The 144,179-nt window shown below is 38.6% G+C and overlaps 2 pseudogenes; both read left to right on the top strand.

The window, feature by feature from the left end:
* The first annotated feature begins 75,360 nt into the window (after positions 1-75,360).
* Positions 75,361-97,451, top strand: LOC149266449 (heat shock cognate 70 kDa protein-like; annotated as a pseudogene).
* A 17-nt stretch (positions 97,452-97,468) lies between these two features.
* On the top strand, positions 97,469-130,378 carry LOC149266448 (eukaryotic peptide chain release factor subunit 1-1-like; annotated as a pseudogene).
* The last annotated feature ends 13,801 nt before the right edge of the window (positions 130,379-144,179 follow it).

The following is a 144,179-nucleotide window of genomic DNA, read 5'->3' as shown; positions in this document are numbered from 1 at the left end:
ATACAAAACTTATGTCTGGAGATGCAAAGCTTAAAACATGGATAGGCACCTAGGACCGAGGTACGGGAAGAAGTATGGTGTATCAAATGCAAGGGACCAGGCCACGACAAAGACCATTGTCCAATCTTTGTGAACCATGTGACAGGAGGGGGGCCCATAACATTGTGACCAGAGGTACAGGTTGGGCCAAGCATAGCGCCCACACTCTGGTGCGCAATCTATGAAGTGGGAGGAAAGCATGCCACAAAAAATTGTCACCTATTACTAAGCTTATGACAACCTCCTCCTCAACACTTATTTTGTAACTTCTATAGAACGATGATCCATGAGCAAAGAAATTGTCGTAGTTACCAAATGTTGATGGATCGAACACCTGTGTATAGGATGCAAACAGAGGCGCATGGGTAGGATCCCACTACACCATCCATACGGGGAGGATACCAGGGGCGCGGATGGGGCCACGGAGGCATGGGAACTGGACAGGGACGAGGGCACTTAATTTGCTATAATTGTGGAGGGCAGGGGCATTACGCGAGGGATTACACGAACCCGACGAAAGCCTGTTTTCCTTACTACTACCAAATTGACCACGAAGCAGTCGATTGCCCCATGTTGATCATTCAGATGCAAGAAAAGGGGGTGCTCCTAGCAAACCCCACTCAGAATGTCCAGATGATGAAGGTTGAATCCCGTGTAGAGCAGCCAAACGTAAATATGATGCTCCGGAGTGGCATGACCATTGGAGAAGATAAGGGGAAATAGCCAGAGACAGATGCACGGGTCCGTAAGGTCCCCCGAAAACAAATAGACTTTGATTTAGAGCATGCGAAGGAAACCTTTATGGAAGCTAAGAAGAGCTTAGCGGAAGCTTCTACGTTGGGGAGTAAGGATCGATTAGGATCAGAGAAGGATACATCTATGCTAACCACCTTCTTGGAAACATGCATGAACTTACTAAGGGATGCCAAAGCGGTAAAGGGGCTACAAGAATTGATAACTCGGTGTGTGGGAGCAGATGAACCGCGAATGATCCGAAAATTAGGAAAACATGCTTTGTGCACTAGGTGGGAAATGCGACTAACAGTCCAGATTGGGGACTATGAGATGGATCAGGTCATTTTAGATTTGGGGTCTGAAGCAAATGTCTTACTGAAGCAGACTTGGGAACGCATGGGCAGGCCTCCACTACAATGGTTGTCGATTCAACTAAGGATGGCTAACCAACAAAATATTTTGCCTATGCGACACCTGCACGGGGTTACAGTAGACATCGATGGCGCCAGCACCCAAACCGATTTTGAGGTTATAGAAATTGTGGATGATAGTAACCCATATCCTGCACTATTAGGGATAGATTGGGTGACAGATATGAATGGAGTCATCAATCTCAAGAAACGAAAAATGATCTTCAAAAAGAAATCTCTCCATGTGGTGGTCTCGTTTCACCTAGCAGAAGGGGCACGATATATCGAGCTCGTGCGTGACGCAAACAACGACGGTGAGTTGAACTGTATCTACAAGATTACTGTGCAGAATCAAGATAGGGTCAATGCGATAGCGGATGGTCGACTCTCATGGAACCGTGATAGTTCTTGCATGTTGGACTCAGATGAAGAGGTTGAACGATGGCAAAACCGACTACATGAAGTAACCACGCTCAATTCTAATCGGATGGTGACAATGGGAGTAGAGGAACCACCAAAGATATTCACGAAAACATTCCACGCAGCTCCTGTGTCCGAACAGAGGGTCACTCCGACGATGCACACGATAGGGCGCAGATGTCGAAGGAAGGCGCGCGCACGATCGGAAGCACGAAACAAGGTATGCATTCCTCGCCAGCTGAGGCTACAGGTGTCTGAGGTGCAGACATCTACCCAGCTTGGAAGTAGTAGCCTGAAGCTCCCTCAACAGACCAGTGCCAAGGTTAGCAGAGGCTCAGGGAAGTTGCAGATACCACAGGTACGTTGGGCTTGCAATAGACGACAGAAGGAAGCTCGGAAAAGACTAAGTGGCCGTGGACCCTCCAACACCGATAAATGGGGGTTACGGCCGAAGAAGAAAAGTGCACTACGAAGCAGAGGGGCCCCAGAACGTGTTGCGACATTGCTACCATGGCTGCGCCCGCACTCACGAAAGAATATAAACCCCAGAACGATTACCCAAATGCTTTAGAAGTGCTCGTAGCCCGGGCTAGTAGGGATGAGCTAAACTCGCACCAAATGTGTGAACACCTGAATAGCAGTAGAAACTACAGTCTCAGCGCCTCGAGCAGTTGAAAGAAGGCGTGGGACTATAAACTAGTCTGCGGAAAACCGGCGTGGAAAAAGGAATCTTCACCAAGCTAAGCAGTTCCCAAGTTCACAGCTGCACCTCAAGGATAGCGCTACCGTGAGGAAAAGTCAAAAGATAACCGTTAGCCACATGGACCCTGACAGGCTAGTTAGATCACGTCAGATAGGAGCAGGCAGAGGGACATTAAGGAGAAAGTTCCAGATGAGATACGCAAAGATTTTCCAACTTGAATTGCAAATGGGTGGAAGAGATTTTATCAAATCTCCTAGCGTGTGACCAGTACTGGATTTTTGGTGCTTTGAACTAGCAAAAAACAACAAGTGTGCAACTACTGAGCACTCCATGAGTACTATGGCAAGAAGTCGAGCACAAGTCACTGAAGAAATGTAGTTGAATCAAGAAGAGCCCGCTCAAGTTCCTGAAGTTCCTAAATCCCCATGCACCTCGCGACCCAGGAAGAACAAGTAGAAGATGGGTCTAGTCCAGGCCTCCCAACGATTCAACTAACAATTGGTAGTTGACAAAGGAAAAACAATGATTGACAAACCCACTAAGGAGGAGGACGACCTGTAAGACCTGATCGATCAAATTGACGCACAGGCGGAGGAAGAAGAACCTGTGTTCCAGTGCCCGTCGTTACCCCCGTATCTTTCTCCATGGACCAGGATGACCAAGATAGCGAAAGATGTAGATGCTACAAAAGCTACGCTCCAGAGCCCGCTTCTTCCAGACGATATCAGGTTCGAAGGGTTGCTAATGGGGCGCGTTCCAAGCACCAAATTCGAAGATTGGGACTTGGCAGACAACGACAAGTTCCCTGAACTAGCCGAAGGCATGCTATTGCCACAGAAGTGGTTACTAGGCGTGGAGAGGGCTGGACTGCTGAACCTCAGGTGGATACCTCACTATCACCGCACAATCATCACCATATTTGTGATTCGACAGCTGCTAGGTCTCATCCATGATGGATATCTCTGGTTGGAAGAACCGATCCTGATCACAGCCGACCTAATCCACCGGATTACGCACCTGCCATATAAAGGGAATAACCCCGCAGACATAGCCGAAACCAGTAGCGAGGGAGGCCTCGCCGAAACAGTCAAGGCAAAGTACCATCTGGATAAAGGAAAGTGGGGGTATGTCATAGCAAGCATCAACGACCGCGCAGTACGAGTCGCCACTCAGATCCTAGCCGGTAAACTTATGAGAAAATGTCGCACAGATGAGGTGCCCACCACTGTCATCGCATTGGCTGGACAGTGTGCCGAGGGGGTTCAGTCATAGAAAATTTTAGGGGCGAATTCGCCCTTTGGCGAAATTAAGGGGTTTTAAATTTTTAGTGGGCAAATATTTTGTATCATAGTACATTTTTACAAATCACCTCAAATAGCCCACCTTATTTTAAGGGAGAGGGTAAAAAAGGTAAATTTAGCCCTTGAAATTAAGAGTTACAACCTTCCATTGGCCCATTTTGAAGAATAGGTTTTATTTAAGTGAATCCTATGGGCCAAAGGCCCAAATACTATATTTATAAAAGAGGTATGGTAAATTAATAAAAATATAAATAAATGAGAGGTATGGTAAATAAATAAAACATTTTTTATATTTATTCCATAATTCACCTTATATACATGCAAGGGTGTAAAAAAATAAAAATATAAGTGGAGGTATGGTAAATAAATAAAACGTCTTTTTATAGTTACTCAAAAGGTATGGTAAATAAATAAAAATATAAATAAACTAGACACATGCTAAATAAATAAAACCTCTTTTTATATTTAGTCCATAACCCTCGTTCTATTTATGAAGGCTCAAGAAAGAGGTTTTATTTAAGTGAATCCTATGGGCCAAATACCATATTTGTAAAAGAGGTATGGTAAATTAATAAAAATATAAATAAACGAGAGGTATGGTAAACAAATAAAACATTTTTTTATATTTACTCCATAAGTCACCTTATATTTACGAACACTCAAAAAATGTGTTATATTTAGGTGAAACCTATGGGCAAAATACTATGGGACAAATACCATGTACTAGATTGTTATTAATACCATGAAAAAAAACATTATTAAACCTAATATTAGTATTAATAAAAATAAAAATGGCACATGGTATTGACCCATGGTATTCACCTGGAATGTAGCCTATTTAAATGGGGGAATTAAACCAGCATAGATCCATGCTTACTCTGGATCTACTAACCCCCGAGAGGTATCAAATATCGTGATATGCAAACTAGCATATAGTGAAAAATTATTTGATCCGATCAAGAGTAAAAATGGATGTTGTAATTTAATGTATGTTAAACATTTTAGCTTGGTTAAAATAAAAATCAACTATTAATTTTATTAATTTTTATAAATTACTAATAGTAATTTTTAAGCTCCAGGTTTATGATAACCCATGGTATTGACCCATGGTAATACCATGGTATTCATGTGAGCATAGACTATTTAAAGGGGAAATTCTATCATCTTAGATCCATCTTAATTCTGGGGTAATTTAATGTATGTTAAGCATTTTAGCTTGGTTAAAATAAAAAATAAAATAAAAATAAAATATTAATTTTATTAATTTTTATAAATTACTAATAGTAATTTTTACACTCCAGGTTTATGATAACCCATGGTATTGACCCATGGTAATACCATGGTATTCATGTGAGCATAGACTATTTAAAGGGGAAATTCTATCATCTTAGATCCATCTTAATTCTGGGTCTACCAAGTGCTCAGAGGGATAAATAGATTTCATCCCCCTAAGAGTGGTAGATTTGGAGTTAAGACGATTTGGAGTTAAGACGGATATAGGTTGTTTTTTATGATAATGAAGATATTAAATAGACTTAGGAAATTATATTGTAAAAACATCTTAAGGTGAATGGTTAAAGCATAGACATTGGACAAGTATATTTGTATACTTCTGTTTTAAACTGAAACAAATCCAGGGCTAAAAGGAATGGATTGATTGCACTAGTCATCCTTTTATAACTTTCCAACATACGCTGGAGTAGATAGATTGTAATTTGGGTAATTTTTCTAATTGCAAACAGGAACATACTTGTGTATTCGCAGGGTGGTTACGAGGTCCCTAGAAGTGATGAATTTGAATTTTTCTTGGTTTTATATATAGTATTAGGTTTTTTCTCATGCTTTCTGTGAATGGCATGGGTGAATTTTATCCTACACCCACTAGGTTATCGATATGTAATTTCGGTAATTTTGATTTCAAAAGATATTTTAAAGAAATACAATGATTTCATTTGTGTATTCAATAAACACAAGATTTTATAATTGAGTAAAATATTTGCCATGCCTGGTTAGAGATTCGCCAAAAAATTATATATACATATCATATTATTGATATAATTGCCTTCCACTTTTCCTATATACCATGGAGATTCCCATTTATTATACATGTAAATTTGGGGGGGTTCTTAAAATTTTCCCTGGGTTCAGTTCAATTGGGCACAGTTTTTATGCGACGAATTTTTGACCAATTGTCAAGAAGCACAGGACAAAGGTAAGACCTTTCATTATGCATGGTTGCTCTTATCAATCCTTCTGGTTACAGGTGACTTGCCGCAGGAGAGCCAGTTTCCCAGCATTGAGGATAGTCTACCTGAGGCAGTACGGTATATTTCACTTTGGGCTACAAAGGATGCAGCAAGGGTTTCCATGATCCGGGCATTTTGGACCTCCATGGAAGGAAAGATACGGATGCAGATTTCTCGAAGACCGCACATGTCCCCCACAATTTACAACAATTTTCAAAGCACGGCCGAGTTCAAAGCAGACATGCATCACGTGTATATCCGTGCACGGAAGGATCCAAAGCGATCTTGGGTCACACTTCCATTCCTTGCAATGGATGATGCCATTTATGCAGTATTAGCAGCATGGCCCTTAGAATGGCGCACCCCAGACAAGACCATTCTCGACCGAGTGGTTGCACAATAGTAGAAGAAGGAACGCCAGCAAAGACTCATCCAACTGGCAGAAAAAACACGACAGGAACAACAAGCTGCTTTGCAGCAGGGGGCTACCACGAGCCCGATAACAATGGAGAACTAGACGGATCAGGGAATGGATTTGGAACAGGATCCGCAACACGAAACAGAGATGCAGGACAACCTCAAGCGGTCACGCACCAAGGAATCACCAGCCGCCCGGAAAAAGTCCAAAACAACGAAGGCTCTAGAAAAAGACTTCATGGATAGTAGCCAGCCCGCAAGCAATGTTACCACCAGTGCGTTGCCTAAACTGATCACTACACAAACAACTATGTTGGGGGAGATCAGAGCGCAGTTACAGGCCTTACAAGAGCGACCCCCGAGCTGGGTCCCTCGCGAGCCCGCAGAAGATACAAACACCGCTACACAGATGGTTAGCACGCACACACCACACATCCTCTCATTGCCAGCTGAGGTTGTCTGAGCCACAGCCACAGGTGACAAAGGCAGTTGGGAATTAAATCTAGCCGCTCTGTCTAGAGATGTACTGTACCTACTGCAAGAGGGAGTAACTCAAGAATTTCGTGCCAGGGAAGGTCGCGCATTCCACATCTTGACAGAACAAAAGGCAAAGATAGAACAAATCACTCTCTAGCATGATGAACTGGCTGCACAACACCGGGAGGTAGAAAAAGCTGTGACAGAGGTGTGTGGTATGGTCCTCGAGCTAGCCATCCCTAGGAACCTCCCCCTAGCTACCAGGATTCAGCACATGGCAACCGGATTTCACATGGCCCAAGTGAAGGCCACAAGACACCAAGAGGAACTAACGTTATAGGTTGCAGAGCTTCGTCTCAAGGCTTGGCTGCCCACACCTCCGGCCGAACGAGAACATCGCCACAGTGAAGTTGTAGCTGGACTAGAAACAATGAGTAGTGTTTTTCACGAATGCTCGAGACTACTCGATCAGTCACTCGGGATACTCACCGCCCTCCAGGAAGATCCAACCATACAGCGAGTTGAAACCGAGGCACGTGAGTTGGAGAGGGCTTATGACACCACCCAAGGCATTGCACAGACGGTCGCTATCACACAGTGATTGGCTAAAATGAAGGAGGCCCAGGTGCTCAAAGCCCAAGGTGACGCGATGTGACAACAGGAGGCAGCACTTAAAGAGCGTATCCAGCCCTGGCTCGAAGAAGCATTTAGCGTATCTACAACCATTGAAGGCAAGGTCATGTAGATGCAGGTAGTATGTGCGATGGAGCAAGCAGTTGCAAATGATACGGATACCTCAGCAGCTCACGTGGAAAGGGTATAAAGATTCGTAGCCGAATTTGTTGCAGAGACAGGCGAGATGCAAAAGTTGCTGACCGACCTCCGTGCAAAGATTCTCGTACCAACTGAGTGACTCGGGACGAGTCACGATGATTGTGTTGGGGGACTGTTGGGTAGCGGAAGCCCTGCGCAACGGTCATGGGGCTCGAAGCCCACAATTTTGGGTAAAAGCAGGGTAAAGACTCCGCGGGATGAGCGGAGCATGATTTGTAATAAGTCAAAGTCAAAGGGGTAGTCTGCCCAGAAATAATGTAAAGAAATGTAAGATGAGTCAGCTCACCCATGGATCGCGGTCCATGGAAAGGTATAAATAGAGCGAGGCTCTATGGGTAGAGTAGCTAAGTTTTGGTTAGATAGTTTTGGATCTGAGATGTAATGGGTTTTTGAGAAAAGCATTCTGAAATCATCGGTAAGTCCAAGTCAAGGGTTTGGGTAGTGGATAGAGGTTGTGCAGCTGTGTGTACAGAGGCCTGGAAGAGTCTGCAGCTGTGTGTGCAGACCCCTGCAGCTGAGTGCGCAGGGCGGGACTGGGTGCAAGGGTTATAAAGTGGAAATAAAGATAAGTTTCTGCTGAGAATTCTATGTTAAATCTGAATTATCGCAAATCTTCTCTTTTGTATGGTTAATGAAATTGTTTTGATCTGTGCACATCTGCTTGCTGAATACTTGTAAAAATATGGGTTTAATCTTAATGCACTAACTGAATAAATCTGATAAATGTTTGCTTAAAGACCCTTCTATGTATATCCACTTTGCATTGCTTCACCCAATAGATTAGATCCGTAGAATGCACACTAATAGACAATAAGAGGTATTTCAGATCTGCGTGAATACCGAGAAGCGCGAGGCCGTAGAAGGTGTGCGAAACCTCCAGACCACATCTAGACATCCCAAGGGTGTGGAAACCTGGTTCCAGCACCCTCCCCCACTACTTCGGGTGAGACCTCAGTCCGCACTTCGCGGGCTATTGCCGAAAGGGCCGGTAGCTACGGGATTTGCTTGGCTAAATAATTCTTCCGAACCTGTGTCAGGCCCATATAAGCCAACATGAACCAAGACACTAACCGAGAACCCATATAGAATGCACCTCCACTAGTGCTCTTTCAATCATCAACACTTCCTACCCAATCTACATCTGTATATGCATGAAGAGTAAGGTCTGTATCTTTAGGATACCATAGTCCAAAGTCCTGAGTTCCTTGAAGATGTTTGAAAATTCTTTTGACTGCCTGGAGATGTGATTCCTTTGGATTTTCTTGGAACCTTCTAACAATTCCTACTGCATGCATGGTGCCAGGTCTGATACCTATTAGATAAAGTAGACTTCCAATCATAGATCTATAAGTTGGTTGGTTTATTGCTAGTGATCCATCATTAAAGCTGAGACTGCATCCCATTACCATTGGAGTACATACTGGTTTAGAATCTTCCATTCTGTACTTCTTCAAGATCTACTTGAGATATTTCGTTTGTGAAAGAAATATACCATCTTTTGTTTTCTTAACTTGTAGACCAAGAAAATAAGTAAGTTCACCAAGTAAGGACATTTCAAATTCTTGTTGCATTACTGAAGCAAAATTCTGACTCATGGATTCTTCATTGCTACCAAAAATGATATCATCAACATAAACAACAATAATTAGCAATTTATCATTTTCAATCTTTGTGTATAAATTTCTATCTGCAGAACCTTTTGTAAAGCCTTGTTGTTGTATATATTTGTCAAGGCAGTAATACCAAGCCCTTGGAGCTTGTTTTAGACCGTAGAGTTCCTTTTTGAGTTTGCATACGAATTTTGCATCATTTCCAAGAATGAATCCTTCTAGTTGTTCAATATAAACTTCTTCCTATAAATCTCCATTAAGGAAGGCTGATTTTACATCCCTTTAATATACTTTGAATTTCCGAAAACTAGAAAGAGCAATAAACATCCTTATGGCTTCAAGTTTGGCAAAAGGTGCAAAATTTTCTTCAAAATCTATACCTTCTTGTTGAGCATACCCTTTACAAACAAGTATGGCCTTGTTTCTAATAACTTCTCCATTTTCATTAAGCTTGTTCTTAAATACCCATTTTTTTCCTATAATAGTTTTATCATGAGGTCTAGGAACTAATTCCCAAGTATCATTCTTTTCAATTCACTCAAGTTCTACATCCATGGCCTTGACCCAACATTCATCTTTGCATGCTTCATGTACATTCTGAGGTTATCTGGTGGATAGTAATGTGAGATAACTTGAGGTCCCTGTAAGAGTTCTTCTTGTCTGTACTCTAGACCCTTTTTCTCCTAGAATTTGAGATTCTGGATCATTTTTCTGAACATACCTGGATAGAGTCTTTTCCCTGTCTATTGTATCTTCTTCTAGTGCTTCATTGGTTTCTTCTTCAATATCATTTTGATTTGATGTGGGAAATAAATCCACATCTTCCTCATTCTCATATTCCTCTATTGATTTCATCTGTTCCGGATTTCTACATGCTTCATCAACTACAACATCAATGCTTTCAAAAAATTTCCGAAGTCTTTTATTGTAACATTTGTATCCTTTACTTCTGGAAGAATAACCAAGAAGAATACGTTCGTATGCTCTAGGTTCAAACTTACCAAGTTTTTCATCAGTGCTTTTGATAAAACATTTGCTTCCAAAAACTCTAAAGTGTTTTATAGTAGGAGGCTTACCATACCAAAGTTCATGTGGAGTTTGATTTCTATTTACCCGAAAATTTGCTTTGCTGAGAATAGTCATGGGCAGCAAATGTAGCTTCACCCCAGAAGGTTACAGGAGTTCCAGATTCATCTATCATAGCTCGAGCCATTCATTTAACTGTTCTATTCATCCTTTCTACCACACCATTTTGTTAAGGAGTTCTTGCAGTGGAGAATTCCCTTTTTATTCCATGTTGTTCTGTTGTGGCCAACAACAACCCGCCTTCTTATTTAGTGTTATTCCTAATACTAAATAAGTGGGGACCCTTAGCAAAAAATTTAAAAAATCAAAGTAGTGTTTAAATTTCCTTTTTCGAATAAAATTACCATCATAAGCTTAGGAAGCCCCCCCTTGAAAATTCATAAAAATCTAAGTTTTATGATAAGGTAAGACATAAATCTTTCCTTAGGAATATCGCATCGCAAAAAGATAACAGGATACCTCCTTATGAGCTGAATTTTAAACATTGTGAGATTGCGATGTGCGATAATGAAATATCGCATCGCATACAGCACAATTTACAACGAAACACTTTAATTTGCCAATATGCGATGACGCCGATCGCAAATCGCATTTCGCAGAAAACAAGTTAACAAAGTTTATCATATATAACGTTTCTGCAATCTGCGATATTGCGATATTGTGATCTCGCGATACAATGACAATGCAATAATGCGATATCACGAGTGACCAACTTTGCGATGTTACAATTTTGCGATGTTATCATTTCGCGATGTTGCGATCTGCGATATTGCGAAGCAAATCGCAAAATCGCTCCATCACAGATCTTTCGAGCGCGTTATTCAAGAAAAGTATTTTCCATAAGCTGACACCTGGTTATGCACTTTAATGCTAATAAATGAATTAGTTGCCAGTTATTAATGGAATATGGGTTCGTGCTTATTGAAAAAATCATCTCACGTAAGGTGGTATACTTTATGCATCCACGACATTTAAAACTTTCCCATCACCCTTCCTTGTCATTCATTTTCACTTCACTTCTGAATTGCAGGAACGGAGAATAGAGGACGATACAAAGCAATACGCAGGACAAAATGGGAAAGAAAAGCAAAGCCCCGAGCTCAAAAGAAAAAGAAATGGCACCCCTGTATACAGACACGGCATGTAACAGAGATGCGGGAATTGCTATGTGGGAAGGCATGTATAATCTGCTCGAAGAGGAGAATCCCAGAGTAATGGAAGTAGTTTCTACTGCGGGCTCAAATGGTTCTTCTGAAGCATCCCTTACAGAGCTAGCCTGCTCATTCTTACATCGGATAGCAGCAAGACCCAAAATTCTCCCATACACAGACATGGTGAAGTGGATACTGGACAACGCAGATATCAGAAACAAACAGTTTAAAACTCAAGGTCAAGAGCTTACGGAAATATTATTTTCACAAATGATGAACTTTATATCTGCTAGAAAGAAAAAGCGCAAAAGGCGAAAAACACATCAAGGAAACTCGGATCAAGAAGCGAAGGTAGTTTCCGATGCGCAATTAGCGCCTAGCGCTAATAGCGCATCGTTGAGACTTTTTTTTGAAAAGACAAGCTGCTAATTGCGCAGTGATCTGCAAGCTACGAAAATTGCAAGAAAACAAAACTATAGGCAGATTGGAAGCAGAAGGAAAAAGAAAAGGCAGAAGCAATTCAAGGGTTAACCAGGTTAAACTGGGATTATTATTGGGCTTACTTGGTAAAGCCACATAGCCAATGGATGACTCTCAAGTGTATCATCAATGCGGCCAAAAAGATGGCGCCAGCTCTTGTCGATTCTGTTTTCTCAGCTCAGCTAAAATCGGAAGTCGGCCAGTCGACTCTTCTCAAACAGATGCTACATGCGTGCGATTTCAAGGACCAAATACAGAAGTAGTTTAATTTTAGATTCAATTTTAGTTTTAATTTTGTTTTATTTTCCTGAAAAGAGGACGGTCATTTAAACCGCATCCTATATTTTTGTAATAATTTATTTTTAGATTTAGTTAGTAGTATTTAAACCCTTCTCATGCATTTAGAGAAGGGTCCTGAAATTTATCAAAAACTTATCCCCAGAACATGCACTTATGTACCCTCTGAGGAGGTTTTGATGAATGAATGGAATAGGAATTATTGATGTTTGCATTTGATATCTGCTACTGGTGTTGCACTTTTGTACTCTTAGTGGATATTTGATCAAGAAGAGATAAATCGTTATCACTTGAAGCTCATGAGTAGGACTAGTTATAAATGGTATTTCTATCTCTTAACTATTTCTGCCTTGTGTTAGAGTGATTTTCAAGTTCAGTTATTTATATATTAATGTATGAATGCCTGAGTTATCATTTGGCACTTTTGTACAGTGATAACTATTTATTTATGCTTAGTGTATGAATAGCTTATTATGTGATAAGTTTTTCACAATTGTTTCGTCTAACTTTTTATACGAAGTGGTTCATCTTTATTGAATTCTTTTCTCATAGCAGCTGAATGATCTTTATTACTAGTTGTTGTTTGAAATAATTTTAGATCACATAGAGAAAAAATTACACCCCGGGTTAGTGTATATTTACATATTTCTGTTGATTAAAATATAATTTGCTGATTATTAGATTAGAATTAGAGTAGAAGTATTTCATTTAGAAACTGTTAGAAATAGAAATATCCATCTTTCTCACACACACACATAAATTGGGAAACTGGTCCCATATCCCCAGTCGGACCCGCTATACCAAACGGAAAAGGAGCTGCCAACCAAGGTCCAGACCGGGCGGGTATCCCCCTTGTTGTAGACTCGATTTTCAGGGCTTCAACATGTTCACAAAAGTCAAAGAATTCATCTGATATGAATTCTCCCCCTTGATTAAATCTGAGACATTTGATTTTTCGATCTGATTCATTTTAAACTAAAGTTTTGAAGGCTTTAAAATTTTAAAGTGCTTCATATTTATGTTTTAGAAGACCTATCCAACACATCCTAGAAAAATCATCAATAAACAAAATAAAGTATTCTTCTCCACAAGGTGACTTTTTTCTTATTGGTCCACATAAATCAGTATGGATGAGTTCAAGAGGCTTACTTGCTAACGCTTCCTTTTCAATGAAGTGAGCTGTAGTTTTCTTACCGATTTGACATGGTTTTCATATGGTATTTTCTGGGATGCTAATATCTGGAAGATCGTGAACTGTCTTGAGCCTGCATGCTTTGTTATTTGAGAAAAGCTTAGATGTCCCAATCTTCTATGCCACAACTAGTTTTCATCTGTTTTGCTTAGATAGAATTGTTGTTGTCCTCCTTTGAGTATGTATAAGTTGTTTGGAGTTCTTGTACCTTTGATCACGGTCTTTCCTGTATCAAGTTCATGAACGACACATCCATTTGATCGAAACACCACTTCATTTCCTTGATCACACATTTGACTGACACTCAACAGGTTATGCTTTAAACCATCTACATACATGACATTTCTAGCTTTAACCTTTTCTTTCAAGAAAATAGAACCTTTACCTTTAATGAAAGCTAGAGTGTCATTTCCAAATGAGACATTCTTTTCATTTTCTAAAGCATTATATGAATGAAGTTTCTCTTTATCACCTATCATGTTTTTGGAGCATCCACTGTCAATGTACCACTGATTTTATTGTCCTTCTGCATATAAAGTTGTACCACATCTTTCTGATTGAGATTCCTTCCTTCTCCATATCTTGGGATTTAATGGCATTTGCTCCTTTTGAAATGTTGGCCGAAATTTTCTCCTGCATTCAAATTCTTCATGACCAAAGTTGTTACAAATCGAGCATTCTATTTCATTTTCAAGAGGAGAAAAGTTATTATAGGAACTTTTCTTGATTCCTATTGTACTTCTTTGATTTCGTGCTTCTCTAGTCATGATGGTTTTGTAAGCAACACATTGAGCAGCCTTGTGTCCAAAGTTATGACATGAAAAACATTGCCCATTAAAGAAGTTTTTGCGATCATAGAATCTTTTGACATTGTTTACCTGTTGGTTGCGGCTTCTACTGATATTCATCCTTGGAGTAAATTGAGTATGATTTACCTGATGAGTAGTTTTAGGCCTTTGTTGACGATTGACATACTGTTCACTCGTCTTTGCTGCATCAAGATAGCTTCTGGTGGAGGTTGACGACTTCTGTGATTGAGATGATTCTTCAGTATATCCAAGACCTACCTTTATCAGTGGAGAACGCTGAACTTTGATAATTTAATTTAAATTTTCTGATCCTTTAGAAAATCTAAGATTGAGAGATTTTGTCTTCTCAAGATCTTTTCTTAGACTCACAATTTCACATTCTAGATTTTCATTGTGTTTTTCCCTTTTAGCAAGTTGGTGTGTCAAAGTATCTATGACCATATTCTTTTCTTCTAAACAGATTTTGAGTTTAGTGATTTCTTCAAGAAAATCTTCCTCTTCTAATGCATCCGAAAAGTCATCATTGTCATAGCCCACGAGAAGTCTATAATCTTGTTCAGTTTCATCTTCATCATTATTAGATAAACCATCACTATCTTCATGCGTATAGTAACTCCTCCTATTCACAACCTGTTTTCTATTTCCTTTTGCATATTCCTTCCCTTTTTCATATTTATCTTTATGAGGACATTTGGCAGCATAGTGACCAACTCTACCACAAGCAAATCATTTGAAAGGTAGCTTACCTCTGAATCTTCCAGAACCCTGTTGAAGCTTCTTGACAAAATTTACCTCATCTTCTTCTTCTTAAATGTGTCCTGATTCATGGTGCTCTTCCTTTTCTTTTCCCTTTGTTGATGCTTTAAATGCAGCTTCTCTCATATCTGATGGACCTCCTTTTCTCATTTCAAAGGTAGTTAGGATTCCATGAAGTTGAGTCACAGTGATATTCTAAAAATCCTATTTTTCTTCTATGGCAGAAACTTTTGACTCAAATTTAGAAGACAAGGATCTCAAAATCTTCTCAACTAAAGTAACTTCCTTTATCTCTTCACCCAGATTCTTCATACAATTAGGAATCTCATCTATGCGTAAAAAGTAATTAGCAATACTCTCATCAATATGAATATTAAGAGTTTCATATTGAATTCTGAGAGTTTGAAGCTTAGCACATTGTACGTAAGGGCCTCCTTCGTAGCTCTGAATTATTTTGTCCCATATTTGTTTCGCTGCCTTGAGTTGCATGACATTGAAAAATTCTGATTCTGATAGACTTCCCAATAATGTGTTGACTGCTTTGGCATTGGTTTCATATAACTTCTTACCTGCAGAGTCTATAGGAATTGCTGCTGGGAATTGATATCCTCCTTCCACAATTTCCCAAACATCTGCTCCAAGCAATTGTAGATAGGCTTTGGTTCTTATTTTCCAATATACTAAGTTGCTCCAATTGAAGATTAGTGATCTAATGGATCTCATGCCTTCGTGATTATTCATCTTGAAAGATCTACCTTCAAGCAATCAAGATTCTTCTTAAGGACCCGCTCTGATACCAATTGTTGGAAATAATACTGAGAGGGTGGTGAATTCAGTATTATCATATCAATAATTTAATTTCCAGAACCGATTTATATATGCTACTTCTGTGAAGTGAACTAGTGTGTACACACAACTGTGATTAGAGAAACTAGCGTATACCCAGAGAACTTGTGATTTAGAAAAATTATCATTTGTTGATCTTTAACCAACACATCAATAACTTAATAAACAGTGCAGTAAAATATAATAAATCATCACACTTAAGCAACACACATGAACACCAATATTTACGGTGGAAACCCAATGTGGGTGAAAACCACCTATCGTTGTCATCTATGTCTTCTTTTAATAATAAGAAAATATGTTTACAATCTTGTACTGGTGCAGACTCATACCAGTATGCAGGCACCCACCTGCAGAAGGCTACAACCTTCTCTCATTTTCCAGCTTCTACTCAAAGGGAGCTGCAACCCCCTAGCTCTTGTACTAGCCAATGTGTTTACTAGTATGTAGGCACCGGCCTACAGAAGGCTACGACCTTCTCTCTTCCTCCAGGGACCACGTTTCATAAATTTTCATACTAGATGCTCCTGGTACACACATGAAGGTCTCATTTCATCACATTTTCATACTAGACCCATTAGAAACTTTGAACCTCAAACTGCATCAACCAACAATCAGTTAATCTGAACAATGAGATAATTGTCACCAGAACATTGTGCTGAACCCAGGAATTAGCTACAACCTCAAAAATCATGTATCAGAATGTACACACTACTTTACTGAATCCAACATGCATGTATACGCTACTTCCTGTAATCAAACCTGTGTATACCTTCAAAACTATTGAAACATCAAAATTTTGAATCAAGTTTGCACGAACCAACAATATACTGACCATCTACTATCTATTTATAGAGCTTTACATAGGAAGCAGTAGAGATCACCCTTCTCACTTATACAATTAGTCAATCAGATATCAAACTCCTTATTCATTCAGTTTTACATTTAGATCTAAGAAGACTTCATTGACAGACAACAGTAAAACAACAACACTAATCTGATATATCTGTCATCCTTGAACATCAAGATTTTCTTTTGCATATGCTACTTGGAAGTTCCAAACTAACATGTATATGCACCTTCACCAAAGCGAACCAGCGTACAGATCTGCAAATACTTACTTCATAACTTCATTGCACTTCTGGACTTCAGACAAACCTAGATCACGATATTTAAGGAATAAAACAGGTGTACATAATCAGATCTAGCCCAACCAATATTAGATCATTCAATAATAAGTCATTTCAAGTCTCATGATCCTGATCCAATATTGAATTCAAGGTGCATAAAGTATTTCATATCAAATCACAAACATAGCCCCTACAACATAAAATATACTTCAGATAGAAGTATTCCTTAGAAACCCATACACTTGCACACTTGCTTTTTATTTAACACTTCATAAGATATTCATTCCTTGTGTACTTAGCCCTTTGATCTTCTCCTCCTTATATACTTAGATCCTTTATCAATACCTCAAATCAAAACCACTTAGGATCAATACCTTGGACCAAATACCTAGGGTCAATACCTCAGACCAAATACCTTGGACCAAATACCTCGAACCAAAACCTTGGTTTTCCAACATGTACACACTTTTCCTCCTGTGGGAGTGTGTGTATACATATATGCTCTTTTTGTTCTATGGACTAGCGTGTATACGTTGTTTTGACTAAGTGGACCTGCATATACTTCTTAAACTGATTTACATCAACCTTTTCCTTTACCTTCTTTATTCTGATCAATAGACCTTAGTTCCATCTTCCTGTTCTTCTGTACCACTTCCATGTTACCTCTTAATATACTTGTTGTACTGTGAGTTTCCTTTTTCCAAAACTGAATTGACCTGTGTGTGAGCTTCCATCAAGGACAACACTTATATCATAATGCCAACAACATAACCAAATCAAATTCTTTTCACATCAACCTTGTCAAATTTCAACCCGCAACTCTTTGCACTATCAAACAAATCTCATGCTCATCAAACCATAACTGACTAACATTATCAATCCATACCAAGTCCAAACCTGTCAATTATCAAGCCATAATACTGTTAAACCATACCAAGCCAGATCTTGTTAAGTACACTATCAACCCATACCAAGCCACAACCAAATCAACCATGTACTAAGTCAACCAAGCCAAGCCAAATCTCTCAATAATGTCAAACCCACTCCGCAACAAATGCAATCCATGAATGTGAACACGATTGAACAAAACATGTGACAATCCTGCAACATCTCTTTGCAATATCCTCAAACCCAAGTTCATCATATACCAAGACAAACTGTAAAATGCCAAGCTAATTCTCTTCTCAACAATATTTCCCTATACTGTTGATTTTTAATGAACCTTGGACAAGTGGTTTCCCATGGGTTAGTCTCTACCTAGGGAAAAGTGTCCAAAATAATTCTTTTCCTAAATGTGACTTAATAGAGTGAAAGTGATTTTATAAGTGGTAAAGTCATTGTTAAATTATAAAGTGAAAAGTGACTTTCGGCATAAAGTACAATGTGGGTACCTTATCTAATGGGTGAGTTAATAATTAGAAAGTGAGAATTAAATGCACATTTATTCTCATCCCTTGATCTAAATGAATCTTAGTTAATTAGATCTTATGGTTGCCCAAAAGTCATTTAGGGAAACAAAAGGGGGAAAAGAAAAGCGAAACTGCATTCATTCTTCATGAGCAGATTGAAGAAATGAGGCTGAGAGCTGGAGAAAAGTTCTCAAGGAAACATTTGTTGCAGCAAGCTGAAGGAGTGATTTCTGGGCAAAGTTGGGCACGAAAATTAAGGTATAGAAGACAACAGAAGGTACAGTATGAACAACATTTAATGTTGTGAGCTGCACGTTGTTCGAGAAAAGTTTTTTAGAAAAAAATAAATAAATAAAATTAAAAAATCCATACAGTACAGCCTGTATCCATACAATACATATTTTCAGCTTCAAGTGGGCATGGAAATCGAGGCAAATTTGGCACAGGTTTCAAGGAGTTTTAGGCTGAAGAGATAACTTGTATTGTGTTGTTTTGTGTTGTCTGCAAATTTATTTTTCCTGAACTTGAAAGATAAATGAATTTGAAGAGCTCTCTAACAAGTTTTCCCCAAAGAAGATTGAAGGGGTTTTGCCTGGGTCTAAGTGGACCAAAAATGTATGTGTATTTTTATGTGTGTTGCTGGTATTTTTATGTCCATATTTATTTTAAGTGTGTGTTGACAGTCCCATGTGCTTTAATCTGAAAATTTCAGTTCTAGAGTTCTATATGTTGAATGTATGTTTATGGGGAAGGGCATTTAAATGAATGGGAGTGATAAGGTGAAATTAAAACTAGGTTGGGATTGCAAGAAATTTTTTAGTCATCAAATTTCAAGATGGTATCAGAGCTACAGGCTGAAATTTATAGTTTTAACAATAGATAGTAGTTTGGGACAACAAAAAGTGGTTTGGACAACAAACTAAATTTTTGGACAGCAAACACAGTTTAGACAACAAACTGATATTTTGGGACAGCAAGGTGAAATTTCATACAGACTGAACTTTTGGGAGAGAAAGGTGTGTTGGAAAGTTCATTTCTCCATTTTCTTGATTTTGTAAATTTTGGACAGTAGTCATGGCCATGTTCTTAAGGATAGAGGATAGTATGGATGAGATATCTAACTATGCCATTTGGAAGGACATAATTCAGACAGTGTTTGAGGAGGTATTTTGGGACATAGTGCGGCAAGTAGTTGTACCTCCTACTAATGTAGATGAACTTACTAAATTTACAAAAAATAATGAAAAGGAAAAAAGGATTTTGATGGACAGTCTAAAGGATCATGTGGTTCCTTAGGTGAGAGGAAACACATATGCATATCAGATGTGGAAATCTCTAACCACTCTCTATCAGAGTACAAATGAGAGAAGGAAGATGGTACTCAAAGAACAATTGAAGAACATCATGATGACAAAGGCTAAAAGTGTAGTTCATTATCTTGGCAGGGTAAAATAGGTATGTGATGATTCGACTGTTATTGGTGAGGAAGTTGCACCCACAGAGTTAGTCGAGATAGTTGTAGCGGGACTTCCTAAGTCTTGGGAAGTCTTTGGAGATGTTGTTACCTCTAGGGAGAATCTTCCCAATTGGGATAGATTCTGGGATGATTGTGTGCAACATGAGATACGGAAGACTGAAAGTGGTGGGGTGAAGATAACAAATGAGTATGATGTAGCCTTGACATCCAGGGGGAAGAACAAAGGGAAGGCCAAGAAAGGGGTCTCATCAGATGGGGCTAAGGGAAAGGAGAAGAAGAAGAAGAAAGATATAGATATGTCCAAACTCAAATGTTGGGCATGTTAGAATATGAGACATTATGCTGCTACGTGTCTTGAGAGAAAGAACAAGGGGAAGAAGGGTACTGCAACTTCAACAAAGGTGGGCTAGTTTGCTTCACAGTTTGACAAGGAATTTTCATTTACTACTTCTACATTTAGTAGGAGTACATCGTCCAATGTGTGGTACATATACTGTGGGGCTTCCCGCCATATGACAGGTGCACGACAGTTCTTTTTAGAGCTTGCAGAGAGGGAACTTGATATTGAGATTTTACTAGGAGATGATGGCATTGTGAGAGTTGTTGGTGTGGGGACTGTGACTTTTGAGAGGGAGTCTTTGCCTCCTTTGAAGGTCATGGATTTTTTGTATGTTCTGGGGATGAAAAAGAACTTGATTTCAGTGTCTGCTATGGAGGAGAAGGTGTTTGACGTCACTTTCTTAGGAAGGCACGTATTGATGCATCCAAGGGGAGCTTCCATCACTTCGGCAAAAGTGGTTAGAGTCTTCTCTAGGAAACTATACAGGTTCAGTTTTCATTCAGAAGGAGAATTGGTGAGTAGCACATCTGGTAGCACTCACACTAGTACCACCAGCAGTAGAGACATGTGCGAGTTATGGCACTGGAGGATTGCGCATATGCATCATGGAGCTTTGAGAGTACTAAGGGAGATCATTACTAGAGTTCCTGATTTTAGTGTCGAGCATTATGAGGTCTGTAGAGGCTTTACTTTTGGAAAGTACACCCAATTACCATTCCTAGTGAGTGACAACAGATCTATAGGTATACTAGACTTGATTCATACTGATGTTAGTGGTCGTATGTCTCATGTTTCTTTGGGTGGTTATGAGTATCATGTTATATTCATTGATGACTACTCTAGGAAGTCTTGGATATATTTCCTGAAGACCAAGGGTGAGGTGTTCAGTTGCTTTAAAGAGTTCAAAGCTCTTGTGGAAAAGCAGACAAGTAGGAAGGTTTGGGTCTTGAGGTCAGACAATGGTGGTGAGTACACCGATGGTGGGTTTTCTGAATTTTGTGCACAGGAGAGCATTATGAGAGAGTTCATGGTTCCTTACAACCCCTAGTAGAATGGGGTGTCTGAAAGGAATAATAGAGTTATTTTTGGGGTTGTTAGAGTGATGATTCATGATCAGGGGTTGCCTTTGTTTTTGTGGGTTGAGGCCTGCAATATTGTTGTTTATCTTCAGAATAGGAGTCCTCACAGAGTATTAAGGAATATGACTCCGGAGGAGGCTTTCACTGGAGATAAGTCTCATGTGGGACATATTCGTATCTTTGGATGTCTCACATATTCTTATATCCCCAAGGAGCAGAGAATGAATGTGGAATCCATGGAAAAGAAGGGTATCTTTATGGGTTACAATGAGACTTTGAAGGCTTTTCAGATCTTCATTCCTTCTAAATGGAGAGTGTTGATTTAGAGGGATGTGAAGTTAGAGGATGAGAGGGCCTATTAGAGATCACGAGAGTATGATGAGAGAGAGTCAGAAACATCTCCTCAGTAGGGAAGTCAGGTACAGGGAGGAGGACCTCAGGGTTCTGGATCGACTGGTACAGAAGGTACTTCAGTGTGAGCGATATCTGGGGCACCAGTGGCGATTTCACTGAGCACTTATTTAGGGAGTCCACTGGTACAGAGTTCACATGGCACTTTAGCTGACACAGGCACAGATGTCAGTATAGGTTCTTTGAGGACAGGTGCTGATACAGGCACACCGAGGTCAATTGGCAGACCTTCAGGTTCACTAGACTGGGGGGCAGAGGATGAGGTTCCCTATGGGGAAGCTTCTTTAGGGAAGAGGAGGTCGAAGTGGCTTCAAGACACCTTGAAGGAAGTAGAGTCTATTGGTCCTCCGAAGAGGGTGAACAGGGAGAGTGTTCCACCTGAGCAGTTTTGCAGTTATGTAGCCAAGGCTATCGACATTATTGACTCTAAGCCTACTAGCTATGAGGAGGCTGCCAGGTAGGTGGTATGGAGAGAGGATATGGTGGCGGAGTATGCCTCTATCATTAATAACAATGTATGGGAAGTGGTTCCTAGGCCTGAGGGCAAGTCAATTGTGACTTCTAGGTGGCTCTACAATATCAAGCATGATGTGGATGGTAGCATTGAGGAGTTCAAGGCAAGGTTTGTGGCTAGAGGGTTCTCACAGATAGAGGGAGTTGACTCTGATGACACCTTCGCTCCCATAGCTTAGTACACTTCTATCCGGTCCCTTATTTCTATTGCTGTCAAAATGGGTTGGCAGATCCATCAGATGGATGTGATGACCACATTTCTGAATGGAGTTATAGAGGAGGAGGTGTATGTTGAGTAGCCACAATTCTTTGAGGTACTTGGGTGAGAGACCCATGTATGCCAGTTGAGGCAAGCACTCTACAAACTTAAGAAAGCTCCGAGAGCTCGGTATTCGAGGATTGATACTCACTTGCAGCATATGGGTTTCACGAAGAGTGATGCAGATCCAAACCTATACTACATTGTTGTAGGGGATGATCCGCTCATTCTTGTGTTGTATGTTGATGACTTTTTCATCACTGGGGTAGAGAGATTAATTAGTGGTTGCAAGGAGGATCTTGCTATCGAGTTCAAGATGAAGGACATTAGGTTGATGCATTACTTTTTGGGGCTTAAGGTGTGGCAAGAGGAGGGGCATATCTTTATGGGGCAGGGGCAATATGTTGTGGATGTGTTGAGCAGATTTCACATGGAAAATTATAGACCCATGTCTACACCTATGATCACCAACTAGAAGAAGCTTCATGCTTTAGATTCTAGTTTGGTGGATACCACATTGTATAGGCATCTTATTGGGTCCTTGATGTATTTGGTCAACACTAGGCTAGATATATTCTTTGGAGTGAACACACTTAACTAGTTCATGATTGAGCCCAAGAGAGTGCACTGGGTAGCTACAAAGCACATTCTTCGCTACATGCAGGGTAATGTGGATTATGGTCTGGACTATAGGCAGGGAGATGGAGTGAGGTTGGCAAGTTACATAGATTGAGATTGGGCAGGGTGTGCTTCTGGCAGGAAAATCACTTCAGGGTGTTTCTTTGGATTGGGTTCGGAAGTTGTGTCATGGTTCAGTCAAAAGCAAAAGTCAATTTCTTTGAGTTCTTAAGAGACTGAGTATATGGCTGCTAGCTAGGCTAGTTGTGAGGCCATTTGGCTTCACAAGTTGTTGTATGGCCTATTTGATCAAGCGTTGAGACAGACGGTTATTCAATGTGATAATTAGAGTTGCATTAACCTCACGGAGAATCCAGTGTTTCATGGAAGGTCAAAATACATTGAAATCAGATATCATTTCATTAGGGACTATGTTCAAAAGGGGGCAGTGAAGTTGGAGTATATATCGACAGATGAGAAGGTGGCCGATGTTCTCACAAAGTCCTTGCCAAGACGCAAGAATGTGCATTTCAGGGACAAGATGGGTGTGGTGAGAAACACTTTCCTCAGTAAGAGGGAGTGTTGAATTTTAATGTACCTTGAACAAGTGGTTTCCCATGGTTTAGTCTCTACCTAGGGAATAGCATCCAAAATAATTATTTTCCGAAGTCTAACTTTATAAGTGGTAAACTCAATGTTAAATTATAAAGTGAAAGTGATTTTAAACATAACGTACAATGTGGGTACTTTAATTAATGGGTGAGTTAAAAAATAAAAAGTGAGAATTAAATGCACATTTATTCTCATCCCTTGATCTAAATGAATCTGAGCCATTAGATCTTAGGGTTGCCCAAAAGTCATTTAGGGAAACAAAAGAGGGAAAAGAAAAGAGAGACTACATTTATTCTTCATGAGCATATTGGAGAAAGGAGGTTGAGAGCTGGAAAAAAGTTTTGAAGGATAAATTTGTTGCAGAAAGTTGAAGGAGTGATTTCTAGGCAAAGTTGGGCACAAAAAGCAAGGCATAGAAGACAATAGGAGGTACAGTAAGAACAACATTTAATGTTGTGAGTTGCACACCGTTTGAGAAACGTTTTTGAGAGAAAAAATTTGAAAAAATCTTATAGTCCATACAACAGTACATAAATCCATACATTCTCTACGAAATTCATACAATATAGTCGGTATCCATACAATACATATTTTCAACTTCAAGTGGGCATGGAAATTGAGGCAAAGTGGGCACGATTTTCAAAGAGTTTTGGGCTGAAGAGATAAGTTGTTTTTTGATGTTTTGTTTTGTCTGCAAATGTATTGTTCCTTAACTTGAAAGATAAAAAAAAATTGAAGAGCTCTCTAACATAAAAAAATATGTGTGTATTTTTATGCGTGTTGCTGGTCTGTTTATGTCCATATTTATTTTTGGCATGTGTTGACAGCCCAATATGTTTTAATTTGAAAATTTCATTTCTAGAATTATATATGTTGAATGTATGTTTATCGGAAAGGGTATTTAACTGAATGGGAGTGATAAGGTGAAATTAAAACTAGGTTGGGATTGCAGAAAAATTTTTAGTCATCTAATCTCAACATATACCAAGTCAAGACTCATAAAACAAACAACAAAAAACTTAGAACATCCACTAGACATATCACATCACCATCATGAAACATATAGTCTCTTAGCAATATACTAGACAAGCAACAACATGACTTATAAATCTTTGTCCCTTCAATCATCAAGTTATTCCAACAAGACACATCATATGTCCATACTAAGAAACATCAATATGTAGATCAACCAATAGAGATTTATCCCTATCATCAATCCTTTATCTCAAACAGGTAAACAGATATCAGTCAAGTGAGTCAAACAACTCTGCCACAAAAATAACATTGCAGTCACAAGAATACAACTATTGTCACATAAATGATATTGGTGTAACAGGAGCCCTATCAATACTTTGTCTCAAACATCTCTCTACAAACTGTCAAGACATTCATAGTGAGAACACCATGATCTTCAACTATCATCATATCACTATGCTATTTAATCATGTAATAAACTTATATATCAACAACAAAGGAAAAACAAACAAAAGCCATAAAACTTTGTCCTAACTTGACAACAAGATCAGATCAAAAATAATATTCTGCCCAAATCCTACAACAACTAAAAGCTTTACATATGAACACGCAAATCATCCTACTACAATCCTCTTCAAACCAAGAATCCTTGCATAAAACATGTATTCTTCCCTCACAATGCTACACAATTTTCTCCAAGTTCTCACATTAACACAATTTTATAGTTAAGCCTTTCTATCTTGTAGCAAACATTTGACATCTCACCCAATTAGAAAACAAGCTCAGGTTAGTCAATAAGAGGTAACAAACACTCTATTCATAATCCTTTAGACCCTGTAAACATCATTTTTAGCATACTAGATCTCTACATATTCTTCATATAGTAATGAGCCATAACATATATAATTGGTTGCATAGTATATGACGTAGGAGCATCCGGCTCAGAAATTTCATTGTATTTTAGTTGGCTTAGGGATCTTGTGTATTTAAGAAAGTTGGTTTCCTACCTATTAAATTAATAGGATGTGAGAGTTTTAATTAATTAAGTATTGTGAGGCATATTGTAAATGTTCTCGAATGTTGGAGAACATGAGAGAATTAGGATAGTTGAGAACTCATAAGGATTATTAGAATTGAAAATCAATTGTAAATCTTAAATTAAGAATTAGTTCATGATTTTATGGAGTTGAGAGGATTTTTAGGGTTTAGTTGCAAAGGTTAAGGATCTGAACTAGAATTGGTAAAACAGAACCTTTTATATAAAAATTGTAAGCCCCAAGTCATAGGATATTCAGAATTCAAAATAGAGAATAGATAGGGTTCATTTGTAGCCTATGGGTAGAGAGATGAGAAAGGCCAATTGAATTAAAATAAGGTCAGGCCAAAGGAGAGGAACGAGATTTCAATTAAGGATATGTGCAGCATTATTAATTAATGCAATTCATTATTTTGTTTATGTCCTTTGTATGGCAATGATCCAAATCGATTCTGGAATTGAATCTTTGATATGGTGCTACTTGAGGTGCGTTGAGACTCCAATCATCCTCTTATAGCGGTATGCAAAGTTCGTTCATCTACTCTAGCATTTTCTGTACAACATTTTTATTTTGTAAATGTATATAATTCTGAAATTCTTATAAAGGGTTAAAAAAGAAATCAATATATACTGGGGATAATGCAGAGGAGACAGAGAATAGGAATACATCAAATTGTGAATTAGTTAGGAGGGAATTGCTCTGCGTTGAGAAATACTAAGGAAATCGCTACTGGAGGTTTGTTGTGCAAAAATCGTGTTATAATATGCTTGAACAATAGATGGGAAGGTAAGTCTCTACTTTTTTAACTGTTCTTCTTCAATTTCAATTTCAAACTTTTCACAATTCCAATCATACGGATTCATTTGCCATAAATCACTTGTTTCCACTTTTCTCCAAATCTGAACATTCTATGAAAATGCCGACATTACAAGATTAATATTCCTCTTACCAATCTCCTAGCTTTATCTTGGTCGAAGTCACTAACTATCAACAATACTCTATTGCACGTTTTCACAAGTCATTTTCTTGACTTGTCATTCATTGTTCAGAATTTTCAAATTCTGTTCTACTCCTTCACTAAGTTTTCTTTGTGAAAATAATGCAGAAATAGATTTAGTTATGAAGCAGTTGAACAGAATTAGTTATGAGCAGTTGAACAAGAATTAGTTGTGAGTGGTTAGGAATTGGTTGCATAAGTTTTCCTATATAAGTGTGATGTAATTAAGCAATTGAATTAATGAAGTTGTGTGTCTTTGTGTTGTATTTGTTTTTAATTTGGTATCAGAGCACAGAGCTCTTTTGTTTGCGCCTCTCTTCTCTTCGTGGGCAGGGAGTGACTCTGCCATTAGAGTGTGCGTGAAGAGACCTCAAGACGGCTGCGTGGAGGTTTAGAGTGTGCGTGAAGAGACCTCAAGACGGCTGCATGGAGGTTTTTAAACTGTTGACCGCAAGAAAGGCTGCGTGGAGTGCTGTGTGGAGTGCGTCGAGGTTGGCCCTATCCAGAACCCGGTGCTGTCGAAGACCGTTGAGAAGCCTTGTCTGCCAGAACTCGGAACCGCTTGCTGGTGGACGCGAGACAGTGAGGAGTGCTGTCGAGAACTGTTGTTGGTGCGGTCGAGAACTGTTGTTGGTGCTGTCGAGAACGGGCACCGTTGTGCGTGCTTGTGTGCTGCCAGAACTCGGGTATTTTTTAATTTTTTGTCTCAGGAAACTTTAAAGCTGTTTTGCCTCAGAAATTGTTTCCAGAAAGCAGTCAAGATTTGATCCAAGTGTATACGCAGAGTTTTATTTAGTAAATTTCTCAGGCAGTGAGGCCTGCGGTATTATTGTTTAAGAAGCTTGCGATTTTTGTTTGAATTTGGTCATTGGTGGAGAGATGGCTAATCCTCTTGCAGATTCATATTTAAATGAGTCTTCAAAACTTGATGGAGAAAACTATGTAAATTGGAAATTTAAGATCATCACAGTACTGGAGGCATACAATCTCTGGCCGATTGTCAAAGGTGACGAGACCAAGCCTCCACCTCCTACTAACACTCAAGATTGGGAGAAGCGTGAAGTGAAAGCAAGGGTGCTGCTACGCATGTCAGTGAAGGACAATATTATTCCTCACATTCGGGACTGTGAAACTTCGAAGGCGACATGGGACACTCTCAAAGGTTTGTATGAGACTTCTAATGCAAACCGTATTTTATTTTTAAAAACAAAGCTGCTATCTATCAAAATGGATACCAATGAAAGCATTAGCAACTTTGTTTCCCGAATTAAAGACTTTAGTGATAAACTTGGTGATATTGGTGAAAAGGTTTCTAGTACAGACTTGGTAACTGTTACGTTAAAGGGGTTAGTCCCAGACTATAAAGTCTTTATTTCAGCGCTCTCAGCTAGACCGACACCCCCTACATTTGAAGAATTGGCTGGAATTCTTCTTCAAGAAGAAGAGCGCATGAAAACTTTTGAACTGGAGTCAAATGGTTCTGATTTGGCTTTGACTGCAAGAGGCCAAAAACCATTCCGAGGGAGATCATGGGACAGAAACAGAGGCCGTTTTCAAGCAAAGCAGAAAGGTATGGCACCTCCTAATTCTTATGTTAAAAGGAACATTGAATGTCATTATTGTGGAAAACCTGGACATCTGGCAAAAGATTGCTATAGGAGAAAGAATAATGAATCAAATCAAAGACATAGCAGGCATAATGGAAATTACACAAACAAAGACACCTCAGTGAATGATGGATTTAAAAATCTTAAGTTATTTCTTTCTGATACTGCATTGTCTGCTGAAACTGATGATGAGAATGCTTGGTTTATAGATTCTGGTGCATCGTCACACATGACTTGTAATAAAGAATGGTATGATAAATATTATGAGAAATCTGATGGTACACACATTTACCTAGGAGATGATAGGTCACTTAAAGTTCAAGGCTATGGCATAATAAATGTGTAATTACCTAATGGACAAATGCGCCAGATTCATAATGTGATGTATGTACCTGCTCTTAAAAAGAATTTTCTATCTGTTTCCACTATCACTGATAATCATTTAAAAGTATAATTTGGTAAATTGGGGTGTATAGTGAAAGATGTTCAGGACCACTACAAGGTTGTTTCGACAGGTACCAGGGTTGGAGGATTATACAGATTGGATGTGACAGACAAGCGCCATGTTGCATTGACATCCCAAGAGACATCGACAGCAGAATTATGGCATCACAGGTATGGGCACCTAAATTACAATGATTTATCGTTGTTACAAAGGAAATCAATGGTTGAAGGTCTTCCTGTTATGAAGTGTGAACATTTACCATGTGAAGCTTGTGCACTTGGTAAGCAGCATAGAGAAGAGTTTCCTGTTCATACTGAGAAACGGAAGTATGATATTCTTGAATTAATTCACACTGATGTATGCGGACCTATGCAAACTAGGTCTCTTGGTGGTGCTTCACACTTTGTTATTTTTGTTGATGATAGATCTAGATATACCTGGGTCTATTTCATTAGAAGGAAAAGTGATATATTTGAGTATTTTAAAGAGTTTCGAAATATGGTTGAAAAACAAACAGGAAAGTGCATTAAAATACTCAGATCTGATCAAGGGGGTGAATATAAATCAAAAGCATTTAACACCTATTGTAAATCTAATGGAATTCAACAACAGTTCACAGTGCCACATACCCCTCAGCAAAATGGTGTTTCTGAGCGATGGAATAGAACCTTGGTGGAATCTGCTCGTAGTATGCTGCAAGGTAAGAACCATTTCCTTTTTCATCTTTCTTAAAATACAAGTTAGGATCATTTTTGCTTTTCACAAATCCATTCTGAAGAAAGAAGGTATCAATCTTTACATACCATGATCTCATTATAACAGGCAGTGCTCACAAGTTAATTGAAGAAATTAAAGTTCAGTTGTCACGGGTTTTTGAAATGAAAGATTTGGGTAAAATGCATTACTGCTTAGGAATTGAGGTATGGAGAGAACCTGGTAAAACTTTGATCACTCAAAGCAAATATACAAAGGAGATTCTTAAAAAGTTCAATATGACAGATTGCAAAGCTATGTCAACTCCCTTAGAACAGAATGCAAAGTTGTACAAAGAAGATGGATCAAAAGAGGCAGATGGAACATTATATCGTCAGTTAGTGGGAAGTTTGAACTATCTCACCACTACCAGACCAGACATTGCATACTCAGTCAGTATCCTTAGTCAATTCATGGCTAAGCCTTCAGGAAATCACTGGATTGCTGCAAAGAAAGTTCTCCGATACTTAAAGGGAACAGTGAATCTTGGTATTATGTATACTGATGTATCTGATGTTGCACTGACAGGTTTTTCTGATTTAGATTGGACAGGAAATCCAGATGACAGACGATCTACCTCTGGCTATGCATTTCATATTGGATCAGGAGTCGTATCTTGGAGTAGTAAGAAACAGCCAACTGTTTCTTTATCATCAACAGAATCAGAGTACAAAGCTTTGACCAATGCCACCTGTGAAGCCATTTGGTTGCGAAGAATTCTTGCAGATCTTGAAGAAGCGCAAAGTGGTGCAACATGTATCAATTGTGATAATCAGAGTGCTATCAAATTAGCACATAATCCAGTTTACCATGCTAGAACAAAACACGTTGAGTTACAGTACCACTTTGTCCGTGAGAAAATTGAGTCAAATGAAATTGGATTGATATTTTGTAACACCAAGGATAATGTGGCTGATATATTTACTAAGCCCCTTGGTAAAATCAAATTTGAAGTTTTTAGAAGTCAGTTAGGTATTGTAGAGAATCCATTTCTCCATTAAGGGAGGATGTGAAAATAATGCAGAAATAGATTTAGTTATGAAGCAGTTGAACATAATTAGTTATGAGCAGTTGAACAAGAATTAGTTGTGAGTGGTTAGGAATTGTTTGCATAAGTTTTCCTATATAAGTGTGATGTAATTAAGCAATTGAATTAATGAAGTTGTGTGTCTTTGTGTTGTATTTGTTTTTAATTTTCTTTTACTGCTTCATCGTTATGCTCTAATACCAAATCATGATGAAGCTAAGCCTAGTCCATCAAAACTAATTCTCTCCTAGGGTTTCCTTCATCGAAAACCTGTGGTTTATGGGCCCATGTCTTGATGAAATCCATTTATTATACAACAATAAAACTTCTCTAATGTCTCCAAGGTGCTCAAGTTTTAATAAAAAAATCCTTTTTGTCGAAACTAGAACATGAAATTAATTTCTTGTTTCATTCACACTAAAACAAATTGTGATTTCACAATTCAACACGTTCTGTGATCTGTCTTTTGCATTAAGATCATGTGCCTCTCTGCTCTTAACACGATGACATTGATAGTATTCTTCTTCAAGAATATTTCCCATGAAACCGAATTCAACATTCGATTTCCTTCCACGAGGCTTTAATCCTCTTCTTACATGACTCATAAACATTTATTCCAACCCATGCAATCAGCTTCAAACATGATTTAAATCACACTTGAACTTGCAATTACAACCTACTGTAGTAATTCAACAGTTCTTTTAACTGAAATGTTAACTCTATCCAATGCTAGGATAATCTATGAAATTGACAGTATAAACAAAATGTTTGATATACTGGTACCTCTGACCCTACTTTGACCGAAGCTATGAAACTAAGGATCCCAACACGCAATTCTGGATACCTTCCAACATTGTTCCATATTCTTTCAACATACAACTCCAATCCTTAGTTACGCATTTCATTTTGGCTCCAATTCCTCAAGCACCAAACTTTTATAATACATCTTCATGCCGGTTTATAAGATTCCAACTCTGCACATGCAGATCTGACACACGTATTTATTTATTGTATGCAATTATCCACTAACAACCTCAACAACCTATCCAGTAAACTTTCCATCGTGAATTGCTCTAGATCTTCAAGTGATCTTTTGACTCTTTTTTTTTGGAGCTTAGCATTCTTTAGGTGCCTTTTGGCATCCTCCTCCATCATACTAGCACTCCATTCAACAAATTTAGCTAAACCATTTTCTACAAGTTCTAATGTGAGGGCCTTTGCAACATCACCATCAGGGTAATATACTGAACCGATTAAATTACTAAATTTATCAACACCTTCTAACACAATCCGAACATCTCTGTTTAAAACTCTAATTTCAGTGAAATGTTTTGCCTCTTTCGCATATGGATCTGGCAAAACTTTAGTCGCTATAGCTGTAGATGCAGCAAGTCTCTGTGTTGTCATTAAAGATGAAGAAGATTCAACTTCCCCATTTGTTTCAACAATTCAAAACACAGAGACTTACCTTCCCATCTATTGTTCAAGCATATTATAACATGATTTTTGCACAACAAACCTCCAGCAACGATTTCCTCAGTATTGCTCAACGCAGAGCAATTCCCTCCTAACTAATTCACAATATGATGTATTCCTATTCTTTGTCTCCTCTGCATTATCCCCAGTATATAGTGATTTATTTTTTAACCCTTTATAAGAATTTCAGAATTATATACATTTACAAAATAAAAATGTTGCACCGAAAATGCCAGAGTAGATGAACGAACTTTGCATACCGCTATAAGAGGAAGACTGGAATCTCAATGCACCTCCAGTAGCACCGTATCAAAGATTCATTTCCAAAATAGATTTGGATCATTGTCATACAAAGGAAATAAACAAAATAATGAATTCCATTAATTAATAATGTTGTACATATCCTTAATTGAAATCTTGTTCCTCTCCTTTGGCCTGATCTTATTTTAATTCAATTGGCCTTTCTCATCTCTTTTCTCGTAGGCTACAAATGAACCCTATCTATTCTCTATTCTGAATTATGAATATCCTATGACTTGAGGCTTACAATTTTTATATAAAAGGTTATGTTTTACCAATTATGGTTCAGATCCTTAACCTTTGCAACTAAACCCTAAAAACCATCTCAACTCCATAAAATCATGAACTAATTCTTAATTTGAGATTTACAATTAATTTTCAAATCTAACAATCCCTATGAGTTCTCAACTATCTTAATTCTCTCATGTTCTCCAACATTCGAGAACATTTACAATATGCCTCACAATACTTAATTAATTAAAAATCTCACATCCTATTAACTTAATAGGTAGGAGACCAACTTCCTTAAAAACACAAGACCCCTAAGTCAACTAAAATACAATGAAATTTCTGAGCTGGATGCTCCTACATCAGACTCGCAAGGTTGAAAAAATTCATGATCTCCATATCATGCATCTTCAATGCTGATGCAATTCCTCCTGGATCCTAGATTTTGTTTTGTAATTTATCTTTGCCTATTTCTTTTCCTTTCAGATGTTCTGTTGTTGAATCTTTGCCTATTTCTTTTCCTTTCAGATGTTCTGTTGTTGATGTCGTCTTCCTCTTGTTGCTACTTCTTTGCTTTCCTATTGTTGTCTTCCTCTAAGACACTTTCATCATCATCCTTCTTATCATTTCAATCTCTTTGTCTAGTATATCTTCTAATTGTTGATTACCTTCACCTCTTGATTGTTGAACTCTTATTCTTACTGTCACCCTTTTATCCTTACCCTCTTGTTCACTGTTGTATTGCACCTTTTCAACTACTGTCATATTGTCTTCCAAGACAATCTTCTACTTATGTTCATTGCAACTGATAACTTCTCCCTGATTGTCATTCATGACACTTTCTTTGTCTTCCTTCTTCAGTAATTCACCTTGAGTATATATCCTCTACTTTTCCAACTTTCTTCTTTGAAGGTCTAACTTTCTATATAACTCAATGATTTCAATTGGAGTAGAATTTGGAAATTTTACACAATTTTCCATATCTTCACTTGTTGTTGACCAATCATCAAATGGCCCTTCTCCCTCTACTAAATCTACACACATGTCTAAATCATCATGCTTAAAAATTCCAAACTCATTAGGCACAGTAAATACCTTTTCTTCATCATGCTTTTTAATTGCATCTTCAATGTAGACTTCTTCTTTCCTTTGAACAATCTTCAATAATTGTTCCTTTTCCATTGTCATCTCAATAGATTTTTGTGGGTAACTTTCAAATTTATTACCTTTATGAAACACTTTTGTTCTATCTCGTTTTGCTTCAAAAATTCCACTTTGTTCTTCTTTTATGTTTTCACAAAACATATTTTTGTCTGCTCTGACAGTATTCAGTAATTGTTTTTCCCTTTTTCTTGAGTAACCTGCAAACATACAAAACTCATTAGTATTAAAACCATGAAGCTTTTCAATCTCATTTGATATTCCAGTCATACACTCTTCATCGAACTATCATCATAGTTCACAGATTCTCTGTTATATTTTCCTTCAATTTCTTCATCACTTTCTCCAACAACTTTCTTTTGTTGTAGCTCAATCGAGCTTCTCTATCCTCATTTGAACATTTATAATCTGCTCAAGCTTCCTCAGCTCCTCTATTAACTACATATTCACCTGTTGTTCTCACTTCTCTTGTAGTTTATGCCACTGGACTTTCTTTCTCATTCTGTAACCAAATCTCTGGTCTTCTTTACTCTTCACAAACATCTCCATCATCAAATTAAATTGCATTCTTATCTTAGCCTTTTCTCTATCATATTCCTTGTCACTTATCTTCCATATGTCAACCTCTTTGACATCTTTCTTCACTCTTCTTCTGCTGTGGTCTCTCTCAAAACCTTTGCGATGACTATAAGTAGTCATTTTCTCCTCCACCTCTATGAGTTCCTTACTCACTATGAGTTGTACTTAAGCTTCTGCAATAGCAAGTCCTCCCTGCTACCTTTACCTTACCAAGCTTTCCTCTGTACTTGGCCACTAGTCCCCTTTCTGGAACTTTCTTTGAGAAATTCTAGTCCCCTTTCTGGAACTTTCTTTGAGAATTTCTCTACTTCTTCTAGGCTTCAACTCATTTGCACTTTTGAGAACACAATTGTCCTCTTGTATTTCAATCACAAATAAAATACTAGATTCTGGCCACCTCTTCTTTCACTCAGAAATCCTTACCAGCTTCATTCATTACTACTTCTTAAGGCTTGATCTTCTTTTGCTGAGATATTTCATTAGCTGCAACTATCTATCTTCAAAGCAAAACTCAAATTAGAGTTAAATAAAACAATACTTGCACGATTTCACAAGCAGTCTCCATCCACTCTTCACATTCGAGTGAATCTCCATTCTCCGCAAACATCGTTGTGGGTTATTTATGCTTTTGCAATCTCTTCTTCATTCTTACTCACCTTTCCTCTAAGAACTTAATTGTTCTTCTTCAATTTCAATTTCAAACTTTTCACAATTCCAATTATATGGATTCATTTGCCATAATTCACTTGCTGCTACTTTTCTCCAAATATGAACATTTTATCAAAATGCAAAAAATTACAAGATTAGTATTCCTCTTACCAATCTCCCAGCTTTATCTTGGTTGAAGTCACCAACTGTCAGCAATACTCTGTTGCACATTTTCACAAGTCATTTTCTTGACCTATTATTCACTATTCAAAATTTTCAAATTCTATTCTACTCCTTCACTGACTTCATCCTTAGGCTCTGATACCAAATGATGACGAAGCTAAGCCTAGTCTGTCAAAACTAATTCTCTCCTAAGGTTTCCTTCATCGAAAACATGTGGGTTAAGGGCCCATGTCTTGATGAAATCCATTTATTATACAACAATAAAACTTATCTAATGTCTCCAAGGCGCTTAGGATTTAATAAAAAAATCATTTTTGCCGAAACTGGAAAAGGAAATTAATTTCTTATTTCATTCACACTGAATATCCTTAATTGAAATCTCGTTCCTCTCCTTTGGCCTAATCTTATTTTAATTCAATTGGCCTTTCTTATCTCTTTGCCCGTAGGCTACAAATGAACCCTATCTATTCTCTATCCTAAATTTTGAATATCCTATGACATGAGGCTTACAATTTTTATATAAAAGGTTTTGTTTTACCAATTCTGGTTCAGATCCTTAATCTTTGCAACTAAACCCTAAAAATCCTCTCAACTCCATAAAATCATGAGCTAATTCTTAATTTAAGATTTACAATTAATTTTCAAATATAACAAGCCCTATGAGTTATCAACTATCCTAATTCTCTCATGTTCTCTAACATTCGAGAACATTTACAATATGCCTCACAATACTTAATTAAATAAAACTCTCACATCCTATTAATTTAATAGGTAGGAAACCAACTTCTTTAAAAACACAAGACCCCTAAGTCAACTAAAATACAATGAAATTTTTGAGCTAGATGAAGGAAACCTTAGGAGAGAATTAGTTTTGATGGACTACGCTTAGCTTCGCCATCAGTATAAGTTCATTCAAAGACCCTTTAGCACAAGGTAAGTCATAGCATCCACACTTATCTGTATATCCCTATCCAAGCATATGGATCTCTGTAACAAGATCATTGTAATGGATCTATGTAACAAGATCATTGTACTGTCATGGTCATTAGCTCAGACAATATAAAATTGATTTAAATATGGGACCAATGAATTTATATATTGACCATGCGCATATCCAAAGATCTATAAATTTTAAATAGCCATTGTCCCAATTCCAGTGCACTGGTCACTCTAGCATTTGATTCAGAGTGAAAGCACATAGTTCTGTGTAAAGGCAATACTCACGAGAATAAAACAAAAATGCTCGCTCTTATTAAATTACTTGGATCTTCGAAGGGAATTTAGATTTATGTCGTCCGTATAATCATCAGAATACGATATCGATCCCTACAATTTTTATTTCATTTCTTTTCATACGCTATGTGAAACAAGGATACAAAACACCATAAAATAACTTCAAAATAATATCTGCATGCTACCCGATTGAAAGTTTTCAATACCAAGTCAAAGGCACTAATCACATTATCTTTCTTCTTAAAGACACACTACGATCTGACCAATATGCACTTCGAGTTCTTGATTTAAGAAAAACGCATACAACAAAGGAAATAATCAAATTATTCAACCGATTATGATTTGTGACAGATTTGTGAGCAAAAAGTGCGTATAGAAGTGTGTTCTTCAGATCTTTGTCCCTTCAGGAGCTGGGCATATCCAAATCGACCATCATTAAATATTAAGATGTGTACTCTTTGGCCATCGCTGGGCATATTTCAAGACTTAACACTCTTACTATCTTGCTTCATATCTTCTTCCTATACCAGTCGATAAAGAAAAACAAAATACCAATGAACCACACAGATGCGCACTTCATTCCTCTTAGAAGTTTATACCAGTCGATAAAGAAAAACAAAATACCAATGAACCACACAGATGCGCACTTCATGCCTCTTAGAAGTTTAAATTTATAGGATTGGAAGGAAATATCAAGCATGAGAAACCGTGAGCTCAACCAGCTGGAAAGCTGAATGGTATTTGACCATTTTATCAAGCCTTAATGTTAATAAAATTATTTATTTATTTATTTGGTCCAAGAAGTTTCTTCCCAACTATAAACTTCAACCATGGATGACAAATTCATGTTTTTCTTTTATTTTTATTATTTTTCAATCATCAACGAAAAAAACAACACAATGACATCCTCATAAAAAAAATATTATTTTATCAATATCGAAAATATTTCTCATTTACTTCTAATGACCAATTAGTAACCAACTCCAAGAATATTTTATTTTTACCAATGTAAAACTAATTTTACTTCAACCAACTCTACAACCATAATCTGAAATATTCTTTTATGAAGGAGATTGGGTCTAAAATATTCTTTATGACCAACCACATAACCACCATAATTAAAATATTGGACCACTTCACTAGTCATAATCTCATTAACCAATTGAGTACCAAAGCAAATCTCATTTAGTCAAACATCATTAACCAATTACCAAATCTTATTTACCATTTGAGTAATAGTGACTAATTGTAATTCCACACTCCATAGAGACCCACACCTATACTGTTCATGTGAATCATGTAGTGTTCTTATGAAAACATTAGTAACAAGCTAGGTTGACATCAAGGACAACATATAGCCATAATGGCAATAATGGGAGGATGAGCATTTTATTCGGAAGCATCCAGATCTACTCAAACGTTGAGGAGAACACTTTTTTGGAGAGGTGCATGTTAGGTGCTTATAATACTAGTGTAACCCCCATATTGTTATTGGTGTGCTCCATTGAAGCTCACTATTGTTATTGTTATGCCCCTTATATTATTATTGTTATGTAAACCCTAGTTATTGTAACACCCTCCTCCCACATCTACCCAAGAAACCAGCCAGCCATGGTAAAAATGTGAAGAGAGGCCACTATGATATGATTCGACCTCCTAAATCACGTTAATGAAGTGGAACCAGTGGAAACACGTCATATAAACCCTTAACAACGACATTAGGACCCTCAGGAACCAACCCAACCATTCTGCTAACCAGTCCCTGGGTGCCATTGACATTTTGGACCACTTGAATCTCGAACACTCCCATGCTATAGGCCTACCAACAACCAGGAGGCTCTGGATGCTCTCATGGCAAGGCATTCCAATGTCCAGGGACTATTTTGTTCACTGTTGTGCCAACATCCCTAGGCTTTGAGCCACTTTTTCAGGCCTAGAGCCTAGGTCACTACCCATAATTAAATGACACCTTCAGAACAGTAAGGTCACAAGGAAATGACAATACAAATACAATTACTTAAATAAGACCTTGACTCGACCCCTACTAGTCATGACAGACATTTCGTCAAACATATATCGAATATGTAATCTACAAGTGTAACTAAAAGATCTGAGCATAAGGGTCTCATACTTAGCTGAGAATCGCTAATAAGCATTGATGCCTCAACACATTAGCTGCCATTTCATCCATTAGGTCATAGATAAATTGCTCATTCATTTACAAGTAAAAACATGATGAGAGCCAAACACAACTATTGTCACAAAACACATACTTAACCAACATAATAGAAACATAAATATCAATGAAGTAATAACCATATGATCCACATACAAACTAGTATAATACTCATATAGATACAAGGAGAAATAACCTCATATTGATGATGCAAAATCCAAACCCAGGATGGGACTTCCACATTCCACCCGACCGTAAAATCACTCAGCCAAATCTCTCTTCAGTGATTCACCCCCGTGCCATATTCCAAGCATGAATGTGGGATCTCATAGAACACATCAATCCAAAACCATCCAGGGCTTCTAGAGGCCATCCACTTCAACCCACCAAAACAGTGATTCCACCTCATGGTCAAACATCACAAAACCATCATCAAATTGGTCTTTATCAAAGCCTTCTAGGGCTCTAGAGCGTTTTTCCAACCAAGGCTTCCAAGACTAGTAACTCAACCAACAACTTATTCTTGGCTTCTAGAGCATTTGCCCAACCAGGGCTTCCAGGACTAGTAATTCAACCCACCAAGGGCTTCTAGAGTGTTTGTCCAACCAAGGGTTCCAGAACTAGTAACTCAACCCAAGTTGTTACAAGGCTTCTAGAGCATTTGTCCAACCATGGCTTCCAAGACTAGTAACTCAACCAAAGCTAAGGAAACATGAGAACCAATAGAAAAAACAAGGAAATAAACACACAATCTCCATGGTTATCCAGGAAATGGCAAGGCTAGGAAATCCACTATCAATCAAAGCAATCCTCTTTGCTAGTGACAAATCATGACCAATAAACCACATGCATATGCCATGCATGCCAAAAATAGTGAGGAAAACATACATGCAACTCGGTACCTGGAAGCCAAATCCATTGTAGTTTCTAATCCCGATGTCCTGTTGCACTTTCCTACTCTTCCTTTTCCTTATTGCTCCAAAATTCCAAGTATACCACACCCTCCAAAAGTGCTCCAAGAAAACTCTAAGTATGAGAGAGAGAGAGAGAATAATGAGAGAGCTCTAAAACTGAATTGACAAAAGGTTAGAAATTGATCCTCATAAGCTTTTTTATGAATGGGGCCTTTATTTTATTCATTTTCCATTATTTTCCTTCAATTTCCTCCTCACATGGAACCTTTGAACTTTCACCTACCTTTTCTCCTAATTTCCATTATTTTCATAAATAAATGTGCCAAAAATGCCATTTTTCCTTTCCAAATCCTTAGCCATTGCCTTTGCCAATTTCCTTAGCCATTAATAACCAAATGAATCCCCACACTAGGATGTCTTGCCCAATATTCAGCTTGGAATAGGTGTCCCATCAACCGTGGTTATTATTTTGCCTTTATTAACTTTTATTACATGGAATTTCTCACCAAGGTTGTTACAGTTATATTTTGAGCCCTTAGACTCCTTTATATACTAAGGAGGTACTATTATTTGAATCATCCAAGAATTGTTCATTTATGTGATGTAGAGGGAGGTTGTACCCTCTAAGTGACTTATTATCTAGTTGTTGATCTATCTTTTCTTATGTTTCTGTGTTATTTTTAATATGGATACATAAGAACTCAACAGATCTCGAAAGAAATTTAAAAATGTGAAGGAGAAAAATGCGTCTAGAGTGGGATCTCTATTGAAGAATATCTTTAGGAATGGATGAAGAGAAAACCGAAGGAGTTGATAGAAGATTTGCCTTTGGTGGTCTGCTAGGGCATTTTGCTTGAGAAAAATGAAACCATATATAAGGATCAAGGGGATTCAAACTCAAGAGTTGTGTGAAACAATTTGAATTTACAAGACTCTCTACCTAAGAAACTTTTGAGGCCTTTAATCAATCATTGCTTAGAAATTACCATACAAGAAGATAAGATGTGGGCCTTCTTTGATGGAGCTGCAAATTCAAACCCAGTCATGGGAGGTGATGGGGGAATCATATATATTTCTAAACACCATTCCTTTTCCTTTTCTTGTTGTCTTATTCTTGCTACAAACAACTTTGTGGAATTATTTTCTCTCAAAATTCTTCTTTAGCTGGCTGGATTCTTACAGTTATTATATATAAATATTTATTGAGACTCATTAAATGTGATCAATAAATAAATGGGAAATCACAACTAAAAAATCATACTCTTCTCCCTCATGTATACAGGGAAAGGAATCATGAAGCCGATGCCCTTTCAAAGAAAATAAAGAAGACGTGATCAGCCTTCTCCAACTGTGCCTCCGGGACTAGCTAATCACTTCATATCTCATGGCTACTTTTCGTGGTAGCATACATCTAGTTGATTTCCTTTTGTTGAACACTCATACCAATGGACAAGTCAAATTCAATGATGTTTCCTACTTACAGGGCACCCATGATCATAGTGAACAATCCTTTTTCGATGTTTTTCATAGGTCTCTCTTTGCTTTTAGGTCTCAATTAATGTCAATTTTGAGATTGTATACAAGACACCCTTTTGACTACAAATGCTGGAACTGACTTTTTCATGAAAGGAAATGTTCTTCTTTGATCATAGTGAACAATCCTTTTTGGATGTTTTTCATAGGTCTCTCTTTTCTTTTAGGTCTCAATTAAACTCAATTTTGAGATTTTATACAAGACACCCTTTTGACTACATATGTTGGAACTGAGTTTTTGGTGAAAGGAAATGCTCTTCTTTTGAGATTTTTGAATGTAAAGTAGGATAAATTCTGACTCAATGTTTTTTATATGTTTATGATTTTATTGTGAGATTCCTCATAAGAACCATGTGAATCCTTACATCTACAATATGTATTTTGTTTGAAATATAATGAAATACAAGCTTTTTTTCTTGGAAAAAATAAATTTGTAACAAGATTCTTAATTATGGAGATGCATCTCAGTTTACCACGGAAATTCTTAGCCTTAAATAGAATTTGTTACAATACTATGGGCCAATACCATGGCTTATCAATACCACATGCCTAGAAAAACATAACTCATTTCATGACATTTTGTGAAATTATTCAATCTAATTTAAAAATTAAAAATATGACATAACTACTTTGAAAACAAATCTCAACTTTTGATTTGTGTATACTACTAATAATATTTTAAAATATTAAATGAAAATTAAATTTACAACATTAAAAATCCACCCCATAGTAATTCTTATAATTAATATTTTTATAAGTCAAGTAAAAACATTAATAAAAATGTATATTTATAATATATTAATAAAATATATATGTTATATTATATATAAAAATGAAGTATAAAAATAAAATAATAAATGAGGAATATTGACCGACATATTCAACAATGTATAATTTTTTTGTAACTCACTTTATGATAAACCAACCTAGATCCATCTTAACACTCGATCTATCAAGCGCCGAGAGGGATCAAATCTCTCAAGGTGCAAACCTTTCCTCAAGTTTTACACTCAAAAACTAGGTTTGCACCTCGAGAGATTTGATCCCTCTCGGCGCTTGATAGATCCAGTGTTAAGATGGATCTAGGATAGTTTCAGTGATCTGCGGTCATACAAAATTTGTTGAACATCTAATTATTTTGATCATTTTAAATATGCTAAATATGTCTAAAATTAATTTGGTCAATTTAATTTAAAAATTGTTTAGTTACCTGAGTTTGTTGAGATGAGAGAGCGTTACTAGCTTGAACGATGAAATACAAATTTTGAGCGCAAAATGTCAATGTAACAATTTTGATAGATAGAAAATGTGAATACTAAGAATATAGTCAATTACAAACAATCTTCATTACAATCAATATGAAACTATTTTATTCTATTCTTCCTATTGTCACACCTATTAGTTTTTCCATTTTCTCATATCAATCATATGAAAAGATTAGTTGGAATCATAGACCATTCAAATATTTAACTCGAGCTACTGTAGTAAACAACATACCTTGTCTCTGTTGCTCTTCAATATTAATAGAAGTTTTCTCGAAATTCAATCATTGTGACTTATGGAGTGCTAAACCTGAAATAATTTTCAATGGTAGTTATTTTCTATTACCACATTTGAATGCAGAGTAATTAACAATGTTTAATAACAGTTTTCTCGAAATTAAATCATGGTGACTTATGGAGTGTTAAACCCAAAATAATTTTCAATGGTAGTTATTTTCTATTACCGCGCTTGAATGCAAAGTAATTAACAATTTTGAATGATGGAAAATGGGAATAATAAAAATGTACCCAATTATAAATAGTTTATAGTTTCAAGAAGCAAACATTTTATTTAGGATGAAAATTCAAGTATTGTATTTATGGTTGAATAATTTTTATGTGCTTACACTAAGAGAGAGTGTGTATGTTTTGGGAGTGAGAAGGAGAGGCAAGGGGAGATAGACATATAGATGGGGCGGAAGGGGGCGAGAGAGAGGCAAAGACAATGAGGAAGGAAGAGAAATAGATATGGAGAGAGAAATATTAGAGAGAGAGAGAGAGAGAATGGGGATGAGAGAGGGAGGGAGGGGAAAGGGAAAGAGGGATATATATATATATATATATATATATAGAGAGAGAGAGAGAGAGAGAGAGAGAGAGAGTATGTTTAGGGGCTGAGATAGAGAGATAAATAAAGAGAGGCAATGGGAGATAGAGATATAGATGGAGGAGGTAGAGATGTGCTTACACTGAAATCAATACACACTATCAATCTAATTACTTTGAAATTAATGTACATTGTACATCTTGTTGCGTCCAATCAGAAATCAACATCTACACTAAAATCAATGCATCTAGTGCAAGCGATCAAATAGGATTAGAAATCGATATCTACACTAAAACCAATGCATCATGTGCAAGCAATCAAATAGGAGTAGAAATAAACATCGACACTGAAATCAATGCATCTAGTGTAAGGTATTAAATAGAATTATAAATCGACCTCTACACTAAAATCAGTGCATATAGTGCATGTGATCGAATAGGATTAGAAATCAACAACCACATTGAAAATCTAAAATATTCACGACTTTCTAGATCTAACTTCTATGTATGTATTTGTCTCTGTGAGACTCTTCTCCTTCCCTCTCTCTCCACCTTCCATCCCGTGTCTATCTCCCTCCCCCTGTCCTTCTCTCTCTCCGCCTCCCCCTCTCCTTCTCTCTTGCCCTCCCTCTCTCCCTTGTCTCACTCTATCTGCCTCTCCCTAACTTTCTCTATCTTTCTCTTCTTTCCTCTCTCCCCCTGCTATCTATATTTATACCTCCCTCCATCTCTCCTTATTTGTCTTTCTATCTCAACCCCCTAGAAATATGTCACTCTCTCTCTCTCTCTCTCCCCCCATATATATCTCTCCCTCTCTCTCTCTCCTATCTATCCCTCTTCCTCCCTCCCTCTCTTTGCCTCTCTCTTCTACCTTCTCCCCCGCCCCATCTATATCTCTATCTCCCATTGCCCCTCCTTCTCACTCCCAAAACATACAAACACTCTCTCCATATCTATCTATATCACTCTCCCTTTCCACATTTCTCTCTCTATGTCTTTCTTCCCCTTCCAACTGCATCTCTCTCTCCCCCTCTCTCTCCTCTCTCTCTCAAGTCCTCTCTCTTTTTCCTTCCTCTTTCTCCCCCTCTCTCTCTCCTCTCTCTCAAGTCCTCTCTCTCCCCTTCTCTCCCCTCGTCATACACACACTCTCTCTCTCTCTACATCTATATCTCTTTCTCCCATCTATCCCTCTTCCTTCCTCCCTCTCTTCGCCTCTCTCTTCTACCTTCTCCCCCACCCCATCTATATCTCTATCTCCCCTTGCCCCTCCTCCTCACTCCAAAAACATACACACTCTCTCTCCATATCTATCTATATCTCTCTCCCTCCCTCTTCCTCCCCCCCTCTCTCTCTCCCTTTCCACCTTTCTCTCTCTATGTCTTTCTTCCCTTCCAACTGCATCTCTCTCTCCCCCTCTCTCTCAAGTCCTCTCTATTTTTCCTTCCTCTCTCTCCCCTCTCTCCCACCTCCCTTTATCTCTCCCCCGTCATACACACAATTTCTCTCCACCCTCCAACTTTGTCACTATCTCCCTCCCTCACTCCTTCTCTCTCTACTCCTCTCTACCCCCTCCATATCTATGTCTCCCTGTCTCCCTCTTCCCCTTCTTTCCCTATATTTATCATCTCCTTTTCTCTCTCTCTTCCCTTGTTTCCTCTCTCCCTCATTCCATCTTCATCTCTCGCTTGTCACTCCCTCTCTTTCCCCCTCCAAATCCATCTCTCTCCCTCCCTCTCTCCCCCTCCTCTCTCTCTTCTTTTCTCTCTCTCACTGTGTCTCTCACCTCTATGTCTATCTCCCACACTCTATTCCCCCTTCCATCTCACTCTCTTTCTTAAATATGATCCCATTGTATTATATTTAATAAAGTATCTAAATTAATAAAAAACATAATTGGTTGTAAAATATTAAACCTATATTTTGGATAAATCATGTTAAAGAAAATACAATAATAAAAAAATTAAAAGAATCAGGCACTATCTTTCCTCTATCATTGTTAATCACTTTGCTTTCTCATGGCTTGGATCCTTGGTTAAGATGCATCTATCATAGTTCTTTATAATATGATTTATATTATATAAATTTCACATATTTATATATATAATTATTCTAATTTTTTAATTTATTAAAACCTTCATTTAATCTCTATCAAATTATTGTTAGAAGTCATGAGGATGGAGGGTTTGGATATACCTCAAAAGTAATTATAACATTTTTTCTCTTAGATTTAATTAAAAAATGCTATAAAATAAAATTAAAATAAAATATTTGTAAAATATTTTTGTTTTGAAATAAGTTGTTGTTTTTGGGCATGTGGTATTGATAAGCCATGGTATTGGCCCATGGTATTGTAACAATTAAAAGCCTAGATCCATAACATAATAATATAAAGTCTAGATAACCCATGGTATTGATAAACTATGGTAGTATCACATGGTATTATAATTTTCTTCCCTTCTCTCCTTCTCTATATTTCTCTTGTGGGTATTGACTCGTGGTATTGTAAAAAAACCTACTTAGAAGTTAATAATATCCATGGTAAATATTCATGATTAAAAATCTTGTCATATTGTAAATATTAAATTTTTATTTGCTTAATAATTAAATTTATAAATGGAACATATCAATATTCACTGTTACAAATATATTGATTACATAAAATATAATATTAAAATATTATATGTACCCAATATTTATAACCACCCCCACCTAATAAATAGTGGCAAGGGGTGGGGAGAAACACTAATTAAAATGTAATATTATTAAATTTTACCTAATATTTCAAGTCACACCCCACCTTAAATATTACATTCTACTCAATATTTGCCCTCACTCATACTAATTTTATTGAGCACCTTCCATTATATTGAGCTTACTTTCAAACATGAACGCAACGAAATATAAATTTATTTGATTATTAAAATTAACAGAGTCAAAAGATCCACCATCAAACATTACCGAAATCAAATAACTTGTGGTGACGATTAACCATACTTGTTGATTCGAATAGTTAGACAAATAAATTATGATGTGATTTTCTCGGAAAACATGAATCGCATAAATAAATCATTGAATGCAGTGTTTGGACCATGGATATTGACTAATGTGGCTGCCTTTTATAGACGCGCTCGAATATGAAACACCTGCACATTGAACGATGTATAAATCTGTAATACGGCACTTTGATGTATAAATTTGTAATACTGCACTTTGGGATCACGAATATTGATGCAGGAGCATCCAGCTAGGGCACCATGACTGGGTGAAGTCTCTACCTGGTTGGAAAGTTGATTTAGCATTTGGATTGTCTTTCATGTTTACTTTATCAGAGCATGAGGTAGGATTTTGTTTTGTTTTCTTTTAATTGCTATATTAGTCAAAAGTTAGTTGGTCGGTTAGGGTTGTTATTTGTTTGCCCCTAATAAACAGTAGCGTAGTAATTGTTCTGTCAACTTAAAGAGGAAAAGACAAAAAGTGTCTAAATAAAGATCTTGTCATGTAAACCGAACCGAGAACTAGTAGTTACACAACTATATTGCTTTTAACTAAAAGTACCTACAGTTTCATTAGCTGTAAATAAAGATGTATAAATGTAGAAATGAAAAACTTGTAAAGGCTTTAGCATTTTCCAGATTCGAGAAATAAAAAAAGACAGAACGTAAATTTTCCTAACTGTCCATCTGTGTCATTTCCTACATGTTGTACTATTATGTTTTATTCATTGAACCATTGAATACAATGTTAGCAGACAGAGAATGACTACTGTAGGTCGTGTTTTTTTGTCTTTCTCACTTAACAGAAAACAACATCGAATACGCACATACATCCACAACCAGCGCGAAGGATAAACGAATCGAATTCACAACCAGGAGAGTAATGCACAACGAGTCGACCGAAAGGATAATACAGAAACAGAGTGCTGGAGAAAATGAATTACAACAAAGGTAATTTCGGACGAATCTTCACATCTTCATAAATAAACAGAGATCGATAATTTATGTTCACATTGCTGTTGTTCCAAGTAACTTAAATATTACATTTGTTCATAATAAAACAAGTGCCCAACGTCCACAGAACGGACAAACCCTAGTCTAGGGTTTGACATCAGGGAAAACCCTCAATCTTAACAGACAGCCAAACCAGAACCATAATCGAAACCAAATTCAAGCTTCATTTGTGAGGACAAACTAGTTTGTACACAACTACAAGGCAACGAGTGACAAATCCTACAGAGACTACAAGAAACCCTAACTGCAAATTGACAGACTTTAAGAGACAGAGCCTACCGGCAGAGGGTTGCCTCGTTTGAAGACCGAATCGTGAAAAATCCTCATATCCAGGTCGAACCATTGACCTGCACAAGCCAGACGAATTACGGTTAACATAACCTATACAGTGGGACCTAAACCAAAGTAGAAAAAATGCAGAAGGAAAACGTAACATACATGGGCATGACCGGACCAAGGAGCTTGCGGAACAGAGCCACAGACAACCTGAAGAAGCCTGAGACAAGAGGAGCAGGCTTGGTCAGTGACTACACCAGAAGACGGTAAATACAAAGCATGGAGGGAACAAATTACCTGGTTTGTAGACGAGGAAAACCATCTTGCTGTCACCTGGGTACATTGGAACCAGAAGTTAAACAACTTTCGCACCGTAGCAGAGGTAAGGGTAATATCAACAACAGCAAAGGATAACCATTGGCCGAGAGACCAGATTTTGAAACCAAACAGCAGAAGAATGATAAAAAAAAACAAAGAACTCACTATGTAAAAAGAATTCGAGCAAGCACACCTCCAGAACCAAGACAAAATTGTTCTATAGGGAAAGTCCACCAACAACACCACAAGCAAGTTCGAAAGGCCAGCGTTCACTTATAGCCATGCCCAAAAACCAGAGATTGCCATAAGCACCGGAGCGAAATCATACATTGTGACAAAACCCCTTACAAATCCCATAGCAGAACAGAACCATGCAAATGACTGGGAAGTAGGAGCATTTTGTGTAAAAGACCAAACAAAGGGACAAAACCTAAGACTGGGTACCGTAGGTGGACATTTACGATCTCATTAATTGTTTCCAGATTTGAATTAAAATATCTGATATCCATATCTACAAACAACTGCCAAAACAACAAACCAATCTCATTAACCTCACAAAGCCCGGATAGGTGGATAACTAAGGCTACGTGGAAGCGTGGGCTGGGTCACATCAAAGTGGTATCAGAGCAGTTGTTTATGTTAGTTGGAGGAATGGAGATAGGAAGGCGGGGTCGTGGCAGAGGTGCTTGAAGGATAGTGGAGGAAGGACTGAGAGAGGAGATCAGAATTCTTGTTGCCCGTTTGGAGGCAGTAGAGGCAGGGAGAAGAAGAGACCCAGAAATAGGTGATGACAATGAAGAGGAAACTAAAGCAGTAATAGATGGACTAGAAGGCAAGTCCCCAGAAGTGAGATTGTTGAGGTCTGTTTTAGTGGCAAGTAGTAAGCCCAAACCAAAACTCCCAACCTATGATGGCAGCCTGTCCATAGAGGTTTTATTGGATTGGATCAGCGAGATGGATAAGTATTTCAAGTGTGAGGAAGTCGGCGAAGACCGTAGAGTTAAGTTCGTTGCAACGAAATTGAAGGGACATGCAGCCCTGTGGTGGGATAATGTCTAGACGGAAAGGAAGAGATTGAACAAGTTGCCAATTAAAACCTGGTCAAGGATGGTGGCCAAGTTAAAGGGTAGATTTCTGCTGAAAGACTATCATATTGCACTGTACAGGCAGGTGCAGAATCTGAAACAGAAAGTAATGATGGTGAGGGAGTACACGGAGGAGTTCTATCGAGTGAACTTAAGAGCTGGATATACAAAGGATACTAGGGAAAGAACAACCAGGTATGTTAATGGGTTAAGGTTAGATATTTTAGATGAAATCAGTATTTTATCTCCGAAAAACACTGAAGAAGCGTATCAGAGTGCAATGAAAGCTGAAGAGAAAATTACTAGAAGGTAGAATGCCCGAAGAGGACGAGGAGCTGGCAGGGGAAAAGGCCAGTCATATGGCAGAGGCCGAACTGCTAGTAGCAATGAGGAAGGCAGAAGTTCTAGAGCTTCCGGATCAGCAGACAGATGTGATAGCGCGAGAGGCGGTAGGTCATCCCAACGAGGCAGGGGAAATGGCCGAGGTAGAGGGGCTGGTTATCAGTGTTACAGGTGTCATAAATGGGGACACCGATCATTTGAATGTCCAGAGGCAGATCAAGCTGGGCAATGGGGTGCATATGTTGCATAACCAGAGGAAGCAGCGGCACCTCCCCAAGAAGCAGAAAATGCTCCAGAGACAGAGGAAGCCCTGGTGATGCACAAGGTGTTGTTAAAACCAGTCAAGGAGGTCACCGAACAGACACAACAGAAGGCTTTGTTTAGAACAGTTTGTAAGTCACGAGGTAAGTGTTCTAAGTTAATTATTGACAGTGGTAGTACTGATAACTTAGTGTCCATAGAGATGGTAGAAAAGTTGGAGTTGAAGCATTTGAAACATACCAACCCTTACAAAGTTTCATGGCTGCAAAAAGGCCATCAGTTGCTGGTGGATGAACAATGTGAGGTGGAGTTTCAAATAGGCAGATATAAGGATAAAGTCGTTTGTGACATCATGCCAATGGACGTATGTCACATACTGCTAAGGAGACCTTGGAAGTACGATAAACAATGTAAACTTTGAAACGGGAACTGATACTGTTACCCGTTTTGTAGAGGTGGCAAAAAAATGACCCGATTTTCAAAAGTGGTGATGCAGAATACACATGTTTTTTTTAGAACATGGTTTTTGGAACTTTAATTTTTTCATGTGCATTAAGTTTTAGAATGGTAGTGAATGGTAGTGATTTTCATCCTGATTTTAAAAAGTGAGTATTCTGCATCACACCCTTTTTTTAAAAGACCTATTTTTTGACTTTAAATTTTCTAGTGTGTGAAATGTAAAAAATTATTTTCTAAATTTGATAGTTTTTGAAGTGGTCATTTTATTCATATTTTCTTGTTCTCTATCTTAATTTTTTTTTTTTTTAGTGGGGTTTTTATTGTTTTGCGTTTTTAAATTAGAAAGTCGATAGTTTGAATTTTAGATAATCTACATATTTATACATCCTTAATTAATTTTTCAATCCACATGAAATAATTGTTTCTAAAAAACAACATTTTTTAACAATGGACATAAAAATAACCATTTTTAACATAAATATAACAAAAAAACTAAACGTTTTGATAATTTTTTGCTAGAATTAACATGTCAAAATCACAATTTTTATACAAAAATATTAACTAAAAATGGTCAAATAATAGTTTTTTTTATGAATTTCATGTCAAAAAAATAATAATAACAACTTTTTTTTTCAAAAAATAATAATTAACTTAAAAATCAATGCGAAAATCACAGTTGTGCTCTCCCCCGCCCACCCCTCCACCGCCACCGCCCCCGCCCACCCCTCCACCGCCACCGCCCCCTCCCCGCCCACCCATCCCCCGCCACCGCCACCGCCACTGCCCCCCCGCCCACCCTGCCCACACCCTCCCCGCCCCCCCCTCCACCGCCACCGCCGCCCCCCTCCCCAGCCACCGCCCCCTCCCCGGTCCCTCCGCCCACCCCGCCCACCGCCACCGCCCCCTCCCCGCCCACCGCCCCCTACCCGCCCACCCATCCCCCGCCACCGCACCCTCCCCGGCCCCCCCGCCCATCCATCCCCCACCACCGCCCCCTCCCGGCCCCCCTGCCCACCCCTCCACCGCCACCGCCCCCTCCTCGGCCACCCCTCCCTCTCCCCCTCCCCCGCCCCCTCCGCGGCAACTGCACCCCCGGGCCGCCTCGCCTCGCCCGACCGGCGGCGGGTCGATTCTGGGAATCGACCCGCCGCCGGTCGGGCGGGGCGGGGCGGCCCGGGGGTGGCGCTGCGCGGATCTAGAACACATCTACCCAAATCTTCAAGTAATTTCGAATCAAACAATGAATACTTTATTCTCCCACCTTCACATGCAATTGTTTTATTTCTATACGCACGTTAGGAGGGACAATGTTGAAAATGGATCCACCTTTTTTAAGAGTTGATCTAGTCTATATACTCGTCGCACTTCATTTTATCCCATTCTCTTCTCTTAAACTTCTCTTTTCATTCCTTTTTTTCTAGTTTGTTTCCTCCTATTTGAATTCTCTCATGCATCCCCCTAGCAGCTTCCCTTGAATCCTTCTTCTTATTCCAAGAATGGAGGTGAGACACCTCTTTAGTCTTCCTAGTCAGAATTTGCCTCCAAAATTTCTTAGGAGCTAGCTTAGAGAGGTGTAAGAGATTCCCTTGTCTTTGACGAATGTATTGCCTCTTTTTCCTTTTAGTTAGGGCTTTATATATTTTTATCTTGTCCATTTTAAGAGATTCATCAACAGCTTCCTTAATTGCTCTCCTCGCACTTTTACACTCTTGGTCATACCATGGATTGGTTTTGCAATTTCTTTTATTATTTGATATAGGAAAAATTAGGGTAGATCGAATGGCCACAAGACAAGGGTAGATCGAGTAGTTTATAATCGTTTCCACGTTTTTATTGTTACTGCGAGAGAATGGTTGCAATTTAATAGCTTAATGCTATTAATATTGATTTTCCACTTCTCCTTTCGAAAATTGGCCATGGGAGTGCTTCCTAAACCTTCTATATCAATACTAAACCTTCTATATCAATACATAAGGTTCTGTAACTCTAGATTGATAAATAAGTTTTGATTGTTTTTTTTTTTTTTTTTTTTTTTTTTCGATGTGGTTCACGGGGGCACCGGAGGTGGCCGCTACGTCCACGTAGAGCTGCACGGCCATCAGGCCTACCCCCGAGGGCGTCGAGGAGATTTGACCCCGTGACCTCTCAAACCGGAGAGTACTATCAGCGGGAACTCGACCATTTGAGCTAACCCTCGGGGGCAAATAAGTTTTGATTGTTATTGTGAGAGGATGGCTGCAATTTAATAGCTTAAAGCTATTAATATTGATTTTCCACTTCTCCTTATGGAAATGGGCCGTTGTTATAATAAAAAATATATAAAAATAATATAACTTTTCCACATTCTTATAGCTGCATAGATTAATACTACTCAACTTTCAAACATTATTGTAGAGTAAATTTATATTTACATTTATAGATTTAAATTTAAAACTGTATAGTAGCAAATTTTCTCTTCTCGTCTGTTTAGCAGAAGTGCCAACGTACTTTGATTTAGTTCATAATCAGTTAAGTTTATTAGGAAGAATTTCATGATTTATATATTACTTTATAACAGGGAATAGTGAATTAAGTTACCATAGATTAACTATCATAAAATTTGTTCAGAAGTATTTTTTTGGATTCGAACTTTGATACAAATCCTTAGGAAAGAGATCCGTTGGGTAGATCGAATGGCCACAAGACAAGGGTAGATCGAGTCAGATTTGACAAGATTATAGTTCAAAACGAAGTTATGAACATAATTTTATTGAAGAAACATTGTGCAATTAAAATAAGCATGATTTAGTCAAGCCACCACGTTTAAAACCACATGTGCCACATGACCGCAAATGCAAACTAAAATTTCTGAAGAATTGCATGCCCGTGGCACTACGTATGCGTAAAACGAAAATCTTTATAGCTTGACTCATGCTGTAAGTCAACGCATTCGGTGGTAGAAAGCATTCACTTGAAGAATACGGATGTACTGTAACCTGAGGGCGAACTTTTTAATACTATTATTATTATTATGATGCTAATTAAGCATGCCTTGCCCTTGTCTTGTGGCCATTCAAATTACAACTGGCATATCAAATGCCACAAGAATTTAGTATGTCAAACGAGTTTCCACATCTAATTTTATGGCAAGTTGACAAAAGGAAACTTTGACACGGCAAAATTTAAACGTTATACGTTTTGTGTTTTGGTTTTTTATAATGAACATTCGATTATGCAATTTTTGTTAATATAATAGTTTTTAGTTATTTAAATTGAATTTCTCAACATATATTCTACACGACTCCGCAGAGGACATCAGCCACGGAATCTTCTTGTTATCACCATGCTGTGCTCGCCCATAATCATAAAATAACAAATCAATGCAATTTTTCCATGCAATGTTTTGTAAAAATACACTGTAAGTTATGGAATCAAGGGATAAACTAAATTATAATGAGAGCGCTGTCGCAGAGTACCGGGTACGGGTCGATTCCGGAATCGACCCGCCGCCGGTCGGGCGGCGCAGGGGTGGCGCTGCCTCCCCCGCGCCGCCTGACCGGCGGCGGGTCGATTCCGGGAATCGACCCGTCTGAGCTCTAGTTCACAAATTCTATTAATTGATGATATTGGTTTTATTGTGTTATGAAATGAGCAAGTTAATCAAAACTAACACCTATGCAAGATGAGGAGTCCACAATGGCCATCAGTTTAATATTACACTTCGATGAGATGTTTGAATGCTAAATAAACGGCAAGAGGTTTTCACTATCACGTATGGGAGGCACAGCAATCCACATGACTTCCTTTCGAAACCACAGAACATGACAAAATCCAAGCCTGTGTTCTACATAGCCATGGCAACGTAGAGGATGGCCAAATCGACAATCTATGGGATTGGGATTCTTTTTCCGTTGGCGTATTAATAAGGACGGTTATTTTTATGGAATTGTAGCGAGAGTGTATGTATAGGGTACAACTTAAATTTCAGTTTTTAACAAATTTTTATCGCATTCCACATAAATTTGATAGGAAAATATACCCAGAAAAACTCACAAATATAAAACAATTACAGGACTACTTTTGGTAATGTGATTAACCTGACAAAAATATCTATTTGAATTTACTCATACATATAGAATTTCAAAAAATCTGTAATCAAATTAACCTCAAAATGTGTGATCAAGTTAACCTCATATGATTGGCGACTAGCATAAATATAGCTAAGTGATTTACAGCACAGGTGGAATATTTCATGCGTCGTCGAGTATATTATGATCATCTGTACACTATACATAATTTTTTGTTTTACTTATTTGTTTTATTGAAAATATTATATTGAAAACCATTGGAGATTAGGAACAACTCCAAGTCTCCAACTACTTTATTGTTTTCTACTTTAGCGGTCGGACGGTAGCAACTGTTTGAACGTGGAGTTTGGCATGCACGCATTTCATCCTTGGATTTCTGCATTTGATTTATTGGACTGCAGAAGTCCAAGAATTGATATAATTTTCTTCAAAGTCTCTTTAAATGCTCTGGCACGTCAGGTTGCTCTCTAGAAACCGCTATCAATATTTCTGGAACTATTTATTTATTTATTAATACACACGTATATATTTTTTTCTTCCATACAAATTTTAATTTTTTTATTTAATAAAAAGTTACATGCTATAAATACCAGTAACATATGTTATATATTCAAACGAACCATATAAATTACTCATTAAATTTAAATAAATACAAAATCCAATACTACCTTGTGCATTAATAAATAAATAACTACATATATTGTTGGCCACGAGAAACTAATGCCCACTAAATTAAATGGTCGTCATTTACTTTTTATCTCTCGAAACTCAAAAATTATGGAATTTGAGAGGCATATGAAGCGCCAGATTTGAAAGCCACGTTGTTGTCACAGATCAAAGAATCACTTAGCTATATTTATGCCAGTCACCAATCATCTGAGGTTAACTTGATCACACATTTTGAGGTTAATTTGATTACAGATTTTTTGAAATTCTATATGTATGAGTAAATTCAAATAGATATTTTTGTTAGGTTAATCACATTACCAAAAGTAGTCCTGTAATTGTTTTATATTTGTGAGTTTTTCTGGGTATATTTTCCTATCAAATTTATGTGGAATGCGATAAAAATTTGTTAAAAACTGAAATTTAAGTTGTACCATATACATACACTCTCGCTACAATTCCATAAAAATAACCGTCCTTATTAATACGCCAACGGAAAAAGAATCCCAATCCCATAGATTGTCGATTTGGCCATCCTCCACATTGCCATGGCTATGTAGAACACAGGCTTGGATTTTGTCATGTTTTGTGGTTTCGAAAGGAAGTCATGTGGATTGCTGTGCCTCCCATACGTCACGTATGATAGTGAAAACCTCTTGCCGTTTATTTAGCATTCAAACATCTCATCGAAGTGTAATATTAAACTGATGGCCATTGTGGACTCCTCATCTTGCATAGGTGTTAGTTTTGATTAACTTGCTCATTTCATAACACAATAAAACCAATATCATCAATTAATAGAATTTGTGAACTAGAGCTCACAAGCTCCGAAGCCGGTACGGGTCGATTCCCGGAATCGACCCGCCGCCGGTCGGGCGGCGCGGGGGTGGCAGCGCCACGGGAATCGACCCGCCGCCGGTCGGGCGGCGCGGGGTGGCAGCGCCACCCCCGCGCCGCCCGACCGGCGGCGGGTCGATTCCCGGAATCGACCCGTACCGGCTTCGGAGCTTGTGAGCTCTCATCCTACCAGATCCCACCTCCTTTTTTCTTTCCATTTCACCAAAATTTTCAGACTCCGATACTCTGCGACAGCGCTCTCATTATAATTTAGTTTATCCCTTGATTCCATAACTTACAGTGTATTTTTACAAAAAATTGCATGGAAAAATTGCATTGATTTGTTATTTTATGATTATGGGCGAGCAGAGCGTGGTGATAACAAGAAGATTCCGTGGCTGATGTCCTCTGTGGAGTCGTGTAGAATATATGTTGAGAAATTCAATTTAAATAACTAAAAACTATTATATTAACAAAAATTGCATAATCGAATGTTCATTATAAAAAACCAAAACACAAAACGTATAACGTTTAAATTTTGCCGTGTCAAAGTTTCTTTTTGTCAACTTGCCATAAAATTAGATGTGGAAACTCGTTTGACGTACTAAATTCTTGTGGCATTTGATATGCTAGTTGTAATTTGAACGGCCACAAGACAAGGGCAAGGCATGCTTAATTAGCATCATAATAATAATAATAGTATTAAAAAGTTCGCCCTCAGGTTACAGTACATCCGTATTCTTCAAGCGAATGCTTTCTACCACCGAATGCGTTGACTTACAGCATGAGTCAAGCTATAAAGATTTTTGTTTTACGCATACGTAGTGCCACGGGCATGCAATTCTTCAGAAATTTTAGTTTGCATTTGCGGTCATGTGGCACATGTGGTTTTAAACGTGGTGGCTTGACTAAATCATGCTTATTTTAATTGCACAATGTTTCTTCAATAAAATTATGTTCATAACTTCGTTTTGAACTATAATCTTGTCAAATCTAACTCGATCTACCCTTGTCTTGTGGCCATTCGATCTACCCAACGGATCTCTTTCCTAAGGATTTGTATCAAAGTTCGAATCCAAAAAAATACTTCTGAATAAATTTTATGATAGTTAATCTATGGTAACTTAATTCACTATTCCCTGTTATAAAGTAATATATAAATCATGAAATTCTTCCTAATAATCTTAACTGATTATGAACTAAATCAAAGTACGTTGGCACTTCTGCTAAACAGACGGGAAGAGAAAATTTGCTACTATACAGTTTTAAATTTAAATCTATAAATGTAAATATAAATTTACTCTACAATAATGTTTGAAAGTTGAGTGGTATTAATCTATGCAGCTATAAGAATGTGGAAAAGTTATATTATTTTTATATATTTTTTATTATAACAACGGCCCATTTCCATAAGGAGAAGTGGAAAATCAATATTAATAGCTTTAAGCTATTAAATTGCAGCCATCCTCTCACAATAACAATCAAAACTTATTTATCAATCCAGAGTTACAGAACCTTATGTATTGATATAGAAGGTTTAGTATTGATATAGAAGGTTTAGGAAGCTCTCCCACGGCCAATTTTCGAAAGGAGAAGTGGAAAATCAATATTAATAGCATTAAGCTATTAAATTGCAGCCATTCTCTCGCAGTAACAATAAAAACGTGGAAACGATTATAAACTACTCGATCTACCCTTGTCTTGTGGCCATTCGATCTACCATAATTTTTCCTATATCAAATAATAAAAGAAATAGCAAAACCAATCCATGGTATGACCAAGAGTGTAAAAGTGCGAGGAGAGCAATTAAGGAAGCTGTTGATGAATCTCTTAACATGGACAAGATAAAAATATATAAAGCCCTAACTAAAAGGAAAAAGAGGCAATACATTCGTCAAAGATAAGGGAATCTCTTACACCTCTCTAAGCTAGCTCCTAAGAAATTTTGGAGGCAAATTCTGACTAGGAAGACTAAAGAGGTGTCTCACCTCCATTCTTGGAATAAGAAGAAGGATTCAGGGGAAGCTGCTAGGGGGATGCATGAGAGAATTCAATTAGGAGGACTCTCATAGATATGATTGCGCTTAGTTAAAAAACAACTGTGCATATTCATTGAACCCTTATGCTTTGGAACAATACAAATATTAGGATTGGATAAGTTCTTTAGTGATGCATACGCCCTTTGGTTGGAAGTCCTCACATGTATAGTGTATTTCAAGACCATATTACACTTCATGGACTCTTAAAGACTATTGTAATATATTGTATTTTATTATATGATACTATGAAGGATGCCTCTTAGGTCAGCAATGGTCCAAGTAGCATGTTTTTGAAAAATTAATTGTATATATTAAATTTGTTATTTATTATGTGAATGTTTGAGCAACGATATCTATATTTGGTCGAGCTCTATTATTTTGTCTGTACTCCAATTATATATAGTTAGCATTATAGTTTTGATGAAAATTTTAAGGTGACGTTAGGTTGCCTTCGCATCCCCGACTACAGGTTTCGAGGGTCGACGTCAGCTTGTATGTGCGATACAACGGACAGAGAGACAGTACGCGACAGAGAGACTCAGCAAAGTGAAAAGACGCAGACATTCTCCATTGACGGGCAGCTTGGGTTTTACCAATTCCACACATCAAATGACGATCCACATTACCAATTCCACGCGGCGGCACCCCCGGGCCGCCCCACCCCACCGGACCGGCAGTGGGTCGATTCTAGTATCAACACTTTCTTTCTGAAGCTATATTTTGCAGGAAAATTTCGTAGTCACTGCCATTTTTAAAACAGCCGCAAAATTGACACCTAAAAAAATAAATCATTATTCCAGTATCAACACTTTCGTTCTGAAGCTATATTTTGCAGGAAAATTTCGTAGAAAATTTCGTAGTCACTGCCATTTTTAAAACAGCCGCAAAATTGACACCTAAAAAAAAAAACATCGTTCCAGTATACACACTTTTCGTTTTGAGCACTGTTTTTGTGGTTTTTTTGGGGTTTTTGGGCTAGAGTTCCCGTTTTGAGTTTATAGTTCCCGTTTCAAAGTTTACTACAAGGCAAGCGAGTGACAAATCCTACAGAGACTACAAGAAACGCTAACTGCAAATTGACAGACTTTAAGAGACAGAGCCTACCGGCAGAGGGTTGCCTCGTTTGAAGACCGAATCGTGAAAAATCCTCATATCCAGGACGAACCATTGACCTGCACAAGCCAGACGAATTACGGTTAACATACCCTATACAGTGGGACCTAAACCAAAGTAGAAAAAAAGCAGAAGGAAAACGTAACATACATGGGCACGACCAGACCAAGGAGCTTGCGGAATAGAGCCACAGACAACCTGAAGAAGCTTGAGACAAGAGGAGCAGGCTTGGTTAGTGACTACACCAGAAGACGGTAAATACAAAGCATGGAGGGAACAAATTACCTGGTTTGTAGCCGAGGAAAACCATCTTACTGTCAGCTGGGTACATTGGAACCAGAAGTTAAACAACTTTCACACTGTAGCAGAGGTAAGGGTAATACCAACAACAGCAAAGAATAACCATTGGCCGAGAGACCAGATTTTGAAACCAAACAGCAGAAGAATGATAAAACAAAACAAAGAACTCACTATGTAAAAAGAATTCGAGCAAGCACACCTCCAGAACCAAGACAGAATTGTTCTATAGGGAAAGTCCACCAACAACAACACAAGCAAGTTCGGAAGGCCAGCGTTCACTTACAGCCATGCCCAAAAACCAGAGATTGCCATAAGCACCGGAGCGAAATCATACATTGTGACAAAAACCCTTGCAGAGCCCATAGCAGAACAGAACCATGCAAATGACTGGGAAGTAGGAGCATTTTGTGTAAAAGACCAAACGAAGGGACAAAACCCAAGACTGGGTACCGTAGGTGGACATTTACGAGCTCATTAATTGTTTCCAGATTTGAATTAAAATATCTGATATCCATATCTACAAACAACCGCCAAAACAACAAACCAATCTCATTAACATCACAAAGCCCGGACAGGTGGATAACTAAGGCTACGTGGAAGCGTGGGCTGGGTCACATCAAAGTGGTATCAGAGCAGTTGTTTATGTTAGTTGGAGGAATGGAGATAGGAAGGCGGGGTCGTGGCAGAGGTGCTCGAAGGATAGTGGAGGAAGGACTGAGAGAGGAGATCAGAATTCTTGTTGCCCGTTTGGAGGCAGTAGAGGCAGGGAGAAGAAGAGACCCAGAAATAGGTGATGACAGTGAAGAGGAAACTAAAGCAGTAATAGATGGACCAGAAGGCGAGTCCCCAGAAGTGAGATTGTTGAGGTCTGTTTTAGTGGCAAGTAGTAAGCCCAAACCAAAACTCCCAACCTATGACGGCAGCCTGTCCATAGAGGTTTTATTGGATTGGATCAGCGAGATGGATAAGTATTTCAAGTGTGAGGAAGTCGGCGAAGACCGTAGAGTTAAGTTCGTTGCAACGAAATTGAAGGGACATGCAGCCCTGTGGTGGGATAGTGTCTAGACGGAAAGGAAGAGATTGAACAAGTTGCCGATTAAAACCTGGTCAAGGATGGTGGCCAAGTTAAAGGGTAGATTTCTGCTGAAAGACTATCATATTGCACTGTACAGGCAGGTGCAGAATCTGAAACAGAAAGTAATGACGGTGAGGGAGTACACGGAGGAGTTCTATCAAGTGAACTTAAGAGCTGGATATACAAAGGATACTGGGGAAAGAACAACCAGGTATGTTAATGGGTTAAGGTTAGATATTTTAGATGAAATCAGCATTTTATCTCCGAAAAACACTGAAGAAGCGTATCAGAGTGCAATGAAAGCTGAAGAGAAAATTACTAGAAGGCAGAATGCCCGAAGAGGACGAGGAGCTGGCAGGGGAAAAGGCCAGTCATATGGCAGAGGCCGAACTGCTAGTAGCAATGAGGAAGGCAGAAGTTCTAGAGCTTCCGGATCAGCAGACAGATGTGATAGCGCGAGAGGCAGTAGGTCATCCCAACGAGGCAGGGGAAATGGCCGAGGTAGAGGGGCTGGTTATCAGTGTTACAGGTGTCATAAATGGAGACACCGATCATTTGAATGTCTAGAGGCAGATCAAGCTGGGCAATGGGGTGCATATGTTGCATAACCAGAGGAAGCAGCGGCACCTCCCCAAGAAGCAGAAAATGCTCCAGAGACAGAGGAAGCCCTGGTGATGCACAAGGTGTTGTTAAAACCAGTCAAGGAGGTCACCGAACAGACACAACAGAAGGCTTTGTTTAGAACAGTTTGTAAGTCACGAGGTAAGTGTTGTAAGTTAATTATTGACAGTGGTAGTACTGATAACTTAGTGTCCATAGAGATGGTAGAAAAGTTGGAGTTGAAGCATTTGAAACATACCAACCCTTACAAAGTTTCATGGCTGCAAAAAGGCCATCAGTTGCTGGTGGATGAACAATGTGAGGTGGAGTTTCAAATAGGCAGATATAAGGATAAAGTCGTTTGTGACATCATGCCAATGGACGTATGTCACATACTGCTAAGGAGACCTTGGAAGTACGATAAGAAAGTGGTACACGATGGAGTGACGAACTGTTATAAGTTTGTCAAGGATGGAATCAAGCATACGCTTGTGCCCATCAAAGAAGAAGGGACAACAGAGACAAGTGAACCAAGAACATTGTTGGTTAGCGGAAAACAGTTTCTGAAACAAGTTGAGGACAGTGAAATTGTTGGAAATAATACTGAGAGGGGGGGTGAATCAGTATTATCAAACTCCTTTTCGATTTATACAAAGGTTTGCAGATCTGACTAATGAAACTTGCGTATACCTCCTAGACTTATAATTTAATTTATTCTTCAGATGTTGATCATTAATTTGTGTGTCAGAATCATATAACATTAAGCGGGAACAGAAAAGTAGAGCAGATAGTCACACAAAAGAACACAAGATATAAGGTTGAAACCCAATGTGGGTGAAAACCACCTACTGCAATATGTCTCTGTCTTCTTTCAAGTAGAAACTTCTTTTTACAATGATTCTGTACTGGTGTAGTCTTATACCAGTACGCAGGCTTCAACCTGCAAAAGGCTACAACCTTCTCTCGTTCTCCAGATTCTTCTGGAAGGGAGCTACAACCCCCTTAGCTCTTATACTCGCTGAGGTACTAGTACGTAGGTGCTAACCTACAGAAGACTTCTCTTTTCTTCTAGGGACCACATTTCATAAATTTTCAAACTGGATCCATGAATATCAATCAACCATCAAATAGATCTGCAATCAACCAACTTCCTTATACAAATACTAAATCAATAACTTCTCAGAACATAGTACCAGTAACCAGACACCAATTCAGAACCATGAACACTGCAATAATAGACAAAAGCAGCTAAAACATATTTCAAGAAAAAGTCTGCAACTTCACCAATAGAAACCTGCATACGTTCGCAGCATTCAGTTCTTTAACTTCCGGGCATCTACACCTCCACTGTGTCGAACCTGTGGGTATCCGCACCTGTGCTCTGTCAAAATTGCAGGTATTCGCACCTATGCTGTGTCAAGCCTGCAGGTATACGCGCCTGCACTGTGTCAAGACTGCGGGTATCCGCGCCTGCGCTGTGTCAAACCTGTGGGTATCCGCGCCTGCGCTGTGTCAAACCTGTGGATATAGATAATTTATCAGACTTCAATTATACCCCAGATTATCAGATTTATAGATCTGATCATGCGTCAAAGAGATCTCAACCCATCAGTAGATCCGTCTTGTAATGCTCAAGTTTCTCCTTGATTCAGGTCCAGCTATAACTCACCAACCGATCACCAGTATTTTAGATCTTGCTCATCTCAAGATATTCAACACATTAGTTGCCCAGCAAAATGATCTCCTTTCCTTTTTATAGTCTAGGCCTTACTCAAACCATGGTCCAAAACCATAGAGATCCAATACTAGGGACCCAAAACCTGGGTTCAATACTTTAGATGCAAAACCACGGACCAAAACCATAGGATCAAAAATGTCAAACTAAATACCATGGACCAACCATAAGATTTCTTACGTGCGTGCTTTTCTCTGCATGAAAGTGCATGTACTTTACATCCGCACTTTTTGTTCGGAGAACCTGCGTACATGATCGCATCTTTTGTTCGGTGCACCTGCGTATCTCCGCGGCTTTGTGAACAGGAACCTGCAGGTATCTCATTTCCTACTATTTTGAGAGCCTGAACTTGTGATCTGCACTTTGAGTGAGTTTCCATCAAGGAAAACACCTGTGTCATAATGCCAATAATCTCCCCCTTTGGACTTGATGGCAACCCAAAGTCACTCAAAGTCTTTTCTCCCCCTTTGACATCAAGGGCAAAGGGTTATGCTCCCCCTGCATACACGCTAACATATAGGAAAGATCTGTCCAAGCTCCCCCTGACATATAGGCAAGATCTGCAAGAAGATGTTCTACAAACGAAATATGACTTTATACATCATAACAGACCTTCCTATCACCAAAGACTCATACATGCAACTCCAAAACAAGAGGGGATACATGATATAATAAGCACATTACATTATCCATCCCAGGCATAGTGGGGCAACCAAGAAATTCCGTTACATGACCTTGACAAAAAGAAATATAGAGACAAAATATCAGCAACATTTGTCAATCATAGATCAATATCCATGTTCTCCTTCTGCACTTGCTCCTCCTGACATCAAAACAACTGAAGAATTGAACCAAGATCTTCTAGGATAATGCCAACAATGCATTATTAGAAGAATATATGCTCCCCCTAAACCTGTGCCAGATGGTCTCTGACAGACCCATATCGGACTCTTCTCATCCTTGCTTTTCTCAAGTCGACTGTACCCACATAAACCAGTGTATGTACTTCGTATACCCCATATGAAACTCGCGTACAACCAACAATATCTGAAACAGACAAGATTCAATAGTAGGATGATGCATCAACTACCCCCAGCTTTTGTCTGAGGTATTCAAAAGTCTCCCTGGCCAGTGGTTTGGTGAGAATATCAGCAACCTGTTCCTTAGAGGGAACATACTCCAATTTGACCTTTTGTTCAAGAACTTGTTCTCGGAGAAAGTGATACTTGATCGGTATGTGCTTAGTCTTTGAATGCATGACAGGATTCTTTGAAATACTGATTGCACTTGTATTGTCACAGAAGATGGAGATAGGTGCAGTACAAGTGATTTGAAGATCTTGCAATGCTTGCATCATCCAAAGGAGTTGTGTGCAGCAAGATGTAGCAGCTACATATTCTGCCTCAGCTGTAGATAATGCAATAGAACTTTGTTTCTTGCTGAACTAAGATACTAATCTAGAAACCATGAAGAATGCACCACCACTAGTGATTTTCCTGTCATCCATGCTTCCTGCCCAATCCGCATCAATATATGCATGAAGTGTGAGATCTGTACCTCTAGGATACCATAAACCATAGTTTTGAGTTCCTTGAAGATACTTGAAGATTCTCTTAACTGCATGTAGATGAGTTTCCTTTGGATTTGCCTGAAACCTTCCAACTATTCCCACTGCATGCATAATGTCTGGTCGGGTACCTGTTAGATAGAGCAGACTACCAATCATGGATCTATAGGTTGGTTGATGTACAGCTGCCGATTCATCATTTGTGCTGAGGCTGCATCCTATCACCATAGGGGTACATACTATTTTTGAATCCTCCATCCCATATTTCTTCAAGATCTACTTGAGATATTTCGTTTGTGATAGAAAAATGGCATCTTTGTTTTGTTGGACTTGTAAACCAAGAAAATATGTGAGCTCACCAAGCATGGACATTTCAAACTCTTTTTGCATCACCAAGGCAAAATTTTGACTCATGTCTTCTTCATTGCTACCAAACATGATATAATCAACATACACAACCAGTATCAGCAACTTCTCATTGTCAATTTTTATATATGGATTGTTCCCAGTTAATCCTTTTATAAAACCTTGTTGATGGAGGTACTTATCCAACTGATAATACCACGCCCTTGGAGCCTGTTTAAGGCCATATAGAGCCTTTTTGAGTCTGCATACAAGTTTTGGATCATTTCCAAGAATAAACCCATCTGGTTGTTCAATATATACTTCTTCATTTAAGTCTCCATTCAGAAAGGCAGATTTTACGTCCATCTGAAATACTTTGAACTTCTGAAAGCTAGAGAGAGCCAGAAACATTCCTATGGCCTCAAGTCTGGGAACTGGAGCAAAAGTTTCTTCAAAGTCTATTCCTTCTTGTTGCGCATATCCTTTACAAACAAGTCTTGCCTTGTTTCTAACCACATCCCCATTTTCATTCAGCTTATTTTTGAAAATCCATTTTGTCCCTATGACATTCTTATCTTTTGGTCTAGGAACCAACTCCCAAGTGTTATTCTTTTCAATCTGCTCGAGTTCTTCTTCCATGGCCTTGACCCAACATTCATCTTTGCAAGCCTCTCTTACATTCTGCGGTTCAGTGGAGGAGAGCAATGCTAGATAGCTTGAAGCTTCTGATATGGTTCTTCTTGTTTGTACACCTGCCTATTTCTGCCCCAAAATTTGAGATTCTGGATGATTCTTCTGAACGTATCAGGATGATTCTTCTAGTGCCCCATGGGTTTCTTCTTTGTCATGAATCTAATTTGATGTTGACGGATAGTCTTTGCCATCTTTGAGTTCTTCGGATTTTACCTGCCTAGGAGTGTTTCCTTCTTCATCAACCACTACATCAATACTTTCAATAATTTTACAAGTCTTTTATTGTAACATTTGTAAGCTTTACTGTGGGGAGAGTAGCCAAGTAAAATGCCTTCATCTGCTCTAGGTTCAAACTTGCCAAGATTTTCATCAGTGCTTTTAATGTAGCATTTGCTTCCAAAAATTTTGAAGTATTTTACCGTGGGAGTCTTACCGTACCAAAGTTCATGAGGAGTCTGAGTTCTATTTACCCGGATGTTTGTCTTGTTGAGAATAGTAACAGTAGCAAATGCAGCTTCACCCCAGAAAGTTGCGAGAGTTCCAGACTCATCAAGCATAGCACGAGCCATTTTTTGAACCGTTCTGTTCATCCTTTCCACTACTCCATTTCGCTGAGGAGTCCTTGCAGCAGAAAATTCCCTTCTTATTCCATGTTCTTCACAAAAATCGAAAAATTCATCTGAGGTAAATTCCCCTCCTCGATCAAATTTGAGGCATTTGATTCTGCGATCTGATTCGTTTTCAACCAAGGCTTTGAATGACTTGAACTTTTCGAAAGCTTCATCTTTATACTTCATGAATCCTATCCAACACATCCTTGAAAAGTCGTCAATGAACAATATGAAATACTCTTCTCCTCGAGGTGACCTCTTCCTAGTTGGACCACATATATCGGTGTGAACAAGTTCAAGTGGCTTGCTAGCTAATCCTTCCTTCTCAGGGAAATTAGTTCTGGTTTGCTTACCAAATTGACATGATTTTCATATTGTATTGTCTGGAATTATGATGTCAAGAAGATCATGAACTGCCTGATATTTGGATGCTTTCCTTATCTGAGAGAAGCTAAGATGCCCCAGTCTTCTGTGCCATAGCCAGTGTTCATCATTCTTACTTAAATAGCATTGTTGTTGTTCTCCCTTGAGTACGTATAAGTTATTTGGAGTTCTTATGCCTCTGATCACTATTTTTCCTGTATCAAGCTCACGAACAATACATCCATTTGATCAAAATATTACCTCAGTTCCTTGATCACACATCTGACTGACACTCAATAGATTATGCTTTAAGCCATCAACATACATAACATTTCTAGCCTTGACCTTTTCTTTCAAACGAACAAAGCCTTTACCTTTTATGAATGCAGGGGTGTCATTTCCAAATGAGACCTTCTTTTCCTTTTCTAAGGAACTATATGACTGAAGTTTTTCTTTATTACCTGTCATATGTTTCGAGCATCCATTGTCGATGTACCATTGATTTTCCTATCATTCCGCATATAAGGCTATCCCACATCTTTCCGGGTGCATTTCTTTCTATTTCCATGTTTTGGAACTCAATGAAGCTTGCTCCTTCTGAATTGTTTGCTGAAACCTGCTTCTGCATTCAGAATCTTCATGACCGAAGTTGTTACAGATAGAACATTCTATTTCATTTTCAAGAGCAGAGAAGTTATTGTAGGTTCTTTTCATGATTCCTGTGATACTCCTTTTTCGAGCTTCCCTAGTCATAATGGTCTTGTGGGCAACACATTGAGCAGCTTTATGACCAAAGTTATGACAAGAGAAACATTGGCCACTGAAGAAATTCCTATGATTATCAAATCTACCAACCATATGATTGTAGTTTCCATCCATTCTTGAGCCAAATTGAGAATGATTTACCTGTGGTCGGTTGAGGCTTCTGTTCATCCTTGACGTAGATTGCCCCCGATTTACTTGATAATCTTTGATCATTCTTGAAGCAAATTGTCCCTGATTTACCTGGTGATCTTCATTATGCTTTTGCTGTCGATTGTCAACTTGTTCACTTCTCCTTGCTGCATCAAGATAACTTTTGGAGCTGGATGGCTTTTGCACTTGCTTCTGAGCTTGAGATGCTTCTTCAGAATATCCGAGACCAGTCTTGATTAGAGGAGAATGCTGCAGTTTGATAATCTCATCTAGAGTTTCAGATCCTTTAGCAAATCTGAGATTAAGGGCTTTTGTTTTCTCAATTTCTTTTCTAAGTCCCACAATTTCACATTCTAACTCTTCATTGTGTTTATCCTTTTCAGCAAGTTGGAATGTTAGAGTATCTATAATCATATTCTTTTCCTCTAAACAAATTTTAAGTTTAGAAATTTCTTCATAAAGACCTTCATTTATAGCATCCAAGAAATCATCATCTTCAAAAGCCATCAAAATTCTATCATCATTACCTTGTTCATCCCCATCACTATTTGACAGTCCATCACTGTCTTCATGCGTGTAATAGCTCTCCTTATTAACATTCTATTTTCTGTTCCATCTAACAGGTTCCTTACCTTTGTCTAGTTTATCTTTATGAGGACATTTTGCAGCATAATGACCGACTCTTCCACAAGCAAAGCATTTGAAAGGCAGCTTACCTCTGAATCTTCTAGCTCCCCATTGAAGGTTCTTGACAAAATTTGATTCTTCTTCTTCTTCTGACATAAGTCCTGACTCATAGTAATCTCCTTTTCCTGAAGCCTTGAATGCAGCTTCTCTCCTGTCTGATGGTCCTCCTTTTCTCATTTCATAAGCAGTTAGAATTCCGTGCAGCTGTGACATGGTAAGGCTTTGTAGATTCTACTTTTCTTCTATGGCAGAAACTTTTGAATCAAACTTAGGAGACAAAGATCTTAGAACCTTTTCAACCAAAACAACTTCTTTTATTTCTTCACCCAAGTTTTTCATACAATTTATGATCTCATCTATACATAGGAAATAGCTAGCCACACTTTCATCATTATGCATTCTGAGACTTTCATATTGAATTCTAAGAGTTTGTAATTTTGCTCATTTTACCTGTTCATCTCCTTCATAGCTTAGAACGATCTTGTCCCATATTTCTTTTGCGCTTTTGAGCTGCATAACCTTGACGAATTATGATTGAGATAGATTTCCTAATAGAGTATTGACGACTTTTGCATTTGTTTCATACTTCTTCTTACGAGTTGCATCTGTAGGAGTTGCTAATGGAAATGTGTATCCTGTTTCCACAATATCCCAAACTTCTGTACCAAGAGATTGAAGATAGGCAGTGATTCTTACCTTCCAATAGACGAAGTTGCTCCCATAAAAAATCGGTGGCCTGATAGATGCTTCCTTTTTGTAGTTGCTCATGATGATAGATCTTCCTTCAAGCGATCAAGATTTTCCTGAAGGACATGCTCTGATACCAATTGTTGGAAATAATACTGAGGGAGGGGGGGGGGGGGGCGCTGAATCAGTGTTATCAAACTCTTTTTCAATTTATACAAAGATTTGCAGATCTGACTAATGAAACTTGCGTATACCTCCCAGACTTATAATTTAATTTATTCTTCAGACGTTGAACATTAATCTGTGTGTCAGAATCATATAACAATAAGCATGAACAAAAAAGTAGAGCAGACAGTCACACAAAAGAACTCAAGATATAAGGTGGAAACTCAATGTGGGTGAAAACCACCTGCTGCAATATGTCTCTATCTTCTTTCAATTAAAAACTTCTTTTTATAATGATTCTGTATTGGTGCAATCTTATACCAGTATGCAGGCTTCAACCTCCAGAAGGCTTCAACCTTCTCTCGTTCTCCAGATTCTTCTGGAAGGGAGCTACAACCTCCTTAGCTCTTGTACTAGCTGAGGTACTAGTACGTAGGTGCTGACTTACAGAAGACTTCTCTTTTCTTCCAGGGACCATGTTTCATAAATTTTCAAACTAGATCCATGAATATCAATCAACCATCAAATAGATCTGCAATCAACCAACTTCCTTGTACAAATACTGAATCAATAACTTCTCACAACACAGTACTAGTAACCAAACACCAATTCAGAACCCTGAACACTGCAGTAATAGACAAAAGCAGCTAAAACATATTTCAAGAAAAAAATCCGCAACTTCACCAATAGAAACCTGTGTACGTTTGCAGTATTTAGTTTTTTAACTTGCGGGCATCTGCACCTCCACTGTGTCGAACCTACAGGTATCCGCACTTGCGCTTTGTCAAAACTGCGGGTATCCGCGCCTGCAGGTATACGCGCTTGCACTGTGTCGAGACTGCGGGTGTCTGTGCCTGCGTTGTGTCAAACCTGCGGGTATCCGCGCCTGCACTGTGTCAAACCTGCGGGTATCCGCGCCTGCGCTGTGTCAAACCTGCGGGTATAGATAATTTATCAGACTTCAATTATACCCCAGATTATCAGATTTACAGATCTGATCATGTGCCAAAGAGATCTCAACCCATTAGTAGATCCGTCTTGTAATGCTCAGGTTTCTCCTTAATTCAGGTCCAGCTATAACTCACCAACCAATCACCAGTGTTTCAGATCTTACTCATCTCAAGATATTCAACACATTAGTTGCCCAGCCAAATGATCTCCTTTCCTTTTTATAGCCTAGGCCTTACTCAAACCATGGTCCAAAACCATAGAGATCCAACACTAGGGACCCAAAACCTGAGTTCAATACTTTAGATGCAAAACCACGGACCAAAACCATAGGATCAAAAATGTCGGACTAAATACCATGGACCAACCATAAGATTTGCCACGTGCGCGCTTTTCCCTACATGAAAGTGCATGTACTTTACGTCCGCACTTTTTTTTGGAGAACCTACGTACATAACCGCAACTTTTGTTCGATGCACCTACGTATGTCTGCGGCTTTGTGAACAGGAACTTGCGGGTATCTCATTTTCTACTATTTTGAGAGCCTGAACTTGTGATCTACACTTTGAGTGAATTTCCATCATGGACAACACCTGTGTCATAATGCCAACAGAGATAGGTTACGCAGTTGTAAAGAAAACAAGGACACTGTTGTTGCATACAGAAGTATCAGATTTACCTACAGAAATCCAACAAATGTTGCAGGAATTTACGGATATAGTGGTAGATGACTTGCCAGACAAATTACCCCCCAAAAGAAGCATAAGTTATCATATTGACTTCATACCCGGAGCCAATTTGCTGAACAAAGCGGCATACCGAATGAGCCCCAAAGACAATGAAGAGATTAAGAAGCAGGTGCAAGAATTGCTAGACAAGGGATTGATAAGGGAAAGCTTAAGCCCTTGTGCAGTCCCAACGGTTCTCGCTCCCAAGAAGGGAGGAGAGTGGCAGATGTGCACCGACTCAAGGGCCATCAACAAAATCACCATCCGGTACAGGTTCCCACTGCCACGGATGGATGATATGATGGATTGTTTAAGCGGGGCAACATATTTCTCTAAGATAGACTTGAAGAGCGGGTACCATTAGATTCAGATACGAGAGGGGGACGAATGGAAGATAGCCTTTAAGACGAATGAGGGGTTGTACGAATGGCTAGTCATGCCATTTGGACTGAGCAATGCACCCAGTACATTCATGAGGTTAATGAATGAGATGCTGAAGGAGTACATCGGGAAATTTGTGATAGTGTACCTGGACGACATACTAATTTTCAGCAGGACAAGGGAAGAACACCTTCAACACGTATGGAAAGTGCTGGAAAAATTACAGCAGAATAAACTGCTAATAAATTTGAAGAAATGTACCTTTCTGTAGAAGGAATTGATTTATTTGGGTTTTGTAATAGCAGAAAACGAACTGAAGATGGATCCGGAGAAGGTGGCAGTGATAGTGAATTGGCCATCTCCGAAAAATTTATTCGAGGTACGTAGCTTTCACGGACTAGCGAGTTTTTACCGGAAATTCATAAGGAATTTTAGCGAAATTTGTGCACCTATGTTGGACACCATTAAAAAGGCCAGCCAGCCTTTTCGATGGACAGAGGCAGCGGAGAGAAGTTTCCAGTTGTTAAAAAGAAAGATCACTGAGAGGTCGATCTTGAGATTGCCAGATTTCAAGAAGCTTTTTCAGGTTGGCTGTGATGCTAGCGGTACAGCAATTGGAGCTATACTCAGCTAGGAGGATAAGCATGTAGCCTTCTTCAGTGAGAAGCTAAATGAAAGTAGACAGAAATATTCATCGTATGATAAGGAGTTCTATGCTGTTATATAGGCATTAAAACATTGGAGGCATTATCTATTGGGAAATGAATTTGTGTTGTTTTCAGATAATTCTGCACTACAGTATGTAATGCAACAACACAAGTTGAACCACAAACACGCCAAATGGGTGGAGTATTTGCAGAGTTTCAACTTCGTATTGAAGCATATTAGCGGGCAGGCCAACAAGGTGGTGGATGCGCTAAGTAGGAGAGCTCTACTTCTGCAGGAAAGCACTGTGCAAGTGCTGGGTTTTGAGCACTTAAAAGACTTATACCAGACTGATACAGATTTTAAGGAGGCCTATGAGGCATGTCAAAATCCCTTAGTGAGAGATAACAGTCCTTGGTTGGACTACAACCTACAGGAGAAACTATTGTTTAAGGGAGGATAGTTGTGCATACCTGATTGTTCGATGAGGGAGAATATTATTCGGGAGAAGCATAGTGGAGGTCTGGCCGAACATTTCAGCATGGACAAGACACTCGAGCAGCTCAGTCATTTCTACTTTTGGCCAAAGATGCGGAGGGATGTGCAGTGATTTGTGGCCAGATGTAAAGTGTGCCAGTTGGCGAAGGGTCACAATCAAAACACGGCACTGTACACACCGTTATCTGTTCCAGGCAGACCGTGGGACTCAGTCATCTTGGACTTCGTCTTAGGTCTACCTAAGACACAGCGAGGTTATGACTTGGTGATGGTAGTAGTGGACAGATTCTCGAAAATGGCGCATTTCATCCCTTGTAGGAAAACTAGTGATGCCACTCACGTGGCCCACTTGTTTTTCACAGAGATTGTCAGGTTACATGGGTTTCCTAAATCTATCCTTTCAGACAGGGATGTGAAGTTCACGGGACACTTTTGGCGTACCTTGTGGAAGAAAATGGACACATAGTTGAGTTACAGTTCTGCTTATCACCCGCAAACTGACGGGCAAATAGAGGTTGTAAACAGGAGTCTGGGAAACCTGCTACGAAGCCTGGTTGGAGAGAATTCGCGGATGTGGGATCGAGTGCTTGCACAGGCAGAGTTCGCTTATAATGACTCGCCTAACCGCAGCACAGGTTTCAACCCATTTCAGATCTTGTACAGCATGCATCCTCGCGGAGTGCATGAATTGTGGGATCTTGGACTGCAAGAAAGGCGAAGCGCAGATGGAGAAGATTTCGCTAACGCGATGAGAGATTTGCATGAACAGGTAAAAATTAAATTGCAGGACAACAGCCTAAAGTATAAACAACAAGCAGATTTGAAGAGAAGGGAAGTACAGTTTAACGTGGGGGATGAAGTCCTCGCGCATTTGCGCAAAGAACGCTTCCCTAAGGGTACATACAATAAGCTAAAGTGCAAGAAGATAGGACCCTGCAAAGTCCTCCAGAAATTTTCGGCGAATGCCTATGAGATACAGTTGCCACCCGGAATAGGCATTTCACCTATCTTTAACGTAGCAGACCTGTTCCCCTACACAGCTGACCCAGAAGGGAAGGAAGAAGATGGAACCACGCGGCCTACACGGAATACCCAAGATGGAGGAGAAGCTTGGAAGAGACAGATGCCTTACGTTCAACCTCCCGAGATCGAAAGCATTCTCGACACTCAGGTGGCTAAACGAACTCAGTGGAAGGAGTATCTGCAATACCTGGTCAAGTGGAAGAACCGTCCTATTGAGGACAGTTCGTGGCTTGATGCCAGGCAGATTGGGCAGACAAGTTCTTCAATCGAGAAGCTCATGGACTGGAGCCATGATTTGTTTTTGCCTCGGGAGCCTAATGTAGGAGCATCTAGCTAGGGCACCATGACCGGGTGAAGTCTCTGCCAGGTTGGAAAGTTGATTTATCAAAGCATGAGGTAGGATTTTGTTTTGTTTTCTTTTAATTGCTGTGTTAGTCAAAAGTTAGTTGGTCAGTTAGAGTTGTTATTTGTCTAACCCTAATAAACAACAGCTTAGTAATTGTTTTGTCAACTTAAAGAGGAAAAGACAAAAAGTGTCTAAATGAAGATCTTGTCATGTAAACCAAACCGAGAACTAGTAGTTACACAACTATATTGCTTTTAACTAAAAGTACCTACAATTTCATTAACTGTAAATAAAGATGTATAAATGTAGAAATGAAAAACTTGTAAAGGGTTCAGCATTTTCCACATTCGAGAAATAAAAAAAGACAGAACGTAAATTTTCCTAACTGTCCATCTGTGTCATTGCCTACATGCTGTACTATTATGTTTTATTCATTGAACCATTGAATACAATGTTAGCAGACAAAGAATGACTACTGTAGGTCGTGTTTTTTTGTCGTTCTCACTTAACAGAAAACAACATCGAATACGCACATACATCCACAACCAGCGCGAAGGATAAATGAATCGAATTCACAACCAAGAGAGTAATGCACAACGAGTCGATCGAAAGGATAGTATAGAAACAGAGTACCGGAGAAAATGAATTACAACAAAGGTAATTTCAGACGAATCTTCACATCTTCATAAATAAACAGAGATAGATAATAAATGTTCATATTGCTGTTGTTCCAAGTAACTTAAATATTACATTTGTTCATAATAAAACAAGTGCCCATCGTCCACAGAACGGACAAACCCTAGTCTAGGGTTTGACATCAGGGAAAACCCTCAATCTTAACAGAAAACCAAACCAGAACCATAATCGAAACCAGATTCAAGCTTCATTTGTGAGGACGAACCAGTTTGTACACAACTACAAGGCAGTGAGTGACAAATCCTACAGAGACTACAAGAAACCCTAACTGCAAATTGACAGACTTTAAGAGACAGAGCCTACTGGCAGAGGGTTGCCTCGTTTGAAGACCGAACCATTAAAAATCCTCGTATCTAGGTCGAACCATTGACCTGCACAAGCCAGACGAATTACGGTTAACATACCCTATACAGTGGGACCTGAACCAAAGCAGAACAAAAGCAGAAGGAAAACGTAACATACCTGGGCACGACCGGACCAAGGAGCTTGCGGAACAGAGCCACAGACAACCCGAAGAAGCCTGAGACAAGAGGAGCAGGCTTGGTCAGTGACTACACCAGAAGACGGTAAATACAAAGCACAGAGGGAACAAATTACCTGGTTTGTAGCCGAGGAAAACCATCTTGTTGTCACCTGGGTACATTGGAACCAGAAGTTAAACAACTTTCGCACCATAGTAGAGGTAAGGGTAATATCAACAACAACAAAGGATAATCATTGGCCGAGAGACCATATTTTGAAACCAAACAGCGAAAGAACGATAAAATAAAACGAAGAACTCACTGTGTAAAAAGAATTCGAGCAAGCGCACCTCCAGAACCAAGACAGAATCGTTCTATAGGGAAAATCCACCGACTACAGCACAAGCAAATTCGGAAGGCCGACGTTCACTTACAGCCATGCCCAAAAACCAGAGATTTCCATAAGCGCCGAAGCGAAATCATACATTGTGACAAAAACCCTTGCAGAGCCCATAGCAAAACAGAACCATGCAAATGACCGGGAAGCAGGAGCATTTTGTGTAAAAGACCAAATAGAGGGACAAAACCCGAGACTAGGTATCGTAAGTGGACATTTACGAGCTCATTAATTGTTTCCAGATTCCAATTAAAATATCTAATATCCATATCTACAAATAACCGCCAAAACAACAAACCAATCTCATTAACATCACAAAGCCCGGACAGGTGGATAACTAAGGCTACGTGGAAGCGTGGGCTGGGTCACATCAGATATTTATTGCCAGCCGTCCGGGATTGTAGAGAATTATGATGGATATTTCTCGGGGAATGTAGGGGTTATATGTCCAAGCAGGTTTCCGCTGAGTGTTTATTGGTGGGCATCGTGTGAACGCTGGTAATTGTTCGTTTTGGAGGGTTTCTTCGGGGTTTAAAAAAAACCAACAATAATAGAGGCCATGGTTGGCTCGGATTCGTATTGGTGTTTTTAATTTTTTTAACTAAATGACAAGGGAAATAGGCGAGGTCTCTGCCAGACAATAAGTTCAGCTTTCAACTCCTATGATTTAACCCATGGCCTTACCAGATTCAGTTAGAGTTGGCACCAAAGGGAACAAGTGAGTTCATCGGAGTCAAACCGGGATCTCCTCCTGGCATGCACTCAGCGACCCTATCGACGGATTGCTATATCTTCTGCGATATTTCTTCGTATTATTGTTAAACAAAGTGAAGTTATTCTGTAGGGTTTCTTCATTTGCATCTTAAATCTGTTATTCATGGTTTTGTTTTGCCAATGTGTCGAGACTTAGCTTGAATGACTGCTATATATTTTCTTGGTATAATACAATACAGTGACTGCTTTGGTCTTTGGTCTAACACTAACCTCTGAATCCCATAGGTGCGTGCAATGAGTAAAGGCAAGGCAACCGGCATAGATCTTGGAACAACTTACAGCTGCGTAGCAGTTTGGCAGCATGATAGAGTGGAGGTTATTGTTAATGATCAGGGAAACCGAACTACTCCTTTCATTGTTGCCTTTACTCCCTCTGAAAGATTTGTTGGAGATGCTGCCAAATATCAGATTGCGAATAATCCCCACAACACCGTCTTCGATGCCAAGAGACTTATTGGAAGGCGATTCACTGATTCCTCTGTGCAGAGTGACGTTCAACTATGGCACTTCAATGTTGTTGCCGGAGACAATGGAAAGCCTATTATCCAAGTTGATTATAAGGGCGAGAGGAGGATGTTCGCAGCCGAAGAGATCTCTTCGATGGTATTAGTAAAAATGAAGATGACAGCCGAAGCATACCTAAACTCTGATGTTAAGAATGCCGTGATCACAGTGCCGGCCTATTTTAGCGATTCTCAGAGGAAGGCTACTAGAGACGCGGCTACCATTGCCGGTCTTAACGCCATGAAAATTATTAATGAACCCACCGCTGCAGCTATAGCTTATGGGTTTAGTAGTGAGGTTTATTCCTCGAATGGAAAGAAGACTCTTGATTTTCGACCTTGGTGGAGGTACCTTCGATGTTTCCATTGTTACTGTTGAGGGAGGTAAATTTGAGGTGAAGGCTGTTGCAGGGGACACACATTTGGGTGGCGAAGATTTCGACAATCGGATGCTCAAATACTGTGTTGAAAATTTCAAGAGAAAATACAAGAAGGAGATGAGCACAAGCGCCAAAGCCCTTCGGAGACTCCGCTCAGAATGCGAAAGGGCGAAAAGAAATTTGTCTACAGTGGTAGAGACTATGATTGATATCGACTGTCTCTACGAAGGTCTAGATTTTCACATGAAGATTACGAGAGCCAAGTTCGAAGAGCTCAATACCGATTTCTTCGATAAGTGCATGCGAATCCTCAACCAATGTCTGCAGGACGCCAGGATGAACAAAGAGCAAATTAACGAAGTGGTTTTAGTAGGAGGTTCTTCTCGCATTCCAAAGGTACAGGAACTCCTCCAAGATTTCTTCCATGGAAATAAACTTTGCAAAAGTATAAATCCTGATGAAGCTGTTGCATATGGCGCTGCAGTTCAGGCAGCTGTCTTGAATAATGAAGATATCCACTTAGTCCTTCTGGACGTCACTCCTTTGAGCCTTGGAATCGAAGTTACAGGGGGTGTCATGTCTGTAGTCGTTCCGAGAAATACTCCCATTCCAACTCAGACGGAGGTTTCTTACACTACAGCGGTTGACAATCAGGTAGAAGTGCCTTTTGCAGTGTATGAAGGCGAGAGAGGAATGGTTGCGGACAATAATTTGCTGGGTAAATTTCCGTTGAAGGGAATTCCGGCAGCCCGTTGTGGAGTGCCAAGCCTTCAAGTTGTCTTTGTTGTGGACGCAAACGGAATTCTGCAGGTGTCAGCCCGGGACAAGGGAAGTGGAGTAAGCAATTTCATTACCATTTCGAACGATGGTGGTCGGCTGAGCAGAGAGGAGATCGAAAGAATGATGGGTGATGCCGAGAGATTCAGAAGGGAGGACGAAGAGGTAAAGAAGAAGCATATTGCCAAAGCCAAATTGGAGAATTATGTTTATAACATGAGAAGCAGAGTGAAAGAGGCCCAGATCCAGGGAAAGATGAACGCGAGAACGGCAGGAGATATTGTCCAAATGCTGAATGGTGTAGAGGAATGGTTAGATGAGAACGAGTGTGCACATCTTTACGAGTTTGAAGATAAATTGACAGGTATGACAAGCACATGTAGCCGTTGCCACGCTAAACATAACATAAATTTACTGAAGCTTTTGCAAATTTCACAGCATGTTGATTTAGGAGGTATAAGTTATGATATATAGTTCCTCTTTCATAATGCAGTAAACATTATGTTCCATACTGACGTAATGTTGTCTTTTTTGTCTGTCTGCGAACAATACAAGCAATTTTAGCCCTTTTCTGATGGGAGGCTGTGTCATAAATTTACTGAAGCTTTTGCAAATTTCATAGCATGTTGATTTAGGAGGTATAAGTTATGATATATAGTTCCTCTTTCATAATGCAGTAAACATTATATTCCATACTGACATAATGTTGTCTTTTTTGTCTGTCTGCGAACAATACAAGCAATTTTAGCCCTTTTCTGATGGGAGGCTGTGTTATTTATCCAAATTAGGATAAATTAAGATGGTTGTGAGTGCCAAATCATAAAATTCCGACGAATGCTTGTATGCCCTTAAATTAACTTGGCAAACATTATCTTTCTGAATTTTTAAGTGACAGGTAGTCTAGTTTACCAACTTGAATTTTAAAGTGGCAGGGATTTTTGTTTTTTATTTTTAAAGAGAAATTTCAGACGAGTTGTTTAGTTTCTGCATCAACTTTGCATGCTGCATGCTGTTTGTTTCTCTGAGTGAAATTTTATATTTTTTGTTTTCTTCCCCAAAAAAAATGCTAATGTATAAAATTACCTTTTGTACTTACATGACAAACATGTATATACTTGTATATCAGTGTATGGAACCACAAGAGACCCATCAAAAATGAAAAATTCATATACGGCCTGTTACATATATAATGACCTCCTACTAACTGCAACAAAACTCTGTAATCGATTACGAAAGTATGAAATGAGGCACAAAACTTTAATGGCGAAATGACACAAGTATAAATGCATGGTAACAGTAAAATGTCTCACAAAGTGAGATATAGTGAGCCAAAAGAAAGACTATCAAAACAGATCAGCTTTATCTATGACATAGTGAGCCAAAAGAAAGACTATCAAAACCGATCAGCTCTATCTATGAAAGGTCTACGATAAAATTCGTGGTTCATTTGAGCCAATGCAATTTTGTACAAATTCGTGGTTCATTTTATAATCTGGTGTTGGTGGTTCATTTGAGCCAATGCTCATTTTATAATCTGTTGTGCTAGCTTGTGAGTTGTACTTTTACCAATTCCCTTTTAAGGAAGAGGGGCCTTCCTTTAGCAGGGATCATTGTGTCTATAGAGGTAATATGATTACTTTAATTAATTTTCTGGTAAGTTGTGATGTTTTAAATCTTGTGATTTCAGTTTACTCTGGTTACAGATTTCTTGCTTCATAAAGTCACTGACTAGATGAGTTGGCTTGTAGAATAATGGAATACAAGTCGATCATATTCCATCATAATTATCATTGAGTCAATCCCTATTAATTGTGTGTTTCTCCGGTTATTTAATTGTTGCTATAAATTTATATTTCATTGCTATTACAAAATATTAATTAGCTTTTAATATAAACTGTAATAAATTGCTATTACAAAATATTAATTAGTTTCTAATATAAACTGATACAATTTATTATGCAGTTGATTAGTTGATTTTATTTTATAACTCAATGCTATTACAAAATATTAATTAGCTTCTAATATAAACTGACAATTTATTATGCATTGCTATTACAAAATATTAATTAGTTTCTAATATAAATTGATACAACTTATTATGCAGTTGATTAGTTGATTTTATCTTTGATTGTTAGCGGAAGTCATTATAATTCTGTGTGGTTGAATGATTTTCGGCAAGTGAGAAATCGATTTCAACGAGTGCTACTTCTTTTTCTACAAAAGTGATCTTCGAGTAGATAAATGTTTTTTCATTTTTGTAAGTGTGGTTTCCATTTCTATAGTTTGCACATAGAGTCATTTTTAGTGCAAATGTAAATTTGACCGTGAGATATTTATTTGAATTGATTTTCATTATTTCAAAGTATGTATAATTACAGTAACATTTTGTTATAATTGAGGGCCAATTTTTTTGTAGAAGGCAACTAGTCAATGTCAATTGGTAATGGTTGGTAATGGTTGCTTGTATATATTGTGAATGATAACCATGAAATAAACATATCTACCTTAGTTGATTTTTAATGTATAAGGGAATGATTTTTTATTAAAACAATTAATTCTCCCAATAGGGGTGTTTATTTCAAAATAAGTATTTCACAAATTTAATTTAATTATCAATCATTTTTAAGTGGATGGTAGAGATTTAAGCTCCATAAAATATGGTATAATATTCATAGTAATATCTATAGATCAAGGTTTATACTTATCTCTCGTTTTTTTTTTTTGTCGATTAAGTTCATTATATTAGTTTTTCATAAAAGAAGTACATATGAACATAAATTTCTTAGCTCTCCCTGCCTCACTCTAACCAGATTTTTTGGATGAGAGAGCTATGTAGTGCCTTGAGAAAAGTGGCTTCTACAAAACACCAGAAAACAATCAGGCTCTAATGCCCAAAACACTGTCAGAACCAAAAAGCTACCAACTTCCATCACAATTACATAGGAGGATTTGGACTTTGGACAAGGCCCTCGTTCGTTGGCAGAACTTCGTCCTTGTGGACATGAAAATCTATGTGTGCTAATCTGGCCTCTATCTCGTCCAAACACTCATAAACTTAGTGTTTGCTGCGACAGACAAAGGCCAGGGTTTCTAGAATTTATTCTTTAGAAAGTTGTATATCATTGATATATGAAATTACCTCATTCTGGTCTTCATATCACTGCTCCCTCAAAATGTGTAGGCTCTTTTGGATGCTCCACAACTGCTCTACAATGATCTGCGTTTTTGGAGGTTGTTTGACACGATAAGGCGACTGAGGAGCTCCTCTGCCGCGTCCTCCTCCATCAAGGCACCCTCCTCCTTGTGATCGTCCCTTTGCTCAACACTTCCTTCCAACTGGTCCCGGTGTCAAGTTCCGCGTCTCGGCTTACCCCTTTGCAGTTGCATTACTGCTCTGCTAAGGCTGACCGACCTTAATGTGCGTAGGTTCCCACTCACCCACTGCACCCCTGTTCCAACTCTAGCTAGAATCGTTGGGCTCGCTTGCCTCAATGAGGCTATCATCACCCACTACCAGACAAAATTCGTTGGGTCCCTAGCTTGCAACTCCCACTGGACACTTCTCTCCACTTTTGCGGATCTCTTACACAATTTAATTCACCCCCCCCCCCATCTCTTGAGTGTTAGTAGTTGGGTAGCTTTGTTAGGCCCCTATACCACTAGTGGAACCCCTTATTGTTATTAGTACAACCCACTTATTATATTGATGTACCCATGTAGTGCCCATATTGTTACTATTGTGCCCCATAGAAGCCCATTATTGTTATTATTGTGCCCTTACATTATTATTGTTATGTCGGCTCTGATTATGTTATGACCCCTTAGACTCCTATATATAGAAATGAGGTCTTTTCATTTGTATCATCCAAGAATTGTTCATTTATGTAATGTAAAGGAGGTTGCCCCCTCGAAGAGGCTGAATTCTAAGGTGTTGATCTATCTTTTCTATCTTTTCTTGAACTGGTTTCATAACATTTGGTATCAGAGCTTTGGATTCTAGGGTTTCGTTGCTCCAAATAGGTCATCATGGCATTTTCACTATAACGTTTTTTCTGCGATGTTTCAGAAGTTGCAAAAAAAACCCATTTGAGAAGAAATCGCGCTGAACCTCGGGTCCGAATTTCAGAGCTTTTTGTGCTATATTTGCGGAGATATGATCTGAGGAAGTTGGTCTTTTTGCAGACTCCTGAATTACATTCCAAACAGGTGACCTAGGAAAAATTGTCATAACTTTCTCTCTGGAGATCGAATTGAAATTTCATAAGAACGTACAGAAAGAGGACGGACTGTAGTTTCTCGTATGCATTTTTTAGATCCAAAGGTCGAAACAATGACTCGTGGCATGTCGTACAAGTTCGCTTTACTAAACTAGTCTATAATCAAGTCACTGTGGGAGATTTCGCACAACCCTTTCTTGGAGAATTCAATTTCGATCAGACTGGTGGCATTAAAAAGAGGACATAGAGGGATACTACAGGTCGCAATTTCAAAACTTAAAGATCCGAAAGTACATAGTTATAGTCATTTCAAGATCGAGCCCCTAAAATCAAGAAAAAACAAGATGATGAAGTTTGATGGCAAGGATCCGGTAAATTGGATACTTCAGATGGAGAAATATTTTGATCTACATGGTGTACCACTGTTACAAAAGGTATGTATTGCATTTTCATATTCAGAACCGGATCAATTTTTATGGTATGAAGGGCTTTGTTCTCATAAACAACTTGTTACGTAGTCAATTTTCACGGAGGCAATAATAGCACATTATGAGGATACAAATAGCAACACCTTCTTTAGAGCAACACCACAACAATTAGAAAGAGTAAAAGGGCTTTGTGACATAGTGGAAAGAAAAATTATGGAGACCAGGAAGCATACCCCTCACAACTATAAATATGGAAGTGTTGTTTCTCCTAGACTTCCACAACCTACAAGGGTTACACCAGGACCCCACGCTAGAGAAAGAAGAAATTAATCAGACCATATCTTGTAAAGCATTGGCAAGAATTACCACTCCTCAAACTCTCAAGATAGAAGGACATATCAAGAAGAAAAAGGTGCAAGAAGTGAAAGATCACATCGAGAAAGAAGAAATGAATCCAACCATATCTTGTACTTCATTGGTCGAAATTACCACTCCTCAAACTATCAAGATAGAAGGACATATCAAGAAGAAAAATGTTCAAGAAGTGAAAGATCACATCGAGCATCAAGAAATGAATCCGACCATATCTTGTAAAGGATTGGAAGAAATTACCACTCCTCAAACTCTAGAGATAGAAGGACATATCAAGAAGAAAAAGGTTCAAGCAGTGAAGGATCACATTGAGCATCAACAACAAGTTCTCCAACTTTTAAAGGATAATGCCACTTCGGTGCAAAATCAAATGAAACAACAGGTAGATCAACATCGTAGTGAAAAATGTTTTGATGTAGGTGATTGGGTATTTTTACTGCTACATCTCAAGCAAGCTATTTATGAGAAGGAAATGTTGGCAATACTACATGCACTTAAAAAATGGCGACCTTACCGAATGGGAAGACTCTTCAGGGATGAGGATGTGGAAGCATTGTTTTGTGTTGTTTCTATTATCCAACCAGATTGGATAAATGAAGCAAGGGATGAATGGAAGAAGGACGAAGAAGTATGGCCACTTATTCAAAAGTTGCAAAAGATCCCAATTCAAACAATATTGCTAGAAATTGAAGAGGAAGGAAAAATCATATTGGAACTTGGAGCAGTCACAGAAACAAGAACCCGACAGCTACGAAATCGATCAATTTCAGAGTATCTCATCAAGTGGAAGAACTTACTTGCTGAAGATTCTACATGGGAGGACAAGAATTCTATACAGAAGCATCAAGAACTACTTAAGCGTTGAGGACAACTCTTTTTGAAGGAGAGGGGCATGTTAGGCCCCTATACCACTAGTGTAACCCCTTATTTTTATTATTACAACCCACTTATTATATTGATGTACCCATGTAGTGCCCATATTGTTACTATTGTGCCCCATAGAAGCCCATTATTGTTATTATTGTGCCCTTACATTATTATTGTTATGTCGACTCTGATTATGTTATGACCACTTAGACTCCTATATATAGAAAGGAGGTCTTTTCATTTGTATCATCCAAGAATTGTTCATTTATTTAATGTAAAGGAGGTTTCCCCCTCAAAGAGGCTGAATTCTAAGGCGTTGATCTATCTTTTCTATCTTTTATTGAGATGGTTTCATAACATTAAACATGCATGCATGGGAGAGGAGTTCATGTGCACACACTACTTTGTCCCCTCTGCACCTTACTCCCATAATCAACTTGTGCAAAATGAAAATCAAACTCCAATGACCATATAAAACACTCCAAGCCTCCTTCTCGATTGTTCTTGGTTTCCTCCACTTGGGGCTCTCTACCCTTGTAACATTAACACACGTCCCTGCCATTGATCCTCCCTTTAGTGGAGTTGTGTGTCGAATCGTACCTCCAATCTATTCCCTGGTGTGATTGTTGAGCACTCACCCCCATCAAGGAATACTTATTTCCAAGTTAGTTATGGTTTTTTAATAAATTTATTTTGAATTAATTAATTAAAGAAAATGTCATATCAACACGTCATGTTGGGACGGTAGTATTGATAAGCCATATTATTGTAACAAAAATGATTTACAAATTAAAAATTTCCATAGTAAAGTAGAGGTAAATATATGTCACTAACAATATTGTTTCATGTTTGTTAAAATGTTTATATATTTTACAATTTAAAATAAATTAACATTTAATTAATTTTCATATTTTTTTTAAATCTAGAAAATGTAAAATGTATCATGAGATAAACCTTTTAATATTTATTACGAATTAATACCTCATTTACTAGTCATTTAATTTACATAATTATATTAATTTAAAACTTTTAATTACGCCGATAGGCATTTCCTTTGTTAGTTTTGGGTGGGCAAACACTCTTGATCAGGTGCTTAGTATTTAGCTCAAAAATCAAAGTTCTCAGAATGGTTCGAAACCTAAACGACCGTGTCTGTCTTGGAAAAACGATCTTTAACGCAACTCGGTTCGTCGAAAACCGAATTTATATGAGAAATTTATTGTGTTTTGATTGCTTTATTAAACAGGCAAAATATGCAAAACAAATTCCCAGTCACTGCACAATCAACAGTCCATACTGCTGATGTAGCAGGTGACTAAGCATGGTCAACTCTGGTCAACAACAAATCAGGGATGGACAAGTGGCAATGTTTGGTTGGTTTGTACAGTGGTGTGTTGGTGCGTTTCTATTGGTTCATTTCTAGACCAATGGAAGAATGCCATGTGGCAAGCCCAGAGGCCGCCACGTGGCACCTCCCAAAGGTTGGGGTGGCTATCTACATAGTGGAGCAAAATATATGGCGGAATTTGAGGTCGAACCCACGACCTCCTACACACAAACCTTACGCCTTAACCACTTGCTCTATCGGATGGTTCTTAACCATTACGCTCTCTGTTTATATTTGAAGTTTAACGAAAATGGGGTTGGCGGTTAGGGGAGGGCCATCCCTCGCCCCATGTGAACGTAAACATATAACTGCAATATTTTTTGTTAACCCTGATGGCTATCCAAACCACACCACTCCAGGACTCTACATGTGAACGATACCATAACTCTAACGATGAGCTATGATGGTTCCAGTTCTAACTTACCATAACACCAAACTGTTTGCATATGTCCAGTCCACCGGAGGTTACGGTTGTAGTCAGTCAACTCTGCGGTTTTTGCGTTAATCACGTCGTTTAATAGTAATCCGGGTTTAACTCTAATTAAGCGCATTTTAACTCCAAGTTTAAAACGACGACGAATTTTGTGGTACCCCCAAACCCAGGGTTGCCCCCAAAATTAGCGCGCTAACTAGAGTCATTCTAGATTTAGCGGAGCTTTTCTAGGAAAAGACTGACTGAGCCATGGAGAAGTCAATTTTTGACGAAATTGAGCTCAGAAAGAGGTGTTCTTAGCTAATTTGGACATTCTGAACACACTAGTGTAGGTATCAGGAGCCATAGAGCTTTGTAAAATAAAATTTTGCCACATTGAGCTAATGCAGAAGCCCAAGCCATGGAAGCTGGACCAAGGAGATGTAGCCCAGGAGGGGTGAAATCTTTCATCAAGACTCTGTGTTAAAGTGTCTCTTTGATGGTTTGTTGTAATTTGAATGTCTGTTGTTCAGTGTTTTTTCTGAAGCTATTTCTCCCATGAATGCCTTTTCAAACTTAAGGAAATTTACCTGATTTTGTGCGCAAACAACTAAGGAAACCTCAACACAAGAAGCACTAAGTAAGCATATGTTTATAAATCTGTAATTGTTATTAGCACAAGAAAACTAATCGTACAAAAACAGATCAAGTTGGTATCAGAGCAAATTTTGAATTGCTTGATTGCTTGAGTTTGTGCAATTAGGGTTTTAATGTTGCAAAATTGTGATTCCTACAAGGTTAAATTTGCAAAAAGGAGAAGGGAAGTTATTGGTTGCAACTCCTGAGGTAATGCCCAAAAGAAGGAGAGCCAAAAGGCCACAATCTCCACCACCCAAGGTTCCAACTCTAGGTGCACTTGAAACTCCTCAATTTTTTCCTTCAACTGAGATTGAAGAGGTACAAGCAATCTCAATTTCTGAGCCTAAATCCATAGCCATTATGTCTGGAGAAAGAGAGCTTGAAGGTCCCTCTTCAGAAGAGGAAGAATTCAAGAAAGCTTTCTATACTTTGACTGAGATGGTTAAAGTCCTCTATGAAGAGAGGAACACTAGAATGGTTGGAGAGAGTTCTAAACCTCCACATGGAGAAGGAAGCTCAAAGGACAAAAAAGATGAGAAGAAGGATTCCAAAGGGAATGGTGGAAAGAAACCTCCATCTCCACCATCCTTATCATCTCCATCATCTCACACAACATCATCTTCCACTACCACCACTGAAACTTTCCATACTCATTCAAAAACCCGAAAAGAAAAGACTCCATTACTGAAATTGGACATAAAATTCAAAATTCCATGTACAATGGAGAGGTGAATGTAGAAAATTTGGACAATTGGATTCGACAGTTGCAGGTATATTGCAGAATTCAGAACCTTCAGGAAGATGACATAAAGATCCAATTGGCTTCACTAAGGCTAGAAGGAGCTGCATTAGTTTGGTGGGAATCAAAGACTTATGAGGAAGTGACAATCCATGGTAAGATATCCATCACTTAAGTTGAATTTGTTTCTGCAATTAAAAAATAGTTTTATCCTTTAGCCTATATGAAAAAAGATATTATAAGTTGGTAGAATTTTAGGCAGCTTAAAGGCCAAACAATCCAAGATTATACATAGGAGTTTAGGAAAAGAGCTTTGTTATTAGGAGTGAATTTGAATTCCCAAGATACATTGTTGAAATATATTGGGGGGTTACATTCCTATCTGAAACATATTATTCTTATGTTCAATTCAAATAACTTAGATGAAGTATGTGTGCAAGCCACGCACCTTGAATCTAGAGGAAAGAACATTCAGAAAGAGCGTAGTGAGAGGAAGCCATCCAAGGGTAAGGAGAAAGAAGATGGTGGAAAATGGAAGGGAAAGAAAAATGCAAGTGTGAAGAAAGAAAGGGAGAAAATCACTTGCAAACATCGTTCCAAAGAGGGGCATGATGAAGCCCACTGCTGGAAATTGCATCCTGAATTAAGGCCTAAGAAACTAAACAATAAGGGAAAACAAAAGACGATTGCTACCACACAACATGACCTTGGTTCAGATTCTGGTGATGAGACCAAGATTTCAGCCATGGTTACAAAAGGAAAAGAAACTGTTGCAAGCACTAGTTCATCACATAGTCAAAACAACACTCCAAATGAAGAGTCAAGAATAGAGTTGTTTCATGTAAGAGTGATTTCAAATCATACAAAGATTGATGCATTATTTGATAGTGGGTCATAATCAAGTTTGATTTCAGAAGACTTGGTTAAAAAACTAAACCTTGAACTGTACCTCATCATAAGCCATATCCATTGGGTTGGATAGTTAACAATGCAAACTTACAGGTTACAAGGAAGTGTTTATTCAAGTTCGCCATTACTGAAAAGTTCATTGATGAAGTTGAGTTAGATGTAGTTCCACTTGACATCTCAGGAATCATTTTGGGTAGTCCTTATTTGTATGATAGGAAAGCAATATTTTATCGCCATGACAACAAATACATATTGCTCAAGAATGGGGTGGAGTACATAGTGAGAACCCATCGCAAAAAGCTGAACATTTATTTGGTTAATGTAGGGCAGATGAAGAGACTAGTAAATGCAAGTAAAAATTTTGTGTTTCTCATGATCAAGAAAAAGAATGATATTGATTATGAATCTTTTGAAGGTTGTGATGATAAATTGAAATCTAATTTTTTAGATGTGGTAAGCAAGCTGGCGAGATGTTTCAGAAACCAAAGGGGTTACCTCCCAAGAGGGGAATTCAACATGAGATTCAGTTGAAACAAGATGTTCCACTTCCAAACATTGGCATGTATCACATCTCGATTATGGAAAGTTTGGAAATCAAAAAGCAAATTCAAGAATTGCTGAACAAAGGTATCATACACCCATCTACTTCGACATGTGGTTCGCCCATTGTCTTGGTGCCAAAGAAGGATGGAACTTGACGCATGTGTGTGTATTTCCATCCACTGAATAAAATCACGGTAAAGAATCATTATCCACTCCCAAGAATTGATAATTTTCTTGATCATTTGAGGTATGCAAATTATTTCACCAAGTTAGATTTACGAAGTGGTTACCATCAAGTTAGGATAGCTGAAGAAGACATTTGGAAAACTACATTTATAACTAAACAAGGATTGTTTGAGTGGCTTGTTATGCCTTTTGTTCTTACAAATGCTCTAGCTACTTTCATGAAGGCAATGAATTATGTATTGAGACTATTTCTATATGATTTTGTCATTGTCTACTTATATGATATCCTCATATTCAGCAAGTCAAGAGATGAACATGTCATGCATGTAAACAAAGTACTTGATGTCTTGAGAAAATAACAATGGTTTTTAAAGATGTCGAAGTGTGAATTTGGAAAGAATTTTTTAGTGTATTTGGGACACATTGTTGGAGGAGGTGAGTTAAATATAGACCCCTCTAAGGTTGAGGTCATTCTGAATTAGCCCAAGCCCAATACAGTTACAAAGGTAATAGGCTTTTTAGGGGCAACACAGTATTGGAGAATTTTTTTTGCTAATTTTATTCCATTCTAGCTCCATTAGATGCATTGACAAGTGTCAAGAAAGTCTTCCATTGATGAGATGTACATCAGAAATAATTTGATGCTTTGAAGGAAAAGATAAGTTCAACACCGATATTGGAACTTTTGGATCTTAGACAGTGATTCGAGATTCAAACGGATGCAAGCAATTATGCCATGGGAGCAGTTCTATTGTAGCGTGCTAAGCCCATTTCATTTCATTCTGAAATCTTTAATGGAGTTGTAACTAACTATCCCACATATGACAAAGAACTTTATGCATTGGTACAAAGTGTTAAGAAATGGAAGCACTATTTGATGGGGAAGGAGACCATCATCCATACCGACCATCAACCATTGCAGTACTTACAGTCACAGTCAAAGTTGCAGCAGTCACGACATTTCATATGGATGGGTTTTCTACAACAATTTCATTTGGTTATCAGGTATAAAAAGGGAATCTACAATAAGGTAGCTAATATTATTTCAAGGCCTATTGTAAATTCATCTGTTATACTCAAGCATAATTCTGTTTTGCATGAAAGTTACATAGAACAATATGAAAATGATAGTGACTTTCAAGAAGTATATGCAAGCTTGAGTCAAGGAAATCAAATTGAAGAGTTGGATTATCATGTACATAAGAGTTTGTTGTATCACTTGGGCAAGTTGTGTATTCCACAGGGAGAAAGAAATATTATCATAAGGGAGGCACACACTTCATTGATTGCTGGACACTTTGATGTTGGCAAGACAGTAGCGAATCTTCAAAGGTATTGTTATTAGCCATGCATGTTGGATAATGTTTCTCATTTCATAAGAGGATGTTCGTTATGTGCTACAAGTAAGCCTAGCAATAGGAAACTTGATTTATACACTCCACTTCCGATACCTTCATGTCCATGGGAGAGTATCTCAATGGATTTTGTAGGAGGTCTTCCATTGTCAAGGAAAGGTCGTGATTGATTGTATGTAGTTGTATACAGATTCAGCAATATGTGCATACTAAAACCATGTAAAAATAAAATTACAGCTGAAAAAATGGCTCATCTTTTCTTCCAAAACATTTTGGTTCATTTTGGTCTTCCCACTTCTATTGTAAGTGATCGAGATTCTCGAAGTTGGGAATTTTTGGTAAAATTTGTGGGACATGATGGACATAAAGTTAAAGAAGAGTACAACCTTTCATCCATAAACAGATGAACAAACTGAGGTGGTCAATAGAACAATTATTCATATTATTATAGGATATTGCAGAAAATATCCCAAGTTGTGGGATGAACAATTGCATTACATAGAACATGCATATAACATGGCAAAGCATTCTTCCACAAACACATCGCCATTTGAGACATGTTATGGGTACATTCCAAGATCACCATTGGACTTCATCTTTGAGAAATATGTCGCCATTGATGGTCACAGTGACATTGATAAGGCAAGGAAGTTCATAGAGAAAATGCAGTTGATACATCATATAGTGCAGGAATAGCTTCAGAAAAGTCAAAGCAGCTACAAGGCAAGGCATGAGAAACACTGGGTTGATCACAAATTTTAAGTTGGTGATGAATTTTGGCTATATATTAGCAAAGATAGACTTCAAGGGGAAGGTAAAAAGCTTAAGATAATCTGTTATGGTTCTTTTAAAATTCTAGAAAAGATTGGTAACAATGCATATAAACTTGATTTGCCTCCTTATATGCAAATATATTCTGTTGTTAATGTTGAGAATTTGAGATTGTTTGAGCCACCTTTGATTGATGATCAAGGATAGCATGTTCAAATACCATCAATAGATGATTTTTTTCCAGAGTATCTAAATGAGCTTCAGCAAGATCTCATACTTGAAAAAAGAACCAGGGCTTCGAAGAGAGGGGATGTCGAATACCTTAGAGTGGGACTCAAGGGACAAAAGTCTTCTCAAGCCAAATGGTTGCAGACCGAGAAGGTGAGGGAGTTGTACCCTCACCTGCTGAACAATTGATAATATCTTTTGGGGTCCAAAAGGCTTCTAGTGGGGAGGAATGATCAGGTGCTCAGTATTTAGCTCAAAAATCAAAGTTCTTATAATGGCTTGAAATGTGAATGACTGCGTCCATCTTGGAAAAACAATCCTAATGCAATTCGTTTCATCAAAAATTGAGTTCGTATGAGAAATTTATTGTGTTCTAATCGCTTTGCTAAACATGCGAAATTTGCAAAAAAAATGCTCAGTTAATGTACAGTCAGCAGTCCGTACTATTGACGTGGCAAGTGACTAGGCATGGTCAACGACGAATCAGGGATGGATAAGTGGCAATTTTTGGTTGGTTTGTATAGTGGTGTGTTGGCGCATTTCTATTGGTTCATTTCTAGACCAATGGAGGAATGCCACATGGCAAGCCCAGAGGCTGCCACGTGCCACCTCTCAAAAGTTGGGTTGGGTGTCTACACAATGGAACAAAATATATGGCGGAAGTCGGGGTCGAACCCACGACCTCTTACACATAAACCTTACGCCTTAACCGCTTTCTCTACTGGATGGTTCTTAACCATTACGTTCTCCGTTTATATTTGAAGTTTAATGGAAATGGGGTTGGCGGTTAGGGGAGGGCCAGCCCGCAGGCTAGCCCTCCCCCCATGTGAACGCAAAAATATAACCACAACATTTTTTGTTAACCCCAACGGCTATCCAAACCACAGTACTCCACGACTCCGCATGTGAATGATACCATAACTCTAACGGTCAGTTCTGATGGTTCCAGTTCCGACTTGCCATAACACCAAACCATTTGCATGTGTCCAGTCCGCTGGAGGTTATGGTTGTGGTTAGTTAACTCTGTGGTTTTCAAATTAATCATGGGGTTTAACACTAATCTGGGTTTAACTCTAATTAAGTGCAATTTAACTCCGACTTTAAAATGGCGGTAGATTTGACGGTGCCCCCAAATTCAGGCCTACCTCCAAAATTAGCATGCTACTGGATTCATTCCAGATTTAGCGGAGATTTTCTAGGAAAAGACTGACTGAGCCATAGAGTAGTTAATTTTCGACCAAACTTAGCTCAAAAAGAGGTGTTATTAGCTAGTTTGGACATCCTTAACACATTGGTGTAGGTATCAGGATCCATAGAGCTTTGTAAAATAAAAATTTTCCACATTGAGCTAATATAGAGGCCCAAGCCATGGAAGACGGAGCAAGGAGATGTAGCTCAAGAGGGGTGAACTCCTTGACCAAAACACTATGTTAAATTGTCTCTTTGATGGTTTGTTGTACTTTGAATGTCTATTGTTCAATATTTTATTCTGAAGCTCTTTTTCTCATGAATGTCTTTTTAAACTTAAGGAAATTTACCTGATTGTATGCACAAACAACTAAGGAAACCTCAACACAAGAAGTAATAAGAAAGCATATGTTTATAAATCTATAATTGTTATTAGCACAACAAAACTAATCATACAAAAACAGATCAACTATTCACCCAGCCAATGGGAGAGATTGAATTTCACCCTTCCAACCAATTAAATTTTACCATATGTTTGAGTCCTCTGACTAATGGAAATTTTCCATCTTTACAGATGGATTTCAACGTAGTTTTCCCTACTTCGAGTTACCGCAGCTCTTTCCTATTTTTGTAACTCTACTAACATGGCATCCTCTACCATAACTATCCTTTTACTCCAGTCGTTGTACCCTTCTTCTTCCGGCTAATCAGTGGAGCCCGTCTGCCATACCTCCCACATTAAATTGCACTGAACCCTTCATTTCGGTTCATTTCCCCCAAAGAGTGAGGGGTCGCTCAAGCACCTTATAGCTCATTAAATGAACATAAGAAAAAACCTGAACTTCGCTTTCGAGCCTTTACTATTCCTCTGTTATGCTACAAAGGGTTTCATCTTAACATCAAGGGCTTGTTCATCAGGACTCTTAACTCTTGCAGCTATTGAAGCACCATGTTCATCGGGAGACTTTCATGAAAGTCGGGATGTAGGTAGGGCACACACATTTGTATTATAGAGTGAAAGAAATAAGATACGTTTTTCATGATAGGAAATTTATTTAAGATTTTTAATCTCACTAAATAATAGTACCATGGCAGTATTTGGCAGTGGATCCAAAGGCCGATCTGTAATGATTGGGGTTTTCCAGAAGTAGAATCTTGTTTAGGAAATGCTGTGAGAGCCACCATTTCTTCTCCTTCGGAAGCCTGTAAGTCTCACACGATAGTGTATTCAATAGCCAGGTTGATTGTCGTTTTGATAACCCTGTTTTTTCTCCAATACAACTTGATTATTCAGAAGTTGATCAGGACTATAGAACTACAGATAAAGACCCTGCTCCATTAAAACATAATATCAAATATTACACAGTAAGAAGCTAACATGACTTCTATGCAAGCTGAGAGGATAGCCTCATATTATTATCAAAGATTAAGGCCATATATTGTTTTTTCTATTTTGTTAAAGCTCTAAAAGTCCTCGAATTAAAAAGAAAAACAAGATTCACAGATTTGCAATCTTGTTGCATATATAGAGAAGCTATATGCTTTACATCATGGGTGGAGGACTTGAAAATAAAAAAGATTCACAGAATTGAAATTTTGTTGTATGTAGAGAAGCTAGATGTTTTACATCCTAGTTGGAGGAAATGTTTGTATGTCTTTCTCTTTCTAACTAAAAAACCCATTATCAATATGAACTAGAGATGTATTAAGATTCAAGTACTTAAAAGTTTTGTTTTTCTTTTAGTGCTTAATAGATTTAGGGTTAACATTCATCTATGCTTTTTATCTCTTAGTGCTTAAAAGATCTAAGATTAACAACCTTATATTAGAATCCATAATACCATAATGCTTTAAAGGCATTTGCTAGTATAGAAACTAACAACAAATCAAGAAACATTAAATAATTTTTTTTTTTTTGGAAAGAAATTGAGTATTACCTGGACCCCAACACCAATAGCTTCTAGCTGCAATGAGATTCTTATCTCATAAAAGGAATCTGATTCAGGATTTGCAAATATTTTCCCACTAATGTACTTTTCTATGATGTTTTTCAAAACAGAACCATACCCTATATGCTCTAAAAAATAGTCTTGTACAATGTCACCAGAAGAAGCTTTTTGTCTTTGCATTATCCAACTAAGAATTTTCAAAACTATTTCAAAGTTTTCAATACAAGCTGCACCATTGCTTGAGCAAAACATTTAAGTGCCAAAAGGCCTGTATGGCCTTTTCACATCTGATTCCCTTAGAGAATCAAGGACAATATTGAAAAGTTTCCTACAAGCGTCTTGAATAGAAGAATATTTCACTTTTCCTTGCTAGCAAGGAAAATTAATAGAAAAAGCCCGAACAATTGATTCAAATGGTGCAAGGAGCATCCGAGGAACAATATCATCCTTGGAAACGACATGACAAAAGTTTCCACCCCAATTTTCATGGCCAATAGCTTTAACAAGACTTTCATCTCCCACTAAAGGTCAACCAAATGTGATACAAAAGGCAGAGATTTGTATTAACCTCTTTTCAAGTACCCATAGTGTGGCCAAGGTTGCAACTGTCCCTCCTAAGGAATGAACTACTAATATAATGGGTTTAAGCTTCCTTTGTGTCAAGTACGTATATGTCTGCAACTCATTGATCATAGAATAATACATGAACAAGATGCTACTTTCATATGAAATTTCAAAAAAATCATCTCTCATAAATGAAGAAGCAAACCCTCCTTTTATGAAACTAAGGTCATTTTGTCCTAACAGCTACAGTAGATAAATCAATTTACCTTTGTTTTAAAATTTGTTTTGTCCAAAATATGCAAGAAAAACTTAAGAGTTCCCTGATGTACAAGGGTCGGTTGATCATCATTACCCTTGAGGCAATCAGAGAAGACCTTGTTTTTAGTTTGTATATTGCCATATCCATATTTTATACCTTTGACAATGAAGTCTTCGATATTATGAAATGAAGGGAAGGTAGCATATGCAACACCTTCATACTCATTCAGAGTAAAACTCTCTAAGTTTCTTGTAAGACGTGACTCTTCCCAATCCTTTGACAATACTCCACATGAAAGAAGGAAAATTGCCATCTCCTAACCAACATTGAGCCTGCGACAACGTTTCTGCTAATTAGCACCATATGGGTAGCCAAGATTGGGTAATCTCAATTTATATTTATGTGCATTAAATATGATTAAATCTTGAAGTTTTGCTCATCAGGAGATGAGGACAATGGTGAAGTGAGCTCTAGTTCCTTCACAATTCATATTTGTGTGGATTAAATATGTCACTTATGCATAATTTTTGTAGATCAGGAGACATGAAGGAGATGACCAGATTAAAAAAAAAATACAACCATACCTTCATTACCTGAGATGAAGATGACAAGATATCATTAATGAAAATCAAATGTAGAAAAATATGGATACACACAAGCTTCTAAATAGGAAAACTATGCCCACCTCCCAGAAACCATTTAGCTTGCCAAAAGATGTAGGTCAAAGACAAGATTATTGGATCTTCCATTACTAAGTCGAATCAAACCCCTATTACTAATTACAGATCAGATTACTACCACACCCTATTCAAAATTACAAATTAAATATCAACCTTTTCTTACATAGTAAACAACATACATACAGAGGTGACCACACTGGAAATACCAATATATTAGTTTTCCCATTTGGATAACTTCTAAAATTAATAATGTTCTCCTTAGATTTTATTAGTCCAAAGGGGTGTTCACAAAAATAAAAAATAAAAAAAAATCAGTAAACCCATCAAAATTCACACCAGTAGCTTGAATGAAACCCATCAAAATTCACAGCAGCAGCTCGAATAAAACCCATCAAAATTCACACCAAAAATAAAGAAAACCCCACCCAAAAATATTATTCTTCTTTCTTTCCTGTTCCAACATAATTCCATAAAACCTCAAATTCAATGCCAGCAACTGCGTAGTGCAACAACCCTAGACCATGAGAATTACAATACTATCTCAGTTGAAAACTTTAAATGGAAAGAGCCACATGGGGTTTTCAAAATGCCTAGCTTCATTCACAGGTGAGGTAATTTCTTTTTGTTTTAATTTTTCAGAGTACTTAGATAATTCTTGGGCAAGATGCATAAATCACCTGGAACTTGCATTTGACCTCATCCATGACCAGCTTAATTTCATATCTACTTTTCTTTCTATGACCAACTTCATTTCATGTTGTTCTGCTTCAATGAGGGTGCATGTGTAGCTCATAAACCCCATGAGAATTGCCACCCTATCATAGTTCAACACTTCTAATGGAAAGACACACGAGGATCTCCATCTTCCTGCTATTTATTGAAAGTGGCATGAGATTTCTCCTATGACTAGGCCTGGCTAAAGTCATCAACTGATTGAGCTTCTATGGTGGGTCTTAGAAGTTCTTCCAAATTTCGATCAGTAGGCTGGATGTAATTTAGTTCTGAATGCCAAATTGACTAAATTCAGCCTTCTGATGTTTGATTTTGTCTATTTGGGTGTGGCTACTTTGGCAAAGTAATGGTTTAAGCAAGCATTTATGTGCCGGATACCATGGAAAATTCTAGTTTAAGAAGCATATCTTTGTTCCTTGTTCTTTTAATATTATCCCTGTTCAGCTGAAATCTTGGTCCGGAGGCTATTATTTTTTAGATGATATTATATATCCCATTGCAGAGGCATCTTCTCTTTTTGGGATTAGGGTTAGAAACGTTGGATTTGAACACTTAGGAATTTTCCTCATCTCCAGGTTCCTTCTACTGATTCCAATTCTAGTTGCTTTAATTGATTCCAAAATATTTTAACTATGCCCCTTATGTGTTGGAAGAAAATTGCTGGAAACTCATCTGGTCCTGCCCTTACATTTCTATAAAAAAGAACATCACCTCTTCTAGTTCTGAAGTTGGTTCCATAAGTTTGTTGTTGAGATGCTTAGAGATCACCTTTAGGACAGAGGAAGTAGGAAGTGTTGTCTATCTCTTTTATAGACTTCAGGGTTTCTCAAAGGTCTTTGTTTCTTTATTTTAGACACGGTCTTCCACCAAGGTCATGTTGCTTGAAAAAATCTGTACATTTTGTTCGGGATTCTCTTCAAGTTCTGTAGAATAATGTTGTGTTCTTGTCACCTTATTTTAACAATCGCGTTCTTGATTTGTGTCAAGAAGGTTTCCTCTATTTTAATTTTTCTTTTGTAATAATTACTTCCAACTTTTGTTAAGTGTTGATTTTCTATGAGTCAATTTGTTTCCTAATCTCTGGTGTTGTGTAAGCAGTTTGAAGTTCTTGCTGCCCTTTTGTTTTGGGTCCTTATTTTGAGACTTGCAAATTCTTAGCAGGAGATGGAAAAGAAAATAAAGTTTGTAATAACTTAAGCAACCTTTAGTTTTGAGATTGATTTAGTAGAAAAGATTGAAGTTTTGACTCTAAAGTCTGGTGCAGTCTCATCATGAAAGTGGCACATCCTCTTACTTGGATGAGGCTTCCCTTTGGAGGAAGAGGGATCTCTATTGTGCCTAGATGTCCTAGGTCTGAACATGATACTGCCACAAGGGCCTCACAGGTGGAGGCTGGATGACTCCTAACGGTCTCACGGATCTAGTCGTTGAGGTGTAGATGTAGTATGTGTTTTTTCGTGTCTTTGTCTGCACCGAGAGGTCATCATCTTGGTGGTGGTGGGGGTGGCTTGAGTGAAGAATATCCAAGTCCAAGGGCCTTCCTCATATATGAGGCTAAGAATTACCAATGTCGACATCTGAAGAAGATGGGGAGGGGGTTTTGGGACTCCTTGAGGAGATAATGATAATGAGTTGACTTACCATAACTATTGAAAATGGTTAGTTTGCATTTTCATCTCACATTTCATTCCCTAGTTTTAGGCTATCAATATTTCTGGAGCTATCCATCCATTAATGAATGGGGTAGTATATGCTACTAATGGATTTAAGAAAAATCCAACCGGTGACATATATTGCCCCATGCATTAATAGACGGATAGCTCTAGAAATATTGACTGCCCTAGTTTTACATAATGAGTTTACTCACGATAACTGTTGAAATTTAAAAAAAGATATTAACTTTCCATTTCATCTGTGAGACTTAATTCCCTAGTTTTAATTTTTTTAATTTTAGGTTTTTATAATTCTTTCTATATTGTCTTTCATATTTATTTTGCAAGCTTTAAAGAATATTTGTAGGCTATCAAAAATATTAAATGTGATTCTTTCGGTGTTTATTTGTATTTCTGGTTGTATCATATCTTATATTTTGTGAGATATTTTTGGCAACCTCTAAATTATGCGTGTGTGGTCTTTTAGGTGCCAATAGTCATCCTGATAATATCAACACCAATTTAAAGAGGGGGCTGACAAACACTGCAGTTTGTCTTTCGTTAGTTTGGGTACCCAGGCTCAATTAGTTAAGCCCTTGTTAAAGATGGTGGAGGGATAGGAAACTAATAAGAACATTGAGATATGGAAGATCAAGAAGTTAGTCAAGGCCCTGGAGGCAGCCAGTGGCAATGGTACAAGTATGATTTCCTTGGTAATACCACCGAGGGATCAAATTTCATGTGTCACTAAAATGCTAGGTGATGAGTTTGTTGGAAATAATACTGAGAGTGGGGGGTGAATCAGTATTATCAAATCGATAAAACTTTTTCATTTCCATTCATAAGATTCATAAACCACGTATATCCAGAATACTTATGATTCAGTTAATCCATTAAACGATGATATTTAGTTAGTGCAACAGAACTTTATTAACCATATGAGCAGTAAACAGGAGTAGTAAAATAGAACAGATCATCACATACAAGAAGCACAAATGAACACCATGATGTAAGGTGGAAACCCAATGCGGGAGAAAACCACCTGCTGCAAGTCGTCTCTATCTTCTTTTAATAAGAAACTTCCTTTTACAATATTTTGTACTGGTGCAGTCTTATACCAGTACACAGGCTTCTACCTGTAGAAGGCGACAACCTTCTCTCTCTCTCCAGACTCTCCTGGAAGGGAGCTACAACCCCCTTAGCTCTTGTACTAGCCGATCCATTTACTAGTACGTAGGTGCAGGCCTACTGAAATGCTCCAACCTTTACTTGTTTTCCAGCTGCTACTGGAAGGGAGCTACCATCCCCTTAGCTCTTGTACTAACTGATGTAGGTGCCGACCTACAGAAGGCTACAACCTTCTCTTTCATCCTCCAGGTACCACATTTCATACATTTTCAAACTGGATACTCATGGAACATAACATCATAATCTGAAAGGCCACGTTTCATCGAATTTTCATACTGGACCCATCAATATCGTTGAAGCACGTAATCAATCAATCTTCTAAATCACCCTATCACGATATCGTTACATATACAAGGATAATATGTGTGTTAGCAACTAGATCTAGTCCACCAGATCACATAAAGATAAGTCCTTAAGAACTTGATCCATTCATCCATCAATACTAAAACTAAACATAATCATTCAATCAATTACTTCTCAGAATGTTGTTATCATAACACAACTTACCAGTAACCAGACATTAATTCAAAACCGTGAACACAGCAGTAACAGGAAAAATAAGCTAAATCATATTTTCTGAGAAGTCTGCAACTTCACCAATAGGAATTCTGCGGGTATCCGCACTTTCTCCGTGTCTAGCCTGTGGATCACCGCACCTGCGCCTCTGGCTCACCTACACACCTCCGCACCTGCACATGCTGCTGATCTGCGGGTATCCGCACCTGCAAACGCTACTGATCTGCGGGTATCCGCAACTGCTGAGTCTTTTGATCTGCGGGTATCCGCACCTACGTAGTCTTCTGACCTGCAGATATCCGCACCTTCTCTGTGTCGCTCCTGCGTACCCAAGTTATCAAAGTTATATATCTGATCTTGCGCTAACTTGCATACCCAAATTATCAGATCTGATCATGCGTCAAAGAGATCTCGACCCATCAGTAGATCTTAACCCTCTTGAAATGCTCAGGTTCCTCCTTGCTTCAGGTTTAGCTATTATTCACCAACAGATCACCAGTATTTCAGATCTTACTCTTCTCAAGATATTCAACACATCAGTGCCTAGCCAATTGATCTCCTTTCCTTTTTATAGACAAGGCCTTGCTCAAACCATGGTCCAAAACCATAGGGATCCAATACTAGGGACCCAAAACCTGGGTTCAATACTTTAAAACCATGGGCCAAAACCATAGGATCAAACACGTCGAACTAAATACCATGGATCACTCATAAGTTTTCCCACGTGTGTGCGCTTTTCTTTGCATGAAAGTTTGTGATATTTAGTCTGCACCTTTTGTTCGGAACCCCTGCGAACATGACCGCACCTTTTGAATGGCGCACTTGCGGACCCAGCCTAAGGCCACATCTTTGTGAACAGGAACCTGCGGGCCTTTCATTTTTTACATTCTTTGTAGTCTGATCATCAACTTTTTGCTATTGCCCTGCTGCACTATGATCTATCATCTGTGAGAGTTTCCATCAAGGACAACACTTGTACCATAATGCCAAAAATCTCCCCCTTTGGACTTGATGGCAAAGCTAATTTGACATACTGAGAGTTGTCTTCTGATTCCTTTGAGTTGTCCTGCATCTCACATCTGATATCACTTCTGTAGAGTTATGTATATGAGATTTGTTCTTCTACAAGTGGGTTGCCATCAAGTACAACACATGCATCATAATGCAAACAATCTCCCCCTTTGGACTTGATGTCAACAACACCAAATCACTCTCCCCCTTTGACATCAAGGGCAAAGGGCCGACCAAGATATTCTCTTTCCTTGATAACCATTCCGTTGTCCATACTCCCCCTGAGTACCTGCTGAAACCTCTGATTGAGCTCCCCCTTTGTTGTTGGGAAAAGTATCCAATACGGAATGACCCTATCCCACTCTAAGGGTGATAGTTCCTTAGCAACAATCAAAGCAAAGCTATCTGAGATTACTTCTTCATGAGATGTAAAAGAAGGGAGAAAGAGATCCACTAACCGATGTCTTTCGCTAATGGTTGATCCAATCTTCTCTCCTTGCTGCTTGCCCCCAACTCCTTGCTCTTTCACTGGCCCAGCTACACCAAGATCCTGCAAAATGGCAAGAGAGGGAAACTACAAGAAGCATACATTCATAATTGATTCAAGGATTAGAATAAATCAAATACACAAGTATAACAACACACCATTGAGACACAGGCATATAGAAGAACCTCAAATGCTTTATTAATGGAAGAAGTAAGGTTCAGGAAGTGATACAACCATAAGAGGCCCAATCCAGCATCACCTTCCCAGCAGAAAGAAATCTCCTCTTCACCTCCTTCAAAACAAATCACCCAATAGTTCTAAACTCAAACCAACAGCACTTCCTTACATTCACAAGATTCCAGCCTCCCTAGACCTCATGAGAAAGCTCTATATATAGGAGTTTTGGAGAAAGGATGAGTCAGCTTGAGGCTGGCATGAAGCTGACTAGTGTCCTCTCTCACTTCAGTTATTCTTCAATTCTTGAGTCCACTTGGAGGTTCTTGCTTCCACTTGGAGATCTAGACCCTCTTACTCATCACCAGTCGAATTCCCTGATCCAAGTGTCATTTTGGAAGCTTCCTGGGCATTGACACCTTGAGGAATGACTGTGCCACATGTCCCAACTCGCCCAGCGCAGGTAGCCTTCTTTGCAGTTGACATTCAGCGCAGGTAGACAGTGGAGCAGTTGACATTCAGCGCAGATGCTCAGTGGAGCAGTTGACATGATCGAGAATTGCTTTGTTTTTTAGTGTTTTCAGGTGGAAAACTTTTATTCAGTGCTGTGGTTTGCTGACCTTGTTCCTCTAGGGGTAGGAACAACATGTTTAGGGCCTTTGGATCCCTTAGATTATGGACATTTCATGCTTCATGCTGTAAGGCACAAAAATGTCTATAACAGTTGCCCCCTAAAGTATGAGGTCGTTTATCGGGTGAAATGCTTTATCAGGAGGATCCGAAGTTCATTCAATTGCTGAGAGGTGACCTGTAATAAAATACAATACAATACATTATTTTTCATTCTGCTTTCATGATCTAGCTGAGGCGGGCATTCCCATGCTCAGCTTTATAAATTCATTTTGGTACATAGAACAAACGATCGTCTGATGATAGACTGATAATTCTCTGCTGAAATTACCATCCTTTGAGTAGGATGATCATCTGCTGCAATGATGTACATGTCAAATGTCTTTATATTCCCTGAATATATATCGCAGCCCGGATGGATGAAACTAGATCCGGGGCCTTCAAACTCGTTCGATCTTCACTCTAAGTACAAGTCGATCCATGTGAGAATTGCGCTGAAGTCGAACATGGAAAGACATCGCTTGATTACCGGTCAATGATGTAAACCGTTAACAAGCGCGAGAGGAATCACCGATTATGATAATGACCCTCAAGGTACTGCAGTACAATTCACGTGCTGTGAATAAAGGACTTGGCGTCGAACACCACGCAAAATCTTTCGGTCGAAGGTCATTGATGTATACCTGTCGCCGGAAGTGAGAAACTTGCCATTGAGGCATGCAAGTTTCAAAGTACTGAGGGGGTTGTTCCTAGATCAACTTCTTGGATAATGAGCTGAAGTCGACAAGAAGCGATCCATCAAAGGAGGGCCTTAATGAATCCCACATCAGTGATACGGAACGGAGCTAATGATTTTAGTGGAGATGAAAACAATCTGTGACATATGATTCAGGGTGGCGGTCATGGATGGATGAAGGATAATGTATGGCAGTGGATGGGACACGGTTGACTCTTTCTGAACAACATCTCTTGAACATATAACGACACTGATGCGATGGATCGGTAGCATTACCCCAAATGTGGATGGTTTGGCGAGACCATGGTGATGAGACCGGTGAATGAAACAACCCAACCCGATGTGATACGGAGGAAAAGTGTCATGTTCAAGAGCGACCTGCTACCATTAAAGCATTGAGGTTCTCCCGATTTTTCCCCAGTCATTTCTGACCAGTACCTCTTTATTTTTGTCAAGCTTGAGGAGGATAACATATGCTTGTTCTATAACCTGCCCTTCGGGCAAGCCCATCGCTATGTTTTAACGAGCCTAGCGATAGGGAAACTCGTTCTCGTCTAAAGACAAGTTTGTCGCTATTTAATCATTTTAACGAGTCTAACGACAAGGAAAACTCGGTCCTTTCCATTTTTAGAGAGTCTGAAAAGGTACGGAAAGTTAACTCCAAAATTCCTTTTTCGTCATCTAATCCCTTAAGTCCGAAAAAGTATAAAACAATACAGAAGGGATGAGTTTTCGATAATTTTAACGAGCCGAATAAAACAAGCGCTCGACCTTTTTGTGCAATAATCCCTCAGGTCCAAAAAGATTAAAATCTAGAGGAGGGATAGCTCTTCCGGTCCTTTTAACGAGCTGGCAGGCCAAAACTCGGCAATCTTTTCATATTTTACGAGTCAGTTGAAAAGAGCTCAAAGAAGACTCGTCTTTTGAGGAACGAGTGATAAACAGGGATAGCAGCAGATTCCAAGTACAGGTTGGAATTTTCCAATCACGGTAGTGTCACAAGGATGGCTAGGTGAAATCACTCTTCACAGCTGTTCCTCAAAATGGGTAAACAATCATATGGAGGTGAACGATCGGCCAAATTACGGTGGAGGTGGCAGGTGCAAACACGACCAAGGCTTTTTATGGCTGATAAATTTACAATCACAGCGGTTATTTACCGGGGTAGGTTCATTTTTTATTTAAAAATGAGCTTAAACTCTGGAGGAAACATTTCTCACTGCTTTTATTTATTTTTTAACGAGCATGAAGACCGCGTTAAAACTGCTCGGATCTTGCGTTTATTTTTTAACGAGCATGAACTTTATGCTAAAACTGCTCGAAATACCAGTCATAAGATAAGAAATGTCCCCTGTGAGATCTCTATTTTTTAAGGAGTTTCATCTTCACTAAGCTTTACTCCATATCCTTTCTTTATGCAAGTTCGGAAACGACTAATCCAAAAAAACAGATAAATAACCGCTCTTTGCTTGCACTCCAAAAGGTTTGCATGCCCCCAGGTATAAAATACAATTTCAAGGCTGCCCCTACTTATCCATCAAAACATTTGTTTTAAAGGGTGAGGCTTGCCTCTTTCTGGTTACCCAAAGATTGTTTCGTTAATCTTTCAAACAAAACATTTCCTCGGCACTGTCTACCGAAATAGACAAGGGTGAATGACTCTTGTCAAACACGTAACCTTGACAAAAGAATCCTATCCTAGAACAACCCCACTTCCATCCACGGACGGGGTACGGACTAGTCATATTCTCTCGCGGAAATTCTATCTTATACCCAAAGTTTTCTCTGACCTAAGCAGACCAGGATGCATGCCCCCTGGGTTCCAGTCCCATCTTTCCGAATCACTCGCACTCATCGGGAAGGAGGACTGGGGGTGGAAACATTTCTTGATTGAATAGACCATTCAAGGTTGGTATGTGACTAATTGTGATGCGTGATCCCAGAAATGAAAGTTGGTCTACGAGCTTGACCATTCTTCCTTCGTCTGGAAAACACATTACTCTAAAGAGTGAGGAGACTATTGCTCCCATGCAATATATATAGTCTCGTCCAAGGAGTAGGTTATAATCCAAGGGTCCTTGAACGACCATCACGTTCATTTGAATGGTCTTCCCTTTCAATGTAACAGGTACATTGGGGAGGACCCCTAATGGTCGACTGGTTCCTTTATCGAAACCCGAGAGATTTCTTATCTCAGGTAAAAGCGTCGGGGAACCCAGTGCTTTCCAAGCAATAGAGGAAAGGATACTCACAGATGCCCCTTCATCAATGATAGTGCCAGCCATTACCATTCTGTAAATTTGGACTATGATTCTGAATGGTATACTGGCTGGCAACCGGGGTTTGCCTAGTTGGTTCCAATCAAAGGACACAACCAGGTTGCTTGGTGGTGGGACCGAATACACGGCCGGATATGACCCTGACGATGTTCCTTCCTGCGATAAAGGAATGGGCGCATTGCCCTGATGCTCATCAGAGTCTGTGTTGATGAAAAGAATCTGGATGGTGTCATCCTTATTCTCTTCAGTGAGGGTGTCATTTGAAGATGAATCTTCAGTGACGGTGTCATTTGACGATGAAACTTCTGAAGGAAGAACCGGGTCAGCTGCCGTTTCGACCTTTGGACTTTCGTCCGGTCTGGATTCAGTAGGTTCATTTTCAATGACTGACGCTTCAGCTGACCACTTGAGCGGGCCAGCCGTATTCTCAACCAACAAAGGACTTGGCACGAGTTTTTTGTATCCAGGAGGAAGTCGCAACGGTGAAACCGGACGATCTTCCAAAACTCTCTTCGCTTCGTCTAAGAAGGGACAACGGTGGATGGCGTGATCGCCTTCACACAGTCTGCAGGGGGATCTTGCTCCCCCTCTTTGTCTTGAACCTTCACTTTCGCTAGTTGACGGTAAGCATTCAACATGGCTATCAGAGGTTGATGCTCCCGAATTGTGCAAACGAGGGGACCAGTCCCTTAGTATCCAGGGAATACAGGGACAATCTCTATGGAAGTGGTCTCCTCTACATATGACACATGGCGATTTAGTCCCAGTCTGTGCTGTGTGTGGATTTTTGTCAGATGTCTTTTGCTTGCCCCCAGTCGCCTTAGGCTCCTTCTTCTTCTTCTCTCTCTTCTTCTTCTCCTTTTTCTCCATGGGAGCTTGGCTTTTGCCGGCTCTACCTTGCGAAGATGAAGGATTGGATGAAGATTTATAGGAAGTAGAAGGCTGGTGGGCAGCTCTAGACTGATCTAACTGTTGACTCGACTGTTCAGGAACCGTGGTGTTCTGAACTACATTAGTTGAGAATAGCCAAATTGGCAGGCCAATTGTCAGTCCTGGAAGCGACAATGTGGCCATGTGGGGCGCACCAACTTCTCCCCAAGAGGAGAAAGGACTAGGATTTCCATCATGTGGAATTCCTTGGTTGGTGCGTTCCATGTTCTCGACCTACAGATCAACGCAGGAATAGGAGGTGATTATGTTCCGTTTAAAATAAATTTTATAACGACGCTTTAGACACAACTTGCTTTTTCAGTTTTTAAGAGTCGAGAAAAAGCTAAAGATGACTCTAGTCTCCTTCGATGTTTTAACGAGCCCGAAGTGACAAATGCTCGGATGGACTTTTTCAGTTATAGAGTTTGAAAAAGGCCAAAAGAAACTGCTATGGAGATCTAGGCAGAGGGTGTGCCAAACTTTTCGCAAAACCACAGAATACGTTTTACGGTACGAGTGGTCGATCTTCGTGAATGTTGTGTTCACTGCATTGCGATCAGTAGGGTGGCCGACACGACTTCCTATGGATAAAGGCTTTGTTCCTATAGGGGTCTCCCAATATATACGCAACGGTACGTGGGAGCACAAGTCCGTATTAGTGCCACCGACTCTCAGGAGGAATCACCCACCTTCTTCGAGATCGACAGTCAGTATGTTTAACGACGCTGGAGCACGTCTCTACCTTAGACCTCTATGTGTTTGCGTTATGTTTCAATGCGTTGTTATGTAAATTCAATTTATTTTAAGTTGATCTTGTTTAGCAGTTTGCCTTTATGGATCACCACGAGATGTATGGTACAACTCCTAAATGCAGTCTAAGATGATAAGCAAGCTTTTCAATCTTTCAACTTTGAAAATCTTAACTACTGAGGGAAAATAAAGACATCATCTTTTCACACAGATCATAGAGCACACACTAATGCACTTTTCCCTAAATCAACATGCAAACTGTCAAAATGCACATGCACAATGCAGGTATTTCTTTTTCTCTTTCTTAATGTTGATGTACTACAAAAAGAAAGCTGTTGTATAACTTTGAATTCAATTTCAAGTGAAAGCAAACAGGCTTTAGTCCAAAATCAAAAGACACCTTAAGATTTACTTGTTTCGACACTAGAAATACATAAATTCAAACCACATGACGAAAGCAAAAGCTCAATCAGCTATGAACAGCAAACAAACTAACTCTTAAGATCAAAACGACACTTATCATAGGTCTAGATCTAAGAGGCCACAGCAAGACTAGTTCACTTTCGTTATGGGAAACTGCAAATGATGTAAGAAATACACAAAGAACAAATACAGTTTCTTTATACAACCGAGGCGGAATAGTGGCAAAGAAAGGTGGTTTTAGATAGGTACATTGACTGATAACAGGCTGCAAAAACAAGGATGAAAATAGGGCAATAAACAACAGGGAACCCCAGTTGCACAAGGCAAAACTGGTTCAGCGCAGGTAGTACACTGTCAGTTTGACATTCAGCGCAGGTAGCCCCTTCGGGATCTGCGATGAAATGCAGACTGCCTTCACAGTGCCTGCAATGAAGAGAGAAACTCTCGTTTCTCTTGGTTTCCGGGTTACAGATTGCTCAAAAATTCACAGTTTTTGGCCAAATCAAAAGCTATCAATCAAGTACACACTAAAGGGTAATTAGGAGGATGAAAAGCTATCACTAAGAGCTATTCAGAGTCCTTGTGGATCAGCTCTTCAAATCATAAACATGCCCAGAAACTCAGCTAGAGTAGCTGCCCTCTACTTTGCATTTGAAAGATCCAAATGCAGTTCGATTCAGTACTCCTTGTGTTTAAGAAATGAATAGCAAGAAACACAAACAACCAACAAGATACGATCCCCAGTGGAGTCGCCAATTTGTTGTTGGGAAAAGTATCCAATACGGAATGACCCTATCCCACTCTAAGGGTGATATTTCCTTAGCAACAATCAAAGCAAAGCTATCTGAGATTACTTCTTTATGAGATGTAAAAGAAGGGAGAAAGAGATCCACTAACCGATGTCTTTCGCTAATGGTTGATCCAATCTTCTCTCCTTGTTGCTTGCCCCCAACTCCTTGCTCTTTCACTGGCCCAGCTACACCAAGATCCTGCAAAATGGCAAGAGAGGGAAACTACAAGAAGCATACATTCATAATTGATTCAAGGATTAGAATAAATCAAATACACAAGTATAACAACACACCATTGAGACACATGCATATAGAAGAACCTCAAATGCTTTATTAATGGAAGAAGTAAGGTTCAGGAAGTGATACAACCATAAGAGGCCCAATCCAGCATCACCTTCCCAGCAGAAAGAAATCTCCTCTTCACCTCCTTCAAAGCAAATCACCCAATAGTTCTAAACTCAAACCAACAACACTTCCTTACATTCACAAGATTCCAGCCTCCCTAGACCTCATGAGAGAGCTCTATATATAGGAGTTTTGGAGAAAGGATGAGTCAGCTTGAGGCTGGCATGACGCTGACTAGTGTCCTCTCTCACTTCAGTTATTCTTCAGTTCTTGAGTCCACTTGGAGGTTCTTGCTTCCACTTGGAGATCTAGACCCTCTTACTCATCACCAGTCGAATTCCCTGATCCAAGTGTCATTTTGGAAGCTTCATGGGCATTGACACCTTAAGGAATGACTGTGCCACATGTCCCAACTCGCCCAGCGCAGGTAGCCTTCTTTGCAGTTGACATTCAGCGCAGGTAGACAGTGGAGCAGTTGACATTCAGCGCAGATGCTCAGTGGAGCAGTTGACATGATCGAGAATTGCTTTGTTTTTGAGTGTTTTCAGGTGGAGAACTTTTATTCAGTGCTGTGGTTTGCTGACCTTGTTCCTCTAAGGGTAGGAACAACATGTTTAGGGACTTTGGATCCCTTAGATTATGGACATTTCATGCTTCATGCTGTAAGGCACAAAAATGTCTGTCTATAACACCCTTTGTATATGCCAAGGTGTACCAATCTATCCATGCTCCCTCTAAGTACATGCTTGAAATCTCTGCTTGAGCTACCCCTTTGTATATGCCAAGATGTACCAATCTGTCCATGCTCCCCTTGAGTACATGCTAAAATTCTGTTCTGCTGAAGTGTGTTAAGCAAGGTCTGCAAAAATATGTTCTACAAGAAGAACATGACTCTATGCATCATAAATGACCTTCCTATCACCAAAGACTCATACATACATCCATCTCCCATCAAAATGGGGATATACCAAACTTGACTCATCCACCTAACCAAGTGGGAATACATCAAAAGTTTACACATGATAACACAAGAGAATAACATTATTCATCCCAGGCATAGTGGGGACACCAACATAGGCCGTTACATGACCTTTATAATACAAGAAATACATGACTGAAATATTTCATCATCCTTCCTATGCATAGAGGAGATACAAATGACCAGAAGAGATCTCATCAAATGACTACAATAGATAGAGACACAGTATTACATCATGAGACTTTATATGACCTTGATATTGACATTTATAGCAGAGGCCAAACATCTAAATAAGACCATGATAGTCATCAGCAACTTTCATTCATAGTGTATGATTTTCTCTATAAGCATCTGTCAACAGCATCCAGACCAGCAACTTGTATATGTCTATTAGTGTAGATAGCATCAACCTGTGACTAGATATGTCAGCATCAACTTCATTCTTTTGAACAAAATTCTGCATATGACATACAGAATCACTCACCATATGTGATAAATACCATAGTCATCTCATCAACATCAAGATCTCATCAAGATCTGCATGATCCAAGTATCATCACTTGGGAAAATCTGCATCAACATATGTAAGTATCAATTTATCATCATGTCTCCAACAATGCAGCTTTGAGTAATCATCCATGCATCCAGCACTATGTCAAAACTTCTTGATATCATCAATAGAAACAATCCTCATTCACATGAGCGCCAAGAACTATAACTGTATTATATGATCCTTATGACTCATCATCAATACATGTACTTCTACTTATCCTTATGAAGATCACCATGTAAGCACCATATATGTATCATTAGAGAATCAACCACAAATCTGATATGAACATTAACTATGTAACCCCAAGAATCATATGACAACAATATATAAGCATCATCACCAAGGACTACTAATCATAATGCCAACAATGCATTATTAAAAGCATATGCTCCCCTTGAACCTGTGCCATCTGTTCACGGTCAGATCTGATCATTCATATATCAGCAAGAAGTATCAAGGCATCATCATCATTAACACTTAAAACATTGTACAAGTGTCAAGACATTCACACATCATCTGCAGATTGTAACTATTATCAAACAGAGAAAATCATATCAGACCCATTGACATATACGCGACTGTACAGTGTCTAAATCGCGTATATACGTGACTTCCTTTTTATGAAACTTGCGTATGAGATTTAGGACACTGAAGTTTTACACTTCCAGCTTCCTCTGATTGAGCTGTACCTTATTTTTCTGACTGTACTTCCTTCTTCTTCCATATCTTTAAGTGTGATGATGTTTTCCCCTTTTGTGTGATGCTCGTGCTTTGTTCCTGCATTTCTTTGCTATATGCCCAAGCTTGTTACATGCATAACATCTTACATGTTTCATATTCCTGCTGTAGCAATCAACAGCTTTGTGCCCAAAAATATTGCAAGAAAAACAATATCCATTAAAGTACCTGGAATGTGATGATCTTTCTGCATGATGGTCTTGAACCACTCTTCTTCTGCATCTGGCTGCAACATGTCCAAGATTATGACATACATAACATTCAACATTATTCATAGGAGGAGTAAAAGATTTTCTTTGAAGAATTTCTTTCCTTGGTTGATGATGGGATTGACCTCTCATCTCCTTCTGGAGCATTTCAGATTTTGCATTAGAGTTCCTTGTCTTACTTTGTGAACTAGATTCTCCTTCAACAGATTCATGAAAACCAAGACCAGTTTTGATAGCAGGAGACCTTTGACTACTAAGAATATCATCCAAAATCTTAGTACTATCCTGAAATCGTAAGAGCTTATCCTTTTCTTCTAATTTATCTTTTAGAATATTTACCTCAACCTGGAGATGCTCTTCCTTTTCATGATACTGCTTCTTCCTGTCTTCTTCAGCTTTTCTTCCTTCTTCCAACTGATGTCTTAGATCAAGAACTTCATTTTCTTGTTTTTCAAAAACTTGGAGTAGATCTTTATTCTGCTTCTTTGATTCTTCAAGATCTTCCTTTAGTGACAGAATCGTAGCTTCAAGCCTTTCATAGTAACTATGTCTTTCTCTGAGTTTTTTGATTGTTGTTTTCCTTTCATTGACTTCATTTCTTAATGATGTCACTTCATCCTGGAACTTTTGACATTGAAATACCTTTTCCTTGAATACCTTCCTTACCTTGTTTCCTTCCTCTATTTGAGCTTTTACTTTGGTAGCTTCTTCTTTGAAGGCACATTCCCTTTTGTTCAATAGATCTTGTTGGTCTCTAATTTTGTCTGTAAGCCTTTTAAATTCTACCTCTATTTGATGTCTTTCTTGCTCACCCATAAGAGCAATTTCAGTTGTTTCGCTATCACTTTCATCATCTTCAAATGGATAGATAACTACATCACCAGAGGATAACAAATTCATACCTGATAGTTCATTTGCTTGTTCATCTTCATTCTGAAGTGATTCTGAATCTGAAGTGCTTCTTCCACATATTCCCCAGTCGATTCTCCCACTGTCATAGCTCTTCTGAGATGCATTCTTCTTCTTAGGCACTTTCTTCTTAATATTCTTTCTCGTTGTTCTGCAGATCTCCTTCAAGCGATCAAGCTTTTACCAAAGGACCTGCTCTGATACCAATTGTTGGAAATAATACTGAGAGGGGGGGTGAATCAGTATTATCAAATCAATAAAACTTTTTCATTTCCATTTATAAGATTCATAAACCACGTATATCCAGAATACTTATGATTCAGTTAATCCATTAAATGATGATCTTTAGTTAGTGCAACAGAACTTTATTAACCATATGAGCAGTAAAATAGAACAGATCATCACACACAAGAAGCACACATGAACACCATGATGTAAGGTGGAAACCCAATGTGGGAGAAAACCACCTGCTGCAAGTCGTCTCTATCTTCTTTTAATAAGAAACTTCCTTTTACAATATTTTGTACTGGTGCAGTCTTATACCAGTACACAGGCTTCTACCTGTAGAAGGCTACAACCTTCTTTCTCTCTCCAGACTCTCCTGGAAGGGAGCCACAGCCCCCTTAGCTCTTGTACTAGCCGATCCATTTACTAGTACGTAGGTGCAGGCCTACTGAAATGCTCCAACCTTTACTTGTTTTCCAGCTGCTACTGGAAGGGAGCTACCATCCCCTTAGCTCTTGTACTAGCTGATGTAGGTGCCGACCTACAGAAGGCTACAACCTTCTCTTTCATCCTCCAGGTACCACATTTCATACATTTTCAAACTGGATACTCATGGAACACAACATCATAATCTGAAAGGCCACGTTTCATCCAATTTTCATACTGGACCCATCAATATCATTGAAGCACGTAATCAATCAATATTCTAAATCACCCTATCACCAGATCATTACATATACAAGGATAATATGTGTGTTAGCAACCAGATCTAGTCCATCAGATCACATAAAGATAAGTCATTAAGAACTTGATCCATTCATCCATCAATACATAATCATTCAATCAATTACTTCTCAGAATGTTGTTATCAGAACACAGTACCAGTAACCAGACATTAATTCAGAACCCTGAACACAACAGTAACAGGAAAAATCAGCTAAATCATATTTTCTCAGAAGTCCGCAACTTCACCAATAGGAAGTCTGCGGGTATCCACACTTTCTCCGTGTCTAGCCTGTGGATCACTGCACCTACGCCTCCGGCTCACCTGCGCACCTCTGCACCTGCACACGCTGCTCATCTACGGGTATCCGCACCTGCACACGCTGTTGATTTGCGGGTAGCCGCAACTGCTGAGTCTTCTAATCTGCAGTTATCCGCACCTGCGTAGTCTTCTGACCTGCGAATATCCGCACCTTCTCTATTTCGCTCCTGCATACCCAAGTTATCAGAGTTATAGATCTGATCTTGCGCTAACCTACAACCCAAATTATCAGATCTGATCATGCGTCAAAGAGATCTCGACCCATCAGTTGATCTTAACCCTCTTGAAATGCTTAGGTTCCTCCTTGCTTCAGGTTTAGCTATTGTTCACCAACAGATCACCAGTATTTCAGATCTTACTCTTCTCAAGATATTTAACACATCAGTGCCTAGCCAATTGATCTCCTTTCCTTTTTATAGACAAGGCCTTGCTCAAACCATGGTCCAAAACCATAGGAATCCAATACTAAGGACCCAAAACCTAGGTTCAATACTTTAAAACCATGGACCAAAACCATAGGATCAAACACGTCGGACTAAATACCATGGATCACTCGTAAGTTTTCCCATGTGCGTGCGCTTTTCTATGCATGAAAGTTTGTGATCTTTAGGTCCGCACCTTTTGTTCGGAACCCCTGCGAACATGTCCGCACCTTTTGAACGGTGCACCTGCGGACCCAGCCTAAGGCCACATCTTTGTGAACAGGAACCTGCGAGCCTTTCATTTTTTACATTCTTTGTAGTCTGATCATCAACTTTTTGCTACTGCCCTGCTGCACTATGATCTGTCATCTATGAGAGTTGCCATCAAGGACAACACTTGTACCATAATGCCAACAGAGTTTAAGACCGCATCAAAGATTAATAGTCAAGTGAACCGACAATCAATTTTGGGAGTAATAACTTCTGCTAGTAAAGTTTTAAGCTCTAGAACAGGGTTCCGCCTAATGGCTTGGTGCTATACTGATCCAAGATCAGGTGTGACGAAGGACCCTTCCAAGACCTTTTACTTTTGTGATGCATTAAATTGCATTTTTAAAAGAACATAAATGAATACATCTGCATGTTGTAAAGAAGAGGACATGTCAATCATCAACAATAAAAAAAAACATCATTCGTTGATAACGGAGTTCGTCCAAGAGGGACTATATCTCCGGGGCCCGGTGTTAAGATGGTGTAGGCCGCTGCATTAAGTGCTGTCAATAGTGATGATGTACACAAGAGATGATGTCGTGATCATACAAGGAAAATTCCCTCACGCAGGAGTGGCTCTAAGAGATGTTCCACTATAGGAACTCTCAGTCAAAAGACTCCTATCAGTATGACACAAAACTCATGAACAATGAGCATCCCGCCAACATGGCATAAAAGGGAACTCAAAACAAACATGTGTGGTGACACATGAGTATCCCATCAACATACAACAAAGGGATCTTGAAGCATAACATGACGAATCATGATAGCAAGCACATCACATAGATGATTCCGCATCACATCAAGCAAGGAATCATGAAAACATGTAAGAAACAAGATCTTGCGTCAACATCAATCAAGGATCTGTGCAGCATGATGCATAAAGAAGAAGTACATGAACACATCGTATACCTCACAACCAAGCGCCATCTGAAGACGCGGATGTCAAACTGCTGAAGCTTCTCGGATCATCGATCTCACAACATCAATCGCATGGAAATGACTGCTTACACATGAATGTGGGCATCTGCACTGGCACTTAGAAAAGTGGCTGGAAAATGAAATGAGAAAATGAGAAATCTAAATGCACCATCATATTTGTGGCGTCGAGTAGTGCAAAATCGATTGTCCAAAATCTGAATTCTGAGAAATTGAGAATCTGGGGCCCAAGGAATCTTTTAGATTCCCCCTGGATTCCTCAAAGATTTTGCTCCATGGGTGGATTGGAAATCTGAAAGTCAAGTGGCAAATCTAATATTGCCATTGCGATCCTTGTGGAAAACCCTAAAAAACAAGTATAAACTTGACTATATTCCGACATGGCAAAATTTTACCTCCTCTGGAAAATTTTAAGGCTCATGGTTCCGCTACTTGTTTTTGCAGCGATCATGGTTCCACATGCATTCTGGAAAATGACTGAAAATGCAGAAATCTGATGGAGAAATGGACAATTCCATTGCATTCATGGTGACTAGAGGTGTTGAATCCATATAAAATTTGTTAAAATCTGACAAAGTGGAAATTTGGACCTCCTGCAAACTTCATGGTCCCTGTATTAAAAATTAATTAATTCGCCTCGATTTGCATTCCCACTCCTAGTTCCTCCTTTTGCCTCGAACTATGTGCAATGGTAAAAACAATGGGTTTATATTAAAATACCTGGAAAATTACCCAACAAGGTGGTTGGTTGAGTTGGCTATATTAAAAAAATGGTTGAGGAGCGTTGGTTTTTATCTATTAAAGTCGGTTGGTTTGTTGGTTTTATAATATATATGGTGTTTATGGGGCTGCCTGCTCGGGGGCCGGCCCATGTGTGCTAGGTGGGTTCGACCCCCATTGGTCCCCGATTTCAGTTATGTACGTAGGGTGGTTGGAGGGTGGTGCGATTGGTGGCCCCCACCCCCTTTTCAAATATTTTTTTGTTTTAAATAACCACAATATGCACTTTTTTAAAATATGTTTTTAACCATAGGAGTCAAATTAACGACCCCACAATTTCACCTGGAATCCGGCTGGAGTTGGCCGGAATCTGGTGGCCGGGAAAATTCCAAATTATGGCCTCCCTAAGCCTGCCTAGTCATCAAAAAGTCAACCCAACTTTGACTGCTGCTAACTTTCGCACACGGACTTGGATTGACAAACCGTTTGCACCACCGCGATCAGGATGATGAGATCTATGCTCTGGTCCTAGTTTGAGCATAATATAAACACTTTGATTTTTGAGCTTTCCTGAGTCCTCCTTGTCCTATGTGTGTCTCTGGAGCCACCTAGATCAATCCTCCCCACTGAGAAGCTTTTGGTCCTCCAAAATCATCAAAAATAACTTGCAACTTCTCTATACCTTGTCTGCATCAAAAGCGTCCTGAAAAGGTCTCACTTCCATCTCCTTCACCTTTGTTCTTTGGAGCCTTAAGCGACGATCCGACACCTGCTACCTTTGCAACCTGTAGTACATTGTTTTGCAAATTACATGCTTGATTGACATGACCAACTAATGACCCAAACGTCCCACACTTGCCACGAGTTTATAACACATACTCGGTGGTCAAGTTTACAACAAGATGGACACAATACCCAAGCTATGACAATAAGGCTAAACTATGATTGTTGCTTCAACAAGTGATGGAAAACTCATCATCACTACAACACATGACTGTTGAGGGCCCTGAAATCGGGTCAACAACAAGGGGGATACCCACCCGGTCGGGAACCTGGTTGGCGGCTCCTTGCCCGTTTGGTGTAGCGGGTCCGACTGGGGATGATGGGACCAGCTTCCCAATCTAAAAGATGTGTGTGTGTGTGTAGATTTTGAAGATACTAATCTAAAGGTAATTTTAAACTAATTTAATTCTAGACTCTAAACTGACTCTATGCTACTGTAATCTAACAAAAACAGCACATCTAATCTATACTAACCCGGGGTAAAATTCTTTCATTATGCGATCTAAAAAGATTTCATACAAAAACTGGTAATAAAGATCATTCAGCTATCATAAGAATATAAATCAATTAAGATGAACCATTCTGCATAAGAAGTTAGGCAAAACAGTTGTGAACAACATATCGCATAATCAGTTATTCATATGTCAAGCACAAACAAATGATTCCACCGTACAAAAGTGCCAAATGGTAATCCAGACATTCATACATTAACATATAAACAAATCAGTTGTATATCACTCTAAGAATATGAGCAGAAATTAATCAAGAGATAAAAGTACCATTTATGACTGATTTTCACTCACAAACTTCAAGCAATAATGATTTATCTCTACTTACTTCTAACATCTACTAAGAGTACAGAAGTGCAACATCAGTAGCAGATATTAAAATGCAAACATAAATAAATCTCGATCCATCCATTCATCAAAAACCCCCTCCGAGGGTGCAAAAGTGCATGTTCTGAGGACAACTTTTTTGAAAAATTTCCGGACCCTTCTCCAAATGCCATGAGAAGGGTTAAATACTACTAACTAACTAATCTTAATTACACAAATTTAGGGAATGGCTTCAAATGACCACCCTTTTACTAAAGCAAATTTATTTCTAAAAATTGAATCTAATTTCTAACCGTTTTTGTATCTGCTCCTTAGTGCTGTAAGCAATGTGAGGTTCGCCTGGAAAGAGTCGACTGGTTGTATTTTCCTTTTGCTCGGGCGATGAAAGTAGAAATAACAAAAGCTAGCACCTCTTTCTGACAAACTAGAAGATATTTTGAAAATCTTCCTCTAGCTGGGTGTTTTTTGCTGTGTGTATACTTAGTATAACCCAGATTTCTTTCAAACTGATTGTGCTGTTGCTATTTCGGTTTCCGGCCGTGTGAATGACTCAATGAGTTAGGGATTTCGTTGCCTGAACAATCTTATGTATTGAAAATTGCTTCCATTCTTTGTTCCAGGCTCTTTTGAAGCATCATCCCTTTTCAACGTTTTTCTTTTTTCTTTACCCAATCTGAGCTTCAGGATCTTTTGCAAACATGCTGCTTTTGTGCGCCTTTGACTCTAAGTCTTGGATAGTCTATTTTCATCAGTGTCTGTGGAGTGATACCCTGGAATCCGCGGCTCTGCTGCATGCGGCACTCATTTGCGAAGGCATCTCCTCTCTGTTCTTCAAGTATTGGCGCTTTCCCCTTTTCCTTAGATGTTTCCTGCATATAGATTTATATCAGTTACTGCCTTACAGTTTACGCAAAGGAAAAGAGACATGACGAAAAGATTGACATGAAAGCTTTAAACTCTAATGAATGCATAATCATGACACTCATAACGACTTGACTCTTCGAAAAATGCAACACGATCATCTTTGGATACTCAGGCGTGCAATCATTAATTTCCCTTAAGGTGCGCGCTCGATTTTGGGTTTACAGATCATGCCGAAGAAACTTTGCGATGAGTGGTTTCTGCGATTCGTGTCACAGCAATTAATAGTTTCATTCGTCGCAGATCGCAAATCGGAAAATCGCAGCTTGTAGGATCGCAGATCGCAAATCGCAATATCGCAATTTTCATTTGCTCGTTGTGTGCTGCTTTTGCGACGTTTACAATATGCGACGTCGCATATCGGCCGTCGGCGATTCCTTTTTATTTTCTTTTAAGGGCGCTTTCAAAATATGCGATGCGATGAATTTCGCATTGCTTTCTTTGCAGCTTATTTATGCGCATAGGAAAACTCTCCACTCTCTCTTTGCGATGAATTTAGCTTTTAGGGAGTTAAATACAAAAATTTGGATAAAAATATTTTTGGGATTTTTTGTTAAGGGTCCCCCTTTGCTTGATATTATTGCTAATACTAAACAAAGAGGGGGGTTGTTTGTGACCACAACAATGGCGATTCACTGTGAAGAACCAGTTATCTCTGCTTTTCTATTGACATTTCCACTTCCAAAACAGAAAAATTTTCATATGTCTAAATTTTGTTATGGACAGATAGAGTAGATTACCCCTCATCCTATCATTGATACTTTGTTTCAACCCTTCTTTTATTCCAATTGTCTACTTCCCTAGGCTTAGTTCTTGCATTCATACCAGACATTACTCGGTCCTTTTTAAAAGATAAAATAAGGTCTTTTCTGTGTACTGGCTTTAAAATATGCTCATTTGTCGTAGGTAGAGCCTCTGCTGCCCGCAAGCGTCCATAGCCTCGACAGGGTTACCATGTTATCCAGCAATGATCCTTTTTCCTGCTTGAGGTTATTTACAACATTTCAGAGAAAAATCATTTTTTGGCACTTTTTCCTTTTTTTTTTTTTTTTACTCTCTAAAGAGCAATGTCTTGGTTTGGTGGCCAAATTATGACACAGTCATTCACTTGATTTACACTTTTGATGAACAAGCTGGCTCGTGATGAGACCCCTTGTCTTTTGACTGCAACAATCTTGAGTCGTTGCCCTGTTTTGATGGACAGTATTGGCAAAGTCAGCAAGTTATAATATATGTGATCATGATAAGTCGGCTCGTGATGAGACCTCTTATTCTTTGAGATATAGTGTTTTCTCAGATTGTTTCTCTGAATGCTGCGGTTTCCTTTAGCAGGGAGGAAGTCATTGTTTTTCCTTAAGAAAGCTCTGGATGACAATAATAGAGTTTTGAAAATAACAGTTTTGCAGAGAATATTTATTTTATTATTGATGATACCTTTCATTGTGCTGGGATAAAACAATTTTTTACCAAAGGTTTCTTTCATTAAAGTCTTTTGAAAGGTTGAAACTGATATCATTATTCAGGCTAAAGTTAACTCTATTTGTCAATAATAAAAATCAGATTTTTCGAAAAGTTTTGCTATTTGTACAAGTAAAATCAAAATCTGATAGAGAGTTAGTGTGCTCTTTCATGAATCTTATTCAATGATCATTTACAACCGGTTTTATTTATAAGAAAGAGAAAAACAAAATAAAAGAAACTAAAACTATCCTACAAAAAATAGAAGAGTGATCTTCTATGGAAAATACATTTTAAGAATCTGTCCATTCACAGGCAAAGAATCTCTTCTACCTGCCAAATACTGCAACACAAACGTCGATGGGCCTATGACTTCTACAGTCTGAAAAGGACCAAGCCACAACTTCTGAAATTTCGTATCTTTGCCCTTTTCTTCATGAGCCTTATCCCATTTCAAAACTAAATCTCCCATTTGAAAGTTCTTTCTGGTTATGATGGCTGAGTCAAAAGAGGATTTTATTAGCGCTTGGTGGTGAGCATGGGTTTTCTTAGCTTGTTCTCGGCGTTCTTCTAGTTTGATTATTTCCATTTGTCTTAATTGCAAAGAGGAAGTAGATACTTCATCGATGTGTTGTACTAAAGACAAAGAGGGAATGACTAAGTGAGTTGGAAGAACCACTTCTTTCCCATAAACTAAATTAAAGGGAGAAGTGCCGATTGAAGCTTTCTTCGTGATTCTATCTGCCCATAAAGCATTTACCAGCGCTTTGTGCCAATTCTTTTGGTTTTGGTCGACTATTCTTTTGATAATCCTGATTAGGTTTTTGTTTGTTGATTCAGCCAACCCATTACCTTGTGGATAGTAATTAGCAGAGTATTTCAATTTGAACCCTCTTTTTAATGCAAACTCAGTCATTGCATTTCCAGAAAAGTATGATGCATTATCAAACATTAAGGCCGTTGGCAATCCAAACATAGTGATGATAAATTGATCTATGAATTCAATAATGTTTTCATAATTAACTGTCTTGAGAGGAACTGCTTCTACCCATTTAGTAAAATAATCTGTTGCCATGAGGATATACCTATGCTGCTTAGAAGAGTGAGGAACGATCTCACCTATTATGTCCAAGCCCCATTGGCTGAATGGTTGCTCGATGTTGACCGGCTGTAGTGGCATGGACAATTTCCTTTGTTTCCCTGCAGCAGTCTGGAAGATTTGGCATTTCCTTACATAATTGTATGAGTCTTTGAACAGCGTGGGCCAATAATGTCCTGCACGTAAGATCTTATGCGCAGTAGTCTCTCCAGCATAGTGTCCACCTGTTGGTCCATCGTGGAGTTCCTCATACATGTGTACCTCTTCAGATGAGTTCTCAGGAATTTGCGATGCTCCAGCTAACATCTTGCAGAAGCCTTGACCCCTTACGATGTTTGCTGGTTTGATCTCAAGATCGTATTCTTGTAGAGAGGTAATCCAATTTGCTCTCTTTTCGCCCACATCCTTCTGTACCAAAAGGTTTCTTACCGCTGGAAACGGTACTACGACTTTGGTATGGGCTTTAAGTAAGAAAGGTCTGAAATATTTGATCGCTTTGAAAACAGCATAAGTCTGTTTCTCCACGTCTGAGTAATTGAGTTCAGCACCTTGTAAGTTCGAGCTAAAGAATGCGATTGGAGCTTCCACCTTCTCTTGATTTACTTGAGTCAAAATCGTGGCATAAGATTTCTCTGAGGCAAAAGTGTATAAGATGAAAGATTCTGAAAAATTTGGGGTAGCTAAAGATGGAGCGTTGATGATAGCTTGTTTGATCAAGTTGAATGCTTCGTGCTCATCTATGCCCCATTTAAAATTTGAATTCTTTTTTATCATATTTTGTAAAGGAGAAATAATACGTGAAAAATCGGGGACAAACCTTTTTACAAAATTGATTTGTCCAAGGAAAGATTGCATGGCCTTTTTGTTATCGGGTATGGATATTTCGGAAATTTCTTTGATTCTGTCAGGTTCAATGTGAATACCAAATTTCGACACTATGAATCCGAGCAATTTCCCTTCACTTAATGCGAAAAAAGATTTCTTTGGGTTAAGTGAAATTCCATACCTTAAGCATCTTTGAAAGATCTGTTTCAAATCTTTGAGATGGTCACTTCGCTTCTTGGAGTACACTGTTATATCATCCAGGTAAATCACTACCGATTTATTGACTAAACCTTTAAACGCGATGTCCATGGCTCTCTGAAAGGTAGCGCTGGCATTGATCAGACCAAATGGTATCTTCCGATATGCGTATGTTCCCCACTTGGTTCGGAATGTGGTTTTCAACTGATCATCGGGATGTACTAGCACTTAATTGTATCCTGAAAATCCATCCAGGAAAGACATTAATTCTGAGCCCGCTACTGCCTGTAGTATTTGCTCCATAGGTTGGAGGGGAAAATTGTCTTTCTGACAGGCTTTGTTGAGATTCCAGAAATCAATACAGATTCTAATATCTCTGTTTTTATTCCTAACAGGCACCATATTGGATACCCATTTGGAGTGTCTGACGGGGAAAATTATTCTGGCTCTCAACAATTTATTTAGCTCAGTCTTTATCTAATTTTCTAAGTTGGGGTGGATTTTTCTAAGCTTCTGCTGGACAGGTTTTTCATTGTCAATCATAGGGATAGTGTGTTGAATTATAGAAGTGTTGTATGTTTTCAGCTCATCGTAATTCCACGCAAAAACATTTTTGAATTGTCTCAGAAGACGGATATATGCTGATTTTTCTTCAGGGGCTAGGCCATGGCCTAGATTAACGTTTTGCGGCTTCTGATCGGTTCCTAGGTTCACTAATTCATAGTTCAGAGTTGAACTGTAGAGTTTAGAATTGGCAGACCTTTTAAACCGACTTTTCAAATCATATAAATCTTCTAACTTAACCACCGATTTAGGTATAGCGTTATCAGTGCTATTTTGCTGAATTTGGTGATTATGATGGTCTTCGTCAATTATTTTATTTGAGTAGGATCCTTCAGAAGTGAGGAAATTTACAATGTCTGGATCGTCATTGAATACTCTTCAGTTGGTGATGTTGTCAGGGATGGATGGTTTAAAGATTAATTCTATTGAAAACCTATCGGGACTAAAATCTTCGGAGGGAATCAGTCTAGAGGCTACGTTAGCTAACAGGTCTGCGCTCGCATTTTGGAGTCTTGGGATTGACGAAATATTGAATGCTATGAAATGCGAAGTCAGATCTTGTACTAAAGATTGATAGTGCTTTAAATGACTTGACAGGCAGTGTATGGTGTTACGTACCTGTTTGACGACAATTTCGAAATCTCCAAAGACTTGAAGATACTTAACATTCAAACCGATTGCTTTGTATAGGCCTTGCACCAAGGCTTCGTATTCCGTTGTATTGTTTGTGCAATCGAACTCAAGTCTGCATGTAAGCATGGTCTTGTTCCCATCTGGGTTAACCAGAACGCATCCTGCTCCTGCTCCCTCGTTAGATTTAGAGCCATCAAAATATAATTTCCAAAATAAAGACGTATTTACAGAATTATCTAAAAAATTAAAACACTTTGAATCATCAGTTTGGGAAAAATTTTCAACTTGGGACACAACTGAATTTTCTAAGTAAGGTGAAGTGTGAGCATTGAAATTGCCAAGGAAAGAATCTACCGAGTAATTGCCTATGATACTGCTGTTGTATGCTATTGCTTCGGTCTCTCCTTCCAGTTCTGTCACTATGTACTTTTGGTGCAATTCTCGTTCAACCTTTATTTGATTGGGTTTGCCGTTGTAGGGTAACCACATGTGCGACCAGTCGGTTGAGAAATATCCATGGAGTTTCTCGGACCAATCCTTGCTAAGAATTAAACCATAGAATTCAGGGATATCAGCTACTAGAATGTCGATAACCTGACATACTTTCGGGTTAGACGACAATCTTATGGTCACCTGGTTAAGTTCACCAATCACTTCGACCTGAGATCGATCAAGTTGAACTATGCGCACTGCAGATTTCTGAGGCTGAACATTCAATTTGGCACATATTGATCTGGGTAGAATATTCGTTGAAGCACCAGAATCAATCAGGCAATTGTGCACGTTTTTATTGAAAATTTCATAAGTGAGGAGAAAAGGAGGAGTATGGGATCTTGACCTTCCTCCAATCAAGGCAATGTCGTTCGGATCAATCTTATTGATCATGTTGGTTGGAGGTCTTCCCATGTTGTGGGAAGCTACAACTGTAGGTAAAGATGTAGAAGGCACGACATGTAATTCTTTCATCATTATTTTCTGTTGATGTTTCAATTTGCTCAATTCGTAAAGAGTGATATTAGCCCTAGTCTTTTTCATGTCATCGATAATGTTATACTCCATTTCACCCGACACTATCAGTGTTCTTGATGGAGGTACTTGATCTGATTGGACTGTGCTAAATTGGGTCACTCTAGCGGTTGTTTTCTTTGTTGCGACCTTATCTTTTGTTGCAGGGCTTGCGCCCTTCTGTTTAGGGGTAGTTTGGGGAGGATCAAGTTGATTTTTGCTTCGTGTGCTAACCGGAAATGCTTCTTGATCCTCTTCTTGTGGGAGGATGAAATCCCACATTCCTTGTATTTCCACAACTTCTTCATCATCGGTCTGCCCTTCAGTGGTATTCTCTTCTTCTTCTTCTTCATATTCGACGTTTGAGACAGCATTGGGTGGTTTCACCTCCATGGGAAGGTTTCTTTTAAAAGATCTGTAGGGCTTTTTTGAAGAAGTTTCTGCTACTTGCTTTCTTATATCAATCATCTCGTTGGACATGGCCTTTAACACCTTTTGTAATCCTTCCATATCGAAAGGATCTTTCATTTGCTTCTTCTTGGTGTCTTCTTTGAAAGAGATCTTCTTAGATTTGCGTTCTTCTATTGCAGATCTCTTTTCTAGGGCAACTACGCGTTTTTCTACTGCTAACGCTTCAGTTAAGTTTTCAACTAAGGTCGTCTTGTTTTCCCTATCTACGAAGATAGCCAAGTTAGATGGTAAGGCCGTGATGTACCATTCACATCTTACTTCCTCGCTGGGTTGAGAAGCAGCGGGAATCTTGTTGAGGATCTTGTTGAACCGTAAATTGAAATCTTCAATGGGTTCTCTAGCCTCAGCTTTAAGATTAGATAGGTCATTGATCAATGTCGCTGTTGATCTGTCATTGCCAAACTTGGTGAGGAATTGACTTTGAAAAATGTCCCAACTTGTGATGGACCCGGAAGGTAACGAAAAGTACCATGACCCGGCTGTTCCTTGCATTGTGTAAGGGAAAAGTCGGACGACAGCATCTTCGTTGGTAACTCCGTTGAGATTAACAGAAAGCATGAAATTATTAATATGCTCTTCAGCTAACATGCCTGTTTCTGGATTGAATTTAGGTAGCCACTTCTCAGGATGGGCCGGTATTGGGCTCAGGGGTGGAGGCATTAAAACCGCCCCAGGATTGTTCCATGGAGACTGGGCCATCGTTGAGCTGCTAGTTAATGAGAGTGCAGAAGACGGTCCCTGATGCTGAGAAGATGAAGGTATTATGATCTTTGATGATTTAAGAGGAAGTGTGGAAGGTGGATGAGTGATTTGGGATGAGGATGTGGGTGGTTGACTTCGCGGTGAGGGTGTTGAAATGGACGAAGTGGATGAAAGAGTCTCACGGTCAGACTCTGGTGGTGCTTTCCTTGCTCTTTTCCTAGTAGGGAGAGGGAGTTCACTTGGTTGAATACCAAATTTTTCACTCTTCAATCTGGTCAGAGGGTGAGCAGGATTGTACTACGAAGTCACGCTGCTGTTAGATTTATCAGACCTATGAGAAAAAATAGAGAATCCCTGGAGTTTACGAATCAAAGTTTGAATTTCAGGGGGTTCAATAATGAATTGGTCTGATATATTGGAGTAGGTAGCAGCGGTGGATACTCGAGCGACTTCTAACTCCGGGTTTAACCGTAGTGGAGAAGTCGGGGGAGTTGATGAGGGTGATTTACTCTCAGAATGGCATTTAGATTTTGACTTAGTTGCCATTCATAGTTCGTGCCCTCCTTCTAGCGCCAAATATGTTGAGGGCCCCGAAATCGGGTCAACAACAAGGGGGATACCCACCCAGTTGGGAACCTGGTTGGCAGCTCCTTGCCCGTTTGGTGTAGCGGGTCCGACTGGGGATGATGGGACCAGCTTCCCAATCTAAAAGATGTGTGTGTGTGTAGATTTTGAAGATACTAATCTAAAGGTAATTTTAAACTAATTTAATTCTAGACTCTAAACTGACTCTATGCTACTGTAATCTAACAAAAACAACACATCTAATCTATACTAACCCGGGGTAAAATTCTTTCATTATGCGATCTAAAAGATTTCATACAACAACTGGTAGTAAAGATCATTCAGCTATCATAAGAATATAATACAATTAAGATGAACCATTCTGCATAAGAAGTTAGGCAAAACAGTTGTGAACAGCATATCGCATAATCAGTTATTCATATGTCAAGAACAAACAAATGATTCCACCGTACAAAAGTGCCAAATGGTAATCCAGACATTCATACATTAACATATAAACAAATCATTTGTATATCACTCTAAGAATATGAGCAGAAATTAATCAAGAGATAAAAGTACCATTTATGACTGATTTTCACTCACAAACTTCAAGCAATAACGATTTATCTCTACTTACTTCTAACATCTACTAAGATTACAGAAGTGCAACATCAGTAGCAGATATTAAAATGCAAACATAAATAAATCTCGATCCATCCATTCATCAAAAACCCCCTTCGAGGGTGCAAAAGTGCATGTTCTGAGGACAAGTTTTTTGACAAATTTCCGGACCCTTCTCCAAATGCCATGAGAAGGGTTAAATACTACTAACTAACTAATCTTAATTACACAAATTTAGGGAACGGCTTCAAATGACCGCCCTTTTACTAAAGCAAAATTATTTCTAAAAATTGAATCTAATTTCCAACCGTTTCTGTATCTGCTCCTTAGTGCTGTAAGCAATGTGAGGTTCGCCTGGAAAGAGTCGGCTGGTTGTCTTTTCCTTTTGCTCAGGCGATGAAAGTAGAAATAACAAAAGCTGGCACCTCTTTCTAACAAACTAGAAGATATTTTGAAAATCTTCCTCTCGCTGGGTGTTTTTTGCTGTGTGTATACTTAGTATAACCCAGATTTCTTTCAAACTGATTGTGCTGTTGCTATTTCGGTTTCTGGCCATGTGAATGACTCAATGAGTTAGGGATTTCGTTGCCTGAACAATCTTACGTATTGAAAATTGCTTCCATTCTTTGTTCCAGGCTTTTCTGAAGCATCATCCCTTTTCAGCGTTTTTCTTTTTGCTTTACCCAATCTGAGCTTCAGGATCTTTTGCAAACATGCTGCTTTTGTGCGCCTTTGACTCTGAGTCTTGGATAGTCTATTTTCATCAGTGTCTGTGGAGTGATACCCTGGAATCCATGGCTCTGCTGCATGCATCATTCATTTGCGAAGGCATCTCCTCTCTGTTCTTCAAGTGTTGGCGCTTTCTCCTTTTCCTTAGATGTTTCCTGCATATAGATTTATATCAGTTACTGCCTTATAGTTTACGCAAAGGAAAAGAGACATGACGAAAAGATTGACATGAAAGCTTTAAACTCTAATGAATGCATAAGCATGACACTCATAACGACTTGACTCTTCGAAAAATGCAACACGATCATCTTTGGATACTCAGGCGTGCAATCATTAATTTCCCTTAAGGTGCGCGCTCGATTTTGGGTTTACAGATCATGCCGAAGAAACTTTGCGATGAGTGGTTTCTGCGATTCGTGTTGCAGCAATTAATAGTTTCATTCGTCGCAGATCGCAAATCGCAAAATCGTAGCTTGTAGGATCGCAGATCGCAAATCGCAATATCGCAATTTTCATTTGCTCGTTGTGTGCTGCTTTTGCGGCGTTTGCGATATGCGACGTCGCATATCGGCCGTCGGCGATTCCTTTTTATTTTCTTTTAAGGGTGCTTTCAAAATATGTGATGTGATAAATTTCGCATCGCTTTCTTTGCAGCTTATTTACGCGCATAGGAAAACTCTTCACTCTCTCTCTGCGATGAATTTAGCTTTTAGGGAGTTAAATACAAAAATTTGGATAAAAATATTTTTGGGATTTTTTGTTAAGGGTCCCCCTTTGCTTGATATTATTGCTAATACTAAACAAAGAGGGGGGTTTTTGGTGACCACAACAATGACTTACATACATAAGGCCAAAGACTATTGTTTTGACAAGTGATGGAAACATAACATCATTTTCAGAATGTAAAATGCGACTCAAAATACGACCAGACATCATTGTTGCTGAATAAGTGATGGAAAACACATCATCACTTTTACATTTTAAAATGCAACAAATAATTTACAAAAGAACGACCATGAAACGACAACATGTCTAGAAACCATTTTTCACTTATCAATGTGAATGGGTCACCTCCTTGTGGTGATTTTGCTTGTCGAACAATTGTTTCACTTGGTTCTCGCACCGATGCTTTGTCTTTAAGGCACCGCTGTGGATGGAGCCTCCAACAAGTGGCTCTTTGGTGGCCACTTCTATCGCAATGACTGTAGTAGGTTTTCTTCCTCCATATTTTCTTAACCTGTTTCTTTCAACACTGTTGAGAGGGCCTTTCATGCCTCATCCTTTTGAGTGATGCCATTCTTTTCCAACACTTAGAAAATGTATGGTTATGGAATCCACAAAAGGTGCATGTTTTTTGATGCCATGTTTTACGTTCATTATTATCAACATGATCATAATCGAAATGAAAATTTGAAGATCGAAAGTGGTTATACCTTCCCTTGTTGTATCTGATGTCAGTATGGCGATGCGAGCTTGCCTCAGCTCTTTCCCTGCAATGGAAATTTCCATGGGATGATGGGGATGTGTTCCCATCATTTTCTTTCCTCGACGATTTCAACGATGTCTCAGACGACTCTGACACCTTCGAGCAATCTCCTTTAGTGTATCTCAAGCCTACAAATCGATGTTCGTGCACAACCTCCAAAGGTTGAGCTATGCCTTGGTTATTAACACCAAGTTCTTCTTCCTCCTCGTGCTTCATCCTGGTAAGCAGCCTCATGTTTGTCCCTGTAATTGGGATCTCCACATCTCCAATAGAAATCATACTATGTGATGATAAAACTGAAAGTAAATCAACATCTTTTACCTCCTCTGTCGATTTGTAAAAAACTGATGAGAACTTCTCATCATCTGTCGTTGGTGGTTCGCTTGTTGTCTTAGCACATTCTCCAACTTCGTTTCTGACATACCCAAGTCCTGTTCGACAGGGTAATTCCTCCACTTTGATGGGGTTGACAATGCCTTGGCCATTAACTCCCAAGCCTTTTCCTTCATACCCAATTTTCTTCAACAGTTTGGAGCCAATTCCTATGGTATGATTTTCGAAAATAGCGAAATAATTATCAGGAAACATACATGAATTTAGAGAACTACTTTTACCTCACATGGGTCACGCTGCAAATCTTTCAAGGCCTCATCCTTAGCTTGCAATTGTCATAGCAAACTTTGTTTCTCCTCTTTCTCTTCATGTAGACGCATCTTCAATTCAGCGTTCTCTGTTTGAAGATTATGTTTTTCTTGCTTCAGTTCTTCCAGGGCCTCTTCCATGGCTTGCAACTGATGCTGCAATCGCTCCTTTTCCTCTGTCTCTTTCTATAGAGTTTCATACATGATTTCCACTCTTTTGGAAATTTTGAGCATGGTCTTGTACATCGCTTTTTCATCCTTTGTCGCTGCACGTTCAATTGTTCACATTGCAATTCACATCAACATAAAGACTGCTCTAATACCACTTGATCCAAGTCCGGGTGTGATGAAGGATCCTTCCAAGACCTTTTATTTTTGTGATGTGTTAATTGCATTTTTAAAAGAACATAAATGAATACATTTGCATGTTGTAAAGAAGAGGAACATGCCAATCAACAATAATAATAAAAAAACAGCAGCCGTTGATAACGGAGTTTGTCCGGGAGGGACTACGTCTCCGGGCCCTGGTGTCAAGATTGTGTAGGCCACTGCATTAAGTGTTGTCAATAGTGATGATGTACACAAGAGATGATGTCACGATCATACAACAAAAATTCCCTCATGTAAGAGTGGCTTTAAGAGATGTTCCACTACAATAAATCTCAGTCAAAAGACTCCTATCAGTATGACACAAAACTCATGCACGATGAGCATCCCGCCAACATGGCATAAAAGGGATCTCAAAACAAACATGCATGGCGACACATGAGTATCCCATCAACATACAACAAATGGATCTCAAAGCATAACATGGCGAATCATGACAGCAAGCACATCACATAGATGATTCTGCATCACATCAAGCAAGGAATCATGAAAACATGTAAGAAACCAGATACTGCATCAACATCAATCAAGGATTTGTGCAGCATAATGCATAAAGAAGAAGTACATGAACACATCATATACCTCACAACCAAGGGCCATCTGAAGAAGCGAATGTCAAACTGCTGAAGCTGCTCGGACCATCGATCTCACGGCATCAATCGCATGGAAATGACTGCTTGCACATGAATGTGGGCATCTGCACTAGCACTTAGAAAAGTGGCTGGAAAATGAAATGAGAGAATAAGAAATTTGAACGCACCATCAGATTTGTGGCGTCGAGTAGTGCAAAATCGACTGTCCAAAACCTGAATTCTGAGAAATTGAGAATCTAGGACCCAAGGAATCTTTTAGATTCCTCCTAGATTCCTCTAAGATTCTACTCCATGGGTGGACTGGAAATCTGAAAATCAAATGGCGAATCTAACCTCGCCATTGCAATCCCTGCGAAAAACCCTGAAAAACAAGTATAAACTTGACTATATTCTGACATGGCAAAATTTTATCTCCTCGGGAAAATTTTAAGGCTCATGGTTCCACTCCCTGTTTTCTTAGCAATCATGGTTCAACGTGCATTCTGGAAAATGACCGAAAAATGTAGAACTCTGATGGAGAAATGAATAGTGCCATTGCATTTGTGGTGACGAGAGGTGTTGAATCCATATAAAATTTGTCAAAATCTGACAAAGTGGAAATTTGGCCCTCCTGCAAAATTCATGGTTCCTGCATTAAAAATTAATTAATTTGCCTCGATTTGTGTGCCCACTCCTGGTTCCTCCATCTGCCTCGAACTCTATGCAATGGTAAAAATATTGCATTTATATTAAAATACCTGGTGGATTACCCAACGAGGTGGTTGGCTGAGTTGGCTATATTAGAAAAATGGTTGAGGAGCGTTGGTTTTTATGTATTAAAGTGGGTTGGGTTGTTGGTTTTATAATATATATGGTGTTTATGGGGCCGCCCGCTCGGGGACTGGCCCACGTGGGCCGGGCGGGTTTGACCCCCGCCGACCCCGAATTCAGTTATGTACATAGGGTGGTTGGGGGGTGGCGGGGGTTGGTGGCCCCCACCCACTTTTAATATATATTTTTTGTTTTAAATAACCATAATATGCATTTTTTGAAAATTTGTTTTTGAATTAACGACCCCACAATTTTTCTCAAAATCTGGCTGGAGTTCGCCAAAATCTGGCCGGAGTTGGCCTGAATCCGGTGGCCGGGAAAAGTCCAAATTGTGGCCTCCTTAAGCCTGCCCAGTCATAAAAAATTCAACCCAACCTTGACTACTTCTAACTTTCGCATACGGACTCAGATTGACGAACCGTTTGCACCACCGCGATCAGGACGACAAGATCTACGCTCTGGTCCCAGTTCGAGAATAATATAAACACTTTTATTTTTGAGCTTTCCTGAGTCCTCCTTGTCCTATGTGTGTCTTTGGAGCCACCTGGATCATGTACACTGGAACTATTGTCACAGAAAACGGAAAAGAGACGAAGGTTACTATTGATTTTGAGCCTTTCAAGCCTATTAATGCCTCTCTTTATCTTTGTGATAATAAGTTCCATACAGAGGCACTGAGTGAACTTCTAGAGTCTGATGATAAATTTGGTTTTATACTTATGGATGGTAATGGAACCCATTTTGGTACTCTGAGTGGTAACACTTGTGAAGTGCTTCACAAGTTTACTATAGGCCTGCCTAAAAAGCATGGAAGGGGAGGGCAGTCAGCCCTGCGGTTTGCACGTCTTCGGATGGAGAATAAGGAGGGAAAAGAAAAATCCTCCAAAAAAACCCACAAAGTTAATAAATATGACCTTTAATACGTTAATAAGAATGACCTTAATAATATTTTGTTATTTTAAACAATACTAATAAATGGATTTTTATTCACCATTTAAGGATAGCAAATAACAATCAATAGAGAGCTAAAAGAAAACTCCTGCAAAAAACCAACTCATTTTATTCTTAATTCAAATGCAATTTAAAGATTTATGTGAAGAAACAATAATATAAAAATAAACCAATAAAATGTTAGGTGAAATCTTGGATATAAACTCGTTGATAACATAATTTATTTAAGTTTACAATTTTCATTCAAAATGTTATTTTACGATTTACATTAGGTGCAACTTTATTATTTGAAGTTATTGTTTTTTTTCTAGAATTTGATGGCAGATTTATTATGATATTGTGAATCTTCCTTGCTTAAAATGAACTTTTTAAACCAGATGGACTCGAGGCCTTCAAAAAACCTAAGGCACTCACTTTACATAGATTTCAAAATTTACACTGACCACTCTCAAATTTTCCAATGGGATTTTCTACGAATAGACAAGCTAATAGAAAAATTAAGCTTTTACATTATTAATATAATGTGAAAATGTTAAATGGATATAAAATATTTCAAAAAAAATGTACAAATGAACTCCTGCACCACTTGCAATAAAGCATATATCTTTCTTGAGTGTCAACATAAAAATGACTCTTAAAAGTTTATCAAACATGTCATGGAAAAACAAACAAGTTACCATATTCTCATTTTATAATTAATAAGAATAACCATTAAAAAATCAATCGTAACAAAAATTATTAGTCCCTCTTAGTTAGGGAATATAGTTTTTGGTACGAAGTGAATGCTTGTGTTTTTTTAAGTTCAACATTGGTGACGCTACATCATGGTCATGTCCAAGAATAACACTTGAGTGGGGTAAGGAATTGAACTAATGACTTAACGCCTAGGAGCGCCTTAACAACACACCCAATCACAGTATATCCAAGACCCCATGGACACAAAGTGAATGATTGTTGAATTTGTATTAATTACTAATTTTTTGAAACATTTTAAAGTTTTGTAAAATTATATATTAATCTCATTTTTATGTAAAGAAAAAAACATTTATTGAATATTTTAAACTTATATATTTAATTTTGTATTGGTTTAACTATTATGATGGTATTTAATTTTCACATTAACACAACTCACATATTGCAACATTTTAGATACTCTATGCAACTTTAAATGATTTGTTGTCCATGTAAATTGTTTGTATAATTATTATTATCTAAAGTGATCACTCTAAACAATGGTGTAATCCAAACTCTAATCGCCCTACTACCTCACCACTTGTTCTTATACTAGATTAAATATCTTTCATATGTGATGACCACCATTTTTGTTCACTTTTTAGTATCCATATTTATTTTCTTTCTTGGCATCGGAGCAAAGGACATGACATAATGACATCCTACATAGTCTTTCGGCACACTGGACTTTTGAAGAGATACTTTCCCTCCAAGCTCGCTTGACCAGTTCATCCTCTACCTCCAGTGAGACATCGGCAACCTTTCTATTTTAAATGTCATTTTATATATTGAAAGGGTGGAAAAACCCCAAAACACTATCAGCGTGCCCTTGCACCTCTTGGTGCAATGCTAGTTTTTAACTCTATTCTATTATTATTTTACCAAACCTATTATTTACTAGTAAGAAGAACAAACATATATATTTTTTTTAACTCTATTCTGTTATTATTTTACCAAACCTATTATTTACTAATAAGAAGAACGATCATAAAAAATTTCAAACAACATGAAATAGTATTATTTTACCAAACCTATTATTTACTAATAAGAAGAACGAACATAAAAAAATTCAAACAACATGAAATAGTAGCATAACATCGGGGGTAGCCTCCAAATAATAGGAAAAAATAAAAATGACCACAGGTAAGAGATGGAATTCAAGCCATAAGTAAATGTTTGTTTAGATTGCAGCTGGTGAAAAAAGAGATAAGTGTCAAATGTGTTTTGACAAAACTCCCATTTAAAGGAGTGGATAGAGTCTGTCCAAAGTTCGGGTGTGGTTTTCCCCATTGTAATCGCATCATGGCATCGAGAAAGATTTGTGGAACATTATGAATCAATTTAAACATATAAAATTAAGATGGCATCCAATTTCTGCAATGCCACTATGTTGTCATTCTGTATTTTCGAGGTTGAGGGAGTAAACACATTATACATCATCAAAACCACTTTAGAAGCTGAGATCTAGCCCTGCCAGCTTCAGAGAGGGATCTCTCTATTTAATTTAGTTTGTTTTTATGTAAATTTTAGGCTAGCTATGATTGTACTTGTTTGTTTGTTTGAAAGGTTTGGTTGATTTGAGTGCTATAATTCCATTGGGCTATGGAGTCTATAAACTAAACTAGGTTTTCCATCAATTTTTAGAGGAGTTCTCACAGGGCAAGCTAGGTTGTAGTAAATGGATCTTTTCAGAATTTAAATGGATGGTGGAAAAGAAGAAGTGTAAGGTCCATACAGACCAAAAAGAAATTAAGAATTCTTTGACCTGACTTTAGTGGAAAACATTAAAATTAACAACATCCAAAATAGGGCGCTCTAGATAACGAATCCTATTATCACTGTTTATGTTGATTAATTCATAAATTTAGGAAAACAGAGGAAATAAATAACATTTTTTAAACAAATATATAGAAGAAACACATCACCATTTAACACACCACATGAATACTTTAAACACTAATACTTTAAACAATGAATTATTTATAATAAAAATTACAATAGTGCTTTGCAAATTATTTGTCAAACCGACAATGTATTATTAGTCTAATTACAAACTAATATCATCTAGTCTTGGAAAAAGAATAGGCCACGTAGGCTATTGAGGAAATCGGTGGCCCTGTTTGGGTGGTTTTTGTTGCTGAGTCATCCAAAACAAAATTCGATGTTGAATTGAATATTATGCCGGCTGTTTTGATGGAAAAATATTTTATTACTCCTGAGTTATTCCTTAGTCCAATAAATCAAGTAACTCTTCCCATCTCTTTTCATCTGGCACTGTTAACTTTGTCACCCTGTGGTAGATTTCATCTACCTTTGTATATTTAGCAAAGGTTGGTTTCACGATAAAAATATGTTTTACCTCATTCTGCACATGGAAGTCACTTGACATGGTCTCCAGAAATTCCTTTGCTATCATACTCCCTTTGATTCCACTGAACTTAATGTTTCTTTTGGCTACCTCTTTCATCTTTAGGATACAGTCCTCCTGAGTGATCAGCTTGTCATTGATTACATATATACTAGGTAGTCCCTTCTGCATTAAGGCTTCAATCCTGTTTGTAAATCTGTTCACTTGCAGCTCCAATGTTTCACACCTTTCCTCCAACTGGTCAATCAGATTTCTCTTAGTCAAGACTTTCTTGACTTCTAGAATGGTGGCAGTTCTGTCACTGACTCCCACTTCCTCCAACTCATATCTGGACTTTGAATTTAAGAACATGATAATATTGGCAACTTCAGTTGGCATTTCTCCCAGATTTTCCCTTCCTTGCACAATGGTCTCAGTGGCCTTCTCTATTAACTATTTCTGTTCAAATATAATTTGGATAGAAGGCCAAATCTCATTCACTAAGTCAAGTATGTTCATCCAAATTGTTTCCTTGGCTTGGTCCAAGGTCTGGAAAATTGAAGTGTCTCTCTCTACCTGGTGCAGCTTTTCCAAAAGTCTTTGAGATTTGTCCAATTTAGCAATCTGAGCAACTTCATCTTTGGCCTTCTGGACTTCCAAAGCTTTGAGTTGGCCCTGCAAGGTCTCAATTTCCTTTGACTGCAATGACATGTTTTGTAGTGTCTATGTCACCTGTTCAGCATTGGGTGTCTGAGTTGAAGTGGTAGGTGCAGTAGTTGCTCCTGTTGATGGTAGTTGAGAAAGAGGTATAGCATCCAAGGGAACAATAGCCATCTTCAAGTTGTCTTCCTTCTCCTTTATCATCTTTTCCAACTCTACTTCCATCTACCTGATCTGTATGTTTTGGTCAATAATCAGTTTCATCATGTCTGCTTTCTGAGCTTCACCTTCTTCAATGTCCTTGGTCATTGGATCTTCTGTAGCTGGCAGCTTTAGCTATTTCCTCAATGTTGTAATGTCCAAGTTCTTCTTCCTCATAATCTCCTCAGCAACATTGACATCTTTAGGGTCATACCCTATCTTGATCACCAAGTCTTCCAAAGACTTGATCCTATTATCTTTGGCCAAGGAGGAGACCTTCTCCATCTTCAACTATGACTGTACATTTGCAAAAGAAACCTGCAATTTGGATAAGGACATGGGAGTACTAGCCAGAGTAGTCTGTGGAAAATGTGGAAAGGAATCCTAAAATGGGCTCATCTACCCACTCATCAGAATGATAGCCTAGAATGTGAGAAAGAATGGAAATAATCTTCTTGGCCTGATCATGGAAAATGGAAGAAGGATAAGGAGGATTATTCCTAGGCAATTGGGCATTCTCTGGAAAGAAAATTTCAAAAATTCTAGCTCTGGTGCTAAAATCTAGCTTTTGATAACGCTGGGTGAGGGCTTCTAAGGAGAAAGGGGAAACATTTTGCACAGAAGGGGCCAGCATCATTTGGTCAATAGATTTGGCTATAATGGTGAACAAAATGTCACCTGTAGGGGAAATTATAGCTCTTTGGGTAGGGACATAACAAGCTTGGCATCTTCTGGTGAATTCTGGGGCTTGAAATGTCAAAGGAAAGATACAGTGGGGGAAATTTGAATCCTAGAGTCCTATCTCATTAGTTTTATCAGTGTGTTTATCCTTTAACTAACAATATAACTCCAGGAAATCACAGTCACAGAGAGTTTCAGTTATCCTGTAATCCATGTCTGCTAATGGGATGTGATCTAGGTCTATAGAAGGTGGAATTAATGGATTAATGGCCTGGTCTTGGGTCTTAGTTTTAGGAGGCATGCCTGTAGTAGTTTCTAAACAAAATGAATGTTAGGATATTCTGACACATGGCAAATAGTTAAGTATAACTTGGTCTAGTGTAGAGTTAGGTAAAGTGTGTTTCTTTACTATGTACTATTGTAACTTACAATCCAATAGTCACGATATGTAGTGATTCGACATTTCATTCTCTCCTTGGTATTACCGACACTTGATCCTTGGGTTAACACCCGATTGGTCCATGATCTCTATTTAAAGAGCATGGAGGGTCATTTGTAGGGTAACCGTTCATGAGAGAAGCTTATGTACATTTTCATTATTTTATTAATAAATTTCCTGAAGTGACCGTGTTGGCTCAGGCTGTGGACTGCTTCCCTCTTTGAGGGTTTTAACCACGTCAACAATACCGGTGTATTGATTTGTGATCTATTTGTGAGCAGTGTCCTTTGGTGTTCTGTCTGAGGAACTTACCCTGTAATTCCTACATGGTAACAGAGCTATTTGGGGGCCGCATCATTGGTGATCCAAATCTGAAGCCAGTAGAACTGCATCCGACTGTCGTTTCCTAGATCTACTGTTATTGACTACTTTTGGGCTGAGAGGATTACTCTATTTTGTTAGGATCATCTATTCCAGTGAGGAACCCCTTTCGTTTGACGTGAAAAGGTTTCCGGTAGCCCTAGCTACATCATTTTTAAGATCTGGAGGTATACATTGTTTATTTGCAATTTTTAGTTATTTACTCTCTGTTTATTTTGGTTTATTTAGCTCTTTGTTTTTTTATTACCGGATCTATATCTTTCATTTCTGCGTATGCTCTTTGCCCCACGACTCTGTGTGAACTGGGCAAATTAGAAACAGAAAGGAAGGATTTTTCTCATGCGTATGCTCTTTTCCACCATGCCTTAGTGTGATCTCAAAAAATTAGAAACATTGAGGAAAATATTTAGTTTTTGGCTAAAGCTAACTTCAAACCGTAAGGTTTGTTTTTTTTGTATGTCCGTGTTGGGTTTTGTGTTTTTTGTTTTGTAGGAAAAAAAGAGCTTTCTCAAATAAGCACGCACCCCAAAGCTTCAGTGACTACCCCAAAAATAAAAAAACCCTTCCTCTTTTCCAAAAATTACTAACCTTTTAATTAGCTCACTTGGTCCAAAGCTACTTTATGATAATAGAGGTCTTGAGTTCAAGTCTTTCTTTTTGTTGAGCAAATTAGATTAAGTTTGGAAAGGGAGTGGATTTTTTTTTAAAACATAACATTATCATTCATTTCTGTACATTCCCGCACTTCGTCAGCATCTTCAACAACGTTTCTTCAAAAAGCCATAACTTCTTCATCCGGAAGCTGTTTTCAGAGCCGTTTTCTTTTAATCAGCCTGATTTTTCGAGATATTTCCATTGGAACACTTAGTTTCAGCATCAATAGCTTCAGTTTTTATTAAAATGGGAAGTCCATTCCAAGTTATTCTTGACAACACCAACTACTTCCAATGGTGGTCCTACGTTGTGGATTTACTTAGAAGTAAAGGTCTTTACAGAATAGCCTCAGGCCAAGAAACCAAACCGAGAGATGAAGATAAGGCAGTCGAATGGGAAAATAGGCAAGATCAAGCATGTGGGTTGATAAGGATGTCTATTTCTCTAGACCTTAGATTCCATATCGTAGAACTTGATACTCCTAATGAAGCAATGAAAAGATCACTAAAGTTTTTGGAATTAAAAATGAACTTAGAGCCCATCAACTCAAAAATGAGTTGCTTACATTAGACCCAAATAATTTTTCTTCCATTGAATATTTTTTTTCCAAGTTCAAGACCCTTAGACTTCTCTTGGAAGGTGTTAAGGTTAAGAAATAAGATGGTAACCTTATCTATTCCATTCTCACTAAGTTGGAACAAGCCTACTCTATGTTTGTTTCCACCTCCCATTCTACAAGAGAAGCCTTCATTTCTCAACAACAAGACTACAAGTCCCCTTCCTTTGATGCCTTTTGTGATTCTTTAATAAGAGAACAAGAAAGACTCTTACACCTTGGTCTTCTTAATCTTGGAAACTCTTCTAAGAAAGCCTTAGCCGCCCAACAACAACCAAATTCAAAGAATCCTAAGAGGTTGTATCCTAAAAGGAATGGTCCTAAACCAAACAAGGGTCCTAAGCAATTTTAGTCTCAAAATGAAAAATCATTTCAACAAAATGATAAGGAAAATAAAAACAAAGGGAATAAGACTGATAGACATTGCCATTTTTGTAATCGAGATGGCCACTTAGAATCCAAATGCTTTAAGAAGATGGAAGCCTTGGAAGCAGCAATGAAGAAGCATAACATCCATTTGGAGCACTCTTAACTTCATCTTCAGGAATAACACTTTTTGCATGTGGTTGTCAAACATCTCGGTCTGGATATGCACTAAATGTATCTTCTTCTTCTAATTCTCATGAGTGGCTCATTGATTCTGGAGCTTCTTATCACATGGCCAAAAACAAAGCCATGTTTTCTTCTTTAAATGATTGTAACACCAAAAATATATATGTTGGTGATGAAAGATCTCTTAGAGTTGTAGGGACTGGAACTATTCATATAGACAATGGTCAATTTAATGATGTATTATGTGTTCCAACCTTATCCTGCAACCTTCTATCTGTATATCAGATAACTCATTCAAGTGAAGGTAAAATCGTTGAATTTTCACCTCACGATGTTGTAATTAAGGACCTAAGAGATCCTAGAGGGATTTTAGCTACTGGCATTGCTGATGATTCTACAAGGTTGTATAAGTTTAACAACTTTGGGTCATAAATCTTCCCTCAGTATTTGTTGCTCATAATGATGAAGTGAGCAAACTTTGGCATGAGCTATTTGGTCACTTAAACTATCACTCCCTTCAGAATCTATGTAAAGAAAATATGGTGATAGTTCTTCCAATGGTATCTTACAGAGATGGTGTTTGTTCCGGATGTGTACTCGGAAAACATCATCACGATAGTTTTGAAAAACGTACCTCTTGGCATGCCTCGGCCCCTTTACAGCTTGTGCATAGTGATTTATGTGGTCCACTTCCAATTGTTTCATTCTTTAACTACAAGTATTTCTTAACTTTCATTGATGATTTCTCTAGATGCACTTGGGTATACTTCTTAAAACTCAAGAGTGAGGTATTTAACATGTTCTTGGCCTTTAAGGCCTTTGTTGAAAAATAATCTGGACATCAAATTCTTAAGCTAAGATTTGATAATGGCAGAGAATATGTTAACAAAAAATTAATCAACTTTTGCATTGAGAAGGGAATTCAAATGCAATATATTGTTCCATATACTCCACAACAAAATGGTGTAGCTGAAAGGAAGAATCACACCTTAAAGGAAATGGTTAATTGCATGCTTCAATCTAAAGGACTTAGTCTTAATTTTTGGGCAGAAGCAATTAATTATGCAAATTACATAATAAATTGCACTCCTACTAAGGTTTTAAAGAATATCACTCCAGAAGAAGCATGGAGTTCAATTAAACCAGATGTAAGTCACTTTCGTGTTTTTGGAAGTGAAGCATGGGCCCATATTCTAGATGAGAAACATAAAGCTTTAGAACCTAAGAGTGAAAAATGTATTTTTGTTGGATATTCTGAAGATGTCAAAGGATACAGACTTATTCCACTTAAGTCCAAAAATGTTATCATTAGAAGAGATGTAAAGTTTTCTGAAAATATATCAGCCTACGAGCCTAGTTTGGTGGATGTGCCACCTCTCTCTATCCCTTCTACTTTTGAAAATATTTATTCTTCAGATGATGACAGCGAGGATGACAATCCTCCCCCACCTTCTCAAGATCCTCCTTCATCTCCTCAACTTCCAAAATGGGTCTGTGCTACTTTGGATGCAGCAGGTGCTCTTGCCAATGATCCTACAGATCAGCAACATACATGTTCTTAGTTTGATAGAGCCTCTTCTTTACTGGCTCAAGCTTCAACAAATTATGATCCTAACACCTTTGCAGAAGCTTCAGGCCATCCAGACTGGGACGCAGCTATGAATGAAGAATATCGTTCATTATTGGCAAATGATACATGGGATCTTGTTCCCCTTCCAAAGGGACGAAAAATTGTTAGATGCAAATGGGTTTACAGAACCAAGTATGGACTAGATGGAAAAGTTGATAAACATAAAGCTTGTCATGTTGCTAAGGGTTTTTCACAAGTTGAAGGTATTGACTATACTGAAACCTTCTCCCCTGTTGTCAAAATGAACTCTATCCGCCTTGTTCTTTCCCTTCCTGCCTCTTTCAAATGGGAAGTCCATCAGATGGATGTTAAATTTGCCTTCTTGCATGGGGACTTGCATGAAGAAATCTATATGGAACAACTTACTGGCTTTATAAAAATAGACTCCAGCCTTGTATGCCGGCTTAAGAAATCCCTTTATGGTCTCAAGCAAGCCCCTCAGGCTTGGTATGCCAAAATGGATAGCTTTCTTTTAGAAACTAGATTTTCTAGGTGTCATTCTAACAATACTGTCTACACCAAGAAAGTGGGCAAGTCTCTTATAATTCTTGTTCTTTATGTTGATGATCTTATCCTCACTGGTAGTGATCCCAACCTTATAAACCATGTGAAGTCCAGCCTTAAAAAGAAATTTGAAATGACAGACTTAGGACACTTGCATTATTTTCTTGGTCTTCAAGTCTTGCAATCCAAGGAAGGTATTTCCCTTTCCCAGTCCAAGTATGCATGTGATATTCTATGCCATTTTCACATGGAAGACTGTAAGCCAACCCCTTCTCCCTTTTAGTTTGGAGCCAAACTTTCAGTCACTTTTACTTCCCCTGAAGTTGATGCTACCTTATACCATCAACTTGTAGGAAAACTTTTATATCTGACCCATACTCGTCCTGACCTTTCCTTTATTGTTGGCCTTATTGCTTGGTTTATGCAAAACCCACATGAAAGTCATTGGAAAGCAGCTAAAAGAATACTTCGTTATGTTCGAGGTACAGTTCAGTTTGGGATTCATTACAGTGCGGAAGCATCTCTTCTATTGGTTGGTTTCACTGATTTTGATTGGGCTGGTGACCCTGATGATCAGAAGTCTATTGCAGGTTATGTGTTCACTCTTGGTTCAGGACCTATTACATGGGCTTGAAAGAAACAAAGTTCCATTTCTCTTTCTTTAGCAGAAGCAGAGTATCGTGGTGCTGTAGAAGCTAGTAAGGAAGCCCTGTGGCTTCGTCAGATCCTATCAGAGTTTGGCTTTCAGCAACAGCATCTGACTACACGTTGGTGTGATAATCAAAGTGCCATTCAACTATGCAAAGATGTAGTCCAACATTAGCATAGCAAACACATTGAACTGCACATGCACTTCATCAGAAAGCTCATTCACGACCATGTTCTTGAAGTGCAATATTGTTCAACAGATGATCATGTTGCAGACATCTTTACAAAGGCTCTCACAGAGGCGAAGTTTACTAAACTTCAATTTATTGTGTCATATTTTCACATCCTTCAATCCTATCCAAAGTTTTTCTTAAGGGGGGATGTTAGGATATTCCGACACATAGGAAATAGTTAAGTATAACTTGGTCTAGTGTAGAGTTAGGTAAAGTGTGTTTCTTTACTATGTACTTTTGTAACTCACAATCTGACAGTCACGATATGTAGTGATCCGATAGTTCATTCTCTCCTTGGTATTACTGACACTTGATTCGCGGCTTAACACCCTATTGGTCCATGATCTCTATTTAAAGAGCATGGAGGGTCATTTGTAGGGTAACTATTCATAAGAGAAGCTTATGTAAATTTTCATTCTTTTATTAATAAATTTCCTAAAGTGGCTGTGTTGTCTCAAGCCGTGGACTGTTTCCCTCTTTGAGGGTTTCAACCACGTCAACAATATTGGTGTATTGATCTGTGATCTGTTTGTGAGCGGTGTCCTTTGGTGTTCTATATGGGGAACTTACCCTCTAAATTCCTACAATGAATACACAAAGGAGGCTTACTAGGCTCAGAAATCATAATAGTCCGTCAGGTGAAAAAGAACAGGTAGGTCAGTGAATGTCAGAATCCTGGTGGCGAAGAACCTCCAATGGAGATCGCTGCAGGAAATTATGAATATAAGAAGAAAATGAGAAGTGAAAGATTGGAAATGACGGGCTCTGGATTTATTTAAACATTTTTAAAAAGTCCCATTGGAAATGGCGCAGGACAGTTACTGAACGATTATCGGGAAAAATTAAATGAGAAACGGGTATTAAGCAGGAAGGCATTTAATTGGAGCAACAATCTAGACAGGTGGTAGGCGGAGAGTGGTGCAGGAGGAGTGGTGGGGGAGCAGTAGGAACGGATATGGGATAGACAGTTTCCAGAGGGGGTGATAGGCAATAAGCGATATCGACCGGGGGGTGTGTGTGAAATCACCGCAACGCGCCATGTAGGGGGTAGGGCCCAGTGGGAGAGACCACCTTCCAGACCACCCCCACCCCCCCCCCAGCCCCCCACCCCTCCCCGGCGGTAAAGGGAGAATGAACGGGGGGGGCAAAAAAGGACAAGGGTCATGGATGGAGTATGGGATCAGATCTTGAGGCGCTCAAAGCGCTGACCTTTAACCATAAACGATAAGCATTTTTTTGTCCTTATGCCCTTTTTTATATTAGCTATGTGAACTTAGAATAAGGACGAGGAATGAAAGTGGGAAATATTTCATCCAGGGCACACTTTGAGTTTTCAAACTTTAGATAAGGTAAATATGATTTTGAAATACATTACCCATAGCATGTATATTTTCCTTTTTTCTATATCCTCGGACTTAGGAGAAAATTTTCATAGGAAATTATTTACTCAATCACCTAGTCTACCTGCCCTCGACTAGACTAACATTCTTTATTTCTATCTCCAGGGTGCACTTATACTAGCAAACCCATTTTTATTTTCTTCTATGTAGAAAGAAAACTATCTAACCTATCCCTTATTTCTCCTATTGAACCAGAATAAACAGTTGGGTCAATGTCATTTTCTACCTAACTAATCGTTTACCTAGATTGAACTGTTGGATAAACCTTTATTCTCTATCTAATTTACTGAAATTTAAAGAAGTATAATCATGATTAAACTATAGCTAATGATTGTGGCATTTTGAACAAGTTGCACACAACTCATTTTAGAGACATGAAGAAAAAACTATGTATGAGTAGTGGCATTTAGACTTGCAACACTTTCAGTATTATTCTTTTTTTTTATTTTCTTTCTTTTGGTGGGGTTCAATATTTTCCTCTTTTTCGATATTTTTGTTTTTGTCTTTATTTTTCTTGTTTATACCCTCTTTTCATATTTTATTCTATTTTTTATTTGGAAATCATTGGCATATTGACAAGTATTTACAAAATAGGATTCCTGAGATATAATACTCAATTACCTTGAGATCCTAGAAATTATAGGACCCTAACATCCAGAACCAATTGTACAATTATTCTAGGAGATTACACTAGAATATCTCGTACTGATTACTTGCATGTTTTGAGTACAATATCTCTTCGTTCACCTTAGCGATAGTCTGACTACGAAGGACAACTTGTTGTGACACACCCAGATCCTCTTGGTCGTCCCACTAGTTTCGTATTTCTTTCGTAAAATTCCTCAATACCATATTCCGAACCCCTCTTTTTGATTTTGAGTCTCGGAAATGGAACCATTTGTTGGCACTAAAATGACAACAGGGAAGAGACCCTGGGTTTAGGCTCAAGGGGCCAATAACGCTCCCTTGTAGTCTAAGACAATGCCGACATTTTCACCTTACCTGTAGGGACAAGGAGTCTCAACTGGGGCGCGCCGCGACCGAAGTTAGATGGGTCCAAAAGGGTTATCAAGGAAGATGCAATTAGCAGACATCAATATCTCAAAGACCTCAACCCTCTATACTATCCAAGCAAAAAGAAGTTAGCTTGATAATGGATAGAGTCCAAGGTTGTTATAACAATTTGGGATGTATTGTGACAAGATTCTTTTTGAGTCATCGATGTAACAACATTGATATGTCAAATTTATCTGGATTGGATCATTAAATTTTTTTTCATCCATATCAATGCTTTTAGAGTGGAAAAAGTGGAGGAAACATCTCACGAGATTGTTTTTACTGGCGGGACCCAATTTGGCAAAATAGGGTCTATAACCTTCCAGGAGTGTTTTGAGGCATAAATGACATTTTTGGGGGGGATAAAAATTTTCCACTTTAGAAATTCACCATTTTATCCTATTCTACATATAGATACCTTTCCAACGACACAACAATCACGTCAATCAAAGTCTGTATGTGAAAATTATGCCACTCAGAAGTTGACCTTCCTGTTTTCACTGCCATATTTAGAGAGGATGCCAAGTAAACTGCTATTATTCATGAAAAAAGGGCCAACCATGTGATTATGATGTAAAATACTTTATAAGGGTCTATATTGAAACTCTCAGTGAATGGGGAAGCACCAAGTGGTAGGCCACCATTGGTCCCGCATATCATAGATCATGGAAAGAAAAGCTCGTGGCTTAAAAAAATTAGCCCCAACACTACCAAGTTGCGATTTGCGATATCACAATCACAGATCGAAGGTAGTAAGAGTTAAAGAATTGGCCTCGGAGCAAGCTAGGTTGCGATGCGATACATCACAATCGCATATCACAAGGAGGGAAGAGTTGAGGAATCGACGCTGGCAGATTGAGGTTGTGGTGCGATATATCACAATCACAGTTCGCAAAGGTTATCAGTCGTATGGAGTACTAGCCTCGGTTCCAACTGATTGCGATTTGCAATGAGGCTTCAGGACCTAATATATTATGTACTGTGTTAATATCCCGTCGGTTTTGTTATGTGTCACAGGACACTTGTTGTAAAGGCT

The sequence above is a fragment of the Pinus tabuliformis genome, chromosome 6 (assembly GCF_031772625.1).
Source record: "Pinus tabuliformis cultivar Carrire ecotype Pingquan chromosome 6, CPIR1, whole genome shotgun sequence".
Lineage (NCBI taxonomy): Eukaryota > Viridiplantae > Streptophyta > Pinopsida > Pinales > Pinaceae > Pinus > Pinus tabuliformis.
Note: the sequence above shows the minus strand (reverse complement) of the source record. Positions and strands in the feature narration are given on the sequence as shown.